General features: G+C 33.8%; 1 pseudogene; it reads left to right on the forward strand.

The window, feature by feature from the left end:
- Positions 1-5,608: 5,608 nt before the first annotated feature.
- Positions 5,609-113,974, forward strand: LOC149528267 (uncharacterized; annotated as a pseudogene).
- The last annotated feature ends 30,205 nt before the right edge of the window (positions 113,975-144,179 follow it).

The raw sequence follows: 144,179 nt of genomic DNA on the forward strand, positions 1-144,179 counted from the left end.
CATTTTTGTACTACTGTGAAGGCATATTTGCTGATGATTATGAAGATCAAGTTATTAATCAACACAAATCAATGACTATCGAGTCACAACCAATGAATGTTGAGTTGCATTTAGAATATAAGTTGCAAAGTGATACCAAAAATAGTTTTTAAGAAAGGAATGTTGACTTGCCTAATAGAGATGTACATAGTGAACCTATGACTGAATTTCCTAAAATTCCTATTGTTGAAGAAAGAAGAACATAGCCAAGATTATCAAAGTATGTCAAATGACATCACCCTACTAAGAAAATCATTGGTTGAAGAGAAGATGGACCAATGATAAGGAATAGATTGAAGAATGATACATATTTGTTAAGCATACATGATCCTAGATTTATGAAGGGTGCATTGGAAAATGAAGACTAGATCAAAGTCATGACTGAAGAAATTTATCAGATTGAGAATAAGAAACATGACCACATGTACCTAGACTAGAGGATAATATTGATATTGGAACCAAGTGGTTGTACAAAAACAAATTGGATGAGAATGGTGAAGTAACAAGAAATAAAGAAAGGCTAGTTTTCAAAGGTTATGCTCAAGAAGAGGGAATTGACTATGGAGAGACATTTGCTCCTATTGCAAGATTGGAACAAGTGAGAACTCTACTTGCTTTCTCTGTATACAAATATTTCAAAGTTTATCAAATGGATGTTAAAACAACATTTCTAAATGGTATACTAGAAGAGGGGGTTTACGTTAAATAGCCTGAAGGATTTTTATAGACTAAAAATAAGAACATGGTATGCAAAATGCACAAAACTTTATATGGTTTAAAGAAATCTCCTAAATCATGGTATGAAATATTTCATAATTATGTTGTGAAGATTGTTTTTGAGAAGACTGATGACAACAAAAAACTATACTTGAAGACTGAAGGAGGTAAAGGAATTTTACTAGCTGATTTTTTTTTTATGATATCATATTTGGAGGGAAAAAATACATTATGCAAGACATTTTGTGATGAAATGATGAAATATTTTGAGATTTCTATGTTTGGAGAGATTGAATTATTTTTTGGTTGGCAATTGTATCAAATGAAATATGGTATTTACATTACTCATTCTAAGTATGTGAAATAAATATTGAAAACTTTTCTAGTATGAAATATTCAATACCAGTTAACACACCTATGGTGATAGGACATAGTCTATCCAAAACTAATGATTTTGCTGAGGTAAATCAAAAAATCTATAGGTCTTTGATTAGCAAATCGTAATATGTAGTGCATAGAAGACCTAATATTGCACTATATTATGCCCTTAACATTGGTGTATATAGAGTTATAAACAACCAACTTGTGGCTATCTTAATCCTTAATTAAGTCATGTTATCATTATTATATTATTATTTAGGTAGATAGGTCGACCTTGGTTTTATGAAGGGTTGTGTCTATTCAACCTAAGGATGATTAGGTATATATAGGAGGTTGTGAGTCTTATTTCAACATCATATTGTCAAGTGTGTTCTCATTGGAGATATTTGGAGGCTGCCCCCTCGAAGTGGCCTATTACTCTTAGTTATTATCAAGTATTTATATAATATTTTATATTATTTCTTCTATTGTGCAAGTTATTTCATTACAAGTGGTATCAGAGCATGATCTTGGGACCATAGAGGCAAGATTTTTTCTCAACATTGGGGCAATTTTGGGAAGAGCATAACTTTTTGATTTTAGAAACATTTTCAATGGTTTTTAAAGGGTTTTGGAAAACCACATTAAAGAATTTACAGTCCAAAATTTAGAAGAATTGGAGAAAATTTGACAAAATGATTGCAAAATTACTATTTTTGCACAATTTATTTAGATCTTCATATCTCTCACATCCTATCAAATTGGAGTATAACTTGTATTGGGTTTTTTAATACATAGTAGAGGATCCTAAATTTCAAAGCTTGTAGAAATTGAAATAAAGGGAATATATTGCAAAATTAGGAAAATTCTCTCTCAAGATAGCAAATTTCTTAATTTTTCTGAGATTTTTTTCGAGTAAGGGTATCTTGGCCCTAGCAAGTTACAGTAAAAAATAAATAAATAAATAAGAGAATTTACATTTTATTTGTGTGATTCATTACAAAAATATTGATTTCCATCATGATGGGGCCTTCAACAAGAGGAAAAAAGAATGCTACCACACTAGGGAAATCCTCTGATCAAGATTGGGAAGCAACATAGGATAGTAATCCCAATGAGGAACTAGGTAAGTTCAAGGAAGAGTTTAAGATGGATATGTGTGACCTACAATGAGATATATCATATATATGAAGCATGTTAAGCACCTATATGAATGAAACAAGGAAGGAGCTCTCAATAAATTCAAGTCAACTAATAATGACACAAATTTTATTAATCCTATGGGATCTAGGAATTTTTATCCAAAGGTGGATATGTGCAAATTTGATGGCAAGGATCCTCTAACATGGATAAATCAAAGGGAGAATTTTATTGAAGCACATCAAATCGCATATGGACAAAAGGTCACGATGGCTTCCTTATATCTAGAACTAGATCAATTCATTTGGTCATTGGCTCTATACTCATAGGGGGAAAAGGGGTCTCACTATATTATGGTCCATTTTTACAGAAGAACTATAGAAATAGTGTGATAGAAAACTTCTTTAGCCAACTTACTAAGCTTCAACAAATAGTATTAGTTAAGGATTATATTCAAAAATTCTAAAATCTATCCTTAAGAGTGGATACAATTACAAGGGAGAACTTGAATGATTTATTCTTGGGTGGTCTCAAGGATCGCATTCAACATGAGGTATGCATGTTATGTCCTAACTTAGTAAATGAGTCTTTTATATTGGCACATAGTGTAGAGGAGAAGTTCTTGATTCCTAGAAAGAAAGGGACTAATTTGACAAGAGAAAAAGGATAGTCAACACCTTCTCTTCCTCAACCTACTAGGTTGACTCCACAAAAAATTGAAGAGAAAAGAGCAAAAGGGTTGTGTTTCAATTGTGATAGAAAATATAGTTGAGAACATAAATGTAGTGAAAAGAAATTGTTCTATATTAAATATCCAAATGAGGAAGAAGAGGATGAACCCATGTCAGAGGAGGATAGGGAGTTAGGTGAGGAATCACATGATTCTCAACCAATCATTTCTTGTCATGCACTTTCAAGTTTCAATGCATGACAAACTCTCAAGGTAGTTGGTTTCTTAAAGAAGCAAAAAGTAATAGTGTTGATCAACTTAGGTAGTACTCATAATTTCATCAACAAAAAGTTGGCAACTCTTCTAAATGGTTCTATATATCTAGCTCTAGAGTTTCAAGTTTTGATTGCAAATGGGGGCACAGTTACTTGTTCAAGGAAGTATCATAGCATTAAATTATCCATGGGAGATTATCAACTTGATACCCCAATGTATGTGATATCCATGGGTGCAATGGATATTGTTTTAGAAGTACAATGGCTTACTACATTGAGAACAATTGATATTAATTCCAAGAATTATTCATGCAATTTCAATCAAAAGGAAAGGTAATGGAGCTAAGGGAATTGAAAGAAAAATTCCCACAAATTCTAAGCTCTCATCAAATGCAAAAGTTTCTTAAGAAAGGTACAAATTGATTTGTGGTCCAACTATGTTCATTAGAAGTCTCTCAATCTAATGCTCTTACTCATCTAGATTTACAAGCAATAATTCATTATCACTTAGTGGTTATTGGTTATATGCCTAAAGGACTTCCTCCTAATAGGGATCTATTGGAGTTGATGAAATCCAACTCCAAAGATGCCCAAGATCACCTACATGCGAAAACCTATCAAAGGGAAGCTAAGGAACGAAGAACATGGAGCTAGGGAAAAACCCTAAATGGACATGAGAGACTACAAGATATTGTAACACAAGAAAATATTTATTTACAATATGCAAGAAGTGATGATGTGTTGTGAAAATAAAATGAGGGAGCTCGAATATAAAGAGCTCTAGGAATCTCCTGGAACAAGCTAGAAGACGCTAGGAGATAAGTGTGACAACTAAGCATACATCCAAATGAGGTGGAAAGTCCTCAAACAAGGTGAGAGGATAAGTATGACTTAGGAGAGAACAAATTCCCATATTGTCAACAACTTATAACTAACTCCTAGAATACAACTAATAAATAAATAAATGTATTAACCTAAGTAAGCTTAAGCAAATAGAACAAATAATTAGTAAATTAATTATTTACTCTAACACCCCCCCTTAAGTGCAACTTAGGGAAATGCCTTAAGCTCACAAAACTAAGAAATGCAGCAATGGGTCTCAGCAACAAGGCCATGTTAGGTACCCATGTACAATGCAAAAGATGCAACCTCTATAAATGGGGAAAGAGATAAAACCACATAGGAAAAACCCTTCTTCAAAAAGAGGTAAGAACCTAGTGAAGAACTAAAGAAGGCTCCAACTAGGGAAATGTCTCCTAAAATAGGAACGAGGAGTGATCATGAAGAGCATCACTGAAGCATGAAGAAGCCACAAGAACTTTTCCATCAAGAAGAAAGTTGCTGATTTAAAGAACCTCAATGGAAGAAGAAGGCACGAACCAAGCATGTCTATATGGTAGATGATCCATCTCATTGAAATGCATAGGTAGCTAGCCATTGCAATCGCTTTGTATATAGGATCAACAACTAAATACATAACTTGCACTAATGAACCATAAAACCAAGGATGCATTAGAACAATAGCATAACCCCCCCTTAATGCAGACGGGGTGACATGATAGGCAACTAAGAACGTGGGCCAAAGTCTCCTGCAGATGAACCAAGAACAACGATAGAGTAAGAGGTACAAACACCTATAAAGAAACAATCACATTGATGTTATGTGGGGCTAATTTCATGGAAGGGACACTCACTTGACAAAGGGAGAAGACCTAAAATAGCAAAAAACTATCCCCCCATGGTGATTTATAAAAATAGTGCATGTACAACTGACTCAAAACAATGCTCATGACCCCTGAAATGCAAGAGTGGCACTTTATCTCAGTGCAATACATAAAGTGCTTCAAAATGATAGCTACAATGATCAAAACCAAAAACAAGCTGATACAAAACATAGTACAGCCCAAAACAAAGAAAACTATGCCAGGAAAATGATCCTCAGACCTAAAACACTCAAGATATCCACCATATAGCAAAAATGCCAAAAATATGATAGAAAGAGCATGGGCCAAAATATAAGGAAAAGGACCACATTTCTAAAAAGGTGACAAAACTAGCTTTCCAGAAATATAACATTTTCAAAAAATGGACATGGGACGCAAAAGAAAAGCTTGTCAGGGTAAAAAATAGAACTTTGGACTTCAACTAAAAAAATGGGCAATAAAAATACATCAAAACTTGAAAATACCTATACCAATGTCTCCATCTTAGAACTAGCTTCCAGCACTTATTCTGAATTGGAAAGTTACCTCTGTATGCTCAAGTTATGGCCAAAAAATTGCAAGTAGGTCCAAAATGACCCTGGAGAGGTGCAAGGGCTAATATGCAATGACTTCATGCTGATGTCAGTAGAACACGGCATAAAATTTGATAGCTTGAAGGTCATTGCCACAAAAGAGAATGCCACATGGTAGGTCCATGTGGCAGCCACATGGCAAAATGCTTACGTGGCTGGGGTGACGTGGTTGGTCCATGTGGCAAAGTGCCACATAGCACCCTAGCCACATGTCACACTAGCACTCGGCCAAGTGGTAAGTGACTGCATTGATTGTGCAGGTGGACCAGGAGTAGAGAATGAGTATGACATGGGCAGACAGATGAGCAAAGTGGCAGAAATAAGCTGAGCCACTGGCAGAAAAACCAAAGGGCACTGCCACAAAGAGCTGAGGACGTGTGGTGGTCGGGCCATAGTGGCCCTGGGGTGGAATTGCTAGCTACAGCTACAGCAGGCTGTGCACGAGTGGTACAGTGGTGGCCCCACAGTGGTGTAGTGGTAGCGCGCCCAAAAATGTTTTTTTTAAAAAAAATTTTGATGCTGAAATTCTGTACAATCCATACAGAAAGCCCTACGAGCTAAAAAAAATTTGCCTCCCAGAGCCCTAGCTCCAAAAACAAAAAGTTTTATATGAATCCTAACTAGAAACGGCCTTCTAGATCTAATGGTAGTGTCTGTTTAGGCTAAAAGTGCTCCAAAAAAGTGTTGTCCCCCTAATTTGAAAAAAATGCACAAACAAACTAGGGTTTGTGACTTCAAATCATGGCTTCAAAAATTCCTCAATGAAGTAGCAGTAGGAAGGCTCTAATACCATATTGGAGTTGATGAAATCCAACTCCAAAGATGCCCAAGATCACTTGCATGTGAAAACCTATCAAAGAGAAGCTAAGGAAGGAAGAGCATGGAGCTATGGAAAAACCCTAAATGGACATGAGAGACCACAAGATATTTCAACACAAGAAAATATGTATTTAAAATATGCAAGAAGTGATGATGTGTTGTGAAAATACAATGAGGGAGCTCGAAATAAAGAGGTCTAGGAATCTCCTAGAACAAGCTAGAAGATGCTAGGAGATAAATGTGACAACTAAGCATACATCCACATGAGGTGGAAAGTCCTCGAACAAGGTGAGAGGATAAGTATGACTTAAGAGAAAGAAAATTCTTGTATTTTCAAAAACTTATAACTAACTCCTAGACTACAACTAATAGATAAATGTATTAACCTAAGTAAGCTTAAGTAAATAGAATAAATAATTAGTAAATTAATTATTTACTGTAATAGGATCATGACCATTCCATACAACTAGTTCTAGGTAACCAACCACCAAACATCAGGCCTTATAACTACCCACACATACAAAAAAGTGAGATAGAAAATTTTTTTGAGGAAATGCTAGAGGCAAGAATTATTAGGCATAGCCAAAGTTCTTACTCCTCACCTATTGTGATGGTGCATAAGAAGGATAAAACTTGGTGCATGTGTCCAAATTATAGAGTTCTCAACAAGTACACCATTAAAGGCAAGTTTCCTATTCCATTTATTGATGATCTTCTAGATGAATTAAATGGAGCTATGTATTTTACCAAGTTAGATCTTGGATCAGGCTATCACAAAATTTGGATTAAGGAGGAAGATATTTGTAAGACAACATTTCAAACTCATGAGGGTCATTATGAATTTTTGGTGATGTCATTCAATCTTACCAATGCACCATCTACATTGTAAAGTTTGATGAATTGCATTTTTAAGAAGTTCTTGATAAAGTTTTTGTTAGTGTTTTTTGATGATATATTAATTTATAGAAAGATTTGGGAAAAAAAATTGCAATATGTAGATCAAGCATTAAAATTTCTCAAAGATCATCAACTCTATGCTAAGCCATCCAACTATTCTTTTGGTCTTAAGGAGGTGGATTATTTGGGACACATAGTTTCACATGAAGGAGTAAATGTGGACCCTAACAAAATTAAGGCTATCATGGAATGGCCTATTCCAAAAACTATTAAGAAGTTGAGGGGTTTCTTGGGATTGATAGGATACTATAAAATATTTGTGAAGAGTTATGGTCATATAGTAGCACCCCTTACCACTCTATTGAAGAATGATTATTTTCATTGGAATAAATATGCTAATGTATCATTTGAGCAATTGAAGAATTCTATCTATGCAACTCTAGTTCTTTCCACTCTAGACTTCACCAAGGAATTCATTTTGGAATGTGATGCTTTTGGGAATGGGATAGGAGTAGTTCTCATTCAAGAAGGTCAACCAATTACTTTTGAGAGTCCTCAATTAAAAGGTAAAAATCAACTCAAACCTATTTATGAGAAGGAAATGCTAGCAATCCTTTATGAAGTTAAAAAATGGAGGCCTTATTTAATGGGTCAAAACTTCAAGGTTAAGCCAAATCATGATTGCCTAAAATATTTTTTGGAACAAAGACTATCATCAGAAGAGAAACAAAAATGGGTCACTAAGATTTTGGGATATGACTTCGAAATTGTATACATGAAAGGAAAGGAAAATAATGTGGCTAGTGCACTTTCCAAAAAAGATAAAAAAAGATGAAGCCTTATTGTGTTCTCTTTTAATATTACAAGAAAATTAGGTGGTAGAAGCCAAAGAAGAGTGGAAAAATGATGTTGCAACAAGTAATCTCATCCAACAAATAAAAAGTGACCCTAGTAGTTCAAATAAGTTCTATTTAAAGAGGGATATTCTTTGGTATAAAAGGAACTTGTATCTTTGCAAGAATTTCACTCTTAAACACAAGATTCTTAAAGAGCTACATGAATCCCCAATTGGTGGTCATTCAAGATTTTTGAAGACATATCATTAGTTTAATAAATATTTCTTTTGGGAAGGGCTAAAAGGTGATGTTAAAAAATTTCTAGCTAAATGTTTGGTTTGTCAAATAAATAAAGGGGAAGAGGTATGCATTGACTTCATCAAAGGGGTTCCCAAATCTAAAGGTCATAATTTCATCATGATAATAGTTCATCACCTTACTTAATATGCAAGTATAGTGGAAAAAAATTTCTTGGAGAATATCCAAAAGCTACATGGTACACCTAAGGTTATTGTCAGTGATTGTGATCCTATCTTTTTACTAGTCACTTTTGGAAAGATTTATTCTCATGTTTGGGTACTCAATTGGCTCACAGTTCTTCATACCATCCTCAATCAGATGGAAAAATTGAGGTTGTTAATAAATGTTTGGAAGGATATCTATGTTGTTTCACTTTAGAAAAACAATCTCAATGGGTAGATTGGCTACCTCTTATAGAATGGTGGTACAATACTTCTTTTCATAGTCTCCATTTTTTGCACATTATGGATATCATCTTCCTTCCATCACATCATCATTAAAGGTGTCACCAATTTTCAAGTAGTAAAGGACCACTTTCTTCATCAACAACAAGTACTTTCAGAACTCAAGGAGTATTTAGCTATGGCACAAAATTGAATGAAATAACAAGTAGACCAAAAATGTAATGAAATAAATTTTGAAGTTGGGGACTTGGTCTTCTTGAGATTGCAACCTTACAACCAAATCTCAATGAAGTAGCAAAAATAGAATAATAATTGGTCTCCAAGTTATTATGGACCATATCAAATCATGTAAAAGATTAGTAGTGTTTCCTAAAAGCTTGAATTACCACCAACAACAAAGATACATCCATTTTTTCATGTTTCTTGTTTGAAGAAGGTAATTGGGTAGAATATTCCTACTCAAATAGTACTACCAAAACTTGATGAAGAATGAAGAACAATTTTGGAACCAGAGTGCATTCTTCAAACACACATGAAGAAGCTAAGGAACAAAACCCTAACTCGGTATCTCATCCAATGGAAGAACATACTAGTTAAAGAGGCCACATGGGAGGATGAGGAGTTCATTCAAAAGAATCTACACTTGGTTTGCATTAAGGACAATGATCCTTTCAAGAGAGGGGGCATGTTATGCCCTTAATATTGGTGTATATAGGGCTATGAATAGTCAACTTGTGGCTATCTTAATCCTTAATTAAGTTATGTTATCATTATTATATTATTATTTAGGTAGATAGGTTGGCCTAGGTGTTATGTAGAGTTGTTTCTATTTAGCCTAAGCATAATTAGGTATATATAGGAGGTTGTGAATATTATTTCAGCATCATATTGTGTGTGTTCTCATTAGAGATATTTGGAGGTTTCCCCCTCAAATTGGCCTATTACTCTCAGTTATTATCAAGTATTTATATAATATTTCATATTATTTCTTCTATTGTGCAATTTATTTGATTACATACTAATTGTTGGAATTGTTGCAAGCTTTTTTACAAATCCTAAGGATAATCACTGAATGGAAATCAAAAGAATAACTAGATTTCTTAAAGGGATAGAAGACTATGGTCTATACTATAAGAAAAATGAAAAATTTGAATTGAGAGCCTATACAAATGGTGATTGGACTATAAACATTGATGATAGGAAAAGTACAAGTGGTGCAGCATTTTTCTTATGAAAGAGACTAGTTACCTAGACTAGTAAGAAGCAAAATCATATTTCACAATCTAATGCTAAAGCTAAATATGTGGTTGTTGTAGTAAATTGTACAAATGTGGTATGGATTACATAGTTAATCAAAGGTATGAAAGAGGAAATCACATTACCTATGGTAATCTATTATAGCAATAAAGTGATAAAAACATTTGTAAAACCCTGTGATGGATACAAAGACAAAGCACATACAAATATCATTATTTGAGAGAGTTGGTTCAAGATTTTTTCTTAAAAGTGAGAATGGAATGTGTGAATAAAAAGGAATAGAAAGTTGATATATTCACAAAGACTTTACCTAAGGATGCGCATGAATAGCTAAGAGGTAAGCTAGGGGCTATCTCAAGCTACTTTAGAATAAAGAGTGGTGCCCTACATTAACTGAGTTAAATGTCATATTTTGCAACTTGGTGCAGTGGATCTTACTTTAGCATCTACCATGAAGTAATGAAGGATGTGAAATATATCATTTAAAATCATAAGAAATGTGATAGAGAAAGAACATAAAATTGCTAATATCTACATCATAAGATGACAAGTCTTTGAATTATTCTCAAAGAAGGAGATAATATACACTGAACATCTTAAGAGGGAGATATACATTGAAATTAGGGAGAGATACTTATATGATAGAAAGAGGAAGAATATGTTGAATATGTTAATAGAAGTTAGGCAGAGAGATACATTGAAGGAGTTTGAAAAAGACGCATTACCCTGTATAGAGGAAGGACACATAGTGATAGAGGGAGAGTTTCAAAGGTATTAAGTTTCTTTTTCGTATTGCTTTTGAAATATTAAGTAGCCAAAAAAAGGGGGTCAGCCCTCACAAAAAGATAAACTGGCCAACTACCAACAAATTACCAACCACACAAAAAATCACCCCCTAACATAGCGTAACACACCAACAACAAGATACAAAAGAGCATAAGAACTACCAGGCATCCTACTAAGATAACATGAACTTGTACAGCATAAAAGTAAAGATTTTTTAAACAAAGGCAACATTGCCTTAAAATTGACCAAGTCTAAGATCCACCAAAAAAACCAAAAACACATAACCATAAGGGAGGAAGGAATTAATTAGGCTTTCCATCAACTTTCCCTTTGAGAAGGATATTCACCCAATCTTTCACTAGGAACTTGAATAGTAGCTTGGAGTCCTCTTGTTTCAGATCCTCATCATTGTTTTCCTTTCAATAAATGTAGGGTAGTAGCTACCACATGGGTCACCTTGATGGTGAAATTTGACAAAAGACCAAACCTTTCCTCGAAGACCTACATTTTCTCCATTAGCTCCTTTACCCTCAACTTTAGAGACTCCATAGTTTCCTCTAGATTGCCACTTGACTTTCCCCTCTCCATGTCCATGTTATTTACCTACAAAACTAAAGAGTTAGAAATATTTTTTTCCTTTAGGAATCACCTAAGCCAAGGAGGACACTATCATAGGAGAGGGGGCCTTATCTACCATCTCTAGTTACCTAGACTGGTAAAGAGGCTAGTTTCTTGGGAAAGAGAATAGTTACCTAGACTAGTAAGAAGCAAAATCATATTTCATAATCTACTGCTAAAGCTGAATATGTAGTTGTTGTAGTAATTTGTACAAATGTGGTATGGATTAAATAGTTACTCAAAGTTATGGAAGAGGAAATCAATGAACTTGTGGTAATCTATTATAACAATAAAGTGATATAAGCATTTCTAAAAACCCTGTGATGGATACAAAGACGATGCACATACAAATATCATTATTTGAGAGAGTTTGTTCAAGATATAAAAAAAAGTAAGAATGAAATATTTGAATAAAAGGGAACAAAAATTTAATATATTCATAAAGGCTTTACCTAAGGATGTGCTTGAATATCTAAGAGGTAAGCTAGGGGTAATCCCCCCATCTCAAGCTACTTGAGAAGAAAGAGTGGTGTCCTACATCAACTGAGTTGAATTTCATAATTTACAACTTGGTGTAATGGATCTTACTTTAGCAACTGCCTAAAGTAATGAAAAAGATGAAAAAGATGATTTACAATCATAACCAAGGTGATAGAGGAAGAACCTGAAATTGCTAATATTTGCATCATAAGATGACAAGTCTTTGGAATTGTTGTCAAAGAGGGAGATAATATACATTGAAAATCTTAAGAGGGAGATATACATTGAAATTAGGGAGAGATACTTGTATGATAGAAAGAGGAAGAATATGTTGAATATGTTAATAGAAGTCAAAGGGAGAGATACATTGAAGGAGTTTGAAAAAGACACATTACCATAAATAGAGGAAGGACACATAATGATAGAGGGAGAGTTTCAAAGATATTAAATTTCATTTTGGTATTTCTTTTGAAATATTAAGCAACCAAAACAAGGGGGTCAGCCCTTACAAAAAGACAAACTGGCCAAGTACCAGTATATTACCAACCACACAAAAAATCACCCCCTAACATAGCTTAACACACCAAAAACAACATACAAAAGAGCATAAGAACTACCAAGCATCCTACTAAGATAACATGAACCCACATAGCTTAAAATTAAAGAGCTTTTAACCAAAGGAAACATTGCCTTAAAATTGACCAACTCAAAGATCCACCAAAAAAACTAAAAACACAACCATAAGGGAGTAAGGAATTAATTAGGCTTTCCATCAACTTTCCCTTTGAGAAGGATATTTACCCAGCCTTTCACTAGGAACCCAAATAGCAACTTGGAGTCCTCATGTTTCAGATCCTCATCATGATTGTCCTTTAGCAAATGTAAGGTAGTAGCTTACAAATGGGTCACCTTGATGGTGAACTTCGACAACAGACTTAACCTTTCCTCAAAGACCTACATTTTATCCATCAACTCCTTTACCTCCAACTTTAAAGACTCTATAGTTCCTTCCAGATTTCCATTTGACTTTCCCTTCTCCATGTCCATGATATTTACTTGCAAAACTAGAGAGTCATAAATATTTTTCCCTTTAGGAATCAACTAAGCCAAGGAGGACATCATCGTAGGAGAGGGGACCTTATCTACCATTTCTAGGTATTGATCTTGGGTGAGGTCCACTGTATCCATTGTAAGTGCCACAAAGATGTGAGTTGCCTCCTTACTCTCCTTTTCCTGCCCTCTTGAACCCAACATAGAGGAATCTAAAATATCCACCTCCATATCCATATCATCCTCATTTTTCGCTCTATAATTTGACATCTTCTATTTTATCCTTTGCTTAGGGGGGTTTCATCAGAATTTGACTTATCCTCCTCCTGCAAGGTAGTGGTTCTTAGTTTCCTTTTAGCCTTCATTTTTTCCAGTCTCCTAGACCTTCTTCTAACCACTCTAACCTCCTCTTCTGAATCCACTTGGTCCTTCTCCTTCCCTTTCTCCCATTTCACCCTTTTCCTAGGTGGTGTTTTCTTTCTCTTCATAGGGGACCTACTAGGATAGGGTTGGGGGATAAGTGCCTTAGGAATGGTAATTATCAAAGGGACATGATGGGGATATGGGTTATGAAGAGGAGGGATATCAACCTCAACAATTTTGGGGTATAACAAGGCCAAATGAATATGCTATAGGTTGAACATCAAACCCTAGTGAAGGATAGTGTAATTAGTACCCTTTTTCATTTTTTCCTTCACATTTGTAACAATGTCAACTAACTCGTGCAGTTAAAAGAAAGGAATGGAAAGGCTATCATAGTTTCTAAAATGGTTTAGGAGGGGAAAATGGTAATAATAACATGCTCCATACTTCCTTTGACAGTGAGATACTTCATCAACACTAGACACACCTCATTCTAGGGCTCCAAATCCTTTTCCCTAAGAAATGCTCTATGGTGTCAAATAGGTTCTTCTCCATCCTAAATGAATCAATTTAGGCTAGCCTCGTCTGAAACCCTCATGACTTTCTTCCATTTCCTACCCTTTAGCCTAAGGCTTGATATCATAGCAATAACTTCCTCAGACACCTCAAATGTGATACTATTCACTATCACCCTTCTGTTATTTATTTTTGGTATTGTTGTTGGTATTTGCTTTCCATCAATGCCAAAGAGGGATATTGATGAAAAGAGATTGTTTGAATTGTGGAGCCTATCATGGAACAATCATTATTTTTTCACTCATGTGAAACCTTGTACTTGCTAGTGAGATAATTTATTTTTGGTCTGAATTCTATCATTTGATTGATTGATGAAGAGGATTTCAAAAGAAATCATAACAAGTTAACCTAGAGAAAGGTTGAGTTATAGGGTGTATAAAAGGGGCACTAATACCAAGTAATACATTGATGATATAGTGTATTGTTGATCTAATTAAGGCTAAAGTGAATGGTTACTTTAGTTAAGCCAAGAAGAAGTGTTTCCATAAAAAGTGTCTGCCAAGCTAGCCGAGAAAACAATGTAAGCTGAGTAAAATTAATAAGTGTCAAGTGTTAGGGAAATAGTAATGGTGATTGAGTGGGGAAGACTTAGTAGATTCCAAGCAACCTAGTGTTGGTCAAGCATCAAAAGACTGTTATTGTCGAGTGAATAGTATGGATATCAAGTGACAACAAAATGAGTTTAATCAAATATTTGATAGATATGAGTCAACAAAGTTGATTTCTTGAAGTATGTGAAGTGTATGAAAGATAAAATTAATGAGATGGAGCCAAAAAATTCAAGGTAAACCATTTTAAGGAAAATCTAAGGAAGACTATAAGATAAATTTCTAGAGGGAACTAAATAGAAAGAGGGAGAATTCAATGAATTTGGCCTAACCCTAAGATGGAAGATTGTGATTAAGTGTCAAAAGATCATAATTTTCTTTATAAGGGAATACAAGGCTATAAGTAATGAGTGTTGCAAAGATAAAGTTGGTGTTACTTCATATGGTGGCTAAAGGGATGAATTTGCAAATGGTATACTAAGCAAGAAGGATTAAGGAGTTGAAGGCTTGAAAGCGTGAACAAGCAAACAAAGATGAAGGGTATGAATACCAAGAAGAATGGAGGACTAAACTAGAGATCTATAATCTATAAGTGAGTTGTGTTTTATTATCATATCAATTCCTACTACTACTTTCTAGCCATTGTATCATTCTGGATAAATCCTTTTGATTAAGCTTGAGCTAACAGTCATTTGCAAGTCCTTTAAGTGTGTGACATTCTAATAGAATTTTCTAAAGTCCTCTAACAAGGCTCACTCATAACAAGGTGATTCAAATCCTTTAATCAATGTCACATCTAATAGTGTGCATTGTAACCTTTAATAGGGTTGACTCCTAAAATACCTCACTTCAGAAGAGTGAAAATTAGTAGCATGTCACTGGTGGTTTTTCCCAAATTGGGCTTCCACATTAAATCCTTGTGTCAAAATGTGTGATTGAATCTATGATGATTAATGTTTACATTTTTGTAAAGTTATTTTCACCTAGGATAGTGACTTATTGTGTTATGGAGTTCTTGGATGATCTAAAGAATGCATGCATGATATGTATATGAATCTGTTTATATTGAAAAGTTTTATTTTCACATTTGGACCATACATAAATGATTCACCCCTCCTTCTCTTATTTATTCTAAACATTCCAACAATTAGAGGTTATGCCATCGACAAACCCATCATTAATATGATCTTGGATTTTATGTTTCAACTCTATGTAATCTAAAGTACTATGTTCATTATGTTGATGATAAGCACAATAGATTTCCAAATTTGGGGTTTTGTCCGAACTATATTTAGACAATGGGATGAGATCATTATTAATGAGTATTGACAAGATGGCATCATAATAATCTCCCAAGGGAGTAAAAGTTCTCTCAAAAGTATGTCTAGGATCTTATTTTTGTTCTTCAAGTGCATATCAAGCATCCAAGTATTCATCATATTGATCAAAGATAGGCCTATCATGAAATTGTGGTATAGGTTCTTGATCAAACATAAGATTTCTTTCTTTCTCTCTAAAATGGTCTTTAGATCCCATAAATAGAGACAATTGATGTCTTTGAGAGATAGAGTGTGTAGTCCTAGAACAAGAGGTGAACTTAAAGAATATGACTCATACACATGTAAAGGCCTTAAGAAATATTAATGTGATTATTATCCTCTCTTCTACCATTTTCTTAAGCTTGGGATTATTTTCATTATGCACTTAGTGATGTAAATATAAGCGAGATCATATGTCTCTTCTAGTTCTTTATATTGAGCATATATGTCTTTAAATGCATGAGTGACATGTTGGAGCTCATGGTCATTTATAATTGGTTGAGATTTGGAAGTAAAAGAGTTAAAACCAATATCGTTAGACAAAAATCCAAGCATGAAGGAGACTAGAAGAAGCTAATAAGGTGACACAAGATAAATTGATATCCAAATTAGAGAGATAGAGTGGATAGAGTGTTCATTTGCCAAGATAGTAAAGATAGGTTATAGTGATGTGTCAAGAAAAGTGACCAATTAATTTACAACATTTGTGACCTAAGTCAAGAGATAGTATCAAAGTCATCAATAGATAGACAAGTGAATAAAATTCCCAACCAAAGAGTGTAATCGAGATATATGAAGGTAATGTTTTAGAAAAAAAGGTCCTAGAATGTTGACATAGACCAAGAAGATAGAAAATACAAAGAGTGGAAAGACCAAAGAGAAATTTTCAAAAAGTTCAAACACTAGAGACATATAAAAAAGAAAAGTCAAATGATGGAACTCCCCCTAGTAAGAAACACAAGAAATATGTTTTGACTTGGAGAAAAATGTTCCAGACAATTTTTTGAGTTTTTTATTTTATTTTTTTGAATTTTTATATGATTGTTTTTATTTTTTCAAAGTTTTATAATTTTTTGGTACTTTTTTGAATAAAAACACACAATAAAAGCATGCAAAAGGAAGAATTCCTAAGCTTAATCTAATGGATTTTTCCCATTTTTCCAAGTGGGGAAGGTTTCAAACATTGAAGTACATCAAACACACCAATAGCATATTCAAGTTTCTGCAATGATGTACAAGCTCAACTAGTAAATGTCCTTGATATACACAAGGTACATAAGGCCCAAATTTATAGATGAAAGAAAATACTATGAAACAATCAAGAGGAAATGGAAACCCAATGTCCACATTCATTTCCCAAAGGTATAAATTATTTTGGGGCTTAGCCAAGATTGACAATATTGCTACTTCCAAGAGGTGTGTCTTTAGATTTAAGCCCTTCTATTTATACTACGTCAGAACATGGGAGTTGAGGTTGTCTCCAAGACTGATCACTTCTCTAGAAAGGCCGCATAAAAATAAAAAGCAAGATCCTCATTTATGTTCTCCTCAAATACTTAACAAGGATGCAAAAAAAAACATAAATAAGAAAACCTTGGGGATAAAAGATAAAGGAGTTCAATTTTAGCCCAAATCCATGTGTAAATGATTGATTTTAAGCCCTTTTAATTAATGTTGAGAAGACATACAAAATAAGTTGACAAAAAGAAAGAGATTATTTGATGATAAAAAAGAGAAAAATTATCATTATTTATAATTAAAATAAGTAGGTTTGCATTGTGTGTACCTTGATTTCACACTTTCTAATTATTTCCATTTTTTCCTCCTTTAGCCTCTAGGTTACATTTATAAACTTCAATTAGGAGCATGAAACCATGAAAAAAATGACAATTCAAAGAAAGTAAATTGAAATAGTTGATTCTATATAAAATGACAACTCCTATCATGCCTTGAACCATGTACAAATAAAGTGCAAGCTCATGCCAAATGTTCTTTTTTATTTTTTATTTTCACTTAGTCAACAAGATTGGATCTTTGCTGTGATTTTGGCCCCAAAAATGAAAATGCATAGAAGATACCTATAGTGAAAATTAGAGATATCTCTAAAAATACAAAAAAAATAGCAATATCTCTTAATTTGTGCCCTAGGAAATAGACTAGTTTTCCTAAATTATATTTTAGAGTCATTTTATTCATTTAAATTCAAAACACAAACTCACCCTTGTACAATTCAAAAACCTTTACAAAAATGTGAAGTTTTCCAAAAAATTATTATTATTTGCAACCTAAAATATTTTTTAATGAAAAGTAGATTAAAAAATTATAATTCATAGAAATCAATTCAGAAAAATCTAAATGTTGGATTGAGTCATTTCTGATCCATCTCTAACTTACAAAAAAACAAAAGATCCAAGTACAATTCCCTTTTGAAGCTATAATCAAATCTTTCAAAAACTAGGGTTTTTTCCTTCAAGTAAATTTGTACAAGAGTTAGCCTTAAAAATAAAATTGAAAACCCTACAAAACCGCTTTATTACATCTCCCAAGGGTGAAAATATGGATCTATGTCACCTTTGGGGCTAACTTTGAAGTTATGGCTAGACTGGATCCAGTCGAATGGATTTTGGGGGGACCAGATCTAGCCAGATACACGTGGCACTGACTATGTGCCAAGTGGCATATACAACTCGATAAGGGTCTAGCTAAAAGGGATCTAGCCAAACCTGGTCCAACTGGAATGGATTTGGCCAAAATCTTGAAAATTATATAACCTACATAAAGACAAATCCATGTGTCATTTTCATCAATTGAACTTTCGAGAACTGTGAAGTAGGAAGAGCTACAAGAGACATTCCACCAGATCAAGCATGTCAATAATTCCCCCTCATTTTTTAATATTTTTTATGTTTTATTTTATGTTTTCTTAGGTAGGAATATGGTTTTTAATGTGTATAATATGCTAAACATGTTTTATTTTATGTTTTCTTAGGTAGAAATATAGCTCTTAATGTGTATTTTTAATGTAGATTGTTTTAAAGAATTCAAAAAAATTTATATTAGTATAAGTTTATATTTTAAATTAATCTAATATTAGATGAAGTTTAGAAATGTATTGAGATTTAGTGAAACTTAGAAATTATTAGAGAAATTATAAAATATTATTTATAAAAAAATAGTAGAAAAATATATAGAAAATTTAGATTCAAATAGTTTATAACAGTTAGAAAGATTTAAAACTTTATAAAATATTAGAAAATTTAGAAAATACTACAACAATTAGAAAGTTTTGAAACTTTAGAAAACAATAGAAAAAAATTATCAAATATATAGAAAATTAGTTAGATGTAAATTAGAGAATTTAAATATTTTGTTTTTGTTTTTATTACAAATCATTAGAAATTGTTATAAAGGTAAAGATTTGGAAACAACTGTAAACTGGTAACTAAAACCATCAGATTGAACTAAATCAAACTTTACCTCTTACCATGAACACAACTAAATTCTAATTGAAACCTTAACATTGAACCTTAAGCAGGAGAAAAACTTAACATTGTTGGAAATATTCAAGACTAAGCTAAGTTACTAAGAGGGGAGGGGTGAATCAGTAACTTCTAAAATTTCAATAATTTCAACTCTTAATAATCCAATTAGCATTTAATCCATCACATATATTCTAATCTACTTGCATGCATAAAAAGCTAAAAATATGAAAGCATTCATAACACTGTAACACAAAGATTGTGACTCAAAAACCTTTCAAATAGAAAGTAAAATTGGGTTAGGGATGATACCCATAACTTTAGTACTATAGTATAAAGTTAGCCTGTTAAAGCTCACATTAATCACTTCTAATGATCTACCTTGTTAGGAGCAATGAGGGCTGCTAGGTCCACCTTGTGAAAGGATTTACAAACATACAATTAAGTATGCACTCGATAAAGAGATTTTCAAAAGACTATTAGGTCTACCTTGGGAAAGGATTTGACTAATCCACCTATTATAATGAAATAGTAGATGATCTCTGATCTACAACTTTGTTTGCTGAATGAGATTCCTTTAAGTACTAATCACCTTGTTGTGATAGATATGTCTTTGTTGCTCCTTATACTACTATAGCCTTTTCTATTTTCTCTTTATGCTCTTCTCTGATGATTACATTGATTTCATGATCATCTTATGTACTTTGGATATGATAGAATACATTACATGTATATCAATCCAATTATACAAATTACAAAGTCGACCACAATACAAGGTACCACAAATATTACAAAGTCAGCCCACATGAAGACATTTGGATTATGAAGACTGACTCGATGAGGTAATGATACTTGGCATCCACTATCAATTCTTGGCATCATCATGCACTTGGTAGATGTAGAAGCCTAGTCCATACTGATCACTTCCAAGTAGTATTGAACTCGGTCTACACTAGTGACTCAGTAGATACTATGAAAACTTGTCATATAAATCAAGTCTCTTGATTTACATTGTATGACTCGGCAAACTCTATCACTTCGAGCTTGATATAAACGGATTCACTTGGTTAACACTAAGCAGCTTGGTTAATGCTAGACTCACATCATATACACTATGAACTCAGTGAATACTGCATAACTTGGCTTGCATTGGTAAACTCAACAAACACTAAGATGCATAGTTTACACTGTTGAACTCGGTAACCACTAAGATTTGTCCAAAGGACTCAATAGCAACTATAGAACTTGGTGATAGCTTAAATACTTGGCAAACACTAATAGTTGTACAATAAACTTGGTAGCTATATACAATTTGAATAAGTGTGTGTCATTAATAACAAACTTGACTGATATGTCAACAAACATTAAATGTAATTAAATCACAACATTAAACCTAATCAAATTCAAACTAAAACTCTCACATTGAATCAAATTAGACTCTAACTCCTATATTGAACTTTAAATCCAAAAATGTTGACCTAAACTTCTCTCTAAACCCTAAATTGCTATCTAAACCCTAAATCACTCTCTAACCATATAATCTGTAAACCTCTCTCTAAACCCCATAATTCATAACATAACTTCATCTCTCCCACTTCTAAACCCATAATCCCTAACATAACTTCATCTCTCCCTTCTATCTCTCTCTAACTCCTAAACCCCATCACTCTAAACCCTAAAGTGCTCTCGAAACCCTAAACCACTCACTAACTCCTAAACCCCATCTTTGTAAACCCTATCTTCATATCTCACTCTCTCATAACCTCATCTATCCCAACGCTAACCCATAATACATAACATAACTTCATCTCTCCCATCTATCTCTCTCTAACTCCTAAACCCCATCACCCTAAAACCTAAATCACTCTCTCAATCCTAAACCACTCACTAACTCCTAAACTCCATCTTTGTAAACCCTAACTTCATATCTCACTCTCTCACTCTCACATAACCTCATCTCTTTGACTCTTAAACCCATAATCCCTAACATAACTTCATCTCTCCCTTCTATCTCTCTCTAACTCCTAAACCCCATCACTTTAAACCCTAAACCACTCTCTAGCTCCTAAACTCCATCGCTCTAAACCCTAAACCACTATTTGAACCCTAAACCACTCACTAACTCCTAAACCCCATCTTTGTAAACCTCTAACTTCATATCTCAATCTCTCGCTCTTTCATAACCTCATCTATCCCAACCCTAACCCATAATCCCTAACATAACTTCATCTCTCCCCTCTATCTCTCTCTACCTCCTAAACCCCATCTCTCTAAACCATAAACTTCTCTTTAACTCCTAAAATCCATCGTTCTAAACACTAAACCACTCACTAACTCTTAAACCCCATCTTTGTAAACCCAAACTTCATATCTCTCTCTATCATAACCTCATCTATCCCAACCCTAAATTTCTCTCTAACTCCTAAAAAAAATGTAATGTAGTTCACATTTCTTTATATATGTTGTTCAATAGGTTTGTCTAGAAAGATTCATTTAGTCTGTTTTGATTCAATTAGTTTATATAATAATCTATGTATATATGTATATGTATACATGTAGAAATCTTTGTTATCATCTATCTAGTTTTGCTTATTTATATCTTTCATCATTATGGCATCAGGGGGTATTGATTCTAGAGAAGCTAGTGTACATGGTTTTCCTTGTAGTGGTTCATCCCATAGATTGACTACTAGTACCCAAGATAGGGAGACATTATTTAGAGATATTATTCAGTGTTTATAGAGTGCACTTGATAAGATTGATTAGAGTCTATTGGTTTCACCTACCCTACAACATAGGGATAAGGTGATTTAAATTAGAGATGAGCTTATTAGCATGATGCACACTATCAAGGGTTTTAACCCTTATAATACTATTAGTGTGGACACTTTTTATAGTGCTCTATCTCATTCTGTTGGTGGTGGCTTGTGATGGATGGAGATAGATGAGATGGTCTTAGTGGAGAGTGTCAACAACATGTTCCCAAATTATCAACCTTTGAAAAAGGTCAGAGGGTACAATGCTATGAGGTGTATTGATCCATTGGTGGCACCTTTCATGTATCCTCATTGCTTGGACGCACAACATATGTGGCCCCAAAAGGATGAGTTCCCTTTATATTTCTACAAAAAATTATTTGCAAAATTTCATCTTCATCAAAAGGTTGATTACACTAATATCCCTAGGCATGTTGGACAGGGCCAAGACAAGTTCTCAAATAAATTTAGACACCCAGATGCTCCTATGCTCGTTAATAAATGGGCATTGATTGGTTGAAACCTTTTGGTAATGCCAAAATGTTCAGAGTTAGTTGTAGCTAGAGATAGAGTGGTAGATGATACACATAGAGATGTGCATGAGATTATTACCTCTATTGCTATCTAAGTGCATGGGATGTCTTTTAACTAAGTGCACAGATACATGACATGATCATGATCTATTTCTATAGGTGGTTACACTACTGCATCATCTTCAGGTGATGATATGTCTCATGAGGTTGACATACCATCTCCAATAGATGTCTCCGTGGAGTCTTCAGTGGACTGCTTTAGGGATATGGGTACATGTTTTTCTATTGATCTTCTTTCATCCTATTGAGCTATAGAGTTTTTGACTGGATAGCCACTTAGTGCATGCCATCATATGTGGTTGGTGTCATTAGAGGTATGTCAGAGGCACAGGGTGGTCAGGGGCAAGAGGACATATATGTTATAGCTACAACTCCACCATAGACCACAGTTGAGAATGATGTAGCCCCCCTATCAAGGTAGGTTTTCACCCACCACAATGTTCATTGTTCACAGATATACTCATGGATCCTACACTTGACATCGAAGATGTGACCTTTAGTGATATAAACTTGAGTGAGATAGGTAGGCATATATTTGCAATGATGATGGCATATGGGGACATGCAGACACCTATGCATCCTGTACAATAGGAGATGACTTTACAAACATGTCTATTTAATTGGACCTACAAATCTATCATTTAAAACTTTAGTAAAGTATAACTTTTGATATGTTTGTTTCTTCTATTACATATAGACTGCATCTGCAGCTTGTGAGGCTAGAGATGGATAGATAGCTATTGACCCTTGTCATCTTGAGTCATAGCTAAATTTAATTATAATTATGTTATTATTTAAATTGAATTTGTACACATGCTCATGATGCATTTGTTCTTATATTGGAAATAAGGTTCGCAATCTCGTCTTAGTCAATCACATTGTCAAGCATGGCGTGATCATGTTTGATATTCATATATGTCATATATATAATGTTTGATATTGATTTATCATGATATCATTTCTAGATTTACAGCTATGGGACATATTACATTTACAACATGCATATTTGATAGCTGACCATTTTACATTTATAGCTATGTGACCATTTACATTTATAGTTGACATATTTAATATTTTCATAAGTTATGTGATCATGTTTATTTTAAGACATGTTAACTTTATATTCCCATAAGATAGTAGTTAATGATTACTTAGTTAAATATTAGTTAGAAATTACTTATTATCTATATTGCTTATGGCATTAGATCCAAATTAGTTAGATTACTTACAAAAAATTAGTTACATTTTAGTTAGATTTTTTATGACATTAGTTAGGTTACTTATGATGACCTATTAGTTCTAGATTAATTAGATTATATTTTGTCTACAGTTATAAATTAGTTAGATTAGTTATGACATTAGGTCTTGATTATTTAGAAAATTAGTTATATTTTGTTAGAAATTCATGACATTGGTAAGATTCCTTATCACTTTGCTAGTTCTATATTAGTTCAATAACTTCTGGTCCATTAATTAGATATTAGAACTAGATCACCTATTATTTTAATAATTTTAGACCTGCATGTATGATTTCAAATAGATATATGTGACTAGTTAGATTAATTATTTTTCAATTACATGTTTGAAAAATATACATGTATGGAATTAGTTACATTATTTGATCTTTTACCTTACATGTATAAAAATTCAAATCATATAATTAGAATTTTTAATCAAGTCATAACCATCTATTAGGAAATCAAAAATCATATAATTCCATCCTATGTATAATAATCAAATCAAATCATAACCATCTATTAGGACATACAAATGACATAAATTCAACTAGATAAATAATTATCAGATCAAATCATATAACCATTTATCTACATGTCAAACATAAAAGGATAAACAACCCAAATATCAAACATAAACACATAAATCATGGATATGTTGGAAAATACATAAATCTATGTCAAATCATAAACATCATGCATAAGTAATCTCTAGGTACCAATCATAAATTCTAGATAAAATGTGAAATCATAATTTTAACACATAAGTCATCAACATGTTAACCATAAACAGATCAATAATCTCTGCATAGGTCTTTAAACATGTATAAGTATTGAAAAACAATTAATGTACATGTCAATTTAGAGATAAATACATTTTTTTTAGATAATGGAAAATACATAAATCTATGTCAAATCATAAACATCATGCATAAGTAATCTCTAGATACCAATCATAAATTCTAGATAAAATGTGAAATCATAATTTTAACACATAAGTCATCAACATGTTAACCATAAACAAATCAATAATCTCTGCATAGGTCTTTAAACGTGTATAAGTATTGAAAAACAATTAATGTACATGTCAATTTAGAGATAAATACTTTTTTTTTAGATAATTGTTAATGTGTAATAAATTTATGTGGTGTATAAATTAATGAAAATATGTGTTGCATAATTTCTATACTATGAGGTGTAGAAGTGTACATAGCAAATGTACATGTAAATTTAAAAATAAATACATTATTTTTAGATAATTGTTAATGTGTAATAAATTTACATTTCTATAAATTAATGAAAATACATCTTACATCATTTTCTAGGTATTTTATAAAAGTGTATAAATATACAAAAAGGAAAAACATGTATAAGTATTGAAAAATAATTAATGTATATATAAATTTGAAATATTTTTATGAATCATTAAAACCTATCTAGATCATTTAAGAAGTTGCCGATATATATGGTCGAGGTCCTCTTTATCTTTAATAATCTCCAACAACTTTTGATGGTCCTTGATATCTAACCTCCACTTTGGTTTGCTACATCCTTTTTTTGGCATAATGTGAAACTGAATCTTTATGGCCAAAACCAATTGGCTATAATGCAAAACTTTTTGGCCAGGCATGTATTCAATAAATTAGACACCATTGTGGTCAATTTTTGTTTGCTAATAATAGGTGCCTACAAAATAAGATTTATACAAGTCATTTAGTACTCTTAACAATATAAAAAAGAAATAATTATTTACAATTAATCTATCACTCTCTAATTAGTTGTATACATCTCATAAGAGGATAATCTATACCTTTTATAACAACTGAACTAGTTGGATAAGACTGGTTATCATCATTTGTACATGGTTTAGTCAACTTGATTTTTTCTTTTGTGCATCTAAGTAAATAATAAAAGACACCTTTTGCATTTTTAGGATCCACATTGACAGCAAAGATGTCACCTACAAATGTAGAAAATTAATGGAAACTATAAATGTGTGTGTGTGTGTGTGTGTGTGTGTGTGTGTGTGTGTGTGTGTGTGTGTGTGTGTGTGTGTGTGTGTGTGTGTGTGTGTGTGTGTGTGTGTGTGTGTGTGTGTGAAGACAAATTAATATTAAAATGAAACATGTTTGTAGAAACTCATCTGGAACAACTAAATCAGAACCATGTTCATAATCAATTGAATAAATAGGATTATGAATGTCTATGTCATTGTCATCTTCTTCATAATGGGTACATCTGATTATGTTTTTCCATGTCCATTCAGAGACATAGCTAGTCACAATATTCTCACATTGACCCATTGCATTGTTTTGAATGCAGACATCACAAAAACATGATTTTTCTCTTACTTGAATTACTAGAGGTTTGTGTTGTCTAATAGTCATCAGTTGATGCAATCTTCTAATTCCAACAATGGGTTGAAAATTGTAAGGATTTGATCAATCAATATCTATAACACATCAAATTTGCAAGTATCTATGTCTATAATCAAAATATTAAGGTAATCATGTCAAAGAAAAATGGAAATCTTAGCTTTCACTTCGCAAAAAAAAACATTTATTGTATGTTGTATCATGAGGAGAAAAATTATATTTGCACCATTCAACAATTTGATTTTCTTTGTCTATCTTTGCACCTATATAGGAAAGAAAATTGTAGATCAATTTTAACAAAATATAGAAAAATTATCTAGCAGATGGTCATATACGTCAAATTTGATTAGTACATAACAATAGATTATACCTAAAAGTTCATGTTGGAAAAGTGCATGCTTTACACAGGCTCCTACTCCATCATGCTTTCCTTTTCCATGACCACTTTCAAAGAAGTTCCAAAAAAACTTAACATTTTGTCTCGCATGTTATGTTGCAAGCCAATTGAATGCTTTTGTAAACTTAAATTGCCCTAGGAAAAAAATTAAAATAAATTTATGAGTAATTAAATCTATATAATTAGTTGTTCTATTAATTAAATATGTGCACGAAATTTTAAAGTTTAACTTTCAAATACAAGTTTACTAGCACAACCATCAAACCAAATCCAATCTTCTGAAGCATTTATCCCATGATTTCTGAGATCATCAAAGAACATTCCAAAACAATGAGCTACATAGCTCCTATCATGAACCCTATCATCACTAAGATAAAAATAGACCTCCTTGATGATAATGCTTTCATATGGATCAACACTTTCTGCCCCATCCACCTCGAATTGTGCATGTCTATAGGAAACTTGTACAAAAATTACAATTTTATCTAAGTGATAATATTTAGCTTGAATTTTAGGTTGAGGGGAAAAAGTATAGTTTTCAGAGAAGTATACAATTGATAGAATATATCCTTGTGGAAAACAATTTTATGAATCTCGAAACTATTTGGCTTGCCATCTTGCACCATGACAATGTTGGATGTGTGGATAAATCATAGTTCTAAATTTATTCATACACTCACCATATGAAAAATTGCTCTCCTCCAAAGCTATTTTTTTTATTCTTCTCCATTCCTTTTTTGATAGATCTCGTACTCAAATCTATTCCACACAACTGGTGTTGAAACATCAATATTGTCAATTTCATATGGAAATTTTTGCAACTCTCCCCATTTTGTGCATGCATTTTTTATGCATTCTAAATTGAATTCATCTAACTCTTCAGCATTATCACGTAAGACTTCACAAATTGTGTTGTGCTTCTAGTAATTATCACATCTATCTTAAGTGTTGCCATAGATTTTCTAAAAGATTGCAAGTAAAGATAAAACTAAACATGATTTTGACAACAACAAGTTTCACATACCTTTTTTATGCGTACAAAACATGAGTGCAACCTCTCAAACATTCTTTGACATTTTTTCACATTCAAAAATTCTTTTCTAAAATCTTCAAATAATTCACTTTCTATTGTGTCTACAATTTTTTTTGGATGTGCTATTTTCATGCCTATCTATTCATCTTTGATCTATATAGTGTCTCTTTTATTGGAAGAAACACGTGATTGGCTGGTCCAATATTCAACAACTTGTCTTCTAAAATCTTCAAAAATTCTATCCTTTCAAGGAAGTTGACAAATATTAACCTAGTTCTTTTCAGTGTTCTCATCAAGCAAATTTCTACTTTTTATGTATCTTTGAATAGTTCTTCTAGATAGATTGAGTATTTTAGAAATTGCTCATGTTGGAAATGATTGAAAAGATCATGAATTAAGAATAATGGAACTGGTAAAGAATGTTTTCGATCATTGTTTTGTCATTGATGTCAAACTTGCTACTTGTAGGAATGACAATTGCTTAAGTGATCCAAATACTATCAATTGGTTGATTGACAAGGAGGAGGCAATCAATAAGATGTAACTAGAGCACCTAGAGAAAGGTTGGAGTTATGATGTTATAATGAAGTATAAGGATCAGCTAAGCCATTGATGAAATAGTGTATTGATGACATATTCTAAGACAAAGGGAATGGACACACTCAGATACACTCAAAATGTAAGGCTTAAATAAGTCATTTGTAAACCCTAACTAGGTTCATTTAAGAGAGCCGAGCAAGCTAGTGAGAGCTGAGCAAATTCTTAGTTGAAGCCAAGCAAGTTCAACTTTAGTGTGTGCTGAGCAATCCTTCAGGTGCCGAGTAACACAGAATTGTTCAAGTGCTGAGCATTACAAAAACCTAATGGATGCCAAGAAAAATTCTTCAAGAGCTGAGCATCAGTAAATGCAATAGAAGCTAAGTAACACAAAAGGAGCCGAGCATCAATAAACCAATGATGTCGAGTTGTTGCATTATTTGTTAAGTCAAAAGATTCATTAGATCAGTAACGATAAGTTTGTTACATCAAATTTTGTGAATAAGTTGGATGATAAGGATGATGAGTAGATGTCACAAAATTTTATGTAAACCATGCAAACCAATTCAAGGTGCATGCTGATGGACTTATCATGAAGTTTCTAGAAGAAACAATTTGGAGGGAAAACAATATCATTTTCTTAGATCAATTTAAATTGATGAGCAGGAAGCCTTGAGCAGGAAATGTAGAACAAAACTTCTTTATAAGGAGTCACAGGTCAGAGATCAAAGGAGCAAGAAGAGAGGGAGTTGGTCATAAGTGTGGTCATGTAAGAGAAGCCAAGAGGAGGCTAGTGTGAAGTGTCAAGAAGAGGACACAGTGAGGAGTAAGTACAGAGCATCAAGACTGTGAGTTGATCAAGTGACCATAGAATACATTGGCATAACGAGTGGAAGAACTCAAGGAGACAAATTTTGAAGGGTGAACAAGCTGTCAACACTGCAAGGAAGAAAAGTCAAGCAAAGGAAAGAACTAAAGAGTGATATGAAATTGGCAAGGTTAGAGTTGCAATCTTTATCAAGTCAAAACCCTTCTAATACTTTCTTACCATTGTATTAGACATTGAAATCCTACATTGCTAGGTTAGCTTAACAGCTAGGTGGATAAGCCTCAAGAAAAGGATAGAAGATCCCTAGGAGAAGGATAAGAGATCCTTAGGAGGAGGATAAGAGATCCTTAGGAGAAGGATAGGAGATTCTTAGAGAGGGATAAAAGATTCTTTTGAGAAGGTGATTGTAAATCCCATGGACTTGAGTGGGCCTAACAGCTCTATGTAAATCCTTTAATAGGGTGACATTCTAAGTTGAATGTTCTTAAGTCCTCTAACAAGGCACACTCCTAATAAGGTGTAGAAATCCTTTAACAAGGTCACATCTTACAGTGTGTAAAGCCTTTAATAGGAAAGACCATCAGAAGTGGTTGAAATCAATTGCGTAATTATTTTGTGGGTATCATCCCCACCCCAGTTTTACCTTCTTATTCTTGGAGGGTTTCTGGGTCACCAAAATCCTTTGTGTTATGTGGTGATACATGTTTAATTTTCATGATTATTGAATGTTTAATTGCATGCATGATAAGAAAGTAAAAAGGATAGTACTTCTGATTCACCTTTGTTTTATTAGAAAGTTTAAATTGGACATTATTGGACCTTGAGTAACTGATTCACCACCCCCCCCCCCCCACTTTCAGTTATTCTAAAGAATTCTAACAACTCAAACTTGGTTTTCTTGTGACAAGTCCTTTTTCATAATCATAGTCATCAATGCACTTCATGCAACACTTAAATTAGCTACTCAACTTCTGTTATCAATAGCATTTAATGTATCTCTCAAATTCTAAACTATTGTTGCCTTCACATTATCTCCAGAGCTTTTCTTATTGTTCACACCTAACAACTCTAGGATAGGACTCATTTCTCTTTTCCTAAATAATTTGACAAATAATTCTACTTTACAAATCAAAGATTTATTTTGAAAAAATTCCTCCTACATATTTTTCAGATGTAGCTTAATTGTACTTTCAGGCATCATGTGTTTAGATGATTCAATTTCTCTTAAAACAAAATTTTTGCTCATCTCCATCAAATTTTCCAACCCTAAACCATATTTTCCAAATGTCCTACTACTTCATGGAACTTGTATAGGATCTTCTTCAACTTCAATCAATGGATCTTCAATTTTGGATCTATATTACATTTTTTCCATCCTTTCTTCTAGTCATCTCTGACTTGATCATATCTTTTTTGTCTTTTTGCTTTATTCCACATTGTACAAAAACCTGAATAGAGAGCTTGATATCACTTGCATACAAAAGACTTTCAAATTCAATTACATAAATACTAGTAGATCATAGACAATTTAGAAAAAACTATCAACATTAGAAGGTTATTATATTTGACTATCTGTAACACTACAAAATCTTAAGACAAGTAGTTGCATTAAAGCATCTTGCTAAATTTAGATTAAACAATTTATTAAATATATTTAAAAAATAAATAATTAACTATTTAATAAATTTAGTAGATTTTCATTATATTTTAAAACACCTAAATTCATTCTAATAATTTATTTATATCAAATTAACTAATAAATTTTAAATAAACAATAAATTTAATTAATTGATTTCAACACAAAAATAACTTTAAAAATCTAATTTCTAAATATTTCTTCAATAAAATTTCATTTAAAACTTCACTTTTTTACTATTGCAAATGCAATTATGAATTAAATATAATAATTAAAAAAATAAAACTTTACTTTTAAAATTAAAGAAACCTATTTTATTGAATTAAATATAACAATTTAAAAATAAAACTTTACCTTTAAAACAAAAAAACATATTTTATTGAATTAAATATAACAATTAAAAAAAATAAAACATTACATTTCAAATAGAAAACCTATTTTATTGTTTAAACTTTATTGAAGTAAATATACCAATTTAAAAATAAAACTTTACCTTTAAAATATATTGAAAACATATTATATTGTTTAAACTTTATTCAATTAAATATAACAATTTAAAAATAAAACTATGCCTTTGAAATAAATTAAAAATATGTTTTATTGAATTAACTATAACAATTAGTAAAATAAAACATTACATTTCAAATTGAAAATCTATTTTATTGTTTAAATTTTATTAAATTAAATTTAACAATTTAAAAATAAAACTTTACCTTTAAAATAAAAGAGTCTATTTTAGTGAATCAATAAAAAAATAAAACAGTACTTTTCAAACCCTATTTTATTGAATTAATAAAAAAATAAAACAATACAAGGGGCCTTGTTAGAATAATAAAAAAATAATTTAATATTTAAAATTAATACATATTTTTAAATATATCTTTTAATTAAAAAATATAAATGGTTATATTAATTAGATATTTATTTAGTTTATATATTTTTTATCTTGATTTATTTTTATCAAATATATTTAAAATAACACATGAAATACTTACAATAGAAATCATAGTAAATAAATAAAAGATATATTATTATTTGATTAATTTAACTATAATTAATTTAGAGATTTTTTAAAATAATAATCAACATTTTTTATTTCAATTGTTTACCAACCAAGTCATATGGGCGACCTTTCCCACATGGGTTTTTGTGCCAACATAATCTGGCCGAATGGGATCTGGCCAAATCTGGTACGACTGTATCAAATCTAGCTGAAACTGTCTAGGTGTCATCCTATGTGGCACTTTCTTTCATGGTTTTTTTCAATTCTAAAGAACTTAAAACTTCAAAAGCCAATTTCATCATCAGAATTAGGGTTTCAAAAAAAGGATAGAGCTTGTAGTAAGAATTATGCCAATATAGTTTTGTTTTATAGGTGACCCAATATCGATCACAATAATTGCAAAATAGTGCAAGTAGGTATTTCAATATTGAAGATGATGCACATTTGAAAAAATATAAAAATTAGTAGATGATAATGAAAAAAAATTGAAATGGTTAGTTTTTCTAGAGGAGAGAGTCCTCTTCAATAATATATAACATTTCTAATTGTTAACATAGATTTACTAGGGAAAGATGGTTGAAACAAAAAACTATTAAATTATGAAAAGTTTAACTTTAAATAGCTATAACAAACAAAATATACAATATTTTTGAAAAAATCTTTTTGATAGTTCTAGGTACACGTGTCATCAATAGCATTGTTCAAATTTAGATGAAAATACATTTATTTGTAGTTATTTATGTAGTGGGAACTATAACCCCTAATTTGCTCAATTTTTAAAACTATCAAAAAAGGTGAAAATTATAAAAACATACTTTTTTAATTTTTAAAATTTCTTTTTAAATAGCATACATAAACTTTATCCTTTTATACACATTTCATTAGTTTACACCAACTTAAAATTCAAAACAGAAATATGACTTGTACATTGTTGAAGTTTAACATTTTTTTTATGTTAGCCTTTTCCTTTGTAAAAGGGTGACACATGTTTGTACTTTTACCCCTACGTGGTTGTGAAAAATAAAAATGAGAAATAAAACTAAAATTTAAATGAATTACACTACTAAACTCAAACAAATGTAAGAAAATAGAGCTGAAAACATAGCTCAAGCCCCAAGGTGGGCACCAAATATGTGTGTATAAAATGTGGACTCGCTTCTATAGACCATTATACTTGAGAATATGCATGATGAAGAGAATCTCATGAGATGGCCTATAAATCTCTATATTTGACATGCAAGAGTACAATAGCAGTATGGTGGCTTTCAAATGAACCTAGTTAGGCAACCCTTGCAAGGTGCACCATAGAATGAGAGATTCAAAGGAGTAGAGGCAAGAACACCAATACCCAAGAATCACATGTATTCAATGCAATCCAAGCTAAGAACTAAATGAAATTCAAGATCTAAGCTAACAAAGAGTTTTTAAAAATCCCTAATTAGACAATGTGAGCTAATGCATAAAGAAAACTTGGCTAAGAATGCAAGTAAGAAAAAGTGAGTGAGTGAAAAGTGCTCAAGAGTGAGGAAGAAAAAAAAAAACATAAAAATAGAGTGCAAGCATGAGATATGGGAGTGTGAGGAAAGAGACTCATTTTAAGAGAAATGGCATGTAGAGATTAAGAGGTAAAATCAAGGATGGAGAATGAGTCTCAAGTTGAGTTTGTGCACAAAAATCTTAACTAAGAAAGAACAACGGATATGTCTAAGAGGCAAAAGATGAGAGGAGAAGAATAAATATTCCACCCACATTGGAAAGTGTGCACCTCATGCAAGATAAACATGTCTTAAATCTCTTATTTGTAAAATATGAATTTTTTTTTCATGTGCACATTTAGGATAAGTGAGATTTTGGGGGATTTATTTAATTAAAAGGGAGAAAGTTCATCAAATATAATAAAATACTTGGGATAAGGTGGTCAAACCATTTAGTTTAATTGAATAAATATAATTGGATAAAAAGGAAAATGATGATTTGATCAAAGATAAGTGATTAATAAATAATTCAAAATTTCTAAAAAGGGGGCTCATAGTCTACAAGACCCTCATAATGGCTTGTAAGAGCAATAAAAGGGCTTGAAAGAGTCATTTATGACCTTGTGGGCTTTATAAAGTTTTATGGTTGAGATATTTTGAGGGAGATGAGAGGAATTTTGACTTGGGCTTGATTAGGAAGGTTTTAAGCTTGCTTAGGATTGTGCAAATGATTAGAGGATGGATTAGGACGGTTTAGGATTAGCTTAAGGATAGGCAAGTGGATGGCATTTAATGAGGGTGGGTGAAGGAGGACATATTTTTTAACTTTGGCTTGGGTTAGTAAGTCTTAACCCATGTTTAGAGAATGTGACAAGGTTAGGAGGGGATTAGGATTAGGTTTAAAGACATCTTCTAGAAGAGTCTATACTTTGGATGAGGATAAAGACTTTCTAGAATAGTCTAGAATTTCCTAAGATGAGGATGAAGACTTTCTAGAAGAGTCTAGAACTTCTTAGGATGAGGATAAATTAGATTTTTAGAAAATAAATAAAGTTTTATTTATTTCAAGGGTTCGGGTTGAGGAGATATTTATTAAAACTTTTTTAATAAACATGAGGATTAATATTTAATCTTAATTAAATATTTTGAGTTGGGATTAGGGGTAGGAAATGATGGGATTAGCCTTTAATCAAAATTAAAGAAGGATTAGAAGATTTTGGAAGAGGTTAGTGGTCTTAAGGAAATTGGCCAAGTTTTGGGCAAAAAATAAATTTTTTATTTATTTTGGGTTTTTTGGTCAATTTATTAATTAAATAATTAATAAATAAGGAAATAATGTTTAAATAAGATTTAAACGTTTTTGGGAGGGATTCGTTAATTAAATATTTTTAATCAAGATAAAGGGATTTAATGGCATAAAAATAAATTAATTAATTAATAAATGATGATGTCATTAGGAATTTTTCAGAAAATAAAAATACTTTATTTTCTAAAGGTTTTTAGGTGTCTACATAAAGTTCATATACAAAATTGAGTAGAAAAACTTTGCAAAACTTTCAATTAAAACACAAAAAAAACCCTCATATGTTTGTACCTACCCAATCAGATCGAACTAAGATAGCAAAATGTAAGGGACCACTAATTCTCAATGTTTGAAAAATTTACTATCAGAAATGAGAAAAAAAATGCAGTCAAAGTAAGAAAATGAGAGAGTCCTACCTTGCAACCAAAGGGGTAAACAAGAATGGATGTCACAAAATAATGGAACCACCAACAATGATGAAACACTCATAAAAGGAGGAGTTTCCTGCTTTGAATCCAACAAGCCTATTCTTGCAATGATCCCATGAGCATATCTCTCACAACGAATAAATTCCAATCACTCACATGAGGGTTTTGGAGGATTTTCTCCAAAATCCATGAATTACAATGTGAGAAGTGAGCAAAAAATCACTTTTTGGCACTATATGCACTTTTACAAAGTGACATATAAAAGGAAAAAATAAAATAAAACAACTAACTAATTTCCTTTTGACCCCAAATAAAATTAGGTAATTCCAATTAAATGGAATTCAACTATAGAAAATTAGTCAGGATTTAAAATAATTAAGTCAAATAGAAAATTTCCCTCAAATAATCAAATTCCATAATTCAATAATTTTCGTGACCACTACATATTCCTATTTGTACATACACACTCATGGGTCTAGACACAAATGCATATTGAATCCAAATTTTGCTAATTAACTAGAGGATTTATTATTTTAAGTAAAATAGATACGTCACCCAAATAGGGTTGACATGACTTTAGTATGAATGGTTGAATCACTAACTCTATGTATCAATATGTTGGTTAATAGTTTGTCTTCCTTGATATTTTGGTATTTTGGTTTATACCTTGACTATTTGACTGCCCAATAGCTTATGGAAAATAAAGAATTTAACAACAAAATGGGTCAGTGTAAAAGACCCCTAAATTGAAAGGAAAAGCTCCCTTATAAATGCAACATATGCAATGAATTTGTCTTTTGGGTTTTGTGGTTATGCTCTTAACCAACTTACAACATGCAATCTATTACAACCTAGATGCAAGAAATGGAAACATGCATAACTAGCTATTACAATAGGAATAAAGGAAGAGATGGTGAAATAAGTAATTCCTAGAATACAGAGTTAGCTAATGTTTTAACAATTTACATATTGTCTATCACTTAGCTACTCCACACACTAGTCTCTAGCTTCCTTATGCAATGAACTAAACTAAACACATAGACCATAGTGAACAACAGAGAGAATAGAAGATATTCTTATGCTAAATAAAATAAGACATACAATCTTTTAAATGAAGGAAACAAAACAAACTTCATTCACATTCATTTGACTCTCAATAGTAGCACATTCATTCCATATACTCTACTTTAAACTAAATGAACAGAAAAACTTTAAATGAACACAGAGTCACACACAGTAGTCCCAACCATAGGGGTTCACCCAAAGTAATTTTTTTCATCTTATTAACTTCATAAAAGGTTACATTTAAATAGGCCTTCTCAAAATGCCCAGTAACATGGATGATTTCTTCGTAGAGAATCTATGAATACAAAAACTATGAATAGGACAAGCTTGAACCATTGTCTATTATAGAGACTAACAAAATTCCAAGAATGACTAAAATTAGGAAATAGAAGAAGGAGAATGGAAAATCTCTAGAAAAGCATTAGAATCATCACGCCTTTTTAGAAATAATTGATTTCACTCTATAAGCTTTGATAGCTTTCATTACTTTTTCTAACTCTTTGACATATGGAATGATGATATTATCGGCTCAAACATCCAATAGTCATGCATTTCTATTAGTTCATCAATTTTGACCACCCTTGACTCAAATTTCTCTATTTCTCTCCTTATGATTGCATCCATTGCTAAGAGTTCTTAGATCTTGGACACTTGGAAGTTGAGTGGGTCAATAGATTCATCAACAAAGGCCAAGAACTTTGATTTTATTCTATCAATATCCACAAGCTTCCCATTAGTGGACTTGAAGGACTCTGTTTGCAAGATCTTCAAATACTGAAACAACTTTTCAATAACCTTTTGCACCAAGTTGTGCACATCCTTGAGTTTATTTGTAGATCTCCAAGGATTTCTTCTAGTGAAATAGTGAATCCTTGCTAACCTTAAAAATCCTAAGAGTAATGGCCACATTTGTCTTCATGTCCATCACTTCTCATAGAAGGGACAATTGCTATGTTAGCCTTTCTATTGCCTTTTTATGGTTCTTTGGTGATTTGAAGCTACTTCCCTAAGCTTGTCAAAATCTAATACTAGGCTTCCCAAATTTTCAACCAATGGGGGACCTTGAGCCTTCATCTGATCCATCCATGCTCAAACTACTTGCTTGAATTGTGTTTCTTGTTGTAGCTTTAGTAGAAAGTTCTTGTTCTCCTCTTCATTCATCTCAAATTGACTTCAAGACATGTTTCCAAGTGTAGACCTTATGTATTCCACGAACTCCTTGTTCGAGGCTTTTAGTACTTCCTTCTCTTCTCTAAGCTCTTCTAAATTGTCCTCAATCTTCTCATTAGTGGACATGCACATGTTAACCATGGAGTCATGAACTAGGATGCCAAGATATATTATCTTGATGTAGAAATCATCCTTTGAGAGCTCATGAAATTTACCCTTTCTGGTGCTCACCAAATCTCAACTAGCATGTGGCCAGTTGTTAAATTTATTGCTAGTGTAGCAATTATCTTTATCTTTTTTTTCTTCTTGGATGGCTGAGAGGAGATGACTTGTGTGATCTATTCCTTTGATGGGGTTGCATCCTTGTATCTCCTTTTCTTTCTATCAATGCTCTCTTTGATCCAAGACTCTGTAGAAAGCACATTGATAACATATTGCAATGTAGTGGGGTGAAACAACTTCCTTGGGATTAATGGAGTTGGCTTTCTCTAGGAATTGTTAGTTTGTAGTGACTAATCATTTGGCTACTATTCACCAATGGTGGGATACTATTCACCAATGGCTAATATTTGACAATTGGCTATTTTTTATATTCACCAATTTATGGCCAACATGTTGTAACTAATTTTAACCCTAAAGCAACAAAAATACTTGTATGAAAGGGCTTAGGGTTAGGGACTATTTCATAACCTGGGATGCAAAAATTGGTTCTTGCAGCGATATAGAGTTGTAAGGAATTCCATATTTTAATTAGGTTGTAATCACTAGATCATAATAATATTGGACTTTTTGTTTGGTGGACATAGCCTAGGGATTGGGTAAACCATGTTAAATATTGATGTCTTGTGTTATTTTTTATGTGATCTATTATTTTTTGATATTGTTTATATTTGCATGTAATTGTTATTTTTGTCTATGGTTAAATCCTAACAAGTGGTATAAGAGTGAGGTTGTCTTTTAGTTATCCTTTGCAGGAAAGTCTCACAGTTGAGTGGAGCAATGGCAGATGAGGGTAAGCTAAGGATTAAAAAGTTTAATGAGAAAAATTTTTGGTTATGGAAGATGTAAGTGGAGGACTATCTTTGTTAGAAGGATTTATGGAAGTTGTTGGGAGAAAAACTAACCAAGGATCTATGACAAATGACAACTGGGACCTTTTAGACAGAAAGATACTTGGAAGCATTTCATTATGCCTAGAACTATCAGTGACATTTAATATTACAAAAGTGAAGATGACAAAAGAGTTGATAGAAATCCTAGCAAAATTCTATGAAAAGCCCTTTGCTTTAAATAAGATATTTCTTATGAAGTGTTTATTTAATATGAAAATGGAAGAAGGTTGGTCTATTGTAGATCATTTAAATGAGTTTAATACTATTACTAGTTAGTTATCTTTTGTGGGTATTAATTTTGATGAAGAAATTAGGGCTCTCTTTATTTTGGGTTCTTTCCTTGAAAGCTAGAATGGCTTGGCAATGGCTATGAGTAATTCTATTTCTAGATCTAATACCCTAAAATATGATGATGTGATTAGTGTTATTCTGAGTGAGGAAACTCCTAGGAAAACCTCAAGTGGATCTACACCAGGAAATTCTTTGAACACACAAAGCAGAGGAAGAATGACTGAAAGAGGAAATAATTCTGAAAATTGTGGGAAATCAAGAGGAAAGTCAAAGGGGAGGAGGTCTCAATCAAAAGGACTGAGAGTTCGCTAGTACCATGGTAAAATAGGGCATAAGAAAAAAGATTTTTGGACTTGAAAGAACAATGAATGAGATAATCCAAAAGGAAACAAGGAGGAAAATGTGGTAAGTAACAAATCCAAAGAGGATGCTTTGCTTCTGTCTTTAGGAAGTGTTGATGATTAATGGGTTTTAGATTCCAGTGCTTCATTTCATGCTACACCTAAAAGAGGTTATTTCATTGATTATGTCCAAGGGGATTTTGGGCTTGTTTACTTGTGGGATAATGAACCTTGTCAGATTGTTGGAAAGGAAAAAGTTAAGATTAAGTTGTAGAATGGGAATCATTGGCTACTACATAAGGTAAGACATGTTCCAAGGAAGAGTAGGAATTTAATTTCAGCAGGACAACTCAGTGATGAGAATTGTGTAGTTACTTTCAATGATAAAAGTTGGAAGGTTTCAAAAGTTTCCCTTGTAGTAGGAAAAGGTGTGAAAGTAGGCACCTTATATCTTTGTGCAGGTCATATTGTTCATTCTACTTTAATTGTTTTAGAGAAACATGAATGTTCAGGAATAGTTGTTGCAATTGAGCAAGGAGAAAAAATAGCCATTGTAGATTCTGATACAGTGCTATGGCACAATAAAATTGGGCACATGAGTGAGAAAGGTATGAAATAACTTCATTCAAAGTAATTTTTACTAGGTTTGAAATGTGTTAATATGGATTTCTGTGACAGTTGTATAGAAAACAAAAGAGAGTGAGTTCTGTGAAGACTAGGAAGGAAAATAAAAGTGAGAAATTAGAATTTGTGCATACACATGTATGGGGACTAGCTTTGGTATCTTCTCTTGATGGCTCTCATTATTATGTTGCATTTATTCATGATGCAACTAGAAAAGTAATAGTTTATTTCCTTAGGTAGAAATTTGATGTATTTCCAACTTTTAAGAAATAGGCATGCTTGGTTGAAAATGAGACTGGTAAGAAATTAAAATGTCTCAGATCTAATAATGGTAGCAAGTATTTTAGTCATGAATTTGAAGATTATTGCTTTAGTAATGGTATTTGTAGACAAAAAGTTGTTCCAATGACTCTTCACGAAAATGGAGTTGCTAAACGGATGAACAAGACTATAATGGAGTGTACAAGGAGCATGAGGTTGCATATTGGGTTTCCCTTACACATGTAGGTGGAGGCTATCAATAGTGTTATATATTTTATTAATAGAGATCCCTCTACTCCTTTGGGTTGTGGTATTTCAAAGGAAGCATGGACTGGTAAGTAGGTAAATTATTATTTTCTCAAAACCTTCAGTTGTGAAGTATTCTCTTATATAGATTCTAAAAATAGAACCAAGCTAGAAGCTAAGTTAAAGAAATGTATATTTTTTGAATATGGCATTAATGAATTTGGTTATATTCTTTGGAATTTTGAAAATCATAAAATTGTAAGAAGCAGGGATGTCATATTCAATTAGAAAGTGTTGTACAAAGATCTATTGCAGCAACATGAGAAAAAAGAAGATGATTATGTAGACTTGGATGATACTCCAAAATATGACATTATACCCATTCATCATAATGTGAAACAACCACAATACCAAATACCACACACACCAATGAATGTTAGACAAGCAACAAGGCTAATTAGACCTCTAGAAAGATTTTCTCCTTCTTTGTATTCGATTTTACTAACTGATGCTGGTGAACCTGAATGTTATGATGAAGCTATGTAGGTGGATACTAAAATTTAGTGGTAGTCTACAATGAACAATGAAATGGACTCTTTTATTAAAAAATAAGACATGGGATTTATGCAAGTTGCCTAAAAGAGGAAATGGACTCTTTGCTAAAAAATAAGACATGGGATTTGTGCAAGTTGCCTATAGGTAAAAAGGCTTTACAAAATAAATGGGTTTATAGGTTGAAAGAAGTGGATAGAGGTGAGAAAATATTTAAAGCTAGTTTAGTGCTAAAATAATTTGCACAGAAAAAGGTCATTGATTTTGATGAGATATTCTCTCTTGTTGTTAAAATGACTTCTATTCTCATTGTTTTAAGTATTGTGGCTACTAAAGATTTGCATTTGGAGTAGCTTGATGTTAAAACAACCTTCCTTCATGGTGATTTGAATGAAGAGATATATATGGCATAGCCATAGGGATTTGAGGTCAAAGGTAAGGAGAACTTAGTGTGTAGATTGAAGAAAAGTTTATATGGCTTGAAGTAAGCACCTCAGCAATGGTATCTAAAATTTGATAGTTTTATGCATCAGTGTGGATATAGTAGGTTTCATTCAAATCATTGTGTTTATTTTAAGAGGTTGGATGATGATAGCTACATTATTTTATGTTGATATGTTGATGATATGCTTGTAGCTAGGTCTAACATGGATCACATTAAAAGACTAAAATGCCAATTAGCACATGTATTTCTATGAAGTATTTGGAGACAAAAAAAAAATCCCTAGTATGAAGATTTGTAGAGATAAGATGAATAGGAAATTGACACTATCTTAGGCTAATTATGTTGAGAAGGTGTTGCAACATTTCTCTATGGAGAATGCTAAAGCTATCAATGCACCTTTACCTAGTCATTTGAAGTTGACTAAGGAGATGTGTCCCAAGACACAAGAAGAGAAGGATAAGATGTCCAATATACCCTATGCTTTAGTTACATGAAGCTTGATGTATGCTAAATTAGTATGTACAAGGCCAGATATTGCACATGCAATAGGAGACATTAGCAGGTATATGAGTCATCTAGAAATTGAGCATTAGAGTGCAATCAAATGGATTCTTAGACATTTGAGAGGAACATCTAGTAAGTGTTTACACTTTGGGGGTTCTGCTATTTATTTACAAGGATATGCTAACTCAAATTTGGTAAGAGATATTGATACCAGGTGGAGTACTACAGGTTAAGTATTTACTGTTGGTGGGGCAAGAGTGAGCTAGGTTTCTAGGTTACAAAAGGTTAATTCTTTATCCATTACAAAGGTAGATTATGTTTCTGCTACATAGTCTACTAAGGAGATGATATGGCTTCAGTTCTTCTTGGAAGAATTAGGACACCCTCAAAGGGGTAGTTGTTTGTTTATAGATAGTCAAAGTGGCATTTATCTTACAAAGAATTTAACTCTACATTCAAAGACAAAACACATTCAATTCTGGTACCATTTCATTCGATCAATTTTGGATGATGGATAGTTAAATATTGATAAGATACATAGAGATGACAATCCAATAGATATGTTTACAAAGGTAGTGACAAGGCAGAACCTGAATTTCTCTTTAGCTTTGGTTGGTCTTCTAAACTGAACAAGAATAAAAGAATAGCAAAGTTTAGGGTAGTTTGATCCAGTGGGAGCCCTATGTGGTAGCAACATTGCTATAGGATCAGTCTCCAAGAGGGAGATTGTTGTCTAGTGTGGAGTTTGATTAGTCCCCAAGTGGGAGATTATTAGTTTTTGGTGACTGATTAGGGAAGTAATATACATACTTCATAAATTCTTTGGGTTTGGCACATCACCTCAAAAAAAATTGGGCTACTATTCGCCAATGGTGGGCTACAATTTTCCAATGGCTAATATTCACCAATTGGATACTATTTATATTCACCAATTTATGGTAGACATGGCAAAAATACTTTTATAAAAGGGCTTACAAATAGGGATTGTTTTATAGGTTGTCATGCAAAAATTGGTTCTTGTCGCAATATTGAGTTGTAAGGGATTATAGATTATAATTACATTGTAATCACTAGATCGTAATAATATTGGACTTGTTGTTTGGTGGATGTAGCCCAAGGATTGGGTAAACCACATTAAATCTTGGTGTCTTGTGTTCTTTTTTGTGTGATCTATTATTTTCTAATATTTTTTACATTGGCATGTAATTTTTATTTATGTCTATGGTTAATCCTAACAAGAATCAACAGGAAAGGGAGCTACCTTGGTTACCAAAAGGGATATAGTATCCCCTTGCTAAGATTCTTCCTATTCCTAGCCATCCATGGGGTTAGTATCACTATCCAAATTGATGAATTGAACAGGGGAAGGTGGCTTGGCCACTAATTTTTCTTGTTCCTTCCCCTTATCCTTGTCATCTTCCTGCTCCTTGGTCTTCTTGATGTTCATAAGAGGGCTAGCTCCATAGGTAGGGGTGAGTGGAACATTCTTTTTCAAAGGCTACTCTCCACCTTGGCTAATGGACTGTAATAGCCCTACAAATGTTGATGTAATGGTTATTGTGGTTATTTTTGTGGTTGACTAGGCTCCTCCAACTAATACTCCACCCATGGAACCAATTCTCCCAGTCCATTTCTTCCTTTCTTAGGTCCACTCCACCCATTTGTATGCTCTCTAAATTATCCCCTACATAAGAACCTCCATAGAGTCAACATTGGATCTGTAGGTGGGGTAGACAAAATTGGGGTATCCTTGATCTTTTTGTAAGATGTAGGATTCATATAGGCTCCATCATCTACAAGGTTAGAAACATTAACAAAATCATTATATAATTTAATTTCATCAATGGTTGGCCATGACCAAAATCTCTCCCAAGTTTGGTACTCATTGAGATACCTAGACTAGAATTTTTCAATATTTAGGACATGCCTATAGGCATATCCAAACTTTAGATGATCCCTTACAAAGTTAACTGGATCATATTGAGGCTTGAGCACATCATAGCTTAACAACTTAATCTTTCTCTCAAATCTCTTTACCAAATTTTGAGCATCTCATTTGGAGGCAGATGAATACAGGCCAACCACTATAGGGAAGGGAATGTCAACTATTTTCTTTACATTGGAGCATAGGGTATTCACTTCTAGGATTCTTTGACAAAGTTTGACTAGGATGGCCTTGTCTTCAAGATACCTTAGAAACCTCTTAGGAAATTGTTAGTGAACATATTGTCCTTTGAAGAAATGTGTACAAATCCGACCCTGAATGCCCAAGTGAGAGGACAAACTAACACCAACAGTTGGATAGGTCATCATGGATTGATAACCTTCCTTTGAATTTTTGTTAGGTACAGCTTCCCATATAAGATATTTAGTGAATCAAATGTGGATGCTTTTATCCAGAAAGCACGAAAGGATATCAAGCATCTACCCATAAACACAAAGTAGACACGTAGACTTAATAATTGAAAAGAAAGGAAATAGAATATAGCATATTACACAAAGTTAATTTGATGTATATTGCATTACATATTGTAAACAAAAATATATCCTCCATCCTCTTGAGAGGATTAAAAATTCAGAGCTTTAAAAGATGTTTTGAAAAGATGGTGCAACAAGAAAATAGTGACATTAGCACGTATTTCAAAGAAAACTAAAAATGATGCCAAGATCATGATCAGTGGAAGGAAAATACACCATAATCACAATTCTGATATAATTACCTCCAATCTCCCTTCTCTAAATGTAAAAGACTACAAAGACCCTTTTACACATTACAACCAAATCACTATTTTAAGAAAAATACAAACTCCTTTCAACATATTACATCATCTAATCAAAATCCTATCTCCATCTCATGCACACAGTCCTAAAAAGAAAGAAAGTCTGCTCATGCTCTACCTTTACAGTATTCATAGTTTTCCCATCTTACTGTTGCCCAAAGTCTCCCAGCAAAACCTAGAAAATTGGAACCCTTGCCTTGTCTTTCTCTACTCCTTTTATCCTTTCCTATGGTTGATTCCTGCTCTATTTTTGGATAACTGATTCTTTGAAAATCCTCTTTTCATATTCCCAAAGAATTTTTTTTTCCTTTCATTAGTTTTCCTTGATAAACCTTATTTAAAATTTTTGTTTTTCCAACTATTCGGATGATTTCTCAACTTTTATCTCTGCAAGGTCAAATCATCTTTAGTTATTCAAAACTAATTCTTGAAATTGCTCCCTCTTTAGTGCCAAATTGTCATCAACTTTTCCTATCATCATATGATATTTAAATATCATTCCCCACTGATGATGATATAATGTTTATAAAACATTATAATATTGTTTGCTTCTTTCTAAGTTCCTATCCATGACACCTATCACTATGCATCATTGGGAAACCTTTGAATGGGGATTATTAAATCATATGAGTTGTTGGACATTGTATGTTGCACATCAATGGAATTGTAAAAATTTAACAAATCATAGAGAAGATATAAAGGATGAAGTGCAATTTCTAAAATAGAGAATGCAGGGGACCGTCTCACACCGCACCTCCTGTAGTGAAAATCCCATTAAGGTGCAGTGGATCATAGGTTCTAGGATATGTTGAAAATACCTCACACCAGTCATTGTATGTGCCAATTAATTCATGGGCATAGACCAAATGTAATGAATTAATACCATAGGATGAGATAACATTCATGACCCACACTGGATCATTTAATGAAGCAGCGGCAAGATACTCAAACTCCTCTTCAATACAAATGAATAGCTACTACTTTTTTGTTATCTGGTTACAATATATTCTGTCTCCCATATGTGTGACATTCCACATTAATTTGAAATGATGAGGAGCTAATTTATTGAAACTTCATTTTCTTACCAAGAGTCAATTCCCTTTGTTGATATTTGGTATTCACAGCATGTGCCTTTCATTTGAGCTTCTTCTATTGCAACTTTCCATGGGAATCTCATGACTTCAATATTAGTGCATGGGTTCCATCATTTTAGGTGTTGATGTTGTTGATGACTTTAGCTACTCTGAGACCCGAAAGAAGATGGCAATACATTTATTGTTGGACATCTAACCTTAGGAAGACTTGTAGAAGATTGATATACATAGAAACCATATTTTAGCTTTGCAAGTTTCGCAAGCTGTAGTCAGTGGCAGCCATAACTTTTAACATCACCCTTGATCTCTATAACATTGCTCGTATCACTATGACATTTTAAGAAGCATTCAATGTCGCCAACTATTTAAAATAAAGTTCAGTCTCTATATATGCAAAGCCTTCATTTTTGGGGTTCTAGCTACAATGCCACACTACATGCTTGAATTGCTATGGCTAGCTTTCGATTTATGCTTTGTGGGTTTAGACTTTGTATCATATTTATTGAAATAACATGGACCCACATGCTTCCATACTGCCATTTTAGGGATAGAATGCTTACCCAATACCAAAGCCACTTTGTAACTCTTTCCTTTAATCATATGCTATCAATAATTCATTTAAACAATTGGAACCCCACAAGTTTTAGACATCTTCATGAATTCTTTTAACAAAGACATAATAATATTGCATTGTTTTGTCATCCTTTAGAGACTCAACTTTGACTATCATTCTCAAAAACTTTGTTGAGGATAGTCTCGATTACACATCTTGATGTCTTCTCTCTTTTTTTTAAAAATCTATAATTGGACTCATAAGAATAAGTTATCTCCAATTGAAAGCATCATCCTTGAAATTTCATTAAATCTACATTTTGGATCACTACACTGTATTCAATCTTGAGTTTGCAACACAGGACTTTAATTTTTGAAACTTTGGCCAATAAACCATTAGGCTTTTGAACTTTGCTTGAACTAAATACTAGAAGTTGAACTTCAATATCGACCACCTATGATCTTGCCAGATGAATCACCTAAACCACTGAAAAGAACCTTGAAAGTTTTCTATGATGGTATTTCACTTTTGGGTTGAGGGGCATCTCCAAACTATGACCTCTAAATATTCTATCCCTGCATCTTGAATCATGGACTAGGGCCAAGCTTTGAAATTTTTTGAATTAATGAATCTACATTTTGAACTGAGAGTCTAAACTTTGTTTCTATTGAACCTGTAGGATGGGTCAATTGAACCATTGAATCTAGCAATTTGAGCATGGGCCTGAATCTACATGTTGAACCAACGAACCAACTTGGACCTCTAAACCATCAAACCACTTTGAACTACTTTGAACTTCAGTTCAAAGTGGTTCAAAAACTTTGAACTTGAAGTTTTAAATCTGTGACCACGTCGGGTACCAACAGAAATCCATCATAAGCTCCTATTCGTAAATAGGAGAAACTCATAAACTTGATGAATGAGCATCTAAACTAGCTTATGGCCGAAATTACCTCCAATGAGAATCTCCTTTTAGGGAATCCTTGCAATTATTAGCATATCCTCATTCTAAAAGCATCATTCACAATTCTATACTCCTCATAGCTTTTGTGTAATTGTAGATGTGGGTAGAATTCATAAACTTTGGTGTGCTTATCACAATCTGGGATGCTAGGGAGATTGGGCCACAAGTGGTGAGTTTCTAAAGCATAGATCAAATAAAAGGACATGAGGAATTGCTAGAATCCTCTAGATGAATTCAACCATGAGAAAAGCTTATCATAGATGATTTCTGCCTAGTCAATCTACATATTCTTAGCATAGAGTTCTTGTATTAGGAAGAAGTAGTACTTGATGAATTCTAAAATCTTCGCTTTTCCTTTTAGTTTGAGGAGTAGTTGGATTATATCCACAATCTCTCATTTTAGATTTGTACCAAGCAAAATCTTTGGTATTTTTCTCTTCTTGGAGTAGGTAGTCAGGAACCAAGTCCTTTGCATGTCTTCCCATCTAAGGGTCATCTCTTCATTGAACATAGACATGAAAGACCCAAAATCTACATCATAATATTGTTCCCTCATGGAAATACCAAATGCAGACTGCATCAATATCTTATTGATTAATATGAGAATAGACTGGTCTAGAAAAAAAACTGCTTTATTTCTAGGTTGTATATTTCTATGCATTCGTCACATGCTCAAGTGCATGTAATTTCATAGGAAAACTAGCTGCTTCAACCAATCCACTCTCTTTGAGTTTTTGAGTGATTGGGTTATTGGTTTGAGAATTAAGTCTCCTATGAAGATCAGGCAAATTGTAGAATTTCAAGGATGTGTCTATAAGATCTTTAAACTCACTTTCCAAGCCAATAAACTTATTATAACCAGAAACTCTAATTTCCATTCTCTATGATTGCATAAGATGTAATTCTCAATAAATAGTCATTTGATATATTTGAAGAAACTAATTGCGTGCAATTCTAGTAAAATAACTTTAGGAATTATAATGTTGGTGCCACACTAATGTAATTAAGTTTGACTAATGATTATAATGGAAAGATTTTTATTTAATTCCATGATTAATGGCTATTTAAACTTTTTGTTTATTTGGTCATAAAATACTAAGTTGTCAAAAGCACTCTTACTTTAATTAAAGTAAAGTGATATGACTAAGAATCACTTAATAACACAAATGATTTAGCTTTATGGGAAGTGCCTTAGTTTGCTTAAGAATCTGGAATGCAAATAAAGTTAATAATATCAACCCATGTAGGAGAGAGAGACACTTAAATTTTCTACAAATACATTTTCCTTCTATTTGAAATCATAGTGCAAGGAGTAATCCTTTTGGTAGCTTGCGCACTTCATTTCTTCACTTTTTGCCTAAGGCTTTTAATGTTGCAACTCCTTTATATTGATCTCACATTTCCATCACTAAATTCTTTAGAAGTAGCTTCAAAGAATCTCTAAAGGACATTCCTAATTTAGGATAACTTTTATTTCTATTCTCAAAGCCCCCAAAGAAGTAGCCCTTTTTATTACCTTGGGGTGGAAAACTCCTTTCCCATCAACATTTTGCATACTAGAGAACAATGACAACACTCCATTCTTTCACCTTTATCTAATGGCCTCAAAGTTAGATCTTGAGCATGCCTTGCTAGTTATGGGCCATTAAATGGTTCATATAAAATTGTACTCATAACATTTGATCATTATGATTGAGATTTGGCTCAAGTTCATACAGCTTTAGAAACATAACTAAAAAAACTTCATTTCCATGAATATGCTACAGAAAAACCAGAGACCCATTTTCCTCATAGCACTTGATTTAACCTTCATGGTTTTGAATGGGACTCACTCTAGCTTATATACACACATTTGTAGGCCTTTGGCTATTGAAAAAATCATATTTACAAACTATTAATTATTGTCATTGCTCAACCTTTTGATTCACACTTGATGTAGTTTGCTCAAGGGGAAAATCAGCTCAAAAGCTCAAAATCCATGGGACATGGAAAGTTAGAGAAAGATAACATATATGAGATGTGAAAAAAATTTCTTCTCATTGGGAGGAAATTAGAACACATCCTAACCAAAGATGAGAAGTAAGTTATCTATGGACACTTAGACATCATAGTTTGATACACACTCACTTTAATACCAATGGCTTCAAGATTCAAAGGGGTATGACTAAAACTTGGCAATAGCTAGCTTTGATTGGGGACTTAGTGGTGCAGGAGCATCCAAGGTTTCTCTACTATCCTACATGTTTTTAGTTTTATGATTTCTCAGTGGGTGTTAAGTTCATAGTTTCTACCAAAAGACCTTTGGTTTTCAAGTTCATGTGAGTTTTGAGTGTTTGTTTGAATTCCAGTATTTTTTGGACCCTTTGTTTGCTTAGTTGTCTATGTCTAGTTCCACTTTGGACAAACCTTGCAAAAATTTAATTTTGATATAGGTAGTTAATATTTGATGTGAGTTGACTTGTGGTTGTGCATACATTTAATGTAGGGTTTAATTTTTTGATAGGTTGACTTGTGGCCATACAATTATTTAAGGAAGTCTAGGATTGGGTTTTAGGAGAGAAAAAAAGATGGATCATTGAAGATTGTAATCAAATGGATATATGGCCATAACCAAAAAGGCCTTATAGTTGGGCATGTATATTGATTATTTGATGAATCAATAAGGGTTTTCTCTTCTTCCTCCTTTGGTTTTTGTTCTTTGTGTTGTGTTTTCACTATGTTAAATTTTTCAAGGTGGATTGGATAGCTAGGTGTGCCATTGGCCCTAGTTATTCTCATCCCTCCCTGAGTCACTTAGGCATTGCAAATGTCTAATAAAGGACCCAAAATCTCTAGTTTCACTTAGCTAGAATGGAAAACTATTGTGGGAAACTAAACTAAGTACACAATAGAAAGGAAAACTAATCTAGGAAAGTAGTTAAAAAAAGCAAGGAAAGACACAAAGCAACCTACCTAGATTAACACTAACTACAGGGGTTACCTATTTTCAATCATGAATTTGATACAACTTTAGATCCTATCCATTGTAAGAAAATGGTAGAAACTCTCTAGAAGGATACACTAGAATGAAAGAGTTGTTCCAGTTTCCTTGCATAACCATGAAAGGGCCCTTCCAAAGAGGGTCAAACTTGTGATGCATACCTTTGGGATTGTGCCTTATATCCTATAATAGGACTAGGTCACCCTCCATGAACTTCCTTGGTTTTTCCTTATCGGATAAAATCTTTACACACTTCTAATATTCTATAATATGATCAACTATCATTTCATGTCCTTCCTCTAGCATAGTTAGGTACATAATGTTCTTCTTCAATATATCTTGGAATTCTAGATCCGTAATAACTTGTTGTAGTCTACAAATTGATAGCTCTAGTGGAAGAGGAAGACTAGCTTCAACTCTATATACTAGCTCAAATGAGGATATCTTGATTACCTTCTTAGGTGTAACTCTGTCTTCCCAGAGTGCTTCATACAATTTCTTGTGCTAGTTCTTCTATTTCTTAAAGACAAATTTCTTCATGATATTGATCAAGTTATTATTTCTTGATTCTATTTGACCATTTCCCTTAGGTAAGTAATCTAATGAATGACTTAGGTGTATATTAATGTCATAGAAAAATTCTATAATTTTTGTAGAAGAAAAGTAAGAAGCATTATCCATGACAAGCTTCATTGGCACTCCAAACCTAATCAAAATTCTCTCTAATGACCTCATAGATGACCTTAGACATGACTTGGCCTCCACCCATTTGGTGAAGTAATCCATAGCAATAGTGACAAACATATGACTAGCAAATGAGGGTAAACTGATTGGTCCAACAAAATCAATTCCCCACTGCTCAAAGGGGCCTTCAATTACAGTTGGCTTTAGAGGTATAGAAGCTAATTAAGGCTTGTTGGAGAACATCCTACTCTTGTTGCACTTGACCCACTTGTAAACTTCTTTGAACATACTATGCTAGTAATAGAATTGTCTCAAAATCTTGTATGTTGTAATTGTTGATGAAAAATGACCACGATAGGCCTCATTGTGAAAGTTATGAAGAAACCTTTCTTGTTGGGGTTTATCTATGCATCTTAGGAAGGTTTCATCTATTGCTCTTTTGTATAGTTGGTTGTCATATGTGACATACTTAGTTGATCTAATTCTAAGGTCTCATTTTTTCTTGTATGTCGATAAATTAGGGAAATCTTTGTAAGTTAGAAAATAGGCAATGTTTTAGAACTAAGGATCAAGACTGACCATTAGTGCCCTTGAAGATTCATCCTCTTTGCTCAAGTCCTAATTTTCTACAATTATCTTGCACAAGCCATTTCCTCTCACAAATTTGGTTGGATTTAGGTTGATGTCATACTCTTGAACCTTTATTATCCATGCATCTCTATTATTGCAATCTATCTCTTGTTAGTTCAAGATGCTTTTGAAAACTAAATCAAGTACAAATATAATAGAATGAGAGTGAAATATATAAAATCTAAAAAAATTGAATGCTCTTACCACTACATGATGCAGAGCCACACCTTGGAAAACTCAGGAGGAATCAGTCACTCAACTGAGTTGCTTCAAGGGAACTCTACACCCTTAGGATCAGAATAAAACCAAACTCAATAGTTGATCATCTGATTCTCCTTATACATATCAAAATGAGAATGTGTGACATAAATCTCAAGAACTTGTTGTCGCAATATTGGTATGGTATTCCACTCCATACAAACCAATCTGATTCTTCCACTCTAGTTATTTAAATACATGCATGAAAACTATCCCCTTCAAAGGAAAGACTGAATATCAAAGCCACTACAAACTAATTTCCATCAAAAATTTATATTTACAACATCATTTCATATGTCGACATGCAAGATCAAACTTGAAATTCAAATTGGTTGTCACCTCGAACCTCTCTGTCATGAATTTGGACTGCCATTTCATGTTTGATCAGATACTTATCACAATCATAAATAATCCATCCTGGCGAATAATTAAACAAATTCACCAATCTAACTCTTAGATTCTGTGTGGCTACACATACTTCCTAATATTGATAATAGAAAATCAAAATAAGGAAATAAAACCATTTATAGATCCCCTAGTACTCTAGAACCGATCGTAGAGTGTTATTAGTCTATCATTTGTGAGAACGACTCTCAAAACAGTTATAACTCAAACAAATGTTCCAATTCGATTCCTTTATTATGCCCCACAAAATCTACAAATTCTGAGAAGATTTTTGACAACAAAACCTATACACGATCTTCATAACTAGTACTGGGGCGGTTTGACATAGGTACGGCTTCCAATCATTTATCAAATCAGAGCATCGATTCTTTCCAGATTTCGAATTGCAAAAGATGGAGAATATGTTAAAACACATCCAGCTAAAAAAAACTGAAAGTCCACATCAAAAATCAAAACTTTCCATCTCTATCTACTTTTGAATCCTTTTAATGCCGACTAGAGAGAAGAAACCTGAAAAAAAAAAAAAAGACAATAAAATTGATTTCCTTCCAATCTAAATGCAGGAAACTAATACAAAAGCTAAAACCTTCCATTCCTCCTCTCCAAATTTGATTTCTTGTCTTACATAGCCGACTGGCTTTCATTTAAAACTGACTCTCTTTTTCTAATTAAAGGATGTGAAACATTTTCTTTCTATTTAGAAAAGAAAACGTCTTCTATCCAAAAAAAGATTAGAATCTGAAACGTTCTTTTCCTACCAATATTAGACAGTCATTTCCTAAATTGGGAATATTCCAAAAAACTGCCTACTACCTATTATTGGATTCTGAAAATCATTAAACACTCCACCTACAAATTAAAAACTATTCTAATTTAAGATCCACACACCTGGTCCTAGGTGGCTATATCTAGAGAGCTTATCGAACTGCTACTCTGGTATGCCACCACATGTAGGACATTATTACAAACTTCAAAAACATAACATTAAATTTCCTATTACATTTTCAACAATATTGCCTCCTATAGCTTTTCTCTTCTCTGCCACTGCAGCACTACATAGGCGTGCTTTTCTATTTGAGAATATCTCATCACTTGCTCCCTAAGGGGCATACTAATGAAAGCAATTAGAACTTGGATACCTTCCTTGTTCTCTTCCATGAGTAAGACAAATAGCGTATGGGTTGAGGAATAGCAATATAGTATGAACTCCTTGGTGTTATATTGATGTACCAACATAGGTTCTTTGGATATGGTGTCTTTAATTTGATCAAAAGTAATTCTTCTAGGTTCATTCCTTTTGAAATTTTGACTTTCTTTCATCATATCTATTATGTGTTTGGTGATTTTGTAAAAATTAGGGATGATATGTCTCAAAAATTTCACCAGTTCAAAGAATGATTTGACTCAAGATTTTCTTCCTGGTGAATTCAATTGATGGATGGCTCTATCACACTCTAGGTCAATTTTGATGCCTTCCTAAGAAACTATATAACCCAAAAGTTTTCCTTCTATAACAGAGAAGACTAATTTCTTGGGATTGAGTGAAATCCCATGCTCCCTGCATCTTTTCAACACTTTCTCTAAGTCTCTTAGATGATTTTTTTCTTTTCTAGGAGAAGACTATTAGATCATCTAAGTAGAAGATGATGATCTTATCATTTAGGTCAGTGAAGGAGGAATTCATAGCCCTTTGAAAGATGGCCCCAATATTAATGAGCCCAAAGAAAAAAAATTATATTGAAATGCTCCCTAAGGAGTGTTGAATTTAGTCTTGAACTAATCTTCTGGATTTACCTCAATTTGATTAAAACCCAAAAAATTGTCTAGCATGGACATCATTTTGGAGCCGGCCAATTTCTACAATGGATGCTCCATATTGGGAAAGGTGTAGTTGTCCTTTAGATATGCCTAGTCCAAATTCCTAAAATCCATACAAATTCTAATCCCCTTTCTTTTTCTGAACTAGGACAATGTTGGCTATCCATGTCGAATGATTTATGGGATAGATATTTCTAGCTTATAGCATCTTATGAATTTCCCTAAAGATGGCATCTAAGACCAAAAAGTTGTAGTTACACTAATTTTTCCTAAAGGGTGTGGCTTTAGGCTTGAGGGGGATCTTGTGCTTGAACTCACCATTCCTTAAGGTCTTTAGGTCTTCATATCCCAAGAAAATATATATCTTGGTATTCTCCCAATGGTCCTTTTTCTTCAAATATCTTTCTTCCTTTGAGAAACTACTACTAATATTAACCATCTTGGGTTTATATTTAGTGTCAATGTTCATCCCTTCATATTCTTTTGAAGTTCCACATTTTCTTCCCCTTTCCCTTCTAATAAATGTGTGATTCCTATCAAATAGTTTTTCAAGGGAAATAAGGTGTTAAGGAATCTTGTTACCTTTGAGTTTCTCAACTCCAAGCACCAAATCCTTCTTGGTTTTAGGGGATAAATCCTTGCAATGATTTTCACTCCCTTCAAAGCACTAGTCACTGAAAGGTTCAAATCCTTCTAGGAAGGACTAGATTTTCTTATCATCATTAAACACATGCCATGTCTCAACATTGTCAAGAACATTTTTCTTAAACAAGACTTTGACCTTGTACTAATTATCTATGAAATCCACATGTGGGAGTAGCAGAAAGGATGACACAACTGAAATGTCCACCCTTACATTCTTCTCCCTTGGAACAACTCATATTGAGAAGGCATCTAGATGCTTAATCTCATCTGAGACCCTATTTATATAATTCTTGAGTCTAGCATTTTTTATAGTGTACTAAGCTCAAACTTGCTTCACTATAAGCTCTAAATCTCCTTAAGATCTTAATATCTTGACCCCTCTCTTCTTTAGAGTAGTGATACCCAACAATAAGGATTCATACTCTTTCTTTGTTGTTGGTGTTTTTGATACCCAACAACAAGCACTACACTAGCTCTAGACCTAACAGTAGTGCAACTACCATCGAACTCAAGGTTCCAAATCCTTGAATCACTAGGAGGATATAGTTTTTCTTCTAAATAATCAGAATTAGAGAACATCATGTAATTTCCAAACTCCATTTCTTGATATAGGATCTATGCCTTAGGATTTTCATACTTTAAAACTATGAATTTAGCCTTTTTCTCTCATATTCCAACTTAATTTTCTTATTCTCCAAGAGAATGATGGTATGAGACCAATCCATCTTGATTTCACCTCCCATGTCTCTATAAAAGTTTCTCAAGAGTTAGAGAACATCATATAATTTCCAAAATCCATTTCTTGATATAAGATCTGTGCCTTAGGATTATCATACTTTAAAACTATGAATTTGGCCTTTTATTCAAGTTCCAGCTTGATTTTCTTATTCTCCATAGGAATAATGGTATGAGACCAATCCATCTTAATTTCACCTCCCATGTCTCTACAAAAGCTGACTCAAAAGCATCCCCTAGCTCGTCAGAATATCTAAACTAGGATGGTCAATTTCATTCTCTTTGTAGGGTGAGTAGCCAATGCTACTTGTGCATCTTTCACTTGACCTATTAGAGGGACCTTCTTTTCATCCATGGAATAGAAATGTCTAAAATTTTTGTTAAGGGTCAATCCAAGGGCATGAGAAATTAAAGAGGGCATGATGTTATTAGAAGCTCAAAAATAAATAATGCAATTACTAAGCCTATGGCCATTTACATATAAGGACACATAGAATCGGTCTAACTTTTGACCAAGAGAGGTAGCCAAACTAATGCCTCTTCCTCTTTGAATAGCATAGAAAAAATAGGCTCTTCATTGGCTAGTGGGCCACTGTCCAACTGAGGTTGGTCATTGCTAATGGTAGAGTTGACATTAGGTTAGGTTTTGGCATTATCATCACTTTTCTAATAATCTAATAGCCTTTATAATTTAGTGGGATGATTCTTGAGATAATCAAGGGGAGATACTTCAATACAAGAATCCTTAAAATATTGTATAATATCAAATGAGGAATGAGGCTTACCACTTGGATCAAACCTTGACTACTCTTTCCTCCAAGATGAGGAAGTGGATGCTCTAGCTATAGCTAGTGAAATGGCCAATGGCTATGTTCTAGGAAGGAAAAAAGTTCACTGGGTTCTTCTCTCTCCAAATTCTTGTAGCCATAGTCATCTAAATTTTGTCTAAGGTAGCAAAGAAGTCCCCTCAAACATCCAAATCTTATTCATACTCCAAAAGAATGTTCCAAAGGCACCATGGGGAGCAGAATCATCTTCACTTTTAGGATACTCAATGGTTAGCTCATTAGTAGTAGTGAGCTACTTATATATGTTCATTTTTGAGTAGAAATCTCCATCAAGATCAGCTATTAGATGAATGGTATAGATATTGTGGTTCTTGGGAAGTGCCTCAATAGCAAGCTTTTGCTGAGCAGACGATAATTACAATGGTCTACCTTCGAGAAATGTCTTGATATGGTTAATGGAGAAAAGAGTCAAGTTTTACCATTTGTCTCTTCATGGAAATAATTTCATTAGAGATATTCTGAAGTATTTCTTCAGTGTTATTAGTTACACCAAGGGTGGAGCTTGTAGATGCTCCACTATGAATCTCTCTTTTCCACTTCTTGGCTACTATCAAATCATCCTCCAATTTCGATTGCCAAGGTTTAATTAGCCAGCATATTAGCAACATGCACACATCTTATTTGAAAACTTATGTTAGGGGGCATGGAGCTAATGAAGAACATCTTATGGTTATTAGTAGTAGGCCTATTTGTAGCAAGGATTTGATTGACTAGCTTATTGAATTTAGCAATGAAGTCCCTTATAAGAACACTAGGTTCCTTTTTTATTTGGGTTAGTTGAGTAAAAAGAGTATGTTCATCCTCTATACTCTTATAATGCACTTCAAATTAGATCTACATGTCATCCTAGGTTGTGATACATCCTACTAGAAGGTGCTAAAACTAGTCAACCATATTGTCAACCAAGGTTTCCACAAACATCCTCATGTTGAGGATAAATGAAACTACATATGACAAAGTAACCCTTGATTTTCTCATCAAATAAGACCTTCCTATCACCATTGAACTTTTGCAAATTCTTTCTTGAAGCTCTAGGGAGGTTATTGTTGTAAGAAAGACACAAAGGGATAGTACCATTACTCAAAGGAACAACCATTAAGGTAGGGAGGATTACTTGTACATCCTAAAAAATGATAGTAGTAGGGGTAACAACTTTTTGAAGAGTAAGGGTGTTGTACAGTGATTTGATTTCTGTGCAGAAAATAAGAGGTGAAGATGAATGGCTACATATATGGGTAATAGGGTGAGGTGGAAGAAAAAGAGCACCATGGATACCTCGATATACTAGATCCCACAAGTGTGTTCTCACTATTCCTATAGAATCTTCCAATATAGGGAACTCAACTTTCTACAATTCTTAAAATATAGGGTCAACTTTCCCTTTAGCACAAGTGATGTGGGTATATGTATAATCCAAGGTGATCTATCTTAGCTCACTATGTGTGTGCTTCTCTTAATCTTCTTTCCTATAAAACTCCCTCCTAATATTTAACATTGGCTTCCTCTCTTTCAAGGGTGGAGCTTACTCTTCTATATTGGTCAAGGGACTTTTGAATTTTTTGGGTGAGGGTATTCAACTTATTTATGATATCCTCTTGTTTGTCTTGGAAATTGAGGTTAGGTTGCACTACTGGGATTTGTCCCTCATGAGGCAACACCATTTCTCCTTAGGTGTTTTTATACAAGACACAACTATTTGAGTGGCATAGAGATAATCTCTAAGCTTCTTAGTAAAGCCATAGAAAAACTTACTTAAGATGTAATTCTATAGTATTGTCTCCAAAAACTATTGGTTAACAATTTGACTTCCTTGATATTTTGGTTTATACCTTCACCTTTGACTACCCAACGGCTTATGGAAAATAAAGTAGTTAACAATAGAATGGGTCAATGTAGTAATCTATCAAAGAAACTAAATCAAAGGTACAACTCCTTATGAATGCAAGATATACAATGAATTTTCCTTTTGGGTTTTGGGTTTATGCTCTTAACCAAAGAGAAGAAGAGACAAAAACCAAGATGTTTGACACTTTAAACAACCTAGGCAATTGAAAGGGAGACTAACTCACAACATGAAGTTTATTACAACTTAGATGAAAGAAATGGAAACATGCATAACTAGCTATGACAATAGGAAGAAAGGAAGAGATGGTGAAATAAATAATTCCCAGATTACATGGTTACCTAATGTTTTGAAAATTCTCAAATTGTCTATCTCTTAGCTACTCCACACACCATTCTATGAATTCATTATGCAATGAACTAAACCTAACACATAGACCACAATGAATAGTAGAGAGAATAGAAGACATGCTTATGCTAAAGAAAATAAGACATACAATCTTTTTAATGAAGGAAACAAAACCAATTTCATTCACATTCATTCGAATTTTAAAATTAGCACATTCATTCCATATACTCTACTTTAAACTAAATGAACAACAAAACTTAAAATGAACTCAGAGTCACACAAATTAGTCCCAACTATAGGCGTTTGCCAAAAGTAAATTTTTTTGATCTTATTAACTTTATGAAAGGTCACATTTATAGGCTTTCTCAAAATGCTCAATTACATGGATGATTTCTTCGCAAAGAATCTCTAAACATAAAGACTAAGAATATGATAAGATTTAATAATTATCCATTATAGAGACTAACAAAATTCCAAGAATGACTAAAATTAGGAAATAGAAGGAGAATGGAAGACATTTGGAAAAGCATCAAAATCATCATGCCTTATTAGTAGTAACTAATATGGCTATGTATGCTCTCATAGCTTTGGTTGCTTTTTCTAACTCTTCGATAACTAGAATGATGATATTATCAGCTTGGACCATCCAGTTGTCATGCATTTCCATCAATTCATCAATTATAGCCACCCTTGACTAGAATTTCTCCATTTCTCTCCTTATGATTGCATCTGCTAGTGAGAGTTCCTAGATCTTGGACACTTGGAAGTTGATCAAATCAATGGCTTCATTGATAAATACTAAGAACTTTGATCTCATTCTCTCAATTTTCACAATCTTTCCATTAATGGACATGAATGACTCTATGTGCAAGATCTTCTAATATTGAAACAACTTTTCAATGACCTTTTGCACTAGGTTGTGCACATCCTTGAGCTTTTTTGCAAATCTCATGGAGATTTCTATAGAAAACTCCAAGGATTACTTCTAGTGAAATAGTGACTCCTTGCTAGTCTTCAAAATCCTATGAGTAATGGCCACATTTCCCTTCATTTCTATCACTTTGTGTAGAAGGGCTAATAGCTCTTTCAACTTGTCTGCTACCTTTTGTATGGTTTTTTGATGATTTGAAGCTACTTCCCTGAGATTGTGAGAATCCAATACTAGGATTCTAAGATGTTCAACTAGTGGGGGCCTTGAGCCTTCATCTAATCCACCCATGCTTGACCTACCTACTTGAATTACCTTTCTTGTTGTAGTTTTAGGAGTAAGTTCTTGTTCTCCTCTACATTTGGGTCAAATTGAATCAAAGATCTTCTTCCAAGTGTAGACCTTCTATATTCCACTAACACCTTATTTGAAGCTTTTAATATTCCCTTCTCTTCTCTAAGCTCTTCTAGCTTGTCCTCGATCTTCTCATTAGTGGACTTCCACATGTTCACCATGAAGTCATGAATTGGGATGCCAAGATCCACTATCCTAATCTAGAAATAATCCTTTGATAACTCATGAAATTTACCCTCTATCTACAACTTAGCAATCTCAACTAGCATGTGGTCAGTTGTTGAATCTATTTCCACTACATAAATTGTCTTCTTCTTCTTCTTTGTCTTCTTGGATGGCTAAGAGAAGGTGACTTGTGTGATGAATTCCTTTGATGGGGTTCCATCCTTGTACCTCCTCTTCTTCCTAACAATGATCTCTTTGATCCAAGACTCTATAGAAAGCACATTGTTAGTGGATTGCAATGTAGTGGGGTCAAATAGCTTCCTAGGGATTAATGGAATCAATTTTCTTTGGGAAGCAATGGGGAAGGGAGCTACCTTTGTTACGAAAATGGCTAAAGTATCCCCTTTCTAAGATGTTTCCTGATCCTATCAATCCATGGGTTTAGTATCACCATCCAAATTGATGACTTGAATAGGAGAAGATGGCTTGGCCACTGATTTTTCTTATTCTTTCCCCTTATCTTTATCATCTTCCTTCTCCCTAGTCTTTCCAATATTCAAAAGAGGGCCAGCTCCATAGGTAGGGGTGAGTGTCACATTCTTTTCTAGAGGCTAGTCTCAACCTTGGCCAATGGACTATAATGGAACTACAAATGTTGATGTAGTGCTTTTTGTGCTTGTTGTTGTGGTTGAGTAGGTTACTCCACTGAATACTCTACCCATGGAACTAGTGCTCTCAAACCCCATCCTTTTCTTCCTTACTTAGGTCCACTCCACCCATTTGTCTCTTCTCTTGATTATTCCCTATAAAAGAACCTCCATATAGTTAATTATTAGATCTATAGGTGGGGTAGACAAAATTGGGGTGCCTTCGATATTTTCATAAGTTGTGGGGTGCATATAGGCTCCATCATCTGCAAGGTCATAAACATCAATGGAATTGTTATATAATTTAATTTCATCAATGGTTAGTAATGACCAAAACCTCTCTCGAGTTTGGTACTCATTGAGACACCCAAACCAGAAGTCTTCAATATTTGGTACATTCTTGTAGGTATATCCTAGCTTCACATAATCCCTTACAAAGTTAACTGGATCATGTTGAGGCCTAAGCACCTCATAGTCTAACAACTTAGTCTTTCTCTCAAATCTCTTTACTGGATTCTAAGCTTTTGAACTATAGGCACATGAATAAGGGCCAACCACTATAGGGAAGGGAATACCATCTATCTTCTTTACATTGGAGCACGGGGTATTCACTTGTAGGATTTGTCAACAAAGTTTCACTAGGACTACCTTGTCTTCAGGATACCTCAGCAACCTCTTAGGAAATCCATCATAAGCTCTTATTCATAAATAGGAGAAACTTGGAAACTATATGAATGAACATCCAGACTAGCTTATGGCCAAAACTACATTTGAGAATCTCCTTTCAGGGCATCCTTAAAATTCTTGGCATAGCCTCATTGTGAAAGTATCATTGACATCTATGTACTCCTTATATCTTCTTTGTAGCTATAGATGTGAGGAGAATTCATAAACTTTGGTGTGATCAACATAATTTGGGATGTTAGGAAGACTGGGCCATAAGTGGTGAGTTGCCAAAGCATACATCACATAAGAGGACATGTAGAATTCCTTGAATCCTCTAGCTGAGTTCAACCACAAGGCGAACTCATTATAGATTATTTTTTCCTAGCTGATCCCCATATCCTCAGTATGTATTTCTTGTAGTAGGAAGAAGTCACACTCAGTGAATTCCAAAATCTCTTCTTTTTTGTCTAGCTTGAGGAGGAGTGTGAGGCTATCCATAATTTCTCATTTCATAGTTGTACCAAAAAGAGTCTTTGGTATTTTTCTCTTCTTTGAGTGGGCAATCTAGAACTAGTTCCTCTACATGTCTTTCCATCTGAGAATCTTCTTTTCATTGAACATGGAAGCAAAATACCCAAGATCTACATCACAATATTGCCCATTCACATGAATGCCAAATGTAGACTACATCAATACCTTGTTGATTGATATGAGAATAGGCTAGTTAGGAAACAAAGTATGCTTTGTTAATGGGTTGTATCTTTACTCATGAGCCTAGGTGCACACGCTACCATGGGAAAACCAACTACTTCAACTAGTCCACTGTCTTTGAGTTTCTAAGTGATTGGGTCGAGAATTAAGTCTCCTATGAGGATCACCCAAATCATAGTATTTGAAGGATGTGTCTATAAGCTCTTTTAACTCACTCTCTAGGACAATTAACTTATTGTAACTACCATCTCTAATTGTCATTCACTATAATTTCAAAGGATGTAGTTCTCAATGAATAGTTGTTTAAATATACTTGAAGAAACCAATTGCATGCAATTTTGATGAAATATCTATAGGAATTAGAATGTTGGCACCACACAAATGAAATTAATTTTGACTAAAAATTATAATGATAGGATTTACATGTAATTCCATTAGTAATGACTATTTAAACTTTCTATTCATTTGCACATAAAATACTAATTTCCTAAAATCACTCTCACTTTACTTAAAGTAAAGTGATATGACTAAGAATCACTTAATAATGCAAATTCTTTGGCTTTATAGGAAGTTCCTTACTTTGCTTCAGAATCTAGAATGCAAATAAAATCAATAATATTAACCCATGTGAGAGAGAGAGAGAGAGAGACACTCATCTTTTCCACAAATCTATTTTCTTTCTATCTAGAATTGCAACATGAGGAGTAATCCTTTTTCTATCTCACGCACTTCATTTCTTCACTTTCCACCTAAGGCTTTTAACACTACATATCCTTTATATCATACTCACATTTCCATCACTAACTTTTCCTAAAGTATCTTCTAAGAATGTCTGAAGTCTATTCATATTTTAGGGTAACTTCACTTTCTATTCTCAAATCCCTCAAAGAAGTATCCCTTTTTATTGCCTTGGGGTGTAAAACTCCTTTCCCATCAACATTTTTTGGATTGGAGAATAGAAAAAGCACTTCATTCTTTCACCTCCATCTGATGGCCTTTGAGTTAGATCTTGAGCATACCTTAGTGGTTAAGGGCCTAAACATGGTTCTTACAACATTATGCTCATAATATTTGATCATTGGGATTGAGATTTGACTCAAGTTCATACAACTTCAGAAACAAAACTAAACAACTTCATTTCCATCAATATGCAGCACAAAAACCAAAGACCCATTTTCCCTCATAACACTTGATTTAACCTCCATGGATTTGACTGGGACTCACTTTGGCTTCTATCCATAACTTCATAGGACTTTGGGCATTGAAAAAATTATATCCATAGCCTATTTATTATCGTCATGGCTCAACCTTTAGATTCACACTTGATGTAGTTCGCTCAAAGGGAAAATCATCTTGTAATCTCAGAATTTGTGGCACATGGAATCATAGAGTAAGATAATAGATAATGAGGTGTAGAAAACTTACTTCTAATTGGGAGGACATTATAACACATCCCAACCATGCTTAGATCACCTAGAACCCGCATGCACTAAAAAAATAGTTAACTCACTTAGGTGATGGGTAAAGGTAATGCAAAGGGAAACTGATAAACAAAGAACTTAGTAGAACTCTTAGGAAAATATGAGAAGTACATTACCTATAGACACTTAGACATCATAGTTTGACACACACTCACTTTCATACCAATGGCTTCAAGCTTCAAAGTGGTAAGACTAAAACTTGGTAACACAATGTCAAGGATATAAGGCATGCATAGTAACCAAACTAATCAAGTGTACATGCACAATAAATAATAATACCAAAATAACCATTTGTGAAACTATGTATAAAATCATTTAATTAAACTTATTAAAATACTCCATTTAAATCATTCATTTGAATCATAATAAAATTTTATGGAAAGAACAAAGAGAATATCTATAGCACAAGCATATCAACCAAAAGTCTAATAATGTCCATCATATAACCATAAACAGATTTTATATCCAAATACAAAAAGAACCAAATATGAATAAGGTTGTTGGGGACTTTCTCATCTATTTTTGAGTTACACTTTCCTTACATTGCATTAAGTGGTATTAAAGATATAGGTTGTTTGGTTTGATCATTAGAGCTTAAGTTGAATTTTATGGGAGCTAGTTGTTGATTGGTGTAGTGCCCACATGTAGTTTGTTTTTCTATTGTATTGTTGAACTATTTTAGGCTTATTTCATGTCTATGTTACTTTTACATATATTTTATATATGGTTATATGATATTGTTTCATGACTTGGATTACATGTATATCAGTAAAGAATTACTTAGAATATTATAGTTCACCTTTTATTTGATGATTTTGGTTACTTGTGCATCAATGATGCTTTAATTAGATGCTTTAATTATATTTAGTTAGTAAATGTGGTTGCTTTCATAATGATATCATAAGAAAGGTCTCTAAATGGTGATAATTTTATATTCATAATGATAAATTATTATATCTAAGCATGTGATGATTTGTACATGATATTTATTATGGTACTTATCCCATACTCACATGTATATGGTGTGTGTGTGTCTATTTTACTTAATGTTTAATGTGTTTGATGTGTCTAATGTGGTTGAGGGAGGGAGGGAGGGAGTCATAGTCACCTACTAATCAGGATCTACACCATTTACTACTCCCCACCATTTCATGTTTAGTTTAGATATATATATACATATATACATGCTTGTCTTCTATGCAGGTTGTAGGTATCAAGCATCAACCTCCCCAAATTACCAAGATGAGTGTGCCCTATCTCAGTAGCTCAATGGTATGAATGGTGAGATAATGATCAAATCCAATCCCAACCATAGCCTAAATAATTATACTACAAAGAGGACTTATATCTGAGTATTTTTCCTTTTTAAACCCAAGAGCCTTTATGTGTGTATGTTATTTGACTTTTTCGCTTTGGTTGGTTTTCCTTATGCGTTTCATGTGACTTTGACTCTATAATTTTCTTGATAGAATTCTTATTTATTATTCTTGGGATAGTCATTGATATTTAAATTATTAAATATTATTGTATCTAAAAAGGGAAAATTTTAAAATAAGACAATATTTAATCATTTCAAAATTATTTGAATATATGCTTAATTTAAAAGATTTAGTTTAAAGTTCTAAATTAGAAAAATAAGTAAAAAAATATTAAATATTGAATCTTATTTTAGTATAAATATTTAAGTAACATTGACTAAGATTAGAGTTTCATTTAAATAATGAACACTAATTATCTTTATTCATTAAGATAACAAATAATTTCTTTTAATGTGCCTACATTAAATAATAAAAAGGGAAAATAAAATAAAATAACATATTTAATTAAAAGGTTAGTTAAATATGTATGAATAGATTAATTAAATTAAATAATTATATTTTAGGTCTTTTAGAAACAAAAGCCATAAAGAGAGTTGGGGTTCTATATTAGAAATTTTCATGTCATTATTTCATACACAAGTTTTGGGGAGCAAATTATTGGGAATTTTGAGCAAAAGAAATTTTGAAAGTTTGGAAGGGTTGTCGAACTATAAGGGTTCATCAGATTTCCCAAATTGTTCAAATTGGCTTAAGGTAGAGTTTATAACTCGTATTAGTCTATTTTCATTGAAAAGATCTTTACTTTTTGTATATTCTAGGTGCTTAAAATTTGATTGTCATTTTATTTTATTAGCTTGGATCTATGCAACAAAATGAAACCCCTATTTGATTTTCCATAGAAGAAGAAATTTAGTGGGAAAATAAATGAGATGAGCTAGGGTTTGAGGGAAAAATTAGTTAGATTAAATATATGATTTGTTTAATTTTCCTCTCTTTTTTTTATTTATATAAAAAAAATAGCTTGCTAGAAAAAGTCATCGTCCAGACCTATACCTACACAAGTTTCAAAAAAATATATAAATTAAAATTTATTTTATATAAATTAAAAATTAAATTAAAAAAAAGGAAGGGGTCATAAACACCTCCCCCTCGCTTGCACACTTCTTAGCAATGAGCATTGTTAAAGCAGTGAATGTTACCAAATCAGTATGAGCTACCAAGGTAGTTGCGGCAGGAGCCCATATGGGCAGTGACTATGATCCCCACAATTGGGGTTTGGTTTTTATAGATAAAAGAATATTTTATTTTAAAAATTTAATTTAATTTAAATATTTTTATAATATAAAATAATTTTAAATTAGTTTTATTTTAAATGATTGTCCTTTAGTAAATCATTTGAGTGGTTAAAGAAATAGGTTGTCATTAATCTAGATTATTATTTAATGTATAATTTAATCTTAAAATTGATTTTTTAATTTTAGATATTACTTTTAAATGTTTTATAAGCTAGTTATGTTTAGTTTTTAAAATATATATTTAATAATTAGTTTATAATAAATTACATACTTCTTTAAATTTAGATAATTATATTTAAATACTATAAAAAGTTAAATGTAATGGTGATATTTAACTATACTTCTTTTTTCTTTTAAATATAATAACATTAGTAGATTTATGACCTTGACAATGCTTGTTAGTAAATTTTAAATATTTAGTTTTGAAGACATCATTTTTTTAAAGCATGTATTTTATGATGCTTAAAATGTGTCCTTGTGGTCAAACTAGACTTCTGAAAAGAAATGATTTTTAACCAAGTTATTTGGATATCTATGTTTTTCATGGTGTTTTACTTGAAGCCATATGTTGTTCTTTTCATAATGGTTCTCCTATGAGATTTTCAGCTTGCTAACTGGGGTGTATACTAGAGGCTTTTGCATTTTCTTTATTGTTTTTATATGACTAGATGTCATGATGTACTTTGTTGTTTAAATGAAAATTGTATTTATGAGATTTACTTTGTAAAACATTTCTATTTTCTTCAAGTTTAAGAACCAACTTATTTTTTGGTTGGCTATTAAGGAACTAAGTTTGGTCATTGTGGGTATTGCAGTATGGAACACAACTATGATTTTTGTTCTTATGGGACATTATCTAGGTACATGTATTTGGGAGTGGCTTACAATGGGGATTGAAGCCCAAAGTGGTTACCAAAGTAACTCATTTTATGTTGTGGAACAAGTGATAACATAGTAATTAAAAATCTTGCCTAGCCCTTACCTTGAGATACATTAAAAATATAAGTTAGAGATTTTACCTCACTTATGCATTGAGTGCTTGTATAGGCTAAGGATGGGAATGAGATGATACCTTGAGAGTTATGACTATTTTACTTTTCTTCATGAGAGGTGTTCTAGTTCTGCATAGAGCCACTAAGGGGTTGGGGTCCTGAGAGACTACTAGGGTAACTTTATAGTTGGCTCATGTGATCACACTCCCTAGTATGTAGCCCAAGCCTCCCCAATAGATTTTGTGTTAGCCTCTGGTGGTGTATTTATTTTTGGATGTACTTATTGATGTTGATGTACTTATTTCATTGGTTTGTTATACTTCTGAAATGTGGCTTTTGACTTGAAATGGTTATCTTTATTGACTTTATCTTCTAATTTTGATACTTGATTTATACATGGTATATGCATGATGACTTTTTTAATTTTGGTTATCTTTTCTTTATTAGTAGTTTTTTACCCTCGAGGAAGATTTGACTATTAGTATTCATTGCCTAGGATTCTTTATGGTTTGATTATCTGTGTGCAAATCATTCATTATCTTCCCTGCACTGTAGGAGTGGGAGCCTAACTAGGTAACCACACAGTCAGGGGGTAGTGACTCCATACCATTTGGGTCCCCCTTAGATTGATAGATGTTGGATTCTTGCAAATACAATTGTACCATTATCACTCTTATTCTTCTCTCAAAGACTTATATTTAGTTGATGTATATATGTTACCATGTATTTATAATTTGATGTACTTGTATCTATTCTCGAATACCCTATGACATGTGCAGTGGATGTTATTCATTAGATATATTTCATTGTATAAGATGCATTTGTACATTTTCTTATGGGATGATGTATTTATTATTTCTTCATGATTATGGACTTTGTACTTGAGACTTCAACTATTTTATAAAACTTATTAAATGTGACTCGACATTAAGGAACCCTTTAGGAATGAAATCTAAATTGTATTTCCATTTGTGTAATTAATGTGGATGTGTATATTTCTTTCCCTTTTTCATTTTGATATTCTTTAAACTTTTTTTTTTTAAATAGTTTTGTAAAATTTGTAACTTATTATGTTAATTTCTCTTGGGTTCTCGAGTGGTTTATTAAAATTTGGTTATTTGGGTGAAGGTTGATCTTATTAGTAATTTATTAGAAGTGGTTCAGTGTGGTAGTTTTTTATCTGATCTTGGTTAAGGTTAGAGAGCTTGTGATGACTTGAATCATTGATTGTAAGGTGGAAGATTGGAGTTCTAGCTCTCAATAGCAAAGGACTTGTTTAGTTTTTTTTTCCTATTACAAATTTGTTGATCCTTATTGGTGTATAGATCATCAAAATTTGAGGTAGTCGTACCTTGTTAAAAGTTGAAATGTCACCTAGAAGAATGAATCCTAGGAGGTTGGAGAATATGTTTTAAGAATTCAAGGATAGATGAGGAATGAGATCCAAAATATCTTGAATGGCTCAAGGAGAAACTCAAAAGTTGAAGAAGAATATGTTGAAGTTCTTGAAGTTCTTGAAGTAGCTGAAGTAGAGATCCCTATAGAAGAATAAAGATTTTTGAAGGCTATGGCACAAGTTGGTAAGAGTCATTGAATGGAAGTTTCAAACTTTTTTGGTTCTCTAAATCCTGGGGAATTAATAGATTAGATTAATGAAGTTGAGAATTATTTAGGTCTTAAAAATATTATAGATCCACGTAGACTTAGGCTAGGATAAACTAAGTTGAAAGATCATGTTGCCTTGTTATGGAAAGAATTATGCAAAGATTGATATGTTAATTATGAACCTAATATTACTAGATGAAAACCATGATTTCTATATTGTAGGATAAATTCATCCCTAAAGACAATGAACTTGAATTATTTAACAAATAGTAGAATTTGAAATAAAAGGATATGTCTATGAAGACTTATACTAAGGAATTTTACAAGATACAAATCAGATCTAGAAATTGTGAATCTTCTAAGGAGAAATTTGTAAGGTATGTCAATGGTTTGAAATTCAATTTTCAAGATGAATCAAGTATGTTGAAACTTAGTTTAGTTGAAGATGCCTATCGGTATCCACTAAAAGCTAAAAAGAAGTTGGGAAGAAATAAGGGTAAGAAAGTTACTAAAGTTGATAATGGTAAGAAACTTGTTTCTAAAAAGCATTTTTTTCCAGAGGTGCTTATTTTAAATGTCAAAAGGGTGGACACAAACTTTTAAATGTCCTAAGGTGAAAGTTGACAAATAGATGTTGGTAGTATAGGATGAGCAGAAGGTCGAATCTTTTGATATTGATTTAGCTCCACCAAAAGTTGGAAACCCTATTTGCATTAGAAGAATCATGTTGGCAAGGAGTGAGGTTTAACCAATACAAAGAAGGGACTTATTTAAACTATTTTTAAGTTTAGAAGAAAATTTTGTAAAGGTATTATGGATGAAGGTGGAAGTTATAATCTTGTTTCTAAAAAAATGGTTAGGAAACTTGGTTTATAAAGATTGAAACATCCTACTACTTATGGTATCAGTTGGTTTCAAGATGATCATTGGGTGCAAGTTAGATAACAATGTCTTGTTAATTTTAGAATTGGACCTTTTAATTATGAAATCTTATGTGATGTAGTAGATATGAGTTCTTTTCATGTTTTACTTGGTAGACTTGGTAGTGGTCAAAGAAAAGAACCTAATTGTCTTCAAGACTTTCAATTTGAAGATGATAGAACCAGTGATTGAGGTTGTTGATCAAAAGAAGTCTAACTTGAAGTTATGTAATGCCCCGCCAAAGGATCCAAAGAATTAACCTATAATCTCACTAAGTTCGGTAGTTTTTTTTTTTATGAAAGTAAATACCACATATAACTTATGCACAATAACGGAAGCAATAGTAATGTCCATTTGAAAGTAAACATAGCATACATAATAGATTACATTCTTAAAGATCCCTTAACAGTGGATTACATCTAGAAACATGAATCCATTTAATATAAAATCCACATAAAATAATAATGATAAATCCAATGTTTATACATTATATTTCAATTACTCAATCATCCACTGTACATGTCACAGGGTATGACAAGCTCAAAGAATATACATACATAGAATAAGGTACATCTTCCTATTCTAATCCATGATACATCAAAGTAAAGATAATCACATGATACACATGATACATCATCATAGAAGACATATACATCCAACATAAAGATCAAACATAATAAACTAAGTGCATGGTTCCTCCCAACCATTAATAGCATCATTAGACCATCGTGGATCCTAGCCATCCCTCCATGCGTAACATTCCAAATCACCGAAGAGATCATCGGTATTAACATAGTAGGAATGTCACTCCTAACATATATAACATCATATGTATAAATTAATCTAACATGCAAATATAAGCATAAGATAACATCATCTAACATATGCTAATCATCAATAAAAAGGATACATATCCACCATCATGAAGGATGCAATAGCCACAATGTCTCAATAAATCTCAAAATGATAAGAGTGGAAAATACACTACCACCTGACCGCGTGGTACCTAAGTGGTCCACTCCCACCGTGCTGAGGAGATAATCTCAAATCCCAAATAGGCTATCAAAATCACATAGCACAAATATCTATAAGTCTAGGAATCCTAAAAGTATACTAACTCAAAGGTTCCAAACACAAAATCTGACATCTAATCCCAAAGGCACACAATGACATGTAGGAACCTACTATGCAAGCGGGAAAGTGTCATCGTAATTATCAAGTAAAAGTTACCCTGGCAGTTAGCTAAACTCTATAGGTCTATACTGATTTCATGCGGCCACTAGTATCCTCTCATACTGACGAGGCATACTACAGAATGTAAGGTTGCAACCATGTGTCTCACTAATCCCATCCTAGCCTGTACAAGCACTCAAAGCATGGGCGATAACAAAACACTTATCTTTTTAGGTTCATTCAGTTAATATTAGGTGTGAATGTTATCACTTCTTAATCCAACTTACAATGAGTTACCTTGGCAGCCTCTTAGGGCCCCGGCCCCCATTGCAAGCCACTTCCCGTCACTACATGCAGATTACCTACCCTAATGCTCATGGACTCATAAATCTCAAAATCACAAAAGATAATCCATAATAAAATCATCAAATATGCATAAAAGCATCAATTCTCCATGAGCAAACATCCATAAAAAATCATGAACACAACACCTCTCTATTGGCAACTGAAGTATCACTGATAATCAAACTATCCAATGGTTCTCAATAATCAAAATATATCTCACTCATACTGATCGAAGACTCCAAAAATGGTTGAGTCAAACATGTCACATCATGACATCATCAAGAATAAATCCACATCATAGTCCCATCATGGCGACTAGAAAATAACCAAGGTAAACTGATCGATGACCAAAAATAATGGTTAAGTCAAGTGTCTCATACATAAGAATCTCAACTATAACAATCAGTAATCACAAACAATACATAGAGCATTCCATCACATAACCATGGTTGCGTTTATAAAAATTGAGATTAAAACATCATCATGACATCACAATCACATAACCCCCAAGCCTCTGGTAGATGTCCTATACTGGTTAACACTAGTCAACCAAAAACTCAAAACAATAGCATAAAGAATACACAATGCAAATACATGTTTTGGTTTTGCTAAATTTACAATTTGAATTTAAATGCAAAAGTCTCAGTTTATGTTTCCAAGTTTAGGAAAAGAATTTGAAGGAACATTTATACATGAATACAAATCCATTCTTTAATTATAATTTTAATCCAAACGTCCCCCACCAATTCAATATTTAATATACTTAATAGAACAATTAATTTTTATTCATGAGCCTTGATATAAATCAATTGTCAATTTACAATTATAAAACATATAATCGTATTTACATATTATATACATACTTATCTATATATATATATATATATATACATATAAATACATAAATGAATATATTAATTATTTTATCATTTAACAAAATCGAATTAATCAAATTCGATTAATGTCGAAATTCAATATGGCAAACATTTTTTTAAAAAATGACACACATTATATGATATGACTGTCGGTACGTAGGACCCTGCGGTCGCAGGGCCTGCGACGTCAGTGGTACTGTGTACCACTACCGTCGCAGTACCTGCGACAGGGTACACTATGACCGCAGTGGGGGGTGTGGGTCTTGTCCCCCCCTAACTCAATGTTTATAAAATGTTTATATTTAAAATTGCTAACGCGATTTCCATTTGCGATTTGGTTTAAAACGTTTTCACCCACGGGTATGTTATCCATTTTTAACAAATATTTATTATATATACATATATATATATATGTATATATATAAAGATATATATATGTATGTATATATATACAAATATATGCAAAATTAATAATATAACAATATATGAGCATATATATATATATATATATATATATATATATATATATATAATCACACACACACACACATATATATAAGTATAAGAAAATTGACAATATATCAATACAACTTCAATTTTCAGAATTCCTCCATAAACCTTTGATCTCCCAAAATTTTCAATAATTAATCTAATGGGTGTGACTATGAATTTCAACCCTAGCCCCCTGTTCTTTTTAGATCCATGCATATAAAATTTTCAAATAAATTAATCTACCCATATTGAGAATGCACAACAAATTATGAAATTCTTCAGAAGACATATGGAAGACACGAAGAAGACAAGGAATGCATGATGCGGAAATAGCATAAGTAAAATCACAAGAATCTACCCGGATTCTAATGCTAATTCACTCTTCCTCAGAAACCCGCAGAGCAAGCTCCTCCCTTCTTCAGAGTTCTCGAGTCCTCCAATGTTCCAATTTGCACTCCAACCACTATATCCAAGCCTCTATGAATGCCTGAATATAAAGAGCTCTCAGGAAACATCTAGAATGCCTCTAGAAACAGCTAGAAGGTGTCAACAACTAAGCATGGGTCTTTTCCAACCTTCAAGATGAGCCATAGGGTTGTAGAAACCATGTGTTTAATTGATGCACTAACCCCCGTGTTGTTGACACTTGAGAAATAGAAAAGTGTGTTAACTCCCATTCAAGCTTATAACTCCAATTTACTTTTTATATAATTTTTATTTAAATATTTATAACTTCTATTTTAATCTTTATAACTTTCATTTTAATTTTTATAACTTTTATTATTATTATTTATATATTACTTATTATTATTATTTTATTATTTTAATTTCTAATTTTCTTTTATTTAATTCTTTTTCCTCAATTAATTCTCATTTAATTAATTATAATCAAAATATCAAATAACATGATATTGTATATTAATTTTCTCAAATAATTAATTTATTAATTAAATCTATTTATTAAGACTTAATTAATGGGAAATTCACCGTAGACCTCCAATATAAAATATGAAAACCCATCATAGAGAAAATCACTCAAAATCAGTCTAAAGGGTTAAAAATCATGAATTATGTCATCCGACACATTCGGTGGGTAAAATATTCAGATACTTGTCCTACCTCACTAGGACAATTGGCTTAAAGGTTTGGGATTTGGACTTGAGAATTTATCTCCCTTCTCTTATCATTGAGATAGTATAATAGGGTACACTCATCCTGGCAATTCAGAGAAGTCGATACCCGGTACCTGCAACTTGCAGAAAAACCATGCATGTACATACAATATATAATGCTAAGCCAAATAGACAATGGCAGGAAGTGGTGCATCGTGTAGATTCGGACTATGCAGGTGACTATGACTCCCTTCCTTAACCACATTAGAAACGTCATACAATAAGAAAACAGGCACACCATACACATGCAAGTATGGGGTAAGTATCCATACTAAAACACATAAGATAATAACCATCAACTAACCATCAATAATATCTGAAAACAATATAATGATCATCATGTATGCATGAAATGTAAAGTCTAAATGATCTCATCACATAATCTCTCAATCCATAACATAATGTCTGATAGTCTCAAAGCAATACCACTAATCCATCAACATAAAACTAGTCCATCATAGTCTGATAATAACAACAACAATATCCAGAAAAGATGTGAATGAGGGTAGGCACTACATCCACCCCCCCTTGGGTTAGGCTTACTCTTGGAAGCCTACAAACAAGTAGGGATATAAATCCCTCAATTTGGCTGCATCCTCCCATGTAGCTGAAGAATCATCAGTAGGGTCCCATTGGACCCTTACCTGCTCAATGGTTCGACCCCTGAGGGTCAACTCCTGCTGCTCCAGAATACAAACCGGCTCCAAAGCTAGCTGCCTATCCTCTACTTGCAACACATTCCAATCAAGAACATGTACAATATCAATTATATACTGCCAAAGCACTGAAACATGGAAAACATCATGAACATGAGCTAGGCTGGGTGGTAGAGCAAGGCGATAAGCCACCGGGCCAATCCTCTCTAAAATCTCGAATGGTCCCACAAAACAAGGTGCTAGCTTAGAACCCTTTTCGTATCGGATTGGACTCTTTCATAGATGCACTCTCAAGAAAACCTTATCACCCACAGCAAATTGCTTATCAGTCCTATGAGCATCGACGTACTTCTTCTGCCTATCCTGTGCCGTAGTCAAGTTCTCACAGATACGCACTACCTGTTGCTCCATATCATGAAGCATCTTAGGACCTGACAAGATGCAATCCTCAAGACTATCCCAACTCAACAGTGTATGACAAGGACATCCATATAATGCCTAAAATGGTGCCATGCCAATAGAACTATGATACCCATTGTTGTAAGCAAACTCCACTAGGTAGAGATAATCCTCCCAATGTGTCTGCCTATCCATCACATACATCTATAACATATCCTCCAAAACCTAATTCACCCTCTCTGTCTGACCATCAGTCTCTAGATGATATGTTGAACTGAAGTTTAACTGCGCTCCAAGCTCATGCTGCAACGATGTCCAGAATGCAGATGTGAATACAGGATCCCTGTCAAAAATGATCTTTCTAGGAATACCATGTAATCTCACAATATCATGCATAAAGACATTAGCTATAGAAGCTGCTATGTAGGAAGGCCTAATTAGTGAAAAATGTGCCACCTTAGTCAACCGATCAATGGTGACCATGATAGCATCATGACGTCGAACTGTCATAGGTAATCCTACTACGAAATCCATGGAGATGATATCCCATTTCCAAGAAGGAATGAGATTAGGCTGCAAAAGTCCAGCTGGGTGCTGATGTTCTATCTTAACTCTTTGGCACTCAAGGCACCTAGCCACAAAATCAGCAATATCTCGCTTCATCCCAGACCAAAAGAACAAACGTTTCAAATCAACATGCGTCTTCTTGACACCTGGATGTGCTGAGTAAGGTGTAAAATGGGCTTCTGCTAGTATCAAGGTACAAAGCTCATCTAGAAATGGCACATATATCCTCCCCATATGTCTTAAAAGATGATCTGATTCTCAAACATAACCTGCAAACTTTCCTTCCAAAGATCTCCCTGAATTTATCTCTCTGCACACTTCTCGATACCAAGAATTCGTAGGAAGTGCCTGAAGAATTTGACTCCTCAAATCCACACTAAGAGTCATCGATAATACCACATGTCTCCTACGACTCAAAGCATCCACCACCACATTCTCCTTACCCTAAATGTACTTAACCTCAAAATCATACTCACATAGAAACTCCATCCATCGCCTCTGGTGAGCATTCAAATTAGGCTGAGTAAAAATGTATTGAAGACTACGATGATCGTTGTATAGCTCAAATCTGTGCCCCAACAAGAAATGTCTCCATCTCGTCAAAGAATGAACTACTGCTACTAACTCAAGATCATGCGTAGGATAATTTAACTCATGATCCTTGAGCTTACGTGATTCATACGCAATCACCCATCCATTTTGCATCAACACTGCCCCAATCCCTTCAAGCAAAGCATCTGTACATACCATGAAATCACCTTCTAGATCAGGTACAGCTAGAATTGATGCACTAGTCAAAAGCTCCTTGAGCTTCTGAAAAGCTTCCTCACATTTCTTTATCCACACGAACTTCTTTCCTTTCCTCTGAAGAGAAGTGATAGGATGTGCTATCCTAGAGAAGTTCTGGAAAAATCTAAGAAAATAACCAACTAAACCCATGAAACTATGAATCTCTGACACATTAGTCGGTGTAGGCCAATCTATTATCACCTAAATCTTTGCAGAATCTATTGAAATACCATCACCTAAAATAACATGCCCTAAATACTAAATCTCTGATTTCAAGAATTCGCACTTAGCTGCATTGGCATAAAGCTGATTGTCCCTCAAGCACTGCAAAACCAACCATAGGTGTTTCTCATGCTCCTTCTGAGTCTTAGAATATATCAATATGTCATCAAGAAACATGAGTACAAACCTATTCAGATAAGATCAAAACACACCATTCATCAAACTCATGAAAATTGATGGAGCGTTAGTCAAGCCAAAAGGTACCACTGTAAACTCATAATGCCCATAGCGCGTTCAAAACATGGTCTTGTGAAGATCTACTTTCTTAATGCGAAGCTGGTGGTATCCTGACTTAAGATCAATCTTGGAGAATATTGTATCTCCCTTGATCTGATCGAATAAGTCATCAATCCTAGGTAAAGGATACCTATTCCCGATAGTCACCTTATTCAACTATCTGTAGTCAATACAAAGGTGCAAAGAACCATCTTTCTTCTTCACAAAGAGCACTAGAGCTCCCCATGGTGATACACTAGGTTGAATGCTCCCTTTGGCCAAAAGTTCCTCTAACTAAAGACATAGTTCACCCAATTCTTATGTCATCATGCGATAAAGAGCTTTAGAGATAGGCTCCGCTCTAGGAATTAGATCAATACTAAAGTCAATATCCCTCTTTGGAGGCATGCTTGGAATCTCACTTGGAAAAACATCCATGTACTCCTGCAAAATTGGGTGATCTAAAGTCTTCCTCATGGGATCTTCCTCATCAAGATCATTTACCATAACAGAAACTATCTGACATCCCTTACGAAAACTTTGCTTCAATTGCATAGTAGAAATCATCCATAGAGATATAGGACTCAGTATCCCAACTAATTGCACATCATTCCCTTGGTCGTCCTGGCACAAAATAATCTTCTTCCTGCAATCTATACTGGCTCTATGAGATCCAAGCCAATCCATGCCTAACACCACATCATAGGAACCAAGGGGTATGACTCAAAGATCCACTGCCATATCAAAGCTTCCTAAGCTAAGCCCACACTTATGAACTACATAATCTGTGGAGACCTTAATGTCTAAGGCTAGTTCCACTTGCCAACCATGATCTTGCTTCACCGCATCCAGCTTACACTTAGAAACTATAGATGGTGAAATAAATAAATCTGTAGCTCCTGAATCAAACAATACTAAAAGAGATATACCTCTAATAGCACCTATGGTCTCAACCACTATTCCTTGATGATCTGCCTGACGCTGATCAACTGCTGCAAAAACTCTATGAGCTCTACCTGTATCACCAACTATAGGTTCTGAAACGGTAGGTCTAGGTCCTAAAAATTGAGGTGCTTGCTAAGGACACTGAGCTACATATAGTCCAATTTGACCACATGAAAAATATTCTGTGTTTCTGCCAGAACCTCTACCCATAGGTGGTACATTTGATTGCTGACAACTGTTCCTGCTCACAAAAGACTAGCTACTCTAAGCTAGCTGATTGGACTGATTCTATTTATCGCGTTGAGCATTGTGGTTGTTCTTGGTGTTAGAACCTTTGCCACCGCCTTGAGCTTGAGAATTTGATCCCTTCTGTTGCTGTGTCTTCTGAGACTACTGTTGATACTGTTTCCCCTTAGAGAAAGAAAACTTCTTGTTACCACCTAAATTGTAGTTGTTTTTAGATCCTGATGCTGCTGGCACTCCTACAAAACCACCTTGACCAAGGTTGACACTTTTCTCAACAAGGATAGCTTGATGTACCACATCCTTGAGGGTTTTTGGCTCAAACACCTTAACTCCCCCAATAATATGGTTAGTCAAACCCCGAATAAAGTGTTGTGTCAACTGAGCTGAATTTTCACTGAACCCTGAAAAAGACATGAGCACATAAAACTTATGCTCATACTCGGTCACTGACAAGGTATACTATCTGAGATTATGAAATTCATCAGCCCTTTGCTGTTTTCATTCCTCTAGTAGGAATTGTTCACGAAAACTCTCTAGGAATAACTCCCATGTAACATTGCTCATATCGATTCCCAACTTCTTCTCCTCTATCATCCACCAAGTGGCCCCAAAAGTCTCTAGATTAGTGATCGTAAATCTTGCCTTAACATTGTTGTCGAACTCCTGCATGGCAAAAATCCTGTCGAGAGAAATAAGCCACTGCTTGGCGACATAACGAGAACCTTACACATTGAAAGGCTTAACCTTGGATCTTGAAAGATCCTACATTTGAGCGGACATAATGGACCTCTGACAATCCTTCTGAGGACTTCTAGATCTGGGTCTATGCTCTTGTTCTGCCTGATGCACTTTGGGTTGTTCTTGAACCGGAGGTAAACATTCTAGAATAGTCTGCATCATCTGCCTCAAACCAACCTCTTTAGACTCAGCTTGGACTCTCTTCCTATTGCCTACTAGAGTGCTCTTCCCTGCTCTCTAAATGAGTCAATCCCTCATGGGCAGACTCATGGACACTGATAGCTCTGCCATGACCATGACCTCTAACAAAAGACCTAGTCCCAAATACCATCCTACAACAGTACAAGGTACTAAGTTCAGTTCTATGTTTAGGTTTAAGTTAAAATTTCAAGTTTTGAAAACTAATTTTTGAAGTATGAAGAATATTCAAATAAAAATTTGAGTTCTGTTTCAGTTCACCTAATTCAAGTTCAGAAAGATACACTTAATAGTTCAAAGTTCTAGTTGTTCCAAAATACCCAGAGCTCCCAATGTAGAAACTCGGGCTTTGATACCAAATGTAATGCCCCACCAAGGGATCCAAAGAATTAACCTAGAATCTCATTAAGTTCAGTAGTATTTTTTTTTTATGAAATTAAATACCACATATAACTTATGCACAATAACGGAAGCAATAGTAATGTCCATCTGAAAGTAAACATAACATACATAATAGATTACATTCTTAAAGATCCCTTAACATTGGATTACATCTAGAAAAATGAATACATTTAATATAAAATCCACATAAAATAATAATGATAAATCCAATGTTTATACATTACATTTCAATTACTCAATCATCCACTATACATGTCACAGGGTATGACAAGCTCAAAGAATATACATACATAGAATAAGGTACATCTTCCTATTCTAATCCATGATACATCAAAGTAAAGATAATCACATGATACACATGATACATCATCATAGAAGATATATACATCCAACATAAAGATCAAACATAATAAACTAAGTGCACAGTTCCTCCCAACCATTAATAGCATCATTAGACCATCGTGGATCCTAGCCATCCCTCTGTGCGTAACATTACAAATCACCGAAGAGACCATCGGTATTAACATAGTAGGAATGTCACTCCTAACATATATAACATCATATGTAGAAAGTAATCTAACATGCAAATATAAGCATAAGATAACATCATCTAACATATGCTAATCATCAATGAAAAGGATACATATCCACCATCATGAAGGCTGCAACAACCACGATGTCTCAATAAATCTCAAAATGATAAGAGTGGAAAATACACTACCACCTGAGCGTGTGGTACCTAAGTGGTCCACTCCCACCATGCTGAGGAGATAATCTCAATTCTCAAATAGGCTATCAAAATCACATAGCACAAATCTCAATAAGTCCAGGAATCCTAAAAGTATACTAACTCAAAGGTTCCAAACACAAAATCTGACATCTAATCCCAAAGGCACACAATGACATGTAGGAACCTACTATGCAAGCGAGAAAGTGTCATCACAATTATCAGGTACAAGTTACCCCAGCAATTAGCTAAACTCCATGGGTCCATACTGATTTCATGCGACCACTAGTATCCTCTCATACTGACGAGGCATACTAGAGAATGCAAGGTCGCAACCATGCATCTCACTACTCCCATATTAGCCTGTACAAGCACTCAAGGCATGGGCAAAAACAAAACACTTATCTTTTTAGGTTCATTCAGTTAGTATTAGGTGTGAATGTTATCACTTATTAATCCAACTTACAATGAGTTACCCTGGCAGCCTCTTAGGGCCCCGGCCCCCATTGCAAGCCACTTCCCGTCACTACATGCAGATATCCTACCCTAATGCTCATGGACTCATAAATCTCAAAATCAAAAAAGATAATCCATAATAAAATCATCAAATGTGCATAAAAGCATCAATTCTCCATGAGAAAACATCCATAGAAAATCATGAACACAACACCTCTCTATTGGCAACTGAAGTATCACTGATAATCAAAGTATCCAATGGTTCTCAATAACCAAAATATATCTCAATCATACTGATCGAAGACTCCAAAAATGGTTGAGTCAAACATGTCACATCATGACATCATCAAGAATAAATCCACATCATAGTCCCATCATGGCAACTAGAAAATAACCAAGGTAAACTGATCAATGACCAAAAATAATGGTTAAGTCAAGTGTCTAATACATAAGAATCTCAACTATAACAATTAGTAATTACAAACAATACATAGAGCATTCCATCACATAACCATGGTTGGGTTTATAAAGATCGAGATTAAAACATCATCATGACATCACAATCACATAACCCCCAAGCCTCTGGTAAACGTCCTATACTGGTCAACACTAGTCAACTCAAAACCCAAAACAATAGCATAAAGAATACACAATGCAAACACATGTTTTGGTTTTGCTAAATTTACAATTTGAATTTAAATGCAAAAGTCTCGGTTTATGTTTCCAAGTTTAGAAAAAGAATTTGAAGGAACATTTATACATGAATACAAATCCATTCTTTAATTATAATTTTAATCCAAACGTCCCCCACCAATTCAATATTTAATATACTTAATAGAAAAATTAATTTTTATTCATGAGCCTTGATATAAATCAATTATCAATTTACAATTATAAAACATATAATCATATTTACATATTATATACATACTTATATATATATATATATATATATATATATATATATATATATATATATATATATATATATATATATATATATATATATATATATATATATATATATATATATATATATATATATATATATATATATATATATATATATACATATATGAATATATTAATTATTTTATCATTTAACAAAATTGAATTAATCAAATTTGATTAATGCCAAAATTGAATATGGCAAACATTTTTAAAAAAAATGACACACATTATATGATATGACTGCCGGTACGCAAGACCCTGCGGTCACAAGGCCTGCGACGTCAGTGGTACTGCGTACCACTGCCATCGTAGTACCTACAATGGGGTACACTGTGATCGTAGTGGGGGGTGCGGGTCTTGTCCACCCCCCCCCCCCCCCCCCCCCCAACTCAATGTTTATAAAATGTTGATATTTAAAATCGCTAACGCGATTTCCATTTGCGATTTGGTTTAAAACGTTTATGAAAACATTTTCACCCATGGGTATGTTATCCGTTTTTAACAAATATATATTATATATACATTTATATGTATATATATATAAAGGTATATATATATATGTATGTTTATATATACAAATATATGCAGAATTAATAATATCAAAATATATGAGCATTTATATATATATATATATGTGTAAGTATAAGCAAATTGACAATATATCAATACAACTTCAATTTTCAGAATTCCTCCATAAACTTTTGATCTCCCAAAATTTTCAATAATTAATCTAATGGGTTTGACTATGAATTTCAACCCTAGCCCTTTGTTCTTTTCAAATCCATGCATATAAAATTTTCAAATAAATTAATCTACCCATATTGAGAATGCACAATAAATTATGAAATTCTTCAGAAGACATATGGAAGACACGAAGAAGACAGGGAATGCATGATGCGGAAATAGCATAAGTAAAATCACAAGAATCTACCTGGATTCTGATGCTAATTCGCTCTTCCTCAGAAACCCGCAGAGCAAGCTCCTCCCTTCTTCAGAGTTCTCGAGTCCTCCAATGCTCCAATTTGCACTCCAACCACTATATCCAATCCTCTATGAATGCCTGAATATAAAGAGCTCTCAGGAAACATCTAGAATGCCGCTTGAAACAACTAGAAGGTGTCACCAACTAAGCATGGGTATTTTCCAACCTTCAAGATGAGCCATAGGGTTGTAGACACCATGTGCTTAATTGATGCACTAACCCCCGTGTTGTTGACACTTGAGAAATAGAAAAGTGCGTTAACTCCCATGCAAGCTTATAACTCCAATTTACTTTTTATATAATTTTTATTTAAATATTTATAACTTCTATTTTAATCTTTATAACTTTCATTTTAATTTTTATAACTTTTATTATTATTATTTATATATTACTTATTATTATTATTTTATTATTTTAATTTCTAATTTTCTTTTATTTAATTCTTTTTCCTCAATTAATTCTCATTTAATTAATTATAATCAAAATATCAAATAACATGATATTTTATATTTATTTTCTCAAATAATTAATTTATTAATTAAATCTATTTATTAAGACTTAATTAATGGAAAATTCACCATAGACCTCCAAGATAAAATATGAAAACCCATCATAGAGAAAATCACTCAAAATCAGTCTAAAGGGTTAAAAATCATGAATTATGTCATTCGACACATTCGGTGGGTAAAATATCCAGATACTTGTCCTACCTCACTAGGACAATTGGCTTAAAGGTTTGGGATTTGGACTTGAGAATTTATCTCCCTTCTCTTATCATTGAGATAGTATAATAGGGTACGCTCATCCTGGCAATTCAGGGAAGTCGATACCCGGTACTTGCAACCTGCAGAAAAACCATGCATGTACATACAATATATAATGCTAAGCTAAACAAACAATGGCAGGAAGTGGTGCATCGTGTAGATCCCGACTATGCAGGTGACTATGACTCCCTTCCTTAACCACATCAAAAATGCCATACAATAAGAAAACACGCACACCATACACATGCAAGTATGGGGTAAGTATCCATAATAAAACACATAAGATAATAACCATCAACTAACCATCAATAATATCTGAAAACAATATAATGATCATCATGTATGCATGAAATGTAAAGTCTAAATGATCTCATCACATAATCTCTCAATCCATAACATAATGTCTGATAGTCTCAAAGAAATACCACTAATCCATCAACATTAAACTAGTCCATCATAGTCTGATAATAACAACAACAATGTCCAAAAAAGATGTGAACGAGTGTAGGCACTACAAGTTACCTAATCTTGTGATTAAGAGCTAAGGGAAAAGAATTTAAATTCCTAACTAGATGAAGGCATGAAATAGGTATAATTCATTTTATCTTGGTACTTACAGTAGTTATAGCATATTTGAGATTGTTGATGAAATTGGTTGCAGGTGTAAGTTTGTACATACTTCTATGATGATTGATGAAGATGATTTATGGATTAAGAATGAACATGAGATTTATGTTCTAAAATCCTTGTAGATGTTAGTAAGTCCTTATGGAACATATTTTTTTCACCTCAGGTGTCTGATGGAAGAGCACCCTTGGGTTATTGGAAATCTTGCATCACCCAAAAAAATATTTGTTAGTTTTTGTTTTACAATTATCTTTTTGATGTTTTATATTGGAAAAATATTGTTTGTTATTTCTAGATCCTTTTGTGTTGTCTTTATATTGAGGACATCTAATGGATAAATATCCTAAGTGCACATAATCCTATGTGATGGTCGGTGGATGTTATGCTTCATCTTCTCGAGTGTAATTTTCCTATGTTTCTCTTCATGTAATGCTTGATATTTGATAGGGCATGGTTATCTATCTAAGAGTTAGCTTGTGTACTACTAAATTTGGTTAGTTAATTAATTTATGGACCTACACTTAAGGCCACATAAGGTTATTTGATGTATTATATATTTGGTAATTAATTATTTGAGTTTTCTTTATAATGTAATACATGTTTCCAATCATTAGAGATTGTGAACTCAAAGTTGGCCTATGTATCCTGATGGATATTTATGTAATTTCCTTGTGTCTTAGGAGGAATTACTGAACTATAAAGAAGAATTATCATCAAGGACATACTTAGAGGAAGCTTGGATTGTGAACCTTAGTCTAGAATATGGAATTGCCTTTGGTTGTAACTAGGAAGGCCTTAGAGCTTAGCATATAGTATATTTTATCATGTGAGTTGTGACATCCCAGTGGAATGTATGGTGAACATTGGATGAAATTGGATCTCTATTTTTAATAAAATGGTTTCCTAAAATTATATCTTGTGTACTTCTATTGTAATAGGTAAAAGCACAAACTTGTGTCACCCTTTTGTAAAGGAAAAGGCTAACAAAAGTATAATTGTTCATTTTCAATGACATAAAATTGGTATTATTATTTTTAATTTGGAAATGAAGTAAAGTAATTAAAAATGTAGAAATGGATGAAATTTAATATTATAATTCTTAATTATTATTTGGAATAATAATTGATATATTTTCTTATTTTTTATAGATAATTTATTAGGTGCTGAAAAATGCTAAAAATTAGGCATCTAGTTCCCACCACAAAACTATATTGAAATAAACTTATTTCCCTTTGATCTCAGATTATGTTATAGATAACATATATATCTAGAACATTTTTTTTTAAATTGGCTTTAAACCTATATTTTTTCTTTTATACAAATTGAAATTTCAACTCACCTAAAATTGATAGTTTTCATCTCCCACCACATTTTTCAAAACAAATCTATTCTAACCAAGAGAAAAAATATACATTCTAGAAGAGAAATCTCTCCTCTAGAATGTCATATGATTTTTAGATTTTTTTGATATGATTTAATATTTCTTTCTTTCTCAAAACTGACATCTTTTCGAGTGTTAAAATACGTGGTTGTGGAATTTTTTAATTGCAATATACTATATCTAATTAAAACACTATAAACACTACATGAGAATATTTTGGACTCAGAGCTCTATAAAATGGTGTTTACATGTTATTAGAAAAACATCATAAAAGATAGAAAAATTTATTGAAATGCCACTATTTTGAAATAATTTTCTTTCTTTAATAATTGGATACAAACTAGTATAAAACATGCATTTAATAGAAATTTCCAATTGGAAACATGTGAGACCATATATAACTTAGCTAGAATGAATTTATCTAGATCATGTGTTTTAAAAATATTGAATTTTAAATAGAAATACACAAATTTAGTCATTCTAATAAGTCAGCCTAAAAGGTGACAAAACTTTGTACTTTTACCCTATCAAAATATTTGTATGGAGCTTGGTCGTCTTCTTTGCAAGTACACATGCCTTGTATTGCATCATTTTTTATATAATAGGATGATTATTAGCACAAAAAATTTGGTACATAATAGGTTAAGCTATGTGGGCATATTTTTTTGTTGAATAATGAGTATATTCATCATGTCTATTTTTCTTTGGATCTTATGTTGAGTTCTATATAAGTTACATTGTGTTTGGTGAAGACTCATAGCATATCAATGTAGAAGAATTAATGACATAGACATGTGATCACATATTTTCTATATCTTACGAGAAAGGTGGAATTAATGTTAGTGATCTTGGATCACCATAGATTTCTTATTTCTGTAGCTATGTTTATGGTGGAAAGGTTTTGGGATTATTATAAAAAGGTCGATTTTGTGTACTGTACAATATATTTTACTAGCAGCCAACAATGTTAAAGAAGAGTGTAATTTATCATGGTAAAATATATTATTTATATTGTAACTTATGGGAACCATATATTAATATTTTAAATGATTCTTATGAAGGCATATATTCCTTAACATGGACATATGTAATTAATTATATATTGGGGAAACCTTAACAAGCCAACCTAATTAATTATTTGTAAGGTTATATAGGAAAATTATGTTCCTTGGTTGGGTATTAGCTGAATGATCATTATATGACCTTTCATGATAGATGGTCACAAAAGACCACTAATTAAGCTAGGTAATTGTGGTGAGCTTCAAAGAAACTTGTTTTGCAAGTAAGTTGCAGGTCAGCCAGTTCATGCTAGATGGTCGGAGAAGACAAATAGTTGAGATGGGTGATTATGGTGAGCTTAAAATAAATATATTTGGAAAGTAAGTTGTTGATTAGCTAGTTCATTGATTTGGATATTTTATCTTGAATATTTTTTCTTCTTGGTTATTGAAGTATTTAGAGAGTAGTTCTATTTTTCCTCTAAGAGATACTATTTTACTAAATGCATCATAATTTTCTCCTAATAGGATCACATCCTTTCACAAGGATCTTATATATTAGTATACTATTTTTGGAAGTCTTAATTGGGAAACTAAGATACTGAGAGGGGGGTGGTGAATTAGGATCTATAACACTTTTTCACTTTTAACAATGCTTTTTTGCATTTACCATCTTTATCATCTCATATCTAATGCATACATAACATAACTTGTAAAATCAAAATGTTGATATGATCTATTAATAACATGCATGAAATGTAAGCACATAATACCAAATATTTGGTTACCCAAAAACCCTTCAAGGTGAAGGTAAAACTAGGGTGGGGATCACACCCACAAATCTTTACTACTATAGTAATAAAGTTAACCTATTAGGGTTATAATGTTTGATCATATCTAATAGTCTACACTATGAGGGGTTTGCCCTATTAAAGGTTAGTAATAATATAAGGTCTTACCTCATGAGAAGATTTTACACTTACAACAAAGTAAGGACTTGGTTAAGAGATCTGCAAAGATCTATTAAGAGATTATCCCTTACTCAATCTATTATAATTGATTCAATACCTAACCCTTAGTCTTCTCTAAAAAGTGGGTTTTGGATCTCCTCTCTTCGATTTGATCTGATATAGCATTGTGCTCCTTCACTATTTGATATGGTACACTTGATCTACTATGTTATCACACAAATAGCTTGCTCACTTCTTCTCACCACATTATATCAAAAAGATTTTGGATCTTCTTTATTTAAATATTTCTTAAATATTTTTCTAGATGCTTCCCTTTTTTGCCTCTTCATCTAATTGGTTGAACACTGCTCATAGGGATCTATGATCCATGTCATAAATGTGTAATAGCATCTGCAACAACCTTTAAAAATATTAAATATCTTTTCCATATCAGCCCAAAATGGTTTACCTAAAATTTTGCATCATTTCTAACGAGAATTTCATTTCTACATTTCTCAACACTTACTATCCCTAATACTCAGGATTCATTGTACACATTGTTGTTACTCGGTCTCTATGGTGCTTGAGACCCTTTATGTAACTCAACATCAATGTGCTCTGATTGATCATCAATCATTAGGCTTAGCTTATACTAAAAATACTTAGCCACCAAATACATTCTTAATTCCTATAGAGGTCAGCTTATCTATATTTATTTACAAGTCTTTATATGACTTGTCCCATATAGAGTAGCTCATTCACAATGATGATTGTCTAACTCTTCCTAGTATATGACTAAGTGTTTGACACTAATACACAATAATAGTTAGGGATACCAATAGTCTCTCCCTTTTACATTAGTGGAAAAAACACTTTGTCATGATTACATCATTACAATGATAATATGAGTACTCCTCCTAAGCCTATGACTTAGTTCTTATAGAACTAAAAAAAAAATCCAAATAATTAAATAATGAATAGTGAATAATATATATGTGTACATGACTCTAAGTATTTTGATTGTCTTAATGTCATATCCTATTTTTCTTTTGAACTCAGATCTCTAAATTTTGATCCTAACTCTTCTAATCTTACATTTTCTTTTGTAATCATCATTAACCAATTCATCATTTTATTCCCTCTTGTTTTTGTCACTCATGGTTGTTGATGGGGTTGAATGGGTGGAATCAAACCATATTTCTCAATGAATTGTTTTTCAACATGTTGAATCATAGAAAGTGCATGATCCCAAGTGGTTCTAATTTATTATAAAATGTGATTCTACAACTCTAATCTAACTTCCAAATCTATCAAACTATTAGCAACAGAAAGATTATGATCTTGTTAAATACAATCTTGTGTTGCCTTCAATTCTCATTACATAACCTCCAAATTAGGTATCATCATAGATTAGATAGAGATCAATTTTGACCTCATGCTACTATCAGGTGTCTAAAGCTCAACCAATTTTCCTTGAGAAAATAATAACGTATATTAAGATTATGAGCTTAATTCAAATGACTAAAATAGTTTTGCTTATTTATTGCATGTCAGTTTAAATCCTCTGGATATTTTAATGAAGATCACTTGAGAATCTTGGCATATCACACAAAACATTATACAAATGTGGTATCTTTTGTATAAGTTCCTCTATATTATGTACATGTCCTTGTAGTTTGACTTTTTTTCATAGCAGTGGTCATTAAGACTTTCTCCACAACCTTATTCTCAAATTTCTTAGCTGACCAAGCCATTAACTATTCATTTTCTTCTACATCTCTAGCATTTATTTGTTCAACTATATGTACAAGCTAGGAAATAATTGGGGCTTTCCCATTTAAATTTTTTATATCAAATGCATCAAAAATATAAAAAAATTCTTTGTAACATGCAATACATGTCTCTATCGATGCTCCCTTCTCATCTCTTCCTATTTCTTCTTTTTGCCAAAATTTCCTGCAGCAAAATTGTTTGTTCAAGAGTAAGATTTTCCAAATCCCATTTTGGAATCTTAGTAACTTCATGTAGACTAACTTGATTATTTCAAGAGCTATTCTTTATTGATTTTACTTTACTTAGTGAGGGATTTTTTTTTGCTAGGCACTACTTTTGGAGTTGGTGAGGGGGCGTCACCGCTTGATAGAACTTGACTATTAGTGCATGAGATAGAAATAGTAGTACTCATTACTTCTTTATTTTCCTCAATTTGACATTTGGTAAAATGCCTACACTTGTGCCTTTATTTTATTTCTCTACCTCTTGCTTCTCTTTATCTACATCTAAAGGCTTATAACTCTCAAAAATTGGAGTGTCAGGGGTGGCGACATGAATAGGTAAAATTTTGCCTTGCAGTCTCAGCACACCTAACCTCACTTGATCACTTTGATCATCTTGAATTCTCACTATCTCAATTTATTTTTCTGATTCCACTCTTTTAGTGGATGAACAAAAAAATCTCTTCCATAGCAACTCATTTTTCTAAACTACAACTTCATCTTATTTTGTAATATCATGAAAAGATTGAATTTATGGAACAAATCAGTTCATATAGTTCTCAAAAGAAAATTCATTCTACTTCTTTGATAAATTAGGCATAACCTTGGCTAATGTTCCTTCTCTAATGTTGATGCATGTTGCCATCTTTTGTCTAATCTTTTGTACAAATCAATTGAAATATTCTTCTTACTTAATTAGGAGGCAATTTATAATTTTTCATCATATGTATCATGGTTTCCTCAACTTTAATTCTATCACCATTTTCCAAAGTATCATATTTTACAAATCTAAAATTGGATAAGCCTATAGAGCTTCATAGGTTAGAACATACCTCATCAATGGTCTTTTTCCTTCTAGGTATTGTGGTCATTTCATCTTATTCTACTCTCTTTGCATCATCTTCTTCAACTTCTTTCTTCTTGACCAATCTTCTTCTCTTAGGCTATCTCACAAGGGCTTGTGATGTCTTCTTCTTTTCACTAAAGCCACTTGATTTAGTAATCTTTACTACTCCTTTCCTTATAGATAGCTCAACATGTGTTACTATTGTCATGGTCCTTGGTTTGTTCGATGATGGAGGATAGAGGGTCACCACTAATCTCTTCTTTATATCTTCATTTTCTTTAGCCTTAACAAATTTAGCCTTCTTGGCAGGTGGTATAACAACAACAAGGACTTTACTCTTGACTCCTATAGACCAAGAGTGGGGAATGAGAATGCTTACCAAGATATCCAATTCTCCAACCAAGATTCATCTAAGAACAATCTCCTCTCAAGGTCATATCAGGTAAATACCCCTTGGACTTCCTACTAAAACCATCAACTGTCCCAAAAAATACTTCTCTAATCCAAGAGAAATCAGCATCACCACTATCTATAAGTATCTATGAGCACCTATAACCAATCAATCTAGGCCAACTCCAAATGAAACATAGAAATATTATGAAGTATCCAATTTATCATCAATATACTGAATACCAACAAACTAAACCAAGATCATTGTCAAAGTTCCAACTATGACCTCAGGAACATAAACATGACAATATGATCCAACCATCTCAAACAAAGAGATAACATAATCAATATGAACACACCCTATTATATCAAAACTCTAAAAGCATATCAAGAGTATACCATGACATAAAATGAAACCATCCTCATACTAAGGATAACATGCCAAATAAAAGCATAAACCACACCTTTACCAAGAACCCTGTGAGTCCTCAAGATGCAACCAACATCACACACCATGAAGAAAACCATCTCCACATACCATGAAGAACAATCTCCACACACCATGAATATAACCAAGAACCTCATGAGTCTTCAAGATCTAACCATCTTCACACACCATGAAGATAACAATTGCACCATGCAAATGTCAAATACACTTATGCGGCAATAGGATCTAAGAAAAACCTCCAACATCTGCAAACACTCAATAAATATATCAATTCCAAAAACTCACACTCAACTATAATACTGATTCACCTATGGCATCATAAAATTCATCTCCTACATGAAGATCCTCCAGGTCTACATACAATAAAAGTATCAATACATAGTGAAACCAAGATCTCCAAACCCAATAATGTATAAACCAAACTAGGAACTAATCTTGTATACCCATCTCATCTCTATCACAAGTTCCCAATAAATTTTGTATCCAAGCCATCCATGACATCATGATGAAAAAACCATCATCTAACCATGAGAATCAACCAAGGGATCAAACCATCAAAGAACTCAAAGTGCACATCATGAGCTCCTCAAAAGAAACCAAAAAACCATGATCCTCAACCAAGAAGATATACCAACACAACCAAATCAAAAATCCAAGCTAATGAACATCAAGGATGTACCTCTACATCTAATCATGTTAGGCCAAAATTCATGGCACCATGATCACATCCATGAATTGAGAAACTAACTCTCAAAGTGTCCAACCTATCAGCATATAATAGTCAACCACTATCCTCCACCATGACTATACCTAGTAACAACATCTCATCCCTTCTACCTAAAAAAAAATTAGTAAATCTTGTAACTTATGGCATAGATAACCCAAATCCAAGCCACTAATCTAAATATTCATCAATAATGAAAGATCAATGGGCAAAGACAACCCATAACCAAGCTATAAATGCAACTTGTAAGTATAGACCACTTATAACACTACACAACTTGTAGACCCAACAACTCATCATACATATCCAAACCAAAATACTAATAACCATATCATCATGAGACCAATCTAAAATATGAACTAAGTATACAATGACATCAAATCTTGAATCTCCAAACATAGAACATCATAAACTCACAATGCTAACATAGTCAATATATATCCTAAATTGTTTAGATTAAAATATCACCAAATAAATCATATCAAACCTGCACCAAATATGAACCAATGTTCAGAGCTCTCCATGAGCTTTTTGTTGACTATTCAAAGTCTAAAATTTGACTCTGTATGCCCAAGTTATGCCCTAATTTGTACTCAAAATAAACAACATCTAACTTTTGGGCTCTTAAAAGTTGACAAAATGTGAAAATCACATAACCAAACCCACACCAAGTTCTAGTTCTCTAAATTAGCTTTCCAACACCTATAAGAAGTTTGAAATTCAATATTTTGAGAGAAAGTTATGGTCATTTTACCAAGACAATCATTTTACCATTTTCACTATGATTTTTTTTTTTTTTGTAATGAAAAATTCTGATGGGATTAAATTTGATGGCCATCACAAGCTAAAACTAAAAAACCATTTCATTTCCTCTAAACATGGCCAAACTAGGGCATATTATATATCAAACTTTATAGAAACATCAACCTGGACCCAATGGTGATGTTTTTTTTTATCTTAGAGGTCATTTTTGCAAGTTCCCCCTAAAATCCTCATTTAAATGAAACATCCAAAAAATCCTTTTGACCAAAAATTTCACCTACCCAAAATATGCCAACATCCCATCATAACAACAAATGAAAAACCCTTAGATTCTAAATAAACAACTCATCTATCTTGCCCTTTCTTTTATCCTCTCATGCATTCCCATATATTCAATCTAGGGTTACAATAATAAAACTATAGCTCTAATACCACTTGTAAGGAAACTTGAAAAAAAAAATATAACCATTTCCACATAACCCATAATAGATCTAAAAATAAATATGAAATTAAAATCCACATGCAAGAGAATAGATAACATACTCACAAAAATTGTGACACAAGATATACCCTAGGAAATCCTCATTGAGGGAAAAAACCAGCCTCCAAAAGCATCCATCACCATGTATTATTTAGCAAAAAAATACCATTGCAATACAACCATGGAAGCTTTCAAATCCATACCCACCACCAAGCAATCCATGTGAAAAAGTATGAATCCACACATCTCATCCATGTTTCCAACCTTCACAAATGCTCCCTTGGCTAACTTGTCAAGCCTTGTCCCACTCAACTCTTGCTTTTTTGCCTTTTTTTTCTTATCACACCAATAACTACCCTTGTGGCTTCTTATATAGTAGAAAGTCTCACAAAACCACTAAGTGGTATTACATAAATGTGCTACCTAACCCATTGACCCCACATTTAATATTGGAAATTTAATTCTTTTCCCCAATATTAAATAATTACACGAAATATTATCATAATGTTACAATACAACTCATCAAGTATATCACATGGGAATATTTACATGTTGCACATCCATCTAGGTGCAACATTATATAATAAAATTAAATAATACAATATAAGAATATTATGTAATGGTTACAACACCCATTATCTCAAAAAGATTTGGCAAGGGATCTTAATACCAAGCAGAGTACTATTAACCTAAAAAGCCCTTATAAACTAAGAAACCCAAGTGTTGTTGGGAAAATAGCGAGTTGGGTTTCTTAGTTATAGAAGGTGAATACTTTATCTACTATAGAGTTAGAGTATGTTTCTTCTACAGAGGAATCCAAGGATATGATATGGCTTCAATTCGTTGTGGAAGAATTGGGACATTCATAGAGGGATAATTATGTATATACAGATAGTCAGAGTGTCATTTATCTTGCCAATAATTATGGTATTCATTCAAAGAAAAAATACATATAGTTGTGATACCATTTTATTTTGTTAGATTTGTATGATAGACAATTAAAGTTAGATAAGATACATAGAACTGATAATCATGCTGATTTGTTTACAAAGGTAGTGACACGGGAGAAGAAAAACTCATCTTCATCTTTAGTTGGTCTTCTAGACTAAAAAATACAAAGAATAGTTAAGTCTAGGGTGGTTTGATCCAATGAGAGCCTCATGTGATAGCAATATTACTATAGGATCAGTCTCCAAGTGGGAGATTGTTGTTTAGTGTGGACCATGATCAGTCCCCAAGTGGAAGATTATTGTATAGAGTGGAGCATGATCAGTCCCCAAGTGAGAGATTGTTGATATGTGGTGACAAATCAGGGAAGTACTATACACTTTTCATAAATTCTTTTGGGTTCAAGGTATCACCTTGAAAAACCAAAAAAAATGGTTGACTCATCAAGGATTTTTTAGTTAACTCGTCAACCATTTCCTGAGGTTGACTCGTCAAGAGTTTTTAGATTAACTTGTCAAAATTATCTAGCCCTAATTTTGTAAGTGACAAAATCTTGTATAAAATGGCTTAGGGTTAGAGATTTCATTAGTTTATGATGAGATTGTAGCTTCTTGTGGTAATATTTAGTTATAAGGGATTTAAGATTATAATCAGATAGTAATCACTGGATAATAAAATTATTCGACTCAATGGGTGGCAAACTTAGCTCAAGGATTGGGTGAGCAATGTTAAATCTTTGTGTCATGTTCTCTTCAATGTGCATTATTATTTTCTGGTATTGGATATGTTTTCATACAAATGTTATTTCTATCTCATTAATCCTAATAGTGATGATGCATACTAGGTACAAGGACTAAAGTATAATCATTTCAATGTTGCTTGGTTGAATAATAAAAGTCACAAGCTAAAGTTTTAGAACCAAAAAGGACAGATATTTGATGCTGAAGGAAATATGATTGGAACTAGAGTGCAAACATAAAGTAATGTATTTTATCTTGATCCTACTATTGATACATGTTTGTTTGATAAACTTGAGGACTTATGTTTGTAGCATAAGAGGTTATGTTATGTAAATTGTGAGAATATGGTGAAGGTTAATAGAAAAAAAGAGTTAGAGGCTTACTAAATTTTCATAAACCTAAGAATATTGTGTACAAAGAACATTAGCTTAGTAAGATGAAAAAGTCAAGTTTTTCAAGCAAGTTGCACACATCTAATGATGTTTTGGAATTATTGCATATTGGTTTGTGTGGATCTAAGAGAGTAGAAAGTTACTATGGTGGTAGGTACTTCATATTATTTGTTGAAGATTACACTAGGATGATGGTTATCATCTTCATGAAGGTAAAATCACATGATTTTAATATGTTCAAATGGTATAAGGCTAATGGTTATCATCTTCATGAAGGTAAAATCACATGATTTTAATATGTTTGAATGGTATAAGGCTAGACTTGAGAAAGAAAATGGTCAACTATTGAAATTTCTAAGATCTAATAGAGGTGATAGATTTATGTAGGTTAAATTCACTAACTTTTGTGCTAATAATGGTATAAAAATATAATTATCTACACTAAGGACACTAAGACAAAATGGGATTGTTGGGAAAAGAAATGGATCTATTGTGGATAGGGTAGGAACATTACTGATTGAAAAATATTTTGCACAAATTTTCTAGAGAGAGACTATAAGTATTGTAATCTATACCTTGAATCCAATTATGTTGAAGAAAGGAAAAAAGAAGACACCCTATATATAAACTTTGGTATGATCATACACCTACTGTAAGTTATTTCAAAATATCTAAAAGTAGATGTTACATGCATAATAATGTAAGTAATGGTAAATTTTATTTGAAAGGATATGAAGGTATTTTCCTTGGCTATTCATCAAAGAGAAAAGCATATAAGTGTATGAACAAAGAAACTAACATAATAGTTGAAAGTACAAATGTGAGAATTGTTGTGTTTACAGACAAGAGTGATCTAGAAAGAAAGAACCAAAATATTATAATAGATTTGTATATATGTATGAAGATTTACCTAACACACTAAATGAGTTATAATGGAGAGCTATCAAGAAATAGTCTACTTTACCTGAGCAATAGATGGTACAACCCAAATAGGAAGTTGAACCCCAACCAAGTAAGAATAATTATAAGAATCAAGTACCTAAAATTGTTTTAGCAAAATATGTCAGAAAGAATAATTCACCTAAATAAATAATGGAGACAAAAGTGTTGGAGTGATGAAAAGAAGTGACTTGAAAGATAGTACATGCTTAGTAGCTGAATTTGAGCCTAGAATATTTAAGGTTGCACTTGAAAATGGGTATTGGATAAATTTTATGAATGAAGAGATTGATTGAATAGAGAAGAAAAACACATGGACACTAGTACTAAGACCTACAAACAAGAATGTGATAGGAAAAAAATGAATGTTTAGAAATAAGTTGAATCAAAATGGAGAAGTAGTGAGAAATATGCCTAAGAAGAAGGAATTACTATGGTAAGTCATTTTCACCTACAACAAGATTCAAATAAGTAAGAACATGTTGGAAATACCAAATGAGAAAGTAAGTTCTGAGGCAGGGGTGAATCAATACTTAAAACATTCCCTTAAAAAAAATTCACAATACATCCACCTCATAACTTTGCATGTAAACTGAAATAACTAACCATAAATCACATCCATAGCATAAAGTAAATAAACACATAACGGAATAAATTTGGTTGCCCAGAAAGCCTCCAAGGAGATGGTAAAATTGGGGTGGGGATGACACCCACAAATCTTCACTACTGTAGTTGTAAAGTGTGGCCTATTATGGCTACAAAGTATTGATCATAAACTATGAACTACCCTATGAGGGGTCTACCCTATTAAAGGATTACAAGAATATTAGATGTCACCTTGATTAAAGGAATTCAAACTCACAATTAAGTAAGCACTCTATTAAGATATTTACAATAGCATGTTAGGACTACTTTGTTAAGAGATTGACTTTGTATCACCTGTTAGAAAGATTCAACACTTGATCCTTCAGTTAGCACTTTATTTCTTAATGTTATATCTCCTCTTTACTATTTAAACCTTGATCCTCTATATCAAATCTATCCTTTCACTACTTACTACTTGTTTATGTTCCTCTTAGACTAATCCTATTTTGCATAACTTTTTCATAACCATCATAGCCACTATGAATTCCCTCTATACTCTTAGCATTCATCTCCTTGCATGTGGATAAAATCTTTAGGGTTTTCTTTACTTAAATAGGCATTAGTGGAGATAGGCTAGGTTGAAATCACTGGCTGTGATTGATCCATAACGTCACCTTAAGTTTCCCTAAATCTGATTCGTAGTATGCATTGTATAGGGATTCATACTATGACTCCATACTCATCTCTTATAATTGTAAATTCATGATCATGTCAGCCCAAAAATGATTTACATAGTAGTTTGTGGCATAACAAACAACTATTTCATTTACTGCTCACTCAGCATCAATAGGCTCTAATGCTCGACCTTCAATGTGCTTTGAATGTTGATACTCGGCTCTTGAATAACTCAACACTTGTTGTTGCTTGGCACCTAAATCACTTGACATGTATAGACTAATCAACATTGGAGTAACTTGGCAAACTTTGAGTTCTCAACACCTACTAGTGCTCGCCACATATTTTCATATTACTTGACATGTATTTTCTAGATAATTATGCATGGCATGATTTGATCACTCAGCTCACATTGATTGCTCAGCTTGCTCTAATAACTTGGCATGCACTATGCACTTAGCTTCCACTATTCTTTGCAAAATAATGACTAAGTATTTTGTCACTACCTTGTCAAAATCAAAATGAGATCAACAAAACATTGTTGGTCTATGCTAATTAAAATAAACTCAAAGTCTATCAAATGGATGTCAAATATATATTTCTAAATGAAATATTTGAAGAATTCTACATAGAACAACCAGAAGGATTTTTTGAATGTGATGAAAAGAACCTAGTTTGCAAGTTGAAAAAGGCACTATATGGACTAAAGTAAGCATTAAGAGAATGACAAAAAAGGTTATATTCTTATTTAAATAAAATTGAATTTTCTAGAAAAATTGAGAAAAGTGATTTGTATCTAAAGAGTGAATCTAAAAACATGGTGTTGAATGTTAAAGTTTTTGTGGATGATATTATATTTGGTGAATATGATTTTCTTTATAAATCATTCTACGATCAAATGAGTAAATAATTTGAGATGTCAATGTTTGGTGAGATCAAATTTTCCTTTGGATTACAAGTTCATCAAATAAGGACTAACATATGCATGACTCAAACTAAGTATGTAAGGAAATCCTAAAAATATTTGGAATGGATGAGTCAAGACCAGTTGGTACGCCTATGGTGACTAGAGTGAACTTATCAAAATAAGATACTACTATTGAGGTAGATGAAACTCAATATAGATCAATGATTGGTAAATTGCAATATGTTGTGTATAGTAGGCCAGATAATGCACATGTTTTTGGAATTGTTGCAAGGTTTTCATATAATCTAAAGGAAACACACAAGGCATTTATCAAGAGGATATTTAGATATCTTAAAGGGATTGAAGATTTTAGATTATGGTATTAAAAAGATGGTAACTTTACTCTTAAAGTATATACTAATGTTGATTGAGCTAGTAGTGTTGATGATAGAAAAAAATACAAGTGGTGGAGCTTTATTTTTAGGAAAAAGATTGATAACATGGTTGAGCAAGAAATAAACTTGCATTTCACAATGTACTACTGAAGTTGAGTGTGTTTGTACTATAATCGATTATTCTAATATTATTTGGATTAAGAAATTGTTTGAAGGAATGGAAGAAGAGATAACCAACCTTGTTTTATTTATTGTGATAACACAAGTGCAATAAATATATAAAAGAATTTGGTGATGCATGCAAAGACAAAGCATATATCAATCAAGTATCACTAGTTGAGGAAGCAAGTACAAGACAAATAAGTAAGGCTTGAATATGTGAAATCTAATGAGAAAATTGTAGAGATATTTACCAAGACATTTTCTAAGGATGCTTTTGAGTATCTAAGAGGTAAGATCAGGATCCTTCCCTCATCCAAATTTTACTAAGTGAAGGTGCATGTTGAATCAATTCATGGTTGAACATAAATTTCATGTGGAGTTTATGCAAGGGTTCATTATTTAGGGATAGCTTCCTGAAGTTGTGAAAATGGTTGCAATGAAACCGATGAAAGTAGCACATGCAAGGTACATGGTATAAAAAAAAGGTTTTATAAGTTTTACAGTGAAACTTATAGCTACCTTTGGCATAGTTTTCAAAGGGTGAGAGATTATGTAAAAGGAAGAGAATAATTGCAGAGGGGGAGATTAAGTAAAGGTGGAGAGCATAACCAAAGGGAGAGAATATGTAGAATGAATAAGAATATCATGGAAGAGAACTAGAAATGAGGATGAACTATCAAAGAGAGGGTTGATATAGAAGAATGAAGAAATTTTTGAACAAAAAGAGAACATATCCTATGAGGGAGAAATGTTGAAGATACAAACCAAGTATGCATGATGATGAAATATGTTTCAGAGAATCTGAATGCAGTCCCAGAGCTAAAAAGTTGTATTGTTGTCAATGCATGCATTTTATTATCTTATGTTATGTTTTTTAATGTAAAATCATTTGTTTATGTATTTCCATCAATGCCAAAGGGGAAGATTGTTAGCTCCAACTAATGATGTAAATGAGAATTCTATGAATGTATGTGAAAGGATCATATCAATTGTTATATTTTTATTGATGTTAAGTTTTAGTTGGCTAGACATTTTTTCTAATTTAATAGAGTTCCATATCATTTGATTGATGAAGAGAATATGATTGATGATGAGGTTTTTAAGAAAGTATGATGATGAAAAAGTTGATAAGTATGGGATTCAATGGGTACCTGAATGAGTTAGATAGTGATAATGTAATGTTGTTTTGATTTTTTTACAATCATGTAACCCTATAATGTAAAGATAAAATATATGTATTCACCAAGCTCTAAAAGCTACACTGAGTGACAAGATGAAAGGAGTATACATTATTAACTAAGAATTTGGAAAAGAGAAGCTAAAGTTCAATGCTAACCAAGTAACTCATATGTTAATTGAGTGATATATTGCCCGAATGAAATGTAGTGTTCACCCAGTATGAGTTGGAAGAAAAAGTTAAGGAATATGAGATCTAGTGCCTACTTATGGTGAAAAGAAAGAATGTTTGAGACGTTCAAAGGTGAAAGTGAAAGTTTTTTACAAGATTTATGGCTAGAAAAATATAATGAAGATCTGATGATGGAGATTGAACAAAGATAAATATGAGCACAAAGTTCAATGAAAATTATATTTTCTAAGTGACTAAATACATAAAATTTGAAATCTATGGATGTGATTAAGCCAAAAAAATTAGAAGAATCTAGAAGTAGAGAGTTCACTATTTAAAGAGATGTTCAAGCAAGTTTTTGGTTGTTGATTGAATTTTCAATTGATATTGTTAAAAGTGAAGAGAATAAAATGAGCAAGGTAAAGGAAGAAGAGTAGAAGGAAGATAAAGTAGAGTTGGAGAAAAGTGAAAGTGTGAAGAAGTGAATTAGCCAAACGGAGATTAAAAAGGGAGAAGACATAGAAGAACATAAATATAAATAAACAAGGTAGTGCTAAATATCATTTGATTGTTACTTTCTTACCATTGTAGCATAAAAATCTCTTAACCAAGTGGACCTAACAATTTTGTGAAATCCTATATGATAACATTGATTAGTCATGTTTGTAAGTCCTTTAGAGCATGTCACCCTTTAGACAAGATCAAGGAGTGATAAGGTCTAGATGATCTTTATGGTAAAACCCTTTGACAAGGTCACACTAAAAATGTGCATGTAACCTTTAACAAGGTTGGATCCACTTCAGAAGAGTGAAATTATTTGGGTTTTTAGTGCCAGGTGGTTTTTCCCTTTACAAGGTTTCCATGTTAAAGTATGGTGTCAAATGTGTGAATGCTTTTGTGTTGCAAGTTGATTTTCATGGTATTGAATTAATACTACAACTCAGTAATAGTTAAGTAAAAACTAGGTAATAGTAAGGTAAAAGTTAAATTATTTTTCTAATACTTGGTAATTACATAAATAGCAAGAGAATAGTTTGAAGAAAATTAATTAGAAGACTAAATTCTGAAGGAGACTACTAAGTTATTGGTTTTGATGTTTATGAAGTTGTATTGGTACTAATGTGTTTGGAAGGCATATAGGATAAACATAACTGATTTAGTGTTCCCCCCGCCCCCCCACCCCACCCCCCCTTGGCCACCCCACCGCTCTCAGTTATCAAACATTTAGATGTTCTTCTACAATTGTATATGATTCAATAAAGAGTTACACTTTTCTCATGTTTCATTTTTCAATCAAAGATCTTATGTTTTCACCTTCAAACACAATTATTTTGTAAGTCTTCAAACAAGGACATTAATCATATTATATAATGTGCTCATATAATAAAGTATCCATGGAGCACAACAATATCTCTCTCAATCAACATTAAGATGGAATAAAAATCTATGATAATTAAAAACCATTTTATTTGGTGACTCTTAATAGTCACACAAGACTATTTTATCAAATTTCCCATGCCCAAGTCTTAATTAAGGACTATGTTGCTATTTTTAACATAAAATCCTTAATTTTCTCAATCAATAGAGTAGCTTACCCATATCGATTAAAGTGTACCTATTTGTATTGAAGTGATCCTTGTAAATAGGACAAGTGTATTTTTGTTTTAAAACCCTATACTCAGAATTATAATGTTCTTTCCAAGAATACTATAAGTCATATATCTATCAACTTGATATATTCATTACAAATTTTTAATATTTTGTTTTATCAAATTATATAGAGAGACATTCAATAGATATTAATGGAGCATTCTATGAGTATTATACATTCAAAAGGCTAAAAAATCAACAAATTAAGATTTCATATATTGTTGATGAAAATGGTAAATTAGTTAAATTTCCTTTGGACTATATTTTTATAACACCCTTGATGAGGCTAATGATTGCCTCTATTTTATGATAATTTTAAACACTTTGTTTTACTTCCACCAAGACATTTGTGAACTTATGTTTTCATGAACTAATGATTAACCTATGGGTAGATAGTATGTCATATTTTGCCAATATTATATATATAATGCAGTATTTCATATAGTCATCAAAATGTGTGTTCTAATATTTGAATTTAATTTGATAATGGTTATTTACAAATATCTCTGCATAATAACTATCCTATTAGCAAAGGAAGATGAAGATGATTGGAAGTATTCAAAGGGAAACATTAAAGATAGCCAACAACATTCAAGGAGAAAAGATGTTAAGGTTTAGGCACGATGGAAAGAGTCATAATGGTACCAAGGGGCACGGCCACTAATATGGAGGAGCTATGAAGAATTATTATATTTTCTCTACATTTATTATTGTGTCAAAGCGGTTGTCCAAACTTTATTATTCATTCTGTGAGCTATTATTTTTCCTTCTCTTTCTCTAGCAGATTTGTAGTTAGTTTGTTTTGATTTTTCTATTTTAGAATAAGTGTCAATCTTCTATTTATTGGGATCATATCAATAGTGTTAAAGGTTAGAAGAAATTTTATGACAAAAAACTGTTGACTCTTGTAGTGAGTTGTTTTTACAGTTTTATGTATCATTCTCATGTAATTGATGTTTGGAAAATAATGAAATAACTCCTGGTTTCCATTCTGTGTTAGTAGATTAGTAGAAGCCAACCAAGGGAGCCCACTTGGGAGGTGGATTAGATAAGAATAGTGTAGATTTTTTTTCAAGCATCTTTAGTATTGCACATAGAAGTTGTAAGTTCCTTCCTGTAGCATCATACTTTGTGAGTGTTCCTACAGCATCTATAAGAACAGTTATAGTAGATGAATTGAGTTGGAATATATATTGGTATTTAATTGCATTTCTAGTATTCATTTTAGCAAAGAGTTAAGTGCATTATTTTCCGATAGCACTAGTGTAGTTTCTTTCCTTGCATTTTACTTTCATGTAGCATAAGCATAACGACTCATTAAGAAACCTAGTGCACATATTTTGCCAACCATTTCAAGTATACATCCCTGGGTTGAAAAAATTAAATGCACCTCATGGTGGGGAAAATAGTCCTTAGATTGAATACACTGTTCCTAAGTATGTCCTTTGGCATGATTATTATATGCATATTATGAGGTGGACCATTTTTGGCACCGTTTTTGGGGATGATGTCAAGCTAGCAGCATTCTTGAGTCATAGTTCTTAGTTAAGTTTTTTCAGAAATTTGCAGTCTTAAAGCTTTCTTCACTAGAGTGAAGAATTCAATGGCATGCATCGAAGAGGAACAGGATGAGATGAATATGGTAGATTTATTCCATGGGAGTCTATTAATTTGAACAAAGAAATTAAAGAAGAAGAAGTTGAGTTTCCTTTTGAAGATTCAAGCCCTATTTTTCCTACAGAATCATCCTCAAGAGCAAAACCTATAGATACAAGTAGTCTTCAACATTTTGCTGAAATTTTGGCCAGTTTCCTTGATAGTACTGATCCTAATCCACCAATTGTTAATAATCCAGTACCCAATGTTCCTTTTTAGTAGCAACCTCATAATCTAATACCTCCAATAATGGCACAGCCTATTTTTCCATTTCCTCTTCCAAGCCTCAAAAAATACTAATAATCTCAAGAATATACCCATAGTTGCTCTTCCAAAGTTCTATGGTCTTGACACTAAAGCCTTTGATACTGATGTAGGAGCATCCAGAGGCATAAGGGTAATCCTGTGTCACCCAAAAAAATATACCTAGACATAGTTTCTATTTCATGTGTTTTCATTTTTGGATACCCATTTGGGTTGCATAAAGGTTCCAACTCTCACAGTTCCACTATTAGTGTTCTCGGTTAGAGTTTTTAAGCACCTTGGGATATGTTTAAATGCCAAAAAAATAGGACTAGGTAATTGAGCCATAATTATGGTTATTTAGAAGGTGTAAATTGGTGGGATAATTATAATTTTAATTTAGAACACTCCAAAAAAAGAATTAGGTCAAAAGGCCCCACGGTTTGAAAGTTATTGTAGTTTTTCAATTTTTGGAGACCTCCTAAGAATGCTTCAAAGTTAGGTCAAGGGCATTAAATGACCTTGTAAAGGGCTGAAAAATGGGGTACAAGCAAAGCTAGTCTATAGGGCTATAGAGGACTCCAAGAGCTTTCCAAAAATGTAAATGGTTCATCAATCGAAGCTACAGTTCAAAAGTTATGCATTCTAAAAGTTTGGCTACCATTTCTGGATTCTTCTAATTTTGCACCGACTTCTAATGCAACTTTTGGAGCCTTCTATTTGGGCAGTGGATGCCAACTGGCACTTTCTAGAATTTATTCCTAATCCTTAACCCTTTGGGTCTATTTAAGAATATTTCTAGCATTATAAAAGGCAGTTCGAAGTGGAGTTTGAGAGAAGGTATTGGAAGGAGAAATTATCTCTAGATTTATACTATTATAAGCCCATAGGGCATGTTTTGAAGTATGTTTTCTCTGTAATGAGTGTATTATCATTTTTCATAGTTAAAAAATTTTCCCTTTCCTATTTTTTCCATTCTTTTATTTGGCTTAACCCCATCAAGTGGTATCAGAGCAAGGTTTCCCTGAGTGTGTAGACAGAGCCTCGACTGTGAGGCAGTTTGCACCAAGACTGCATGGTTGTGGGTTTGAATTAAGAAGATGCCTCCACAAAGAGAGCATGGTGGAAGGGCTAGAGATATTAATCCTAAGGAGGTTAGAGCCCTCCAAAGGCAAGTTCAAGCATTGTAGGAGGAGCTCCATAGAGGAACAAATATTGCCGCAGGTGACGAAAGTTAGGATGACAATGAAGAAGAAGAAATTGGATAGGCAGGGGAAGTTGAAGGGGAAGTTCTAAATCAGGTAGAGGAGAGGCTTTTTAGGGCCATTACTAAGTTTGGGAAAATACCTACAATTTATGTGGGTGTATTTTTAGAAAATCTAAAATCGGATGAGTTGATTGACTAGATCAATGAACTAGAGGCATACTTTGAGTATGAGGATATCAAGGAGCTAGATAGGGTTAAGTTTGCAAAGGCTAAATTGAAAGGACATGCCAAAATTTGGTGGCAAGAGGTTTAATTGGAGAGAAATAGAAGAGGAAAGGAGAAGATCACAAGGTGGACAAACTAAAGAAGCAATTCATTCCTGTTGACTATGAGCTTGATTTGTTTAAAAAGATGCATGGGTTAAAGCAAGCAAGAAAATTAGTCCAGGAATATACAAAGGAGCTTTACCGACTTTCGATTAGAGCAGGGCATGTAGAAGAAAATAAGTAGAAGGTTGCTCATTATATTAGTGGGTTGCAACCTAGCATCCAAGAGGAATTAAGTCTGGTAAGAATGACCAGCATTAAGGAGGCATACCAGTTTTCCCTAAAAGTTGAAGAGAAGCTAAATAAAAGGTTTGAAGGGAGACAAAGAGGGTGTGGTCAAGGAGGAAGGGGTAGTGGTAGGTCATTTGGAGGCCGAAATGAGACCCAAAAGAAAAATTAAGATGTGGGTACTAGCAGGAACCAGAGGAATGAGGATTTCAACCACTCCCATGATCAAAACTTTGGAGTAAGAGGTAGAGGATGTGGACAAAGAAGAGGAGGCTTCTGTGGTACCTATTTCCATTGCAATGAGGAAGGTCATCATGCCTTTGAATTCTCTCAATGACAAGAAAGGATAGATAGGAGAGCTGAGGGTCAAGCTAGGGTTGCTCATGTACATGAAGATGCATAGTCATCACATTCGAAGGATGCAAAAAGAGGAGAGACTTTACTAAATGAAAGGGTACTACTAAATGGTGAGATTGAACTAGGACAAAGGAGAATTCTATTTCATACTAGGTGCAAGTGTGAGTATAAATTTTGTGATGTGATCATTGATGGAGGTAGCACTGACAACTTGGTGTCAGAGAAGATGGTCTCTAAGCTAAAGTTGAAGAGGGAGAAACACCCCTAGCCCTATCGGATCACTTGGGTGAAGGATGATCATAAGGTCCTGGTAAGTGAACAATGTTTAGTGAAGTTCAAAATTGGTAGTTACCATGATGAAATTCTCTATGATGTTATTCCAATGGATCTCTGCCATCTATAGTTGGGAAGACCATGGTAGTTTGATAGGCATGCAGTACATGATGGTCGTGCAAACACGTACTCTCTAACAAAGGATGGAGTTCACCACAAACTAAATCCCATGATAAAAGAAGGTGAAAAGGTATGTAGCAGTGCTAGGATCTATCTAGTTGATGGAAGAAAAATTTTAGATGGCATGAGACATCAGCATATGTGTTATGCTTTGATTCCTAGAAAAGATAAGGAAGGTAATAGTGAAATACCACTTGAAGTTTCAAATTTATTAAGTGAGTTTGGAGATATCATCTTGGATAATGTTCTGGAAGGATTTCCTCTAGTAAGGAAAATCAGTCATCAGATGGATTTAATCCCTAGCTCACTAGTTTGCCTAACAAGGTTGCTCACAGGATGACTCCTACTAAAACTGAGTTAAACAGACAAGTTCAAGAGCTATTAAGGAAGGGTTTAATTCAAGAGAGCATAATTCACTATGCATTACCTATAGTACTGGTACCAAAGAAGGATGGAGAGTGGAGAATGTGTATAGACTCTCAAGCTATAAATAGGATAACCATCAAGTATCGATTTCCTTTGCCAAGAATGGATGACTTATGGACTGCTTGAGTGGAGCTCAGTACTTCACAAAGATAGATCTCAAGAGTGGCTATCACCAAATATGGAAATGAGAAGGAGATGAGTGGAAAACTACCTTCAAGACCAAGGATGGTCTTTGTGAGTGGCTAGTCATGCCCTTTGGATTGATGAATGCCCCAAGCACCTTCATGCGGCTTATGAATGAGGTACTTAAGAAGTTCTTGGGAAAATTTGTTATTGTTTATTTGGATGATATTTTAATTTTTAACAAGACTTTGGAAGAACATTTATTGCATATTTGTAGTGTCCTTGAAAGGTTGAGGGAAGAGAAACTATTAATTAATCTTAAGAAGTATAGCTTTGCAAAAAAAGAGTTAGTCTACTAGGGATTTGTTGTATCACTTGAAGGTCTCAAAATGGATCTAGAGAAGGTAAAAGCCATCTTGGAGTGGCCTACTCCAAGGTCTGTGATTGAGGTAAGATCATTCCATGGTCTGGTTAGTTTTTATAGGAAGTTCATTAAGAATTTTAGCTGCATATGTGCACCCCTAACTAACACAATAAGAGGGGATAGAAAAGAGTTCAAATGGACTGTGGCAGCTACGAGAAGTTTTGAAATGCTAAAGAAGAAGGTGATAGAACAACCTATGTTGGCAGTTCTTGATTTTAGTATGGTGTTCCAAGTGGATTGTGATGCTACTGGAAATGCTATTGGGGCTATATTGAGCCAAGAAGGTAAGCCTATTGCATATATTAGTGAAAAATTGAATGATGCAAAGAAGAAGTATTCTATTTATGATCAAGAGTTCTATTCAATAGTTTAGGCCCAAAGAAATGGAGGCATTATTTATTGTCAAAGGAATTTGTCTTGTATACTGATCACCAGGAATTACAGTACCTAAATAGCCAAGGTAAATTGAACCAAAGGCATATGAAATGGGTAGAGTTCTTGCAGAGCTATACATTTGTGTCGAAGTATAGAAGTGGAAAGTCTAATGGGGTTGCAGGTGCATTGAGTAGGAGGTAGTTGTTGCTTACAATAATGCAGGTTGAAGTAGTTGGGTTTGATGAACTCAAGAATCTATACCTTGAGGATCCTAATTTTGTTGAAGCATGGAAAGCTTGTAAAGAGCATGTTGTTGTAGACAAAACTAAGTTGCTAGACTATTTGATTCAGGATGGTATTTTGTTCAAGGGAAATCAATTGTGCATTCCAATGAGTTCCATGAGGGAAAATCTGATTAAGGAGAAACATAATGGAGGGATGGTAAGACATTTTGGTTGAGATAAGACCATTTCCATTCTTAGAGAACATTATTTTTGGCCTCAAATGTCACAAGATGTAAAGAAGTTTGTACAAAGTTGCCAGGTTTGTCAATTGACTAAGGGATTTAGTCACAATATTGGACTATATCAACCATTTCCTATTCCATCAAAGCCATGGGAGGACATAAGTATGGATTTTATTCTTGGATTGTCGAGGACCCAAAGGGGTAATGACTCAGTATTTGTGGTGGTTGATATGTTCTCCAAAATGGCACATTTCATCCCATGCCACAAAACTCATGATGTTGTCCATATTGCAGACTTATTTTTCAGAGAGGTGGTAAGACTAGATGGTCTCCTAAGGAGTATAGTTTCTAACAGAGATACTAAATTTGTGGGGTATTTTTGAAGAACATTGTGGAAGAAGTTGAGAATGGACTTAAAGTTTAGTTCTACACATCACCCATAGACTGACAGACAAACTAAAGTGGTAAATTGAAGTTTGGGCAATTTGCTGAGATGTTTAGGATGGGATAAGCCCAAGGGATGGGATTTGATTCTACCACAAGTGGAATTTTCTTACAATAACTCTATAAATAGGAGTACAGGTAGATCACCATTCCAAATTATTTATGGAAATAGCCCAAGGACTGCACCAGAATTAAGGAAGATGGAGCAAGGGGAGAGGACAAGTGCTAAAGTAGAAGAATTTATTGAATATATCAAGCATCTACATGAGGAGGTCCAGGCACACATTACCAAGATGAACCAACAGTATAAAGCTAGGGCTGATCAAAGGAGAAGACATAAGGAGTTCCAAGTAGGGGATCTAGTCATGGTACACTTAAGAAAAGAAATATTTCCAGTAGGTACTTACAACAAGTTGAAGATGAAGAAATTTGGCCCCTGCAAAATTTTGAAGAAACATGACTCAGGAAATGCATATGAGGTGGAGTTGCCAGATGGAATTCACATTTCTCATATCTTCAACATTGCAGACTTAACAAAGTATCATTATGATGGTGCAGATGACGGTTTGATGCTGGGGCCATGTCCAATTCCTACTTCCAAGAAGGAGGAGATAGAAGAGATTCCGGATAGTCATGTGGGTAGGAGTACCATAAATAGAAAGTATGAAGTGTACTTGGTTAAGTGGAAAGGATGGTTGATAAAGGATTCAACTTGGATATCAGCAGCTGAGGTTTCAAATTTGGGATTTCCTCTACCATCCATCAAGTGACAATGTCACTTTTCAATCTACCCTGGGTGTCTGATGCAGGAGCAACCAAAGTTATAAGGGCAATCCTATGTCACCCAAAAAAATATACCTAGACATAGTTTATGTTTCATGTGTTTTCATTTCTGGATACCCATTTGGGTCACATAAAGGTTCCAACTCTCACAGTTCCACTATTAGTGTTTCTAGTTAGAGTTTTTAAGCACCTTGGGATACATGTAAATGCCAAAAAATAGGACTATGTAATTGAGCCATAATTATGGTGAGTTAGAAGGTGTAAATTGGTGGGATGCTTATAATTGTAATTTAGAACACTCCAGAAAAAAAATCAAGTCAAAAGGCCCCACAGTTTGAAAGTTATTACAATTTTTCAATTTCTAGAGATCTCCTAAGAATGCTTCAAATTCAAGTTAGGGGCATTAAATGATCTCTTATAGGGCTAAAAAATGGGGGACAAGTGAAGCTGGTCCATAGGGCTATAGAGCACTCTGAGAGATTTTTAAAAATGTAAACAGTTCGTCAATCGAAGCTACGGTTCAAAAGTTATGCCTTCCAAAAGTTTGGCTACCATTTTTGGATTCTTCTAATTTTGTACCAACTTCTAATGTGACTTTTGGAGCCTTCTATTTGGGCGGTGGATGCCAACTAGCACTTTCTGGAATGTATTCCAAATCCTTAACCCTTTGAGGTCTATTTAAGAACATTTATGGCATTGTAAAAGGCAGTTCAGAGTGGAGTTTGAGAGGAGGTATTGGAAGGAGAAATTATCTCCAAATTTATACAATTGTAAGCCCATAGGGCATATTTTGAAGTCTATTTTCTCTGTAGTGAGTGTATTAGCATTTTTCATAGTTAATAAAGTTTCCCTTTCCTATTGTGTCCATTCTGTTATTTGGCTTGACCCCATTAGATACTTTCTTGTTTGAATTTGACACACTCTATTATAGTTTTGACTTCAACACTAATTCCCATAAGCTCAAATTATTTCTAGCAATATTGAAAGAGTTAGCTTTATGATGGTTCATGGGCTTAGGAGCAAATGCAGCAGGAACTTGGGATGAAATACAAACTCTATTTCTAGATAAATATAAAGAATATTGCAAAGCATCTGGTTCAAGAGGAGAAGATATCTTAAGGATATCACAAAATGAAGGAAGAAACATTGGAAAAATATGTTTCACATTTCTTGTATACACTACAGAAGAACCCTCAGCATGTGTTGTTTGAGGATTCACAAAAGCTAGTCTTTTTTAGAGGTGTGAACGATAATTGTCTAGAAACACTAGACTTGATGGCTAGTGGGGATGTACATCAATCTTCTTGGGATGACCTCAAGAAAATTTGTCAAAGCTATTCAAGGTCAACTATGAAGAACAATCAGGGACCTCATTACATAGTTACTAAAGGAATCAGTCATGGTATTTCAAAGCTTGAGATATCTAGTCTGCTCATAGATTTTAAGCAAGATAATATAAATGATGTTGCTACACATCTTGACACAATGACTACAAAGAAGAAGCATACAGAAGCTAAATTACAATTAGCTAAATACTACCCCCACTAGAAAAAGCAAAAGAAGGATTGCCAATGCCAACTGATTGCAAGCATGGAGAACCAACATCTTCCAACTGAGTACATCAAGATAGATGGAGATGATGAGAAAGTATTCTTTTTTTTTCAATGCCAGACATGGATCCAACATCAAGGTATGCCTCGAGACCCTTTACAAAATTCAAATTTATATGGTAATCAATGGAAAAACTGTAATCCCCAAGGTCCTCCACAATATAATTAACCTAATTGGAATATTGCTTGGCAAAATAATCCACAATAGCCCCAATGGCCTCATAACTCCCAACCAACAGAATAACCAATGGCAGAATCAATTGCAACCATCTCAAGGGAATTGGCAATCCACAAACCAATGGAGAGGACCTCAACAATGGCTTAACCAAAATACCAATACTCCACAATTAACACTCCCAGCCCAACAACTTGCACTACTGCCACCACCTGTGAATCCTAGACCTCAAAAGAAAACATAGTTACCTTCACAACCTTACCCAAATCCAAATAACTAGCAGCCACAACAACCCATGTATATTGGTAATGCTCAGCAATATCCTGCTTATGCTCTGAATGTTGCAAATATACATCTGAGATCTGGTACAACTTTATTAATGCCTAAACTACCTCTTATAACTGGAATAAAAATACTCCTACAACATCAAAACCCCTTATCTCTAAAGAGTTTGACTCAACCAATGTCACTATTTCAGCCTGTTGGGACTCAAAATTTAAGCCCTTATTTTGAGTACCATTGAGAAAATCAAGCCCCATAATCGCTTTTAATGAGTTTGTCCCTAGCTATCCATTTAAGGCCTTAGAGGTATTTAGTGCTTCTAGAACCTTCCATTTAACATGTCTACTCATCCCAAGAAGTTAAATTTTCATTCTAAGCCATTTTGTGAAGTCTCGTTTTGAGCATTTATCAAATCTGCATTTTTGCTTAAGTGTCAAACAGCGACAAGAGGTTGTGTTTGCAAGTGAATATCTTGCACCTAGTAATATTTCATGACCTGCTGCTTTGGGAGTGTTTAGTGTCCATAGCTAAGAGCCTTTGTTTCATATTTTGAGTCATTTTAAGTCCATTTCACTAGGTTTTGAATCCCTCAAAGTTGGTCTTTTAATGTTGTCATGCTGATGCAATTAGTTCTGAATTCTAGGAAGCCCTGTTTGACTTGCTATAATTTTGACCCAGTTGACCAAAATGAGAAAATTTCTTTTACATTGCATTTGAGAGGTTAGAGACTATTTGTGTTTAAATTTTGAGCTTATGACAAATCCATTTAATTAGTTTTTGAATGTGATTCCAAATGCAACTTGTAACTTTTTACTGGTGTCAAGAAGTGTAGATTGGTCAGTACCCTTGTTTGGGACATTATAACTTGAAATCTATGATAGATGAGATTGAATGGATGGTACCACTATGTTATACTCTAAAAATACTTCAAGTATGCCAATTTTTTGGTCTTGACGAATCTGTCTTCACACTTTCCCAGGTCAATTCCATTTGCAAAAATTGCTTTTCTAGTATTGTTTCCAATCAGCAAATTTGAGTGGCCAACTTTCATTGCTCGCCATTCGCACCCTATTATTTTTCATGAGCCCAAATCTTAGATTTATACTCTTCCCATGACAATGAACCAATGTCCTAGTTTTTGTGCCCCCAAATGTCTATTTACCTAGTTTTTAAAGTCAAATCTTAACCCAATTTATTATTTTCTAACACGTTTGCTTGCAGGCAATTCTGAGAGGTCAACTTTGACGGTTAATATCTTTTGATTGAGAATTCACCATGAGACAAGATTTGATAGGGTAAGAGTATGTAGAAAAAAGAATCAGTGTGTTTGATTTCAGCACTTGGTCATGTGTTTGGATCAATTTTTTAAAGCCATTCGATAGGCCTTGTTAGCAGAAAGTCACAGTTTGTAGATCAATGATAAAATAAGTTTTGAATGATTATTCAGTGGTCAAATTTTATTCGAATCAGTATCACACAATTAGTGGATTAACTTGACAAATTAGTTGTTCGGAAACAAACAAAAAAATTAATCGAACCCACTTTGGGGCTTGACTAATTTCATTTGATTGCATAGATATCGACTCAGGGTTAGAGGAGTTTTTAAAGGGGTAATGTTACAATGTTTTAATTCATCATACAATTTGCAATATACATATAGCATTGCAACTCCATTTGAAAGTAAGCGACCAATTTATGGGGGAAATTAGATCAAGCCCAAGATGGGACAATCTATGAAGGATTTGATTCAATCATTAGAAAGTTCATATTTACAAGAGATCTTAGAAGTTGATTCCTTTGAAAATGCCTTGGTAAAAGTTTTATACAATCAGTGGTTAGGCCAATGTGGATTAGAGACGGCACAAATATTTATGCATACAGATTATCATCATCATGAAAGAAGTTTAAACTCAGAGTTGAGTAATTGGTGAATGATAATTCATTTGTAGGGTATGGAATCTTTGTAGAGGTGATCAAAATGGTTTCTAAAAGCAACTAAATCTCACGAGTGAGTTTCAAATCATTCATCGTATTCTCTCAAAAAAGGTGAAATGTGTCTGATAATAACATTAACAATCTATATAGTTTTATGTGGAAAACAATGCAATTGAAAAAATTAACTACCATTAAAAAGAACAGAGAAGCTCCTCAATGAAGGGCCACAAACAAGAAGAAACATAAACCCACATTTTGAGTCATAATTGCTAGTCAAAGACATTACCCATGCATGCAAAAGGGGCAATCCATAGGTTTAAACAAGGAGAACAACATTGCAGCAGGTTGTGAAAGCAAGTTGATAATGGTTTTCATTTCTGAACCCATGGCAACATTGAAAAAGAAGAGAATAAAGTTAAAGCAAAGCATGTCAGCGTATGAACACTATATATGATGGAATAAGCCCATGACTAGGACAACACAAGGAGGGAATGCATACATTTGAGGAAGTCAGTGCATGTCTAGAAGAGAGAATCCACACCTTGTTAAAAGGAGAGACCACATGTTAAAAGAAGGCACATTGAGGGAAAACCCACACATGGATAGGGGAGCCAAACGCATTGAGAGGGAGGACCTTTTTTCCATTTTCTTGCCCACAAGCAATTGGGCATTTCATGCAAGGAGCAATTTGCAAGCAATAAACAGGGGTAGACAACATAAAGAGGTAGCCACCAAATATGGGAGGAAGCCATCACTCCACCTAGGTGAAAATGGAATAAAAAGCCCAGGCAGTCCATGTAAATGCAAATCATGCATGGAAAAATGTGGTAACAAGGATTTTTTCTAATGGTGATCACATAAAGATTGCACATTTTTGGATTGATGTCACAAAAGGAAAACTTGCAAATTAAGGTCAAAGCTTCACACTATGGAGTACAGAGAAATATATCTTCAGATTGGAATAGGAGCACTCATGCAAGTTGCAGAATAAAATGCATCAATAAAAGGACATTAGATGCTAGTTGTATATGGGACTACTCCACAATTATGTATCTATTCCATCCCATAAATAATAACCACTTGTTGGTTGGAAATGCAAAAAGGATATTACTGTGATTAACCTTAGTATTGGTAAATTAATTTAAAATGATTCATTGGTGCTATGCACAAATCTCCCACTACAACTACACAATTTAGAATATTTTCTCTTCTAGCATGAGGTCTAGTAGTCCTCCTCACTTGTATGAAAGGTTGCAACCTATCTTTCTTTAGTGTTTCTCTAGAAGTGGGCGGTTATCTATCTCTTCGATGCTCACTCCAACTGGCTCTTCGATCAAGCAATATACATGCGTCCTTTTTCCCATTGCTCTTGCTAGAGAAAGATGAACCTATAGTCTCTAGGAGTGAGCATTCAAATGTATATTTCTATGTTTTGACCAAACCAAAGCACTCGCAGGGTCACAATTCTCTAGTTATTGGAGTAGCATGGAATCATGGTGAAAATAGGTTGGCTTCATCTGGTTTGATGGTCTTTAATAGTGTGGAAGCATGCAAAAATGCAAAGTAGGGAGAAAAGAGAGAAAACCTGTGTGAAGTGGAAAAGAAGACGCAATCTGAGAGGATTATACTTCTAATTTTAATCCCACATGGAGTGGGTAATGAAAGCATGAGGGATTTAAAAGTTAAAACACTGCATTAAAAGTAATGACTTAAGAGACGTTCCTTTTAAAGCCATCCATAGCTTGCACGATGGGCTCGGCCAGTTTGGTGAAAGAGAGAATAATTTTGCACAAGCAAAGATGACATTAGCTATGACATGTAACTTGAGGATGAACTAGACAATGACAAGTAGTGAGGATCTTCTAGCATGGGCGTAGATTCTAGAGATGCCATGTGGCATGAGGAAATGTGTCACGATGGCACTTCCCCACTTGCACAATCAACAGCTATTGACTGTGCATGCGGGAAAGCTGGTAAATGCCATGTGGTAGAGGTTCCTAGTGTATAATGATGTAGGATTCAATGGAAAGTTTCAAACCAAATGCATACTATCATGCCACATGGTAGATCAAACGGCCTGCACATCCCTGTAATAAAAAGTTGCTCGATGGTTAAGCAAAGCAGGTATGCAAGTGATTGACATGTGGCAGCAAGCCCAACTGATGGTGACATGGCAGATGCAATTTTTAGACCAATAATAGAGTGATACATGGTGATGACATGCAAGTGACTGGGCAGAGGTTGGTCAATTGGAGACTACCATGTGGCAACTGGTCAAATAAGGTTTGACCCCAAATTTGAAGGAGGAGGCAAAAATATAGAAAATATTTCTAAAATGAATCAATTTTAAAAATATTTTCTTGCATGTCATGTACAAAAAATTTTAATTTAAAAAGGTTATATTCTAATGTATAAACTTTAGAATATTTTGAATTTTTGCAAAAAATTAGTTGTAGACCTGAGCCATGTATAGGGGGTATTTTTCAAATTGACTTTCAAGGGGTTTTTGGAAGGCTAATATAGCAATATTATATATTGCCGGAATTAGGAGAAGATGAACTTTTTGATTCTGGTGTTGGTTTTTGCACAAGAAGTAGTCAATTTAGGTTATTCAAGTTTTTCTCCCAGATTCCTAACTTGCAACTAAATTTAGGTATTAAAGTTTAGTTGAGATTTCTAGTAAGGTAATGACTTGAATGTGCATAAAAGATAGTGAAACTATAGTTGGGGTCAAATTTGGTCACATTCAAATTAGTTAACCCAAAGTTTTAACAGCATTTCATGATGCAGTTCAGATTTTTTGTGACACAATAGTTTTCATCATTTCAATGGAGATATTTTCAAATTAGTTACAAGATGATCATGAAAACCATATCAGATCAGATGGGTAGAATGAAGAGAGAGGTTATTTAGTTGTAGGGGATGGAATTCCAATTGGACACATGTCACTGTAAGATTAGATATGGGAATTCATCTCTCCTATATATCTTGCTTTCTTTCATCCCTTGTAGGGGTTGGCAATTTTCTCTGTGATACCAGTAGGGTTCTAGTGTTCTCTGTGAAACCAAGATTTTTGATGGTTTTTCTTCTTGTTTATTGAGTTGTGCTCTAGCAACGAAGACCACACATCTGCTTTTATGTAGATTTTGAGTTCATTTCATGTATTGTTACTCTGAGATAATGGGAATTGATGCTAGATAATGTGAATTATCTAGAGATTCATTTAGTTTTACTAGTTTATGTATTCAGTCTTTCCAAGGATGAATATAAAAGGGGATTTCCATGAATTATCTAGGTTTTCTTATTCTATCTCTCGATTCTTCATATGCCATTAACTTTGTAATTGAGTGAATAAGGTTTATTCAATTTAAGATAGCTTGGATGAGTTGTGTATTAGATCTATTGTTGCTTCTAACTCAAGGAGTTACATAAATGCTTCAATGTTATGATAGGGTTTTTGGGAGTATGAAGGGGATATTTCGTAAGAATGGGATTTGGGGATTTCAGTTGACAAACTTAATTGCAAGGCAATCAAGTTAGGTCATCCTACTAGTAATGACTCTATGTTTCAATGGATAAGGCACTAATCACTAAATTAGATGCAAGTTGATATGAATGTTATTTGCACAAATCATTTTAATCAAATAAATTTGGCATTTCATGTTTTGTGGTGGGCTGAAAAGAATTCACCCGCACTTAGCTTATGAGTTCATAGGATATGATTTGTAGTCGTTTCATTCCTATGTCATTGCATAAGTATTAGAAGACAAAAGGGGTTTTCATCTGTAGTAAATAGGTTTAGATTTATGTTTTAATTACACTAGTACCATATATTAGAACCTCAAGGTTAACCCGCCTAGGTCTTGCAGAGCCTAAAGTGAAGAAGGAGTTATGCCTTATAGTTGGCCCAAGACTACAGTTAAGTGTATCTGTCATACGAATTTGCTAGCCTTAGATGCATTGGTCTAGTTTCTTGGTCATTTTCAAAACTATGAAATTAGGAGCCAACACAACCCAAGCTCAGCCAATGGTGGAGCCTCCTTTTCCAGAGAAGCTTGTAAAAAGTAAACTTGTACAAACAGAGGAACAATCTTTTGATATTGCTAATCAAATGAAGAATAGGCATGTCCAAATACCCTTATTCCAAACTATTAAAGATATTCCTATCTATGGAAAAGTCATTAGAGAAGCCTTCCTAAAGAAACTTGGGAGGAAGAAAAAGGAACCAACTATAGTCCAGGTTGTGAGACAATTGGTTAGCATTATGTTAGGAAAATTGATTACTCCAAAATATTCTAATCTAGGTAGTCCAGTTGTGAACGTGAGTATAAATGGTCAGTTTGTTAAAAATACTTTAATAGATCTTCGTGTTGCTATAAATTTCATGACCAAGGATACTATGAAGAAGTTAAAAATAGAAGGATTAAGGGCTACTCCAACAATTCTTTAACTTGCAGATAGTTCTACTATCACCCTGATGGGATGATAGAAAACATAGTTGTAACCTTAGACTCTCTAGAGTATCCTATAGATTTTATAATTATGTCTCCAAAAGTTAATTTATTTGGTTATCTTGTCATCCTAGGATGACCATGGTTAGCTACAGCTGATGCAAATATAAGTTGTAGATCAGGGAATATGACCAAGCAACAAAGAACTTTGATTTATATCCTCCAACACAATCATTACCATAGTTAAGCACATATGTCTAGCTAGATTTAGGGGATGGAGAAGAAGAAGAGTTAAACTCTATAGCACAACTTATGATGTTACATAGATAGTCCTAACTTAAGCTATAGAAAGAGGATTCAGTACTTCTGAGTATTCTTACTAACAATTGTGTATTAGAAAAAGATGTATCTGAAAGTTCCATATTAGAATTAACCACATATGAGTAATGTGATGAGAATTGTACTCTTCTCAAAGAACTAGACATTATTCATCAACTTTACTATGTGAATTAGATACCAGTCCAATTTTTGAAGCTGCTATGATAGAGTCTACCACTAATATTGAGTTGTCCAAAGGTCATAATCTTCATGTTAACCCCAAATTATCAACAACACAAATGGAACAGTTAATAAAGCTACTTAAAAAGCATGAAAAGGCTTTTGCATGGGACTATGGTGATATGAAAGGGTTGATTCCTACATTATGCACTCATAGAATATACATCAATGAAGGGCGCCTACCACTCCATTAACCCCAAAGAAGGATAAATCCAAGCCTTATAGAACTAGTTAAAACTGAATTGCAAAAATTTCTTGATGCTAGTTTTATTTATCCTATATCTGATAGTAGATGGGTTTCACCCCTAGTGAGGAAAGGCAACTATTTTAGCAAACCAGTCAATGGGTTTGTTTGACCCCTCTCTTTATAAATATTTTTATATATTAGAGTAGTTTTGTTTTTATAGTTTTCTTTTTTCCAAGAAGTGCACGAGCACGTGTTTTGCTGAGTTTGAAAACTTGCAAAGACAGAGATTTTTAGTGTTTGGCTACTGTAGAGGTAGGGTTAGGGTTTTATAGTGCACTGATCCACATCTTTCATGACTCTATAGACCAATGGATGTAGAAGGCCACTGGTCACACACATAGTAGGCTTGCATCTCCTCTGAGTCACTAGAAATGTTACCCATTTTGCCTCCTGCCAAAATTTGAATTTGAATGCTGCCCAGCCCAACGATCACCTTCCCATCTTTTATATTATTTTAATGCCCAAGATTTTAAAATGCAAAAAATTAAATAAAATGATCAAACGGACCTTCGTCTTTCTTGTAGCTTTTCGCGTCATCAGATCTCTGGCAATCTACAGTGGGCACATTCTTGCATTCTCCAAATGCATGACCTTTATGTAATGCGAGCATGCCCCTTTGTGATACAGCTAATAATGACATCATGCATCCTTTCTTCCCAAAGCAAGATCCACCATCTGATGCAAGCTAATCGAGGGTTGGTGCTTCCCCACAAGATGAAGTTGCAAGAAGATTAAAAAATGTGAGCAAGCATCTTGGTGACACACGTCCATGTGATGTCACAAAGGATAGTTGCACAAGTTCAGTGGGCATGTGTTAAGAGCACCGTTAGATCTCCCAAAATCAAGGGATAGCACTTCCTCGCAATATGAAGATGCAAGTACTTTAAGTAATGTGGGAAAGTGCCTTGTTGTCGCATGTCCTTGTGGGACCAATCTAGTTACATATGCTATAAGGTGATGCCAAGGTGGTGCCAGTTGTATGCCAAGGTGATGCTAGATGGAGCCGAGTCAGGCTAGGTTAGATGCTGAGTGTTTTGTGGGCCCCAAAACATTAAAGGGTAGGCGCACTATATGGAGAATCTTCACGGTTGTTGATCCTTTGGAGATCAACGATCAGCACTTCCTTGCAATATGAAGATGCGAGGACTTTAAACAATGCAAGAAAGCACCTAAAGGACACGTGTCCCAGTAGACCCAGCCAAGGTATTAATAGTTAGCATTGACAGTTGAGCTGGCGATTATGTGACTATTGTGGTCAAGGTTTGAGGAGGTGGTGCAGTTGGTTAAAAGATATGGTCAACCGCATGGAGACTCTTTAGAGTGGCAAAACAAAAGAAGATCGGTGGTCCATGTGGCTCATCCTAGTGCCAGAATTTAGTTGACTATTTGACCTTGTTAATTCATGAGCTAAAAATAGGGGAAATCAAGTTTTGTTGGGCAATCTAATCCTTGTGATCAATGCCAACCACTCTTGTATGAATGTTGAACACAGTGAACGCAGGAAAAAACTCCATCACATCTGATCCGATCCATCTACTTGGTTAGATAATGTAATGGCATCATTTATGTCTTCTTAGGGCCCTATTCCAATAGAGATCAGATATCATTACATATGGATCTATGCTTAGATCAGATTTTCTTCAGATCTCCATGATTATTCTTTGTAGGGATTAATGGCATTGGTTGTAGAGTAATTTCAGTTGGAAAATATTTTAGTTATGCTTGAGCTATAAAGGAAAATTTTGTAAATTTTGTAAAGGTCAGCTCTTCTCTAACTTTTCTGATATTGCTCTGCAATTTCATGTATAAATTCCCTTTGCCTCTAAACTATATGGCATTCTGCCTTATCTCCTTCAACCATTGATCTAAAGTGCAAGAACTATTTGCCTCTCATTGGTGTATTGTAGAGATCTGCAATCTTGCATGACTGTATCTCTTTTGGCCTATGAATGGTATATAAGTGAATCCTCTCTTTCCTTGTGTCATTCATTTGGGTTCTCTAATCTGCATGTGACTATTAGATTAAAACAAGTCTGAATGTGTATATCTTTTGGTGTCATGATGGTTCAATAGTGCGTGTATGGGTAGAGATTGGTTTGAACACTCTATTTTGGTGCATCACCCCCTTAGATTAGAATAGGTAGATTTTATTTTCATTCCTTCCTTCTCCCTTTTCCTCTCCAAGAGTAGTTAGGTGCACCCTAATAGTAAAGGAAGCCAGCCTTCTCCAGAGACTCAACCTCATAGTTCAAGTCCCACAGCTTGGAGGTTGTTTCCATGTTTCACAAGGTTATCCTTAGGTAAAAACTTTGGACATGGGTGCAAACCTTTGTGACAAAAATTCCTCTTAAGGTGGTTCAAAAAATGGTTTACATATAAGTTCATGAAGGCACAAACTCATATGTTGATTCTATGTTACTCGAAACTTACTAATTGTTGATGCTCGGCACATATAGGAATTTTGTCTCACTTGGCTCCTATAGTAACTCTATCTCACTTGGAATCTATACTTTTCTTGGCACCTATAGTGACTTAGCATCACTTATCACTCAACATTTGAATCTCGCTTGGTACTTGAAGTTCACTTGGCACCTATTAAATCTCTGGCTTGGCACATATAGCTCAACATCTATATTATACTTGGTACCAACTTAGAAATTGGTTAAGTGTGTTGACACTCAATTGTCAAAACCAATCTAAGACCAACAATCTCCCCCTTTAACATGAGTGGCAAAAACACTTAACTAAACATTATGAATCTAGTCTTTATGAGTATGTATCCTATTCGGCATATGTACAAAATTTCAAAAACTTGTTCAAAATTTTTTAGAAGACTATATACCTCAAAAACTTGTAACTCCCCCTAAGATGATGTGCCATTTCTATATCCAAAATTCTTAATGCTGAATTTGTCTAGTGTTGTTTCCATTATCTGCCTTATCATTATTTTGCCTCTATTTTTGTCTGCTCTATTTTGGTATTTTGCCTCTATTTTTGTCTGCTCTATTTTGGTCTCTATTTGCTTTGTGTTTACTCCCCCTTTGTTTATATTCCCCATTTCACACATCTCCTTATATTTTTTGTATCCTTTTGGTTGTATCTCCTTATTTATCCTCAAAATTCAAAATTTGAATATCTCCCCTTTTGGGTATTCTTTCTCCTCAAATTTCAAAATTTGAATATCTCCCCCTTTGGGTATTATTTCTCCTTTGGGTCTCATTTATTACCTCCACCAAAATATTGTATCTCCCCTTTTTAGAAACTTATGTCAAAGGGTCCTAAGAAGGAATGGAATATTTAGCCAAAAATGATTTATTTACCTCCATTATAATCTTTAGAGAAGCATCCAATTGTCCAATGCTATTTCCAATGCTTTGAGCTGGATGGGTGTCTCTATTGCAAGGTGTACCAAGCCTTCTAATGTATAAATACTTGAATCTTTCTTTAAAACATTATCTGCATAGGCTATCTCTTTATGTAATACTTCCAGATGTGGGGTGATTGCAGACTATATTTGTATCAATTTTGCCTTAATATTAGCCTCTTCTTCTATTAATACAACTAACTCCTTTTGAGTGTGAAGCATTGTGGAAAAATGCTTCTCACTTTGAGCTAGATCCTTAGGTAGCAATGTGCTTGATACTTCAAAGTTCCTCTCTAAGCTCAATATTCTCTGGCTAGTCTCTTGTGTGAAATATGAGGAATCACACAACTTGGAGTACAATCAGAATATGTTCTCAAGTACTACTTTCACTTTCTCTATCTTCTTGTCCAATTCCACTTGTGATAGTGCTATCTCACCTAATATCTTTTCATTAACCTTCATCTGAAACTTCTTCTCAAACCATTCCAATAGTTTAACATTGGTGTCAAGGTCTTCATTTTGTACCTGGTCCACTATGTTGGACAATTGCTCCATAATGGCTTTTGTTTCATCAAGTACTGGCAAGTTGAATGCATCAAGGAAGATTTCCTTGATTTCTATTAATGCTTGCCTCCACCTATACTCATTCTTGAGTATTTCTTGCTTCTTCTTCTCAAGTGCCTCTTGCACTTCATTTATCTATGCTAAGTTCATTGTCTTATAGTCATAGCTAGGTATGACTATCTCCTCATCAAGTAGGAGTCCCTATAGTAGGAAAATTAGCTACTTAGTAGGAGTCCCTATAGTAGGAAAATTAACTACTATTTGCATTGCATCTTTCTCTCTCTCCTTAGGGGTTTTCTCCTCTTCCTTGTATTCTTCTATTATGCCTTGATCAATTATTATGATCAGAGGAGGTGCACCTTGGCTTTGTGTTGTAGGATTAGTGGTATCTTTCTATCTTGTTTCATCCTTATCTTGCTCCTCGATAGTTGAAGTTATTGTAACTATGGAATCAACCTTAGCAAATGAGTCTTGTGTTGCTTGCTCTAGTGGTTGATCACTTATAGCTTTAGGAGGTTGTGAAGGTGGTTTCTCTATGTTCACCTTCTCCTTGGTAATTTTAGCTACAAATTTTTGTAACTCTTCTACACTCACCAAAATAGGATTTGTACACAACTGTGATTGCAAAGTTGTTTGTTGAACAATCTTTCTAAGATCCTCTACAATTAATGGATTTGCATTCTGACCTAAGGTGTCAAGAACATCCTTTACAATTATAGTTTTTGTACATGTAGGTGTTGCATGTGGAGGACTAGGTGGTGCCAATTGTGTGTCTTGGACACTTTGTTACTGATGTTGCTTCTTAGCTACTACCTCATCACTTTTTTGTATTTCTTTCTCCACTATTACCTCTTCCTTCTCTTTCTCTCCTTCTTCCCCCTTTTCATTTTCCTCTTCCTCTTCATTATTATTTCTTCCCTCAAAGGGATCTTCTTCTCCTTACTTGACTATTTGGAGACCATATATATATAACTTTCCACATGAGAGTGGACTTCTTTACAACATCTTCAACTTTATTTTGCAGAATGTCAAAGGCTCTATATTTGGGTGCAAATTTGCTCCCATGTTTCTTGCTAGCCTTGCTTATTTGACCTTTGGTAAGGTCTAGCATTACACAAGCCAATGTTGACTCTCTTATGTCTTTCTCTATGTTTAGGCAATAATGCCATTTATTTTCAACAATTGAACTTAGCTCATTGGGCATAGAATTATTAATTTCAAGTGGAGTAGTTTTGAACTTGTTCTACTCTTCTCTACTTAGCTCATTAAAATCAATGGTTTTTAATCCAATTACATCTGCATTATCCGTAATGTTATCACAAACTTTTTCAAGGTCATATTTGGTTGTGTGACTTACCACTCTAAATTGCCCATTGTCAAATTTTGTCCTGTCTTCATCTAACTCTGGGGGTGCCACATATTTTCTTCTTTTCTTATTTGTTGCCCTTATTTCTCTTTGTCTTTCTTCTTCTCCTATTCTTTGGCCACTTTTGTTTTTGCCCTTGTATCTTCCCTTGTGGTAGGCTTGGTCAGGCTCAGCTTGGCTACTTTCTTCTTTCCTTTGGGTCATATAGTAGGTTATTTATGTACCTTCCTCTTCTTAGGTTCTACTTTTGGTGCTTCCTACTTGGTGTAGACACCTAAAAACCTTTAGAAAATAAAGTATTTTTATTTTTTGAAAAAGTCCTGATGACATCATCATTTATTAATTAATTATTTATTTAATTTATTTATTTATTTTTATGCCATTAAATCCCTTTATCTTAATTAAAAATATTTAATTAAGGAATCCCTCCCAAAAATGTTTAAATCTTACTTAAACATTATTTCCTTATTTATTAATTATTTAATAAATAAATTGACCAAAAAATCCAAAATAAATAAAAAAATTATTTTTTGCCCAAAACTTGGCCAATTTCCTTAAGACCACTAACCTCTTCCAAAATCTTCTAACCCTTCTTTAATTTTGATTAAAGGCTAATCCCATCATTTCCTACCCCTAATCCCAACTCAAAATATTTAATTAAGATTAAATATTAATCCTCATGTTTATTAAAAAAGTTTTAATAAATATCTCCTCAACCCAAACCCTTGAAATAAATAAAACTTTATTTATTTCTTAAAAATCTAATTTATCCTCATCCTAAGAAGTTCTAGACTCTTCTAGAAAGTCTTCATCCTCATCCTAGGAAATTCTAGACTATTCTAGAAAGTCTTTATCCTCATCCAAAGTCTAGACTCTTCTAGAAGATGTCTTTAAAACTAATCCTAATCCCCTCCTAACCTTGTCACATTCCCTAAACATGAGTTAAAACTTCCTAACCCAAGCCAAAGTTAACAAATATCTAATCTAAATGCCATCCACTTGCCTATCCCTAAGCTAATCCTAAACCATCCTAATCCATCCTCTAATCATTTGCACAAGCCTAAGCAAGCTTAAAACCCTCCTAATCAAGCCCAAGTCAAAATTGCTCTCATCTCCCTCAAAATATCTCAACCATAAAACTTTATGAAGTCCACTAGGCCATAAATGACTCTTCCAAGCCCTTTTATTGCTCTTACAAGCCATTATGAGGGTCTTTATGAAGATTTTATCCCTTGAGCCTCCTTTGTTGACTCATCCTTCCCCTTTCCTCCATCCTCTCACCTTGTGACATGTGTCAATCCCTGATTGGTTGTAAGGAAGCACAATCCATGTGCTCTCCTCTCATGCAATCTGAGCCTTCCATAAGCTTTTTCCCATCCTTGCATCCTAGCCCTTGATCCCTCAAGCACTTGGCCTATTTAAGGAATCCTCTCCCAAGCCATTTTAACACAATCCATGAAGTAAAGTCATAATGCCATTTTAAGAAGCCATTTTACATCAAAACCATAAACTCACACCCAAATTCCAACTCCATTTGAAGCCCTTTTTGAAGCATAAGCTTGAGCATACATCCTATCTATTTAGACAAAGCTACTCAACAAGAGAGCTTCTCATTGAGAGAGCCCATTAATGGCTCATATTCTCAATTGAGAGCTCATCTTAGTCTATCTTGAAGTTTATGAATTTTGTTTAGTTTGTAGAAGCTTTATTTAAATTTGGTTTCTATTAGCATACTAACATTGCTCATAGACACTTGGCACCTCCTTCTTCCTCACCATCTTCACCCATGCCTTGGGTCAGTGCTAATGGCTCCTATCCTTGTTCTTCTTCATCATCATTAGCTTCTTCATCTTCTTATTCCTCTTCCTCAGTTGTGCCTTCTCCAAATTTGGCCTTTAGTTTCTTTAATAGTTTGTACTTTTTATTCAATGTGGAGGTAGTCTTCAACTCCATGGCCACCTTTGATCTTACCACATCATAAGTCCCAAAATGTGGTTCTTTCTTATCTACTTCTTTTGCTAATAATGTTGTTATAGTTTCAGATGCCTCATCTATGTTTATCTCATATCCAAGAGGTCTTAACCATCTAACCCTTGGTATGGTTGCTTGATTATAGGTATAATCAATATCTACAAGAAAACATACATCATTTACATGCTGCTCAACTAATGAAATAGGTATCCTCAGTCTCTATTTCATGGATTTCTTGAAATCCTCAAAATAACTTGTCATAAGTGTTTCAAAATTAGCTCCCATTTTCTCAATATATTCATTACCTTGAGCTACTATGGACCTATTGGTTTTCTAGCTAACTTTACCAAAAGATGGAAATTCATTTTATACATAGAAAAATATACAAATCAAAATTGTACCAAATTTGCACTGTGCTCCCTTAGTTCTCCTTATTACTCCTAGGTTTTCATTTATTTTTTACAATTGTAATTCTGCAAGATCATAAGTATGATCATTTTTTACTAGTTTTTAACCAACATCTACTGCAATGCAAGATACACTATTGAGGTTATTGGATTGATAGAACTTGTGAGAAATAACCCTAATAGAAAAGTCAACAAGTGGATCTTGAATGGTATCTATAGTCCTTTGTTCTTCTCAATTGCTTCTTTAGAGTCACTTCTAAGGGTCTTAGGCTGATCTAGGGTTGGATACCCTGTTACTTTGTGAAAGATCATCTTTGATATCTTGATTGGGCCATCTTCTAGCCATAAACTTCCATCATGAATCCTTGTCAACACTACCCTGATCCATTTAGTTTTAAAGATAGTGGGGAATTCTAGGGCATGAGTCAAACCCTTCCTTTCAATGATTTGGTATTCTTCCTTCAATACTTTATTTTCACACAACTTGTCATAAGCTTCCCTCATTTCCATGTCTCCTATGGCTCTAATATTGCAATTGTAACATCTTCTAACATCTTAGACCATGACTACCTTAGGAGCAATAATAGATAGCGCTCTAGCTAGGTCATTTTTGTATGTAACTTTAGGGATTGGTCAAAAATTTGGTTTCTTAACTTCATTTGACACTAGTTGAACTTCAAATAGCTCTTTCTCTTGAGGTTTCCTAGAACTAGATGTCATTTGCATGATCTAGGGTTTAAGCATGAAGAAATTTGAAACTACGTAGCTCAAGACTAGTGTAAATACCTTGAAATTGATGAAACTGTGTTGAATCTTCATAGAAATCTGCTTAAATGTTGGATTCTCCACTTTGAAATCATTTTTCACTCTTCATCATTGCTCTTTTTTTGTGATGAAGAAAAATGGTTCAAAATGTGATCATATACCCTTGTTTTGTAGCATTGAATGATTAGTACATTTACAATTGTCCACTTGGCTTCTTTTGTCTTTCAAACACTCGACATCCACTGGAGTTTCCCTTCACTCAACTTCCACTACCAACTCGAATACAACTAATCATTCAGCTTCTACTGACTTTCGTAAGCAACTTTGCATGTATTGGGATTTTACTCGGCATCTAAAGGCAACTTTTCTTACTTGTCAGTACTGGTGAAAACTTGAAGTTTTAACTTTGCATCTCTATTCATGCTAATCTATCTTTTTTAGTACTTTCTTGTCTTGGAACTAACTTATGATAAACCTTTGTATATCAGTCTCACACACCTTCATTTGCTTAGTTGGATGAAGTGTGAAAACTTGACCTTATAGGTGAAGTGATCCCTTCATTGGATGTGCTACTTCCATCTTTCTTCTTCCAAATCTTATTTATTTCTCCTTTGATGTGTTCAACATCTACTTTTCATTTTCCTTTCTTGAACTCTGAGTTAGGTGCCTTTGACCTTGTTGGGAAATTTTTGTTGATATGACCAGTTTTCAAACAACTAAAACGTGTTGTTTGGCTCAACCATACATTGCAGTTTCCACTAAAATGTGTTCTTATGCAATTTTTAGAGATATGTCCATATTCTTGATAGTAATGACAGCTATGCCTGGTGTTGTAGTTCCAATTGTAGTGATGTCCATGATTGTTTCCCCTTGTTGGTTGATGAGGTGTCCACATAGGCTTTGATCTACACTCAAAATTTTTGTGTCCATACTTCTTACAATTGTAGCGATTTCCTTCAAATCTTGGTGTTCCGATAGTCCTAGTTATGTAGTCATCTACTTGATGTCCTTTCTTGTTGCACTTGTGATAGTTGTTGGTCTACTTTTTTTCATGATAAATTTTCCCAATCTAGGTATTAAAAAATCATATTTGAGTCCATTGTCAGAGGCTAGGGTTTTTGGGTCTTGTAGTTTTATTACCTTTTGAAAAATCTTTGTTAAACCCTAGGTTTTGTCCCTTTTGAATTTATCCTGGTGTGAAATCTTTTTAAAGAGTGAATATTCCTTTCCTGGTTAATTTTTGTCATGCTAAGTACAATTTTCAATATCTTTTACACCATCTAATCTTGGTTAGATCCATGGTTGTTGTGTTGTCATTATAAGAATATCCAAGGTCTTTTACCATAATGACATAGTGACCGTCAAAAATTGAGTTGTGGTATCAAAAAGTGAAGTCTAGCACTAGAAATGTGCATTGATTTGGACACGTTTTGGTCATGTGCTCCATTCCAAAGTTGTCAGTGTCAGAAAGGATGCATGTGGATCAAGTTACAAGTAGTGTCATTGGAACTCAGATTTTTTGGCAAGTTTCTATGTCATGATCAAAAAAATTATGCACCCTACCAATAGCGATGTAGCAACTGATTGAAAAATGAAGAAAGTAGCAACCTTTAAATTTGATAGCGATAGTAGAATTCCCATGTAATATCATAAATGTGCATATTTACTATTCTAATAGTAGTACTAATTGATATGATTATGATTGACATGTCATCTTTTCTCTGTCACTAGAATATTGTACTTACTGGAGGTCACTATGTCATGATCGAGAAATTATTGCACCTTGTTGGTAGCAACATAGCGATTGGTTGGATAATTCAAAAGGTAGTGCCCTTTTGAAATGGGCAGTGATTATGAAGACCCAAAGAAAGATATTCTGGAAAAGTGTGCTTTTATTTCCATGTTAGTCATATTGATTATTGTTACCATGTTTGAATTTTTTCCTAGCACCGAATTTTATTGGATCACCAGAAGTCACTATGTCATGACTAGAAAGTTAATGGCTTTTGTCAGTAATGACATAGTGACTCATCGAAATATCATAATGTAATAACTCCAAAATGTGGGCCCCAAATGAATGCTACATTAGAAGTGATTCATCTTCCTATGACATGGTCACATCCTACAAAGAACATGTGCTAGAAACTCTGAATCTACCAGACGTTGCTATGTCATGACCAAAAAAGCTTCTCACTTTGCCAGTAATGATGTATCAACTTTCCTAAAAATAAGAAGCATTGTGAGGCCAAGAAGACATGATATCAAAATGTGGATTAAAATAGTAATATATATGCCAACATGACAAGATAGTTCCATGTCATTAGGGGTGCAGACCCACTTCCGAGCCAGATAGTAGATGAACAACGAGGATCATTGGATCAAAGGCAAATAAATGATTTTTGCCAAGTTGTTATAATGAATTGCGCTCTGTTTACTCAATGCAACTTGGCAACTGAGGGACCCACCATAGTTTATATGGTAGAAGTGCAAGTTCCTCACCATTAGATCAAGTAAGATCTATAGCTATCGCATAGTCTTTATGGAGAAGTGCTCGAAGTTTAAGGGTAGAGACATAGCGAGAAAAGCTAATGGAAAGTGGACCCACCATTTTATATTAAAGAAATGAATTAATCTTCCTCCACTCGATCAAAGCAAGATCAATGGTTGTCTCTATCTCACATAGGTGATGTGCTCATTCTTTATGCATGGTGAGATAGTGAGATGATGACACATGTCCTCGAAGACTAGTGGGTCTAGGTTGAAATGCCAACTAAGAAAGAAAGGCATACGTGGAGACTTTTCATTGGTTTGACTACTAGCATGTCAAGGAGAAGATGAGTCATCCCTATTTTCACTCCTAGATCATAGGATTTTTTGAAGATCAATGATGCAAATTCAAAAAAGGAAGTTGATGCCACTCTATTTTTCCCTTATAGTTCATTTATGAGGTATGAAGGCTTCGTGTGTGAGAAAAAATAGAGTATATTGTAAAAGATTGCACCATTTTTTGGAAATGATTGAAAAGATCATAAATGAAGAATAATGGAACTAGTAAAGAATGTTTTCAATCATTATTTTTTCATTGATATCAAACTTGCTACTTGCAGGAATGACAATTGCTTAAGTGATCCAAATACTATCAATTGGTTGATTGTCAAGGAGGTGGCAATCAATAAGATGTAACTAGAGTACCTAGAGAAACGTTGAAGTTATGATGTTGTAATGAAGTATAAGGATCAACTAAGCCATTGATGAAATAGTAGTGTATTGATGACATACTCTAAGAGGTTGAACACACTTAACCACTTTCTACATTGAAGCCAAGCACACTATACATGCCGAGCCACAACATGTGCCAAGTCAGAAAATCCAATAGGTGTTGAGTGATCTTCAGGTGCTAAGTAGCCTTCAGGTGCCGAGTGAAGATCAAGTGCCGAGTGACTTCAGGTGCTGAGCATGATACAGGAGCTAAGTGATATTTAAGTGCCAAGTCACAGATGATGTCGTGCAAAACAGAAATGCAATAGGAGCCGAGTGAGATAGTTTTGTTACATGTGTCGAGCATCAAAAATTAGTAAGTGCCGAGTAACACAAAATGCACATATGAGTTTGTAACATCACTAATTTAGATGTAAACCATTTTTATGCTCGACATTGAAGGATCTAGAAGGATCAAATAGATAAGATCTAATCTTTTATTTTTCCTATGCAAACTACATGGAGCCAATTAAAAAAAGAAGAAGGCATGCAACCAATAAAAAAAGTGCAAGGAATGTGCGGGAAACAAAGATTCAATATGGATCATAGATCCACACCTAACCCTAAGTCTTTGAATGTCTTTATAAGGAAGATGAAATATCATTGTATTATGAATGGATGAAGGAGTGTATGGGGAAACTATAGAGGAGAGATCAGTGCATGTATGAGAGGGAGTTGCTCATAACTGTGGTCATGCAAAGAAGCCAAGAGGAGTAAGAACAGAGCATCAAGACTCTGAGTTGATCAAGTGATCATGGAGTGCATTGGCATAACAAGTGGAAGAACTCAAGGAGATAGATCTTGAAGGGTGAACAAGCTGTCAACACTACAAGGGAGGAAAGCTAAGCAAAGAAAAGAACTGAAAAGTGATCTAAAATATGCAAGCTTGAAATTACAATCTGTATCAGGTCAAAACCCTTCTAATACTTTCTTACCATTGTATTAGACATTGAAACCCTATATTGCTAGGTTAGCTTAACAGCTAGGTGGATAAGCCTCAGGAAAAGGATAAAGAGATCCCTAGGAGAAGGATAAAGAGATCCTTAGGAGAAGGATAAAGAGATCCTTAGGAGGAGGATACGAGATCCTTAGGAGAAGCATAGGAAATCCTTAGGAGGAGGATAGGAGATCCTTAGAGAGGGGTGAAAGATTCTTTTTAGAAGGTGACTGTAAATCCCATGGACTTGGGTGAGCCTAATAGCTCTATGTAAATCCTTTAATAGGGTGGCATTCTAAGTTGAATGTTCTTAATTCCTCTAACAGGGAACACTCCTAACAGGGTGTAGAAATCCTTTAACAGGGTCACATCTGATAGTGTGTAAAGCCTTTAATAGGGCAGGCCTTTAACAGGGCAAACCATCAGAAGTGGTCGAAATCAATTGGGCAATTATTTTGTGGGTATCATCCCCACTCTAGTTTTACCTTATTATTCCTAGAGGGTTTTTGGGTCACCAAAATCCTTAGTGTTATGGTGTGATGCATGTTTACTTTTCATGGTTGTTTAATATTTAATTGCATGCATCATAATATCAATTATGTTCCATTAAGGATTTGACAAAAAGTTTGTATTGGGCATTATTGGAATTTGAATAACTGATTCACCCCCCCATGCCCCCCCCCCCTCTTAGTTATTCTAAAGAATTCTAACACCATTTTCATCTTACACAAACAAAATTTCAAGCTTTCTAAGTAGGAAAAGATTATTGAGAACATTGTGTGGAGCTTGAGTAAAAGGTGAAACAATTTCTATAGTGTTCATGAGATAGTTGCAGAATTATAGAGCAAACAAGTAGAGATCAAGTAAGTCCCCATATACTATAATCTCTATACCATTTCAATTTCTATGAGTTATAGTCAAGATGCCTCCAAAGAAAGTGTTTTCTAGGAAAGTGAATTATATGGACAGAAACGTTCATGACGACTTGCTAGAGTTACACCAAGAATCCACCACTGAGACTGTGCAAGTTAAGAGATTAACTTCCTTAAACCCTAGGCTAAAAATTGTAGATGGCTTGTATGATAAGGGGAACTGGGTTAAGGATGCAATAACTTCTCAGACTGGTCTTGCTTTGTTTAAGAAATAGTTTTCAGAGAGGAATTTGTTTGCCCCACATGCCAATGTTTGCAACTATGATTTAGGAAAATTAGTAGTTCCAAGTGTCTACATGGACTATGATTTGCTTGAAGCCATTGCAAAGAATTATGACCAAGCTTTTAGAGTAGTATGAAGAATTGATGGTGTACCTCTAGTTACAATTAGTCCTGAGGAAATTAGAGAAGTATTTTGCCTCAAGCCATTGAGTGATTATCATGATCCAATTAATTTACAAGAATTAGAAAATGAATATAGGGCAAAGAAGGATGTGATTAGGGGAGGTGCACTGAGGGCACATATTGGCACAATTGGAACTTTGCTAGTAATTACTATAGCCTCTAGGGAACCCTTTAAAAATGATCTATTCACTTCTCAAGTTGTAGAAATATATAGGACTTTATGTCAAGTTTTTGGTGAGGATGAACAGAATGTCATGCCCATCAGTCTTATGTACATGATGGTTCAAACTGCTTCTTTATGTGTGGATGTTATTTTTTATTTTGCTTCCTATTTGGCTGAAGAAATTCATACTGGCCTAGTTGGCATTGGAAAAGGGAAAGTGGAGAAGACTTTTTTCCATTATTCTTTGTTGATGCATATGTTTTTGTTTAAGGGAATGACATATTTTGGTAAAGAAATAGAATTGAATAGAGAGTAGGATGGAGAAGCACTACCAGTCTACTTGTGGAGTGTAGATATGACCTGAGATGCAAAGAATGCTAGTTTCGTTATGTTTGATAGGTATTTCACTTCCAAGTTGAGATGCCTCATATTGAGTGACAATCCCAAAATTCATAAGGCACTAATGAGTCTCATTAGGCCTATGGATAATCCCAGTGGTTTGAAAGTTTCACACAATTGGGGAGATATCATCCCATACTCTATTTCCATAGTTATTAGAATTTCTGGTTTTAAAGGAAGCTGTCATGTGGACCCCTACCAAGTACCTTTAAAGGTAGGAATGGATAAAGTTTTGTGGCAGTTAGGAGGATTGAAAGAAATGCACCTATTGTGTTGGTGCTCAAAATTGCAGCCCTGATTTTGAGCATTATTGAGAAATTTAAGCCCTATAAACACTTCTTTGTGCATATGTAGCCAATTGTCAGTTTGAGGCCTAGATGGTGTTTGAGTGGCTCAACACATTTTATTTGACATATACATATGATCCACAATGTTATTTTACCATCCTGAATCATTCTGTGAAGTCCCATTTTGAGCTAGTGTCCAAATTTGCAATTCTATCTAGGTGTCAAATAGAGACCAGAACCCTAGTTTGCATTTGAATATCTCACACCCAAAATTGTATCATTATTTTCCACTTTAGGAGTGTTTAGTTTCCATACCTGAGAGCCTATGTTTCAGATTTTGAGTCATTTTGAGTCCATTTGACTAGGTTTTGAATCCCTCAAAGTTGGTCATTTAAATTTTCATGCTGATGCACATTGCACAAATTTTGGGAAGCCCTGTTTGATGTGCTATAACTTTTGACCAGTTGACCAAAATGAGAAATTTCCTTTTCTGTTACATTGTAGATGTCAGAGACTTGTTATGTTTCAAGTTTAAGCTTATGATGAATCCGTTTGATCAGTTTTCAAATGCGATTCCAAACGCAATTCCTATCTTTTCACTGGTGTCAGCATTTGCAGATTTGTTCGGACCCCTGTTCGAGACATTATAACTTGAGACTCATGATAGGTGAGATCGAATCAATTGTACCACTATGTTTTCCTCTAAAAATACTTTAAGTGTGCCAATTTTTTAAGTTATGACAAATCCATTTGCACACTTTTCCAGGTCAATTCCATTTGCAAAAATTGTTATCCTATCAATGTTTCCATTTTGCAAAATCCAGGTAGCCTACTTTGAACATCCGCCATTTGTGCCCAATTATTTTTCATGAACCCAAATTGCAGATCCATAATGTCCTCGTGACAAAGAATGAGTGCCCTAGTTTTCATTTCCCCATGTGCTCATTTTCCCAACTTTCTAGGCCAAATCCAAACCCAGTTTGTGGTATTCTGACATGTTTTTGTGCAGGTAATTCTAAAGGGGTGACTTTAACAGTCAATATCTTTTGACCTTGAATTTTTCATGGTATGAGATTCAAAAAATTAGAAGTGTGCAGAGAAAATTTTTAGTGTGCCAATTTTCAGAGCCTAGTCAGGTGTTTGGATCAGTTTTTAAGGCCAGTCAAAGGACCTCCTGATGCAAAAGTGACAAGTTGCAGATTAATGGTACAATGAGTTTCAATTGATGGGGCAGCACTGAATTCGAATGGTTGATTATTGTTACCAAAAAGGTAGAAAATTGGTTGTGGAAGATTAAGGTTGGTGCAAGGATCATTGAAGTGGGGTTGACAATAGTCTCAAGTAACTACCATGTGGAATTGAATTCTAGTGACATGGGTTTCCAAGATAAATATGTTGTTCAAGAGATTATCAAAGAAATGGCCAAAAGTAATTACAGTGAAGACAACATTTTCCTTTGATTACAGTGATATTAAATTAAGAATTCGTTACACCTAAAACACTCAACCTTTAAAAACCCCATTTTCCTTCTTTGAACCAGAGAGAAGACAGGACAGAAATTATAAGCAATGGCAATCAGAGTTAAAAAAAAAGGCATGTAAGAGGATTAATTTTACTGATGCTTTCAAACAAGGTACAAGAAAAACTAAATGAAGGGCAAGAAAAAAACCTTTTTGGCATCATTTCCCTTGGGCATAGCCATCTCCAGTGTATCCTTTATTATAGGTGCACCTTATGCCACCTTTCACAGTAGTGGTGGTATTACATTGTGCACTGGGATGATAATCAACATATTCACAACTTCCTAGAATTGCCTAGTCTAGCTTCATCTCATACACTAAAGGATTCAAACTAAGAGCAACCCAACTGGTGAAAACCTTGCATTGCATGGGGCAAAACTGGTTGAAATTAGAAGCACCATGCTGCCAATATGAGTAAGTCGGCTAGAGTGAATCATTTATGAGAGGATAGCAACAGCCTCTTCCAAATGCACATCTCTCATGATTACTGCATTTTATCTGTGCCAAAGGACAAGCTTTTGTATTCTCACATTCTCCTAACTGGATTATGTTCTAGCTTGAAATTGCATAGTTTGGCATACCCTGAATGCTAAAATCAGCAACTGAGCTGGAACAAGAAAGATTTAGTACGATTCCATCGTCATAAAATTTTTGAAAGGAGTTACAATTGTATTAGATGTTGATATGAGTGTTTTCTGGTTAAAGAATGGTTCATATCCAGCAAATTCAATCATCGCAAAACAAGGGAGGCAAATTCTCTACGTAAATGGGGGGAATAGCAAATGTTAGCAATGAAGCCACAAACCACAGTGAAGAGGTAGCAGTTTTTAAAAATACCCTACGTTGAATTAAAAAGGAGATCATGCCTTAAAAGGAGCCACAAGTTCAAAATAAGGGAGCTCTATCCAAGCCTGAAGCATCAGAAGTCACGCAGTATCACAAGCTGCCAATGTTAGAAAAAAACCCAATGCTTTCTATATAAAGGAAACCTCATGCATTGGAACTCCACGCTGTCAAAGAAGCCGGCATATAAAGAAGCCATTGAAAACAAAAGAAATTCCATGCCATGGTAAAGGGGAGCTTCCATAAAATAGCAACATTAAAGAACACAGAGGAAAGACAAAAGAAGTCGTGAGCAAAGGTAAAAATTGTGAAGAGATAAATCCCACATTCTTGGCGCGTTCGTTTCTAGAGTTGTTTAAATACAACATGGCACTATAAGTTATGTGAATTAAAGAAAAATGTTTTTGAGCTATGAGTTGCAAGTGGGACCCAACCATGTCAGCGCCCATGTGGGGACCTTTTGAGTGACGTCAGCGATGCATAAACATAAAATTTTAAACAAAAACATCAGAGCAATGAGGTGGCATCAGAAATGGAGATTAAACAAGATCCGAACATGTGGAAGGATCGACCATGCCCACATTCTCACATTTTAGAGATTCAAGCAGGTTAAAAAATGCAGGAAAGTAGAATCGTGCCATGTGGCATGAGTTGCAGTTAGCGATGACATGGCATCACAATGGCAGATGCAGTGGGATTCACCGAATGTTGACACGTGGCAAATCCTGTGGTGCCCGCATTCCCACAAAAAGAAAATGCAAGAAAGATAAGGAAAGCAGGAAGGCAATAAGTGGCAATCGGGCCCACTTAGGTGATGACATGGTAGATGCATGTTTGAGCAGCCAATCAGAAGATGCCACGTGGTGATTGGTCAAACTAGGTTTGACCTCAGATTCAAAAAGCAATGGAGAAAATTGAAAGTGATGAAAAATAATAATTTTTTATTATTTTCTCAAAAGGAATGCACGTTCAATTTTTTCAAATCAAATAAGGTCATGTCATTTTAAATTTAAAAGGGCTTAAATCCAAATTTAAAACTTTAGAAGGTTTTAAATTTATGAAATTTCAAAAAAATCAAATGTGCAGACCAAGGTTTTATAACAGCGGAGTTATTTTCAAATCAACCTTTTGGGCATTTTTGGGAGGTTGGATATGCACTCCAATATACTGCTAGAACTAGGAAGATGTAAATTTTCCAAATATGAGGCTAGGTTTTGCACAGGAAGTAGCTGGTTTAAGCTTCAAGAGGTTTTCTTTCAGAATTCTAGATTGCAACCGAATTCAGGTATCAACACTCAAAACTGATTTCTAATGAGGTGATGACTTGAGTATGGTTAAAAGGCAGTGAGAATTCAATTTGGGTCAAAATTTGTTCAGATTCATTTAGTAAAAACTAAAATTTCACCAGCATTTCAGTGGGCAAATCAGATATTTTGGATGCAAAAGGAGTTTTCATCATTAAACAGAGGATATTTTCAAATTTGTTACAAGAAATGATGAAAATGAAATCAAATCAGATCAGATGGGAGAAAGAAGGAAGAAGTTTTCAGTTGCCAGAAGATTGAATTCCAAGTGGACACTTATCAAGTAAAGATTAGATCTGAGAATTCTTTCTCTTCTATATCATTCTTTCTTTCTGTCATTAGGGGAGTTCCAATTTTTTATTCTAGTCTTTGGAGAGAAAACCAGTCACTACTGTGATACCATGTTTTGGATCTAGTTTTGATCTGTTCCCATGCTGTGATACCACATTCTTTTTAGAAAAATCTCTCATGTGAATAGCAAGTGTAAAGATAATACAGATAGTTCTGAGATGTTAGGTTGTTTCATGTTTTGATTTCATGCACCTGAATGTATATTTTCAAAGAAATGAATACATATGAGCAGCAATTTCACTAGTTTTTTTTTGGTTCTTGTCTCCTGTCTTAGCAATCTGTAAGTCTTATGTGGTTTTGGAACAAAGATCTGAGACCCATTTGCATCCCTTTCAGGTTGTATGTTTGATGTATTTTGATGTTGGACCAAAGGGCCAAGTAAATGCTTGATATGTTTAAACATGGTTACTGGTTACTTGAGACGGATATTGTGTGAGAATGAGACCTGAATGAACATTGATGTATAAATCACAAGGCGATAAGATAGATCTGATGTCTAGGTATATAGAATATGTCCTGATGTCACAGATGTATGTTTTGGATTCATAGAATTGTCTAATGGATTAAGCATTGATCAGTTATAGGATCACTTGTTATACTTCTGCATGTTTGAGGATTTGTTGAAAGTCAACATTATTAATCAAATGCTTTTCCCCTTTCATGTTGAAGAGCTATAATAGAATTCCCTCACTTAGCTTATGAGGTTCCTAGATCTGCATTTAGCTACTGTAGATTGATGTTATTTCATGAGTTATTAGGAGAAATAAGGGTTTTATCTGCTTCATATTAGATTTAGTGTATGATTTGATAATTGGTACCATATAAAGAATCTATAGGTCTACCCGCCTAGGTTTTATAGAGCCTGAAGAAGAAGAAGGGTCTAGCCTTATAGTTGGCCCTGTGTTTGAAATGACATGTTGATAATGGGAGTTATTTTCCCCTAGATGTGTCATATTCTTATGGGGATAATTGAAAACCCTCCAATTTTTTCAAACACCAACATGTTGAAAAGGTAGCTAAGGTCAATTTTCCCTACTTGTACTGTGGCCCATCAATTTGTAATTACTAAAGAGGGTTGGCTCTTTTTACATAAAATTTTGGATCAATACAAAATGGTTGTTTCACATCCCCATTTTTGTGATACTGAGGGATTTTATAATTTGACCTTAAGGCTTAGAATTAAATTGGGAAAGCTAAAACACAATTTATATTATCCAAAGGACATCATAAGAAATGAGTTCTTATTGTAGGAATAAGAAACCAAAAAGGAAAAATGGAGAGTTTACTCTAAGGTTTTGGAATTCATTCATTGTTTTGATAAGGATTATTGTCCTCTAGATAATGAGCATTAAGAGGCAGATAAAATAAATAAGCTCATGAATACTTTCCCTAAGATAATAGAAGCCATGAATGAGAAGAAACATTTTTTTATTGATTCATACCCAAATAAGGCAAGAGAGGTCATGAGGAGGTTGGCTTTCATGCCTAATGTGGGAGTTGGTCATCTAATTGTCCAAAATAGACTAGGCTATATGGTCATCTGATTGTCCAAAATAAATAATGGGATCCACCAATGTTGTCCTAGAAGAGAGACCTAATGAGCCTTCTCCAAAGAGGCAGAGAATAATAATGGAATAGGGTCCTCATGTTGAGGAGTATTCACCTACTCAATCCCCCTTGCGGATTGGAGAGGAACAGCTCACTAGAGAATAGATTGGGCAAATAGGATGGCAAGGAGATGTGTTTATTACTCAAGCAAAATTGGAAGAGGGAAACCCTCAAGAGCCTCATGTTCCAAGTCTTGAATTAATAGTGGCAGGTTATAGAGGTAGTGAATTGGACCCTATAATAGAGCAGGCTAGTCATCAACTTTTGTCAAATGATAGCTTTGTTAAATCTAGATCTTTCCACTAATTTGCATGGAGGGCCAATATGAGCAAATTTGAAGATAGGTGTAATAAGTTGAGAGCATAGCATCCAAATATGGATGAAATTTCCCTACAAAATCAAATAAAGGAAGAAATGATGAAAGAATTTTAGAATATAAGCCCTAAAAAGGGAAGACAAATGATGAAAGCATCAAACATTTTGTTGCTACCCAATTGGGACATAGTTGATGCTTTTGTTTTCAATTCTATTTCAAATAAAATTGACTTGCAAGACCAGAATAGGTAGATATTCTCAAGCACTACCTTTAATGAAGACCAAGTTGTATTAGTAATTTGGTCATTAAGGAGAGGATCAAGAGCTAACTCATCATAGCTAGATGAATCCAGATTGATGGGAAAAATTATTGTAAGAAGACTAGATGGTACTTCTCATGTGTAGGTAGCACACATGAGTGTAGGAACATCTTAGTTTTTTTTGGCCACTACTAAGAAGGAATAGAAGGCCATGTTTGAATTACAAAGTAAATATGAAACAATTTTAGAAGCATACAATAAAGAGGTCCAGAAGAGGATTGAGTTATAAATAAGGTAATGGGAAGGTCTACCAGGACAAGAATCACATATCCTTGCCCTCTGGTGGAACCTTTTCAATCCACTCCTCTTATAGAAAAGTCAAACACCCCATAGAGGCCACAATACTATGCAACTAAAGATTTTGAGGAAGAAAAAAGTAAACTTTGGGCATTACATGCAGAGATGGAAATGCAATATGAAGATAAGCTGAGAAAGGCTTTAATGTATCTAATAGGTAAAATTGAGTGGCCATTATTTTATGATCAGTTAGCAAAGGTAAAAAGTATATTGGAAGAATTGAAAGCCCAAGATGAGGCTCTCAGCCTATTGTTAATAATTGGAGAAAAAGAAGGAAATAAATTACCTTTTTATGTTACTCTATTATAAAAATTTCCCATAGCCATATTGAAAAAACATATGATATTGCTAATGATCTATCAGATTTTGATAATAGAAGGGTTGCATTGCAACTAAAAATTGTTTCTTATCTAAGAAAATACAAGAATGAGAAATTTGATTTGTTCCATCATGCTTTAGATAGAAAGAATAAATTAAAGAATAAGGATGAGTGGACCAAGGAATTGGATGACTTGTTCTATTTGAGAATGAATAAGGTTATCAATGAAAACGGGCATGCTTGGTAGGCCACCACAATAGAGGAATTGGTGAAAGTCTAGTTATTCTTTGATTCTTTGAAATAGGAATTTGTTAATATTGATAAGGAGGTTGAGTATGTACTTGGAAAACAAAGTGATATTTTGCAATTCAGCTGGCCAAATGATGCACTTTTCGACACATGGATGGTAGATATTACTTCTGGTGAGTAGTTTGAAGAGGTTGAAATAGATGATGATGAGATGCAGGAGGATAAGGTGCAGATTATTGACACAACAACATCAAATTAGGAAAATAAGGAAGATAAAGGTCATCAATCAGTTTCAGCTACAAATTCAGAGGCCCAAGATGTGGACATGACAGAAGAACAATCAACAGTAAAAGTAGTTTTGTCTGTTCAGGATGAAAATAGTGAAAACCCATGGGTAGAAGTTGATTTGCAAGTATTACAACAAGATTCATCATTGGCTAGCCTAGTAGCTACATATGTTGATGAATCAAAATAAATAAAGGTAAATCATGAGATTTGTAATATTTGATGATGTAATAGAAGAGGGGCCTATCAAGAGAATATCATGATGTATTACCTTTCTGTTACATAAATCTTTGTCTTTTCCTATTAAGGAAAATGTAAATATCTTTTGTGAAAGGACACCTATCAATTTCTCTACACCTAAAGCTTGTTGCATCTCACACCATATAAGTGAGATTCTAGGGCTAGAGAGGGGTCCAAAAGTGGTATAAGTTTTGTTTTTGTTCAAAATAGTACAATTGGTCCAGTTGTATGTAGATGTGTTGAGTTTACTATGAAATGTGTATACTCTGATAATATATAGAAATGACAAAATCAAAAAAATATTCTAGGCTTCTCATTGAATTTATATTGATCATTATATTAGTCATCTAAAAGGATAATACAAAGGGGTACTTGTACCAAATTTTTGACACCAATTTCTATCTCCATTTCATGAGTTTGTTTATTTTGAGGTCATTTGAATAAGGTTTAATTGATTGAATGCAGTTTGGATGGGTTGTATAATGGTTCTATTGTTGCTTTTAATTCAAAGAATTATATAAATGCTTCAGTAAATCAATAGAATTTATGAGTTTATGAAATGTATAATTCATAAGAATGGGAATGGGTGATTACAATTGATTGATTTGTATAAGTGCTTCTTTGATTCCTCATATTTTCATGAGGAATAACACTGCTCTAATAGTCTACGAGAAAGGTTCAGTTTTCATTTGGGATGGCACATTCAATGATGTATTGTATGTTCCATCTCTCTCTACAAACCTTCTCTCAATGTATTAGATTATACACAGTGGATCAGGGAAGTCAGTTGAGTTCATTGTAGATTTAGTCTACATTTAAGATAGTACAACAGGAGGCCTTATTGCTACAAGGATAGTTGATCATACCACCCATCTCTACACCATCTCACACTATGGTCCACCATCTCCATTATCAGAGCATAATTCTTCTCTATCACGAGAGCATCATGTGGTGCAGTTAGGACACGTGAACCTTTGTATTGTTCCTAAGTTCACAATACCTCATTCCATTGAAGTCTTTTCTTCTTCAGCTCTACCAGACCCTCTAGCTCCACTCATTGAGCCTTCAAGAGCACTTGTTGTAGATTCTATAGAGGACAGTCATCTCCTCTTTCATGACAATGTCAGCACACCTGCATTGGGGATTCCCTTTTAGGATCCTCATGTCTACTCTTTTGAGCATCAAGTAGGCCTTCCTATCATTCAGTGGTTTCCTTGTTATATGCCCTTGTTTCTTCTGCACTGGAGTTCCATTGGTTTGTTCATTTCTACAGGGGCATCATCATTCTAGGGGGGCTTTGTTGTCTCATCTCTCTCTCATGGGGGGGTTGTTTATGGTTTTGGGAGAGTCTCTTGAGCCATTTTATTTCTTCTTCTTTTTTTTGAGCATGTTTGTTCTATCTTTTTTTGGAGAGGGGTTTTTCCCACTAGTTTTTCTCATTTGTCTCTAGTTCACAGAGATTTTTTTGTATTGGGTACCTGATCAGGCCTTGTTGTCAGGACCCATTTTCTTGCTTTCATAGCTTTGCTAGGTTAGCTTCCTCCTAAGCTTCCCTTAATGGGGGGTGTTAGAGTAAGTTATTTATTACTCTAGGTGCTTTAGCTCTCTTAGGTGCATATAATTAATATCTTATATTAATTATAATGCGCAAACCTAGCTTTCTTTCCTTTAGGGTTTCATTCACCTTAAAAGGTTGAACTTTTGTATTTTGTTTTCATAACTTAGAATAAATTTTTTCACTCTCACATTCTTGAGAACTTCTAACCTCTACTTTTTTGTATTTTGTTCTTGAGGATCTGTGAAGTTGGTTTTCTCAACTTCTACATGGTATAAGAGCATACTTCTTCTCTTTCATGAGAGCATCATGTGGTGCTATTAGGACACATGAACCTTTGTATTGTTCCTAAGTTCACCACACCTCATTCCATTTAAGTCTTTTCTTCTTCAGCTCTGCCAGACCCTCCAACTCCACCCATCAAGCCTTCGGAAGCACTTGTTGCAGATTCTATAGAGGATGGTCATCTCCTCTTTCATGACAGTGTCAACACACCTTCATTGGGGATTCCTTTTTAGGATCCTCATGTCTACTCTTTTGAGCATTAGTTAGGCCTTCTTGTCATTTAGTGGTTTCCTTGTTCTGTACCCTTGTTTCTTTCGCACTAGAGTTCCATTGGTTCATTCATTTCTACAGGGGCTTCATCATTTTTGGGGGGCTTTGATCTCTCATCTCTCTCTCATGGGGGGGTTTTTTATGGTTTTGAGAGAGTCTCTTGAGCCATTTTATTTCTGTTGTTTTTTTTTCAGCATGTTTGTTCTATCTTTAGTGACCTCAACTAACTTCCCTGATCCACTATGTGTAATCTGATACATCGAGAGAAGGTTTGCAGAGAGAGATGGAACATACAATAAATCATTGAATGTGCCATCCTAAATGCAAGCTAAACCTTTCCCACATACTGTTAGAGCAATGTTATTTCCCATGAGAATATGAGGAATTGGTGAAGCCTCAATAGAGTAGAAGACCCCTTGTGAAGATGCCATATGGTGAGAAGCACTCGAATCCAGTATCTAAGGGACTTGGGAAGGGGATGCAAGGGAAGGCTATAATGCATGACCCTATCCAAAATCTAGTGAAGATGTTGAAGAGGTGGATGAAGACTAAAAGGAAAACCCCTAAGAGGTAGAAGAGGATGGGGATGAAATAGAGCTCTTTTGAAGAAGAGCTTGCAAATCTGCAATCTATTTCTCATAGCCATCAAATCTCTTTTGAAAACAATGTGCCTCATCATGAGCTCCTTTCTGACAATAGAAATAGGAAGGAGTGTCAGTCTTATTTTTCTCCTTCTTATTAGAAGAAGAGGATGGACTAGTAGAGAGCTAAGAAGAGGAATCAGATATCTGCTTTGGCTTCTACTCCTGTGTATCCTTGGCAAGTAATACCTATGATGGTGAACCTATAAGTGAATCCATCTAAGTGAGTTTGGACTGCTCACGAGTTAGTCTATCATAGAAAATCTCAAAAGAGGGAATATGATGTCTATTACCCAAGGCATCCATAGTGGAGTAGAAAGTGGAAGAAAAGATCTAATTCTACCCTCGAAACTTTGAGAGTATCAAAAAAATACACTCATCATCTATTTTATTTCTACCACATCCCTGCAAGACTGTGCTCAAAGATTTGAACTTCATCAAGAAGTCCTCAATGGTGGGAAAGCTATTAGGTGTCAAAGAAGTCAACTCTGCATTAGGTTGAAGTGTCCAGAACTCATTCACTTGGCCAAACAAAGTCTGAAATTTGAGCCAATGAGCTCATGGAGTAGTCAAACCATCCAAGTGAAATACTAGATTGTCTGAAATGTTTAGTGCAATTAATCTCATGGCCTCATCCTTTTTTTTTACGTGTTGAAGAACCTCAAAAGGGCACTGCAAAATAGGTTAGTTCACATCTAGGTAGGACCATAAGCCTCTAGACATGAGAAGCCTAGTCATCTATGTCTTCCAGGTGTGATAGTTGTGCGGCATGAGCTAGATCACAGAATGATCCAACATTGAGAGAAAGAAAAGATGGATATAGAAGGGTTTGATTCTAAAGAAAATTATAGAATAGAAAATTCTCTCTCCCCCCCCCCCCACAACGAATAAAAATATCCCCCAAAACCAAAGCAACAACTATGGAAAAAGACAAAAACTAAGAAAAGAACCTAGAATTCAGATGCAGAGAAGAGGAAAATAGAAGCCTCTACTTCAACACCAAATTTGGAAGCTCAAACAAACTCATAATCAAATGAAACTAGCACCATTTTGTTTGTCTCTGAGTCAGCTTTCTGGTGCTTCTTTTAGATTACAAAAATGCATTCGTATGCTCAAGTTACCATGTAGAAGTTGAGAAAACCAACTTCATAGATCCTCAAGAACACCTACATGCAAATATCCTGCAATGAAGAGAAGCCAAAAAATAGAAAAGTAGAGCTTAGAAGTTCTCAAGAATGTGAGAGTGAAAAAATTTATTCTGAGTTATGAAAACAAAATACAAAAGTTCAACCTTTTAAGGTGAACGAAACCCTAAAGGAAAGAAAGCTAGGTTTGCGCATTATAATTAATATAAGATATTAAT

Source organism: Cupressus sempervirens, chromosome 11 (genome assembly GCF_028749045.1).
Source record: "Cupressus sempervirens isolate cs-2001-9-10 chromosome 11, ASM2874904v1, whole genome shotgun sequence".
Taxonomy (NCBI): Eukaryota; Viridiplantae; Streptophyta; class Pinopsida; order Cupressales; family Cupressaceae; genus Cupressus; species Cupressus sempervirens.